The sequence below is a fragment of the Anolis carolinensis genome, unplaced genomic scaffold (assembly GCF_035594765.1).
Source record: "Anolis carolinensis isolate JA03-04 unplaced genomic scaffold, rAnoCar3.1.pri scaffold_10, whole genome shotgun sequence".
Taxonomy (NCBI): Eukaryota; Metazoa; Chordata; class Lepidosauria; order Squamata; family Dactyloidae; genus Anolis; species Anolis carolinensis.
Window position 1 is genome coordinate 17484038 of NW_026943821.1, and position 144179 is coordinate 17628216.

Here is a 144179-nt window from a genome sequence, read left to right on the forward strand (position 1 = left end):
ACCGGCCCTCGGCTTAAAAAGTTTGAGGACCCCTGGTCTAAGCATTAAATAAATTTGGATTTGGACTGTTTGTGGGGAGAAAGATAAGAAACAAACCCAACAGTAAGTGAATTTAACATGGCAGAAACTTACAAGAAAGGTGGGTGGTGTTTCTCCTTATGATGGACACACAAGACACCTAGATTTTCTTTTGGAGACAGAGAGCCTGCACTTCAGGTTTCCCTCGCATTAATCTTTCAGTGAGTTCAAATGAGTATATTCCAATTTCTTCATAAGTCTCATTCCTAGACAACTATAGTAGTGGGGTTCATTCTTGCTCTGTCTCCATCTCATTCTCACCCTCTATTGCCCTTTGAGAATGCATTATATAGCCTCCATTATGTCCCAGAATTAACCTTGTGCCTAAATGCCCCTTGGCCAGAGCGGCAAGAGAAACAACAATGTGAAGAGGTGGAGGGTGGAACCAACCTACTCAACACTTAATGTGGATTTTTTGTGGTGCTGACATGAGAAGATAGACAGGTCCTGCTTTGACTCATTGCGAAGGCTCCAAAGCTGTGATGCATCACCGACGGAATCGGCCAGGGCCATCCTACTCTATGCGCATTTAAATCTTAACATCACTATTTATTCATCTGCTCTTCTTCAGACGTCTTAGAGGCATCGTTCATCTGGTGCTTCATCAAGAACTGCAGGTGAGTGCCAGAATAAATATACAAATCTACTTGTAATCTTTTGTTTAGAATTTTATCAAGGAGGAGGTCAGAAACGAATAGTGGTTTTATTCTGTTTTTGATTGTGGGATTTTAAAAATAATATGTTGATATTGTTTTGTTGGTTTATGTCAGGGGTCCCCAAACTAAGGCCCGGGGGCCGGATGCGGCCCGTCGAAGCTATCTATCCGGCCCCCACGGCACAAGGACAGAAGGAGGTTGGGCTAAATGACCCAAGGGGTCTCCTCTTACAACCCTTATTATTATTATTATTATTATTATTATTATTATTATTATTATTATTATTATTATTATTAACATTGAGGCTGGGTGGCCATCTGTCAGGGGTGCTTTGCTTGTGCTTTTGCTGCACAAAGGCAGAAAGGGGTTGGACTAAATTGCCCAAGGGGTCTCTTCCAACCCTCTTTATTATTAATATTATTATTATTATTATTATTATTACTAACATTGAGGCTGGGTGGCCATCTGTCAGGGGTGCTTTGCTTGTGCTTTTGCTGCACAAAGGCAGAAAGGGGTTGGACTAAATGGCCCAAGGGGTCTCTTCCAACCCCCATTATTATTATTATTATTATTATTATTATTATTATTATTATTATTATTAATAACATTGAGGCTGGGTGGCCATCTGTCAGGGGTGCTTTGCTTGTGCTTTTGCTGCACAAAGGCAGAAGGGGATTGGACTAAATGGCCCAAGGGGTCTCTTCCAACCCCCATTATTATTATTATTAATATTATTATTATTATTATTATTAATAACATTGAGGCAGGGTGGCCATCTGTCGGGGTGCTTTGCTTGTGCTTTTGCTGCACAAAGGCAGAAAGGGGTTGGACTAAATGGCCCAAGGGGTCTCTTCCAACCCTCATTATTATTATTATTATTATTATTATTATTATTATTATTATTATTATTATTGCTCAGTGGCCAACTATAGTCCGGCCCTCCAACGGTCTGAAGGATCGTGAACTGACCCCCTGTTTAAAAAGTTTGGGGACCCCTGGTTTATGTAGATTCAAGCTAAAAGAAAAAAGATTCTGATTAAGCATGAAGAGGGTTGTTGTATGTCTTTTGGGCTGTGTGGCCATGTTCCAGAAGCATTCTCTCCTGACGTTTCGCCCACATCTATGGCAGGCATCCTCAGAGGTTGTGAGGCATGAAGAATTTTATTTATTTATTTATTTACTACATTTATATCCCGTTCGTCTCACCCCGAAGGGGACTCAGAGCAGCTTACAAATCAAATGAACATACAATATATTATTAGCATAGCACAATATAAGCATTAAATTACTATATTGTACTATATGGTAATATTATTAGTAATATTATATTTAAAATATAATATAGAATTAATATTATTATATTATATTATTAGTAGTATAATATTGTATTCCATTATAATATTATTATCAATATTATACGTATATACAATATATTTTTGTATATATATTATCGTTTCCCCGAGGGAACAGCTATTTAATAATGAATCAGATTACTTGGGGAAAGGGGTGAATTTCCTTACATACAGTGGCACAGCGGGTTAAACCACTGAGCTGCTGAACTTGCTGACACAAAGGATGGAGGTTCGAATCTGGCGAGTGGAGTGAGCTCCTGCTGTTAGCTCCAGCTTCTGCCAACCTAGCAGTTTGAAAACATGCAAATGTGAGTAGATCTATAGGTACCACTCCAGCGGGAAGGTTAAGGCACTCCATGCAGTCATGCTGGCCACATGACCTTGGACATGTCTATGGACAACTCTGGTTCTTCAGCTTAGAAATGAGGATGAGCACCAACCCCCAGAGTCGGACACAACTAGACTTAATGTTAGGGGAAAATCTTTACCTATTAGGAGTTGAGTGACCACCAGTCCTGGATGCTTCAGCTATCAGCAACCTGGCCCTTCCAAGCCTAATTGTATATCAACCATATTGGGAATCAATTAAATAGAAAGTTGAAATTGAAAATACTTTTAGTAAGAAACAATGTATTCATAGTGTTGTCAAAGGCACAAGAGTTCTTTCTCCCAACCTGGACTTTCCACAGATATATAAAACCCCACTTGCCTAGTTTCCAACAGACTTCACACCTCTGAGGATGCCTGTCATAGATGTGGGCAAAACGTCAGGAGAGAATGCTTCTGGAACATGGTCACACAACTCAGAAAACTCACAGCAACCCAGAAATCAGAAATGAATGAATTTGTCGTCTTCCCCACCTCTTCACATTATTTTTCTTATGGCCCTATCTAAAGAAACTCTGGAAAGATGACTGAATAGTTATGGTTCCATGACATTTCATTTACAGTAGAGTCCCACTTATCCAACACTCACTTATCCAACGTTCTGGATTATCCAATGCATTTTTTGTAGTCAATGTTTTCAATTCATTGTGATATTTTGGTGCTAAATTCGTAAATACAGTAATTACTACATTGCATTACTGCACATTGAACTACTTTTTCTGTCAAATTTGTTGTATAACATGATGTTTTGGTGCTTAATTTGTAAAATTATAACTTATTTTGATGTAAATTATAACTTATTTTGATGTAGGCTTTTTCTTAATCTCTCCTTATTATCCAACATATTCGCTCATCCAACGTTCTGCCGGCCCGTTTATGTTGGATTAGTGAGACTCTACTGTATTTAGTTATTTATTTACTTATGTATATCCCATCTTTCTTGAAGGAGATAATGGAGAGGTGCTTGTTATTTAGAGTCCTAAACTGGGGTTAAAGGATTGTCAGGCTGCACCAGATGGGGTTTCACTCCCACTGAAAGACTATGTTTGCACCTTTGGAGAGCTCCTAGAACAGATTCAACAACAACAACAACTTTTTATTATAGTCCAAAGACTCTTATTGCACCGCAGGCAAGGCGTGGGAATTAATTAATTTATTTACAGTATTTATATTCCGCCCTTCTCACCCCAAAGGGGACTCAGGGCGGATCACATTATACACACATAGGGCAAACATTCAATGCCCATAAACACATCAGAGACCGAGACAGACAGACGCAGAAGCAATTTAACTTTCTCTTGAGGGGATGTTCGATTCTGGCCACAGGGGGGAGCAGCTGCTTCATCATCCACTCTGACGGCACTTCCTCATTCCAGGTAGTAAATTAGTTAAACTTGCCTCCCCACTTTTATAAGTGGTACCTTATTTCCTACTTGATAGATGCAACTATCTTTCGGGTTGCTAGGTCAGCAACGAGCAGGGGCTATTTTTTATTTTTAATTGACGGGTGCTCACCCCGCCACGGGCTGGCCTCGAACTCATGACCTCATGGTCAGAGTGATTTATTGCAGATGCTCAACAGCCTGCACCACAGCCCGGCCCCATTAACATCCTGGTCCAGTTCCGGAGCTAGATTAAGGCGGCTGGTATCCGTAAAGATAGATCTAAAATGATCTAGCTGGGATTACACAATTTGGGGCTCTATGTGGGGATTGCAGGGCTCCTGATACAAGTTGCCTAAAGCTTTTAGCATTATTGTCCAGCAAAGCATTGATCAATAGCAACCAGGTGTTATGGTCATGTTGCAGTTTCTTTTGCCTTAGATGATCTTATATTCCCTTTTTAATTGGAACAGGGAGTGGGGTGCAGCCAATATAGGTATCTCTTAAGGTTTTTCATAATCTGGCATTCATTGTCGAACCAGATGGGCCCAATATGTTAGATATGGCCAGGCTTGTGGACAAAAGTTAGGTCTTCTTGTAGTAGAAGGATTGGCTTGTCATAAGCTCTCAGAGTAGATTCTACTGGTTGATCCTAGAGAATTTCTGATCTTAGACTTGATGCTTGTTTTGATTTAAGACTGGCCAGGAGTCGAGCCTGGGCTTCATCTGACCATTTGGCCTTTGCTTAAGTGGGCTCCCTGTCGCACCTCAGGTTAGCTTCACCTTGCTGTAAACACCAAACTGCACACAGGTTGAAGTCTTGTGTAGTTTATTAGAAAATAGAAGATAAAAAAGTTCTTTAAAAGCAAAAGTAAAGTTCCAAAAGAGCGTTACAAAATAAAGCCTTAAAGCAGGGATCCCCAAACTAAGGCCCGGGGGCCGGATGCCATTTACCAAGGCCATTTACCTGGCCCTCGCCCTCAGTTTTAGACTTAGGCTCACAAGTACCCAGCCTTCCAAGCAGCAAGCCTATTCCATTGTATTCCAGCTCACCAAACAAGGATTTGCATAAGAAGAAAACAGCTAGGCTTTGAGGCTGCAAGGTTATTCACTGCTATTCCACCTGGCCAACAAATGATTACCATAAGCCACAGCAACACATGGCCGGGCACAGCTAGGGTTAGGGTTATATTGTGTATACATATAATATTGATAATAATATTATAATGTAATATAATAATACTAAGAATAATACAATATAATAATATTAATTATATATTAAATATAATATTACTAATAACATTACAGTACAGTGGTATAGTACAATATAGTAATATATAATGCTAATTATTTGCTGTGATAATAATATAATATATGTTATGTACATACAACTTGTAAGTCGCTCTGAGTCCCCTTTGGGGTGAGAGAGGGTGGGGAATAAATGTAGTAAATAAATAAATAAAATGTTGTTGGGGATTTTTTTGCACTACAAATAAGACATGTGCAGTGTGCATAGGAATTTGTTCATATTTATTTCAAATAATTCGGCCCCTCTACAGTTTGAGTGACCATGAACCAGCCCTCCACTTTAAAAGTTTGAGGACCTCTGCCTTAAAGAATAATCCAAGAAATCACAAGGAATAAACAAAGCCCCATTAGAGCATGACAAAGTTACATGAACATGAACACAAAAGCTGCAAGATAATCCAGGAAAATGAGAGCTTGCTTCTTGGCTGAACGAAAGTTGCTTTGACAAAGGTTTGTCTCCAAAGACATTGCTTTAATACCCTTTGCAAAGCATGAAAGCATTTCTCTGGCCTCTAACCTCCCTCTTGTTTGCGATTCTGACACTCCTCCGAACCCTGAATTCCAAACGGTCAGCTCGATCTAAGGAACCTGTTTCGTCAAGGTCAGCCTGCTTGTTAGTTTGCTGAGCTTCATTATCAGACTGAGAACTGTCCTCCTTTTCCAAGTCCATTTGCACCTGGCTAGTTTCAGTATCAGCAACATCAACACCATTCCTTGCTGTGGGAAAATGAACTTGCACTCTCTGTTCCTCATCTTCTACATCAGGGACATTTTGAACCTGATTTGGAACCTGAATGCCATCTTCCTCATCAGAGTCAATCTGAGGTTCTAGCTGAATCACAACACTTGATACAGCGACACTTGATACAAGGATTTGGTTCAGGCAAACATTCCACAAATGTTAGCCCAGATAGATGTGATCATCAGGATGCTTATTATCAGCTTCAGTTAGAACTGGAAGGCTTAAAGGAGGCAGTGCATGTACTTCTACAATGTGTTGGACTTCTACAATGTGCTGTACATTGGGCTACCTTTGGAACAAGTTTAGAAACACCAATTAGTTCAAAATATAGCAGTCAGATTGGTTACAGGAACATCTAGGAGTGAGCATATCACACCTATTCTAAAATTACTCCACTGGCTGTAAGTTAGTCTCTGGACAAGTTAGTCTCTAAAACTCTACATCATTGGTTCTCAACCTGGGGTCCCCAGATGTTTCTGGCCTACAACTCCGAGAAATCCCAGCCAGTTTACCAGCTGTTAGGATTTCTAGGAGCTGAAAGCCGAAAACATCTTGGGACCACAGGTTGAGAACCACTGCTCTACATAGTTTGGGTCCAAATTACCTGCAGGATCATCTTTTTCCCATATACTCCACCCCATCCTCCTAAATCTTCTGAAAGGCATTTAGTTCAGCCAGCCAGAACCTGACTGGCAACTGTCACTCAGAGGACCTTTTAATCAGCCATCTCTAAATTGTGGAATTGACAACTAAGCGAGCTGTCAGAATTTAAAACAGGATTAAAGACCTACCCAGTCTTTATGAATTTTAAATCAGCATTTTATTAGTATGGATGATTTTAATGTGCTTTAAGCTTATGCCTACATTTTTGAATCTATGTGTTTTTAATGGCCTTATGTTTTCATCTTTGTATTTTAACTACCTCCTGCCAACCTAGCAGTTCGAAAACATGCCAATGTGAGTAGATCAATAGGTACCGCTCCGGCAGGAAGGTAACGGCGCTCCATGCAGTCATGCCAGCCACATGACCTTGGAGGTGTCTACGGACAACGCCGGCTCTTCGGCTTAGAAATGGAGATGAGCACCAACCCCCAGAGTCAGACATGACTGGACTTAACGTCAGGGGAAACCTTTACTTTTACTTATTTTAACTATGCTGTACCCTTCCTTGAGCCATGAGGAAGGTGGTAAGAAATAAAATTTATTATTGCTATTATTCTCCCCGGACCACAGTTTGAGAACCGCTGAGCTAGAAAGCCAGTAGGATACAGAGACTTGAGCATCGGACTACAGCTTTGGAAAACAGAATTCAAATTCCTGCTTGGGTCTGGAAACCCACTTCGTGTCCCTGGGCAAGTCACATTCTCTCAACCTCAAAGGGAAGAAAAACCAAATTCTCTCTGAAAAAACCTTCCCAAAAATAGGTAATATGTTATAAGTTTCCTTTAGGGTTACCGTGAGTCTGAAACAACATACCGGCACATGTCATCAACAAAATACAATATATTTGGTTTTCAAAACAATTTTTTTAATGTATTTGATATATTACATTAAATTTTAAATGTCTTTATATATTTAACTAGCTGTGCCCGGCCATGCGTTGCTGTGGCAAAGTGTGGTGGTTTGGCAAATAAAGTATTGAGGAATTAGTGCTACAGTAGAGTCTCACTTATCCAAGCTAAACGGGCCGGCAGAACCTTGGATAAGCAAATATCTTGGATAATAAGGAGGGATTAAGTAAAAGCATATTAAATATCAAATTAGATTATGATTTTACAAATTAAAACATCAAAACATCATGTTATACAACAAATCTGACAGAAAAAATAGTTCAATACGCAGTAATGTTATGTTGTAATTACTGTATTTACGAATTTAGCACCAAAATATCATGATATATTGAAAACATTGACTACAAAAATGCCTTGGATAATCCAGAACCTTGGATAAGCGAGTCTTGGATAAGTGAGATTCTACTGTAGTTAGTATATGTTATTTCCTTGTTCTGTTTTATTATAACACAGTAATTTTATACATTATATTTATAATCTTGTTTTATCTGCTTAGAACTGGATTAAGTGAAGTCTCTTCTACACAACTGTATAAAATCCCCACTGAACTGGATTATATGGCAGTGTGGACTCAAGATAATCCAGTTCAAAGCAGATACTGTGGATTATCTTCCTTGGCATTCTGGGTTATATAACTGTGTGGAAGGGCCTTGAGTCTACACTGCCATATAATCCAGTTCAAATCAGATAATCTGTATTTAATAGGCAGTGTGGAAAAGGCCTAAGTGAACCCTCAGCCATTGTGGCTGAGGGGGTTACTATGACACAAATTGAGCGAGGCCTAAGGGGGCAGGGCCTACCTTTCTAACTGGCAGCCAGGGGGAGAACGGCTCTTCCTCATCCTCTGTAATTTGGACATTTTTTTAGGGTTTTTTTTTTTTGAAAGACATAGATTGGGTGGCTATGTCTTTTGTGGCCAAATTTGGTGTGATTTGGTTCAGTGGTTTTGTTGTGTACTCCATGGGAAAAATGCACATTAAATTTGTATATATTACTAGCTGTGCCCGGCCACGCGTTGCTGTGGCAAAGTATGGTGGTATGGGAAATAAAGTATTGAGGAATTGGTGGTAGTTAAGGTAAAGGGTAAAGGTTTTCTCCTGACATTAAGTCCAGTTGTGTCCGACTGCACACTGGATTATATGGCAGTGTGGAGTCAAGATAATCCAGTTCAAAGCAGATTATATATATATATATATATATATATATATATATATATATATATATATATATATAATATTATATAATATATAATAAGATTATAAATGGGTTATATAGCTGTGTGGAAGGGCCTTGAGTCTACACTGCCATATAATCCAGTTAAAATCTGATAATCTGTATTTTATAGGCAGTGGGAAAGAGGCCTAAGTGAGGCCTAAGTCTGCCTGTCCCCTAGGCTGAGTGGGTTGCTAGGAGACCAAGTGGGAGGAGCTTAGCCTTTTAACCAGCAGCAATTGGATAAATAGAATTATTTCCTCTCCCTCTAATTAGGACTTTATTTTTCTTTTCTTTTTGTTGTATGAACGTAGAGGCATGGATGAGGGGTTGTGCTGCCAAGTTTAGTGTTTCTGGGATGTGTAGTTTTGTTGTTTTGTCCTAGGCCGAAATTTCATTACCCTTTTATATAGATAGATAGATATATACCCTGTTCTTCAATAGGTCTCTGAACTGCTAACCATTAAAATACTCTACTTAATCGATTGAAATAACACTGCTCAACAACACATTTTGGTGTCTTAAATCTTAGCTCTTTTTCTGGTTAAATATGAACTCCTGATTCAAAAAAATGTCAACAGTTTTCTCTCATCAGCTGTAGTTTTTGAGATACGGAATATATGCCATATGTGCCATCTGCTCGCCCATTGAAAATTGTGATAACATATATTAAAAAACTAGAGCTGTTGCAATCTATGCAGTGCAATTTTCTGAATCAGTGCATCATAGAACACTAGGAACAGGCCTAAAAACCATGACACCAGATTTTTTTGTTTGGTTATGTAATCTAGTTGTCTCAATTAGCATGATTGCTTATCTCTTTCATTTCTGTTGCTTACTTATTATTATAATGGGAAAAAACAGAATGCATTAGTAGTAGGGAAGAATAAACCATTTCCTCTTTCCAATGCAATTGCCCCTCCTACACTCCACCTCCAAAAAGTTCACACATGTCCTCACCCAAAAGGAAGTGTTTATCTTGTTAGTAATAATCCCCATTTGTTGCAGTATCAGTATGAATGATCATGTATCATAAATAATAATGGCCAGAGGACTGTTTACATAAATAATTACTGATAATAACACAGTTGAGTATTATTTATTGGGATGTCTATGCAGACCAGTATCAGCATCTTGCACAAACGATTCATGAACCTTGCAAATCTTTTGCCCTGCAGCACATTTCACAGGAGGATTAATAGGCTCCCGTTGATCCAATTGGTCCAACTATGAAGCTCTTGGTCTTTGGATTGCTTCTGATGGGCTCTGCAGGTAAGGAAAAATAACTCTGGAGAAAGGTGGTCTCAGGTCAAAGTCTCAGGAATTTCTGACTATATAATTATAGAACCATAGAGATGGAAGAAAGCACAAGGACCAACTCCCTGTAATGCATGAATTTACAACAAAAGCAGCCTTAAATGTTGGACATTGAAACTTTGTTCAAAGAATTCCAAAGAAGGAGACTCTTAAAGCCTCCAAGGCACTCTATTCCAGTGTGGATTGGCACTTAATGTCAAGAAGGTCTTCCTAATGCAGTGATGGCCAACCTATGACACGTGTGTCAGCACTGACACACCTAGCCATTTTTGCTGACACGCTGCTTCATGCAGATTGATTGGATGACTATGTCTTTCGTGGCCAAATTTGGTGTGATTTGGTCCAGTGGTTTTGTTGTTTACTCCATGAGAATTATGCACATTACATATCTATATATATAAAAGAGTGATGGCATCACGGCGACTCACAAAACAACAAAACTACAGGCCCCCCAACCTCGAAATTTGACAACACAACCCATCATCCATGCCTCTAGGTTGATACAACAAAAAGAAAAGAAAAATAAAGTCCTAATTAGAGAGAGAGGAATAATTGCTTTTATCCAATTGCTGCCAGTTAGAAGGCTAAGCTCTTCCAACTTGGTCTCCTAGCAACGCAATAAAAAATAATAAAAAACACTAAAAAATTAATACAATAAAATACTATAATAACAGAAAATAACTAAAAATAATACAAGAAAATAATAAAATATAATAAATAAAAATATAACTTACAATAAAATTAATTTAAAAATGCAAATAACATCAAATAAAAATTACACAACAATTTTTAACCAGTACCACCACCACTTTGCCACAGCAACACGTGGCCGGGCACAGCTAGTGTGTGTGTGTGTGTATATATATATATATATATGTGTGTGTGTGTGTGTGTGTGTTCTATTATTATTCTATTATTATTGTAGTATATTATCATATTATTACTATTATATTATTATATTATTATTCTTTGCTCATGACTACATTGAATCTAGAATAGAGAGAAATCAGCATGGAAACTGCAAGAGGTACCATAGATTGTTGTACATGGAAATAATAGTAGTAAATAGTTTTTGATTTATTGAATACAGTTATATATTACAATTATATATTTTTTTTGTTTAAACTATACATATTGTGAAATTATGGTTTTTTTCTCGAAGTGACACACCACCCAAGTCATGCTAAGTTTTTTGGTAAATTTTGACGCACCAAGCGTGAAAGGTTGCCCATTATTGTCCTAATGTTTAGGTAGAATCTTTCCTTCTAATTTATATCTGTTGGTTTGCGTCCCGTTCTCTGGGGCTGAGTCCACACAAGAATCTGTTCCAGTTCAAGTTGTCAATATCCTGCCCTGGTTAGACCCAGGAGCTTCCAGACAGTCCCAAAATGCGGAGCCTGTTGGGCTTTTACCAGAGGTATCCAGATGACACCTCTGGTTAAAGAGAATTAATTTGGGACAAATCAGATAAAACCAGTTTTCAGTGAGCTGCAGAGAGCACCCAACACAGATGTACTAAGCTCTCGCCATAATAAAAAGGCAACCTGGAAGGTGTGATATAAATCTGTGTAGATCACAAATTTGGATATTTTTTTTTCATGTCAGGAGCAACTTGAGTCGCTTCTGGAGTGAGAGAATTGGCCGTCTGCAAGGACGTTGCCCAGGGGACGCCCAGATGTTTTGATGTTTTTACCATCCTTGTGGGAGGTTTCTCTCATGTCCCTGTATAGAGCTGGAGCTGAGAGAGGGAGCTCATCCGCATTCTCCCTGGGTGCGATTCGAACCTGGCAACTTTCAGGTCAGCAACCCAACCTTCAAGTCACTTAGTCCACTATGCCATCTGGGGGCTCCACCAATTTGGATGAGTTCTAAGATCCATTAGCTTTACACATAGCTCCTACCAAAGATGAAAACTCTGACAACTGGTTTGTCAGTGTGGGTCACGACAAGTACCTGCATTATTGGACCTTCTATGTGGTCTTCCATACTAAACATGACAGTACTATTGGGAAGCACACATATTTGGCTGCTGATTCTGTTTGTCTTCTTTCGCTGGAGTTTTAAAGAGAAATGGTAATGGTTAATTACTTTAGAGCAGGGGTCCCCAAACTAAGGCCCGGGGGCCGGATGCGGCCCTCCAAGGTCATTTACCTGACCCCCGCCCTCAGTTTTATAATATAATATTTTAATATCATTTTAATAATATAATATAATATATTGTATATACATATAATATTGATAATAATACCATACAATAATATTAATTATATGTTATATATTACATATAATATTACAGTATAGTGGTATAGTTCAATATAGTAATATATAATGCTAATATTGTGCTATGCTAATACAGTAGAGTCTCACTTATCCAACATAAACGGGCCGACAGAACGTTGGATAAGCAAATATGTTGGATAATAAGGAGAGATTAAGAAAAAGCCTATTAAACATCAAATTAGGTCATGATTTTACAAATTAAGCACCAGAACATCATGTTATAAAACAAATTTGACAGAAAAAGTAGTTCAATACGCAGTAATGCTATGTAGTAATTACTGTATTTACGAATTTAGCACCAAAATATCATGATATATTGAAAACATTGACTACAAAAATGTGTTGGATAATCCAGTACGTTGGATAAGCGAGTGTTGGATAAGTGAGACTCTACTGTAATATAATATATTGTATGTACATACAGCTGCTCTGCGTCCCCTTCAGGGTGAAATATAAATGTAATAAATAAATGTAGTAAATGAATAAATAAATAATTTTAGACTTAGGCTCGCCCAAAGTCTGAAATGACTTGAAGGCACACAACAACAACAATCCTAATTCACTTGAGTATCTCATTGGCCAAAAGCAGGCCCACACTTCCCATTGAAATCCTGATAGGTTTATGCTGGTTACAATTGTTTTCATTTTTAAATATTGTATTGTTCTTTCATTTTTTTGTTGTTGTTTTGCACTACAAATAAGACATGTGCAGTGTGCATAGGAATTTGTTCTTTTTTCCCCAAATGATAATTCGGCCCCTCCACAGTCTGAGGGATTGTGGACTGGCCCTCTGCTTAAAAAGTTTGAGGACCCCTGCTTTAGAGACTATACAATTAACATAGTTGTGTCTTGTGTTCCATGTTTTGTCCATGTTTTGTCTTGTGTTCCATGTTTTGCAGCCTTTGCTCAGGACGGGACTGGAGAACGGATCATTGGCGGATACAACTGCCCACAGCGCTCCAGGGCCTTCCAGGCTGCCCTTGTTACAGGGCGCAGAGGCAACTGGAACATTTATTGTGGCGGGAGCTTAGTACATCCGTGTTGGGTGCTCTCTGCAGCTCACTGCAAACCCAGGAGACAGTAAGTCAAGAAGATCACTGCTCAGGTGGAGGTTCAGGGGAGGGGAAAGAAGACATTAGTCTGAGTCCATTAACAAGCCATCTCCCACAACTTAGAAGAGACACCTCCAAGGTCATGTGGCCGGCTACTACTTCTTACTTAGGCGATTCCTTGCAGTTCGAGGATGATTGTCTTCCATCTCTGGTGTCTTGGGTGTGTGTTCTTAGGTGGCTGAAGGGACCTATTCTTGATCTGCATGTTCTCCCGCAGTGAGGACATTGTTTTCCAGACGGAAGGCGGTCCCGGTCAGGGTTGGCTTGACGCTCCTTCCTCTTGGCTCGTTTCTCCCTTATGTCCTCCATTCATGCCTCTTCAAACTCCGCAGCACTGCTAGTCACAGCTGACCTCCAATTAGAGCGCTCAAGGGCCAGGGCTTCCTAGTTGTCGGTGTCTATGCTACAGTTTTTAAGGTTGGCTTTAAGCATCTTTAAATCTCTTTTCCTGCCCACCAACATTACGTTTCCCGTTCTTGAGTTTGGAGTAGAGTAGCTGCTCCAAGGTGACAATGTGGCCAGTCCAGCAGAGTTGATAACATAGGAGTATCGCTTCAATGCTGGTGGTCTTTGCTTCCTCAAGCACACTGACATTTGTCCGCCTGTCTTCCCAAGAGATTTTTGCAGGATTTTTCTGAGGCAACGCTGATGGAAACGCTCCAGGAGTTGAGTGTGATGTCTGTAGACCGTCCACGTTTCACAGGCATAGAGCAGGGTTGGGAGGACAATGGCTTTATAAACAAGCACCTTTGTATTTCTACGCATGTCCCAATCCTCAAACACTCTCTGCTTCATTTGGAAAAATGCTGCACTCGCAGAGCTGAGGCGGTGTTGCATTTTAGTGGCCGGCATGACTGCATGCAGCACCGGAGCTCCCTAAATCTCACTACCTGCTACTTATGTCATCTCTTTTTGCCTCCTACTCCTATAGAATGAAGGTATGCCTAGGAAAGAGCAACTTGAGGAGGTATGAAAGGACAGAACAGTGCTTGAATATTGCTGAAGTCAGAGTCCACCCAGAGTATGACCGGAGCAAAAACAACAAGGATTACATGCTGCTCCGTCTTCAGCCTTGTGCCAGACTGTCTGATGCTGTGAAGACCATTCAGCTGCCGTCTGGCTGCCCCAATGACGGGAAGCAGTGCACCGTTTCTGGCTGGGGCACCACTAGATCTCCTCAAGGTGAACAGAGAACCTCTTGAAATATCTCAAGGCTGAGGAAAGCTACTTCTAGAGAATAATTTTTTTTTCGTGTCAGGTTGCTTCTGGAGTGAGAGGATTGGCCGTCTGCAAGGACGTTGCCCAGGGGACGCACAGATGTTTTTGATGTTTTACCATCCTTGTGGGAGGCTTCTCTCATGTTCCTGCATGGAGCTGGAGCTGATCGAGGGAGCTCATCCGCGCTCTCTCCGGGTGGGATTCGAACCTGGCAGCTTTCAGGTCAGCAACCCAACCTTCAAGTCACAAGGCTTTTATCCCCTAGGCCATCGAAGGCTCCTAGAATAATAATAATAATAATAACAACAACAACAACAACAACAACAACAATACTTTATTTGTATTCCCCCCAATCTCCCCGAGGGGACTCAGGGCAGATTCCAGCACTCAGATTTGCATGTTTTCAAACTGCTAGGTTGGCAGAAGCTGGGGCCAACAGCGGGAGCTCGCCCTGTCCCGCAGATTCAAACCATCAACCTTCTGGTCAGCAAGTTCAGCAGCTCAGTGGTTTAACCCGTTGCACAATTCCCAGCCATTTAACCAGGCTGTGGCTATACCTGCACTTGATAGTTCCTGATATCAGTCCTGTTAGATCTTTGGAAGAGCTTGGAAACAGTTATATCTTGAACTACAACCCTCAGAATCCCCTAGTCAGCATTGCCAGGTTTCCAAGTCATCCTTTATGGGGTTTGTGACCTTTCTTGTATTCTGAAGCAATGTTGGAAACAACTGATTTATTTATTTATTTTGAATCTGGAGCAACTTCAGAAATTGCAAATTGCTTCTGGTGTGAGAAAATTGGCTGTCTGCAAGGACGTTGCCCAGGGGATGCCCAGATGTTTGACATTTTACCATCCTTGTGGGAGGCTTCTCTCATGTCCCCGTATAGGGAGCTGGAGCTGACAGAGGGAGCTCACCCGCTCTCTCCAGATTCGATAACAGCAAACACTTCATAATGCTTTAAGAGCAGAGTGCTCCTTCTGTCAATATCCAAGTCAGTTTTCATTCTGCTGTTGGCTACAGCTTTTTACTTCAAATTTATTTTTGGGTATTTCTTTCCCATTGGGATCCCATCCAAAACCATGGAGCAGAGCTGCTTAGGCATACTTGTTGCTTCTAAAACCTTTTTGGAGAATGATATGGGAGATTTTTTTTGCCCATTTTTCTTATTTGTTGTTTCTATATGTGTTTACAAAATAATGAATGGATATAAAGAAAAAGTAATACAGCCCAACAAAGGAAATTATTAGTGTCTTGGTTTTTAGGCTTATTCCTAGGGTTATTTGTGGCACTGATTCAAAAAATCTCATCGAAAAGACTACATCAGCCATAGTTTTTTAGATATATGTGTCGTATCACTGAAAAGCTTGTACCATACCTTTGTGCTTTTAATATGAAATAAGTAGATTTCCTTTTAATTTTAATATGTTTCCTTCGTGCTTAAATGATATTAATTTACCATAAACACTACATTAAAATATCTTGATTTTTCTAGGCAAGCACCAGGCAAATGGCACATGTTCTGTATCTCAAATATTATTGCTGATAGGGGGAAAGTGATGCCATTTTTTGAATCATTGGGTCAAATATACCCAGAAACAAGTCTAACATTTGAGGCACCAAAATGTGTGTTGGCCAGTGCATCATGCATTGCTATTCCATGTTAAAAAATAATGTTACTATATGAGCATCATCTAAAATAGCAATCCAAACAGTGCCAGGGATCGGGGCAAATCCCATCTTTACAAAGTCACTTATACAGGGCAACAGAAACAACAACAGTGGCTAGTGTTTACATGTTTACATGTCCAGGTCAGGGAGCACTAGAGCCAGGCTTTTAGTCCTCACCCATCACTTTCTGCTTCTAATGCTGCTTTTGTTCAAGCAACGTTAACACTTTTGTATTGTGTGTCTCTTCCAGCACAACTTCCAGCACAGCTGCAGTGTGCAAATGTCAGTATTGTCCCTCAACCGAAATGCAATTCAGCATATCGAGGGTCCATTACACCATACATGGTGTGTGCCGGAGTACCGCAAGGAGGCACCGACTCTTGCCAGGTATACGAAGGAGAACGGACATTTGAGATTTAGCCGTAATCCATAAAGGGAGGGTGAGAGAGATTTAATTACGACTGGATGGAAAATATGTGGCCTTTCAATGTGCTTAGGTGTCAATTTACCATTATTCTTCACCATTTGCCAGGCTGTTGGGGACTGATGGGTATTGCAGATTGTTGATGATAAATGGAAGTTCTTACATGTGCCCGTGAGCCCAGAGTCACCCGCAGAACAATAACATGAGACTCAGGTTTGCAGAACAAAGAAAAGAATACAGGAACTTTACTAATTCCAAGAGATCAAAAGAACAGTGGTACAGTAGAGTCTCACTTATCCAACATTCACTTATCCAACGTTCTGGATTATCCAATGCATTTTTGTAGTCAATGATTTCAATATATCATGATATTTTGGTGCTAAATTCGTAAATACAGTAATTACTATGTAGCATTACTGCATATTGAACTACTTTTTCTGTCTAATTTGTTGTATAACATGATGTTTTGGTGCTTTATTTGTAAAATCATAACCTATTTTGATGTTTAATGGGCTTTTTCTTAATCTCTCCTTATTATCCAACATATTCGCTTATCCAACGTTCTGCCGGCCCGTTTATGTTGGATAAGTGAGACTCTACTGTATTCACAATGGTCCCTCTGATTGCTTACAGAAGTCCATAGTAATAAACAGTCTTTTCTCAATCCACAAATCTGCTTCAGAGAAGAATACAGTCCTGGTTCTTCACCCTCCTTTCTCAGCAGCAAACAGGCCTCAAAAATGGCAAGGCCTCTCTGAGTACACAGCTCTCTTCACCAGCAGTACTCAGTCAGTACTGAAAAAAAACTTGCTCAAACTGGTTCAACAGCAGCAGAACAGAAACAGTATCAAATCAATTCCCAGGTCTTTGCAGGCTCAGCCAATCAGCTTCATGAACTTCATTTTCCAGTTAACACACATATAGCACAGTGTCTTTGCAAACCATGACAATGGGAACTGATGCCAAGTGTTAAATGTGGGGAGACACTCTGGACCAGTTTGGATGCTTATAATTTAATAGTCAGAGAGCATGATCTGTCTGCTTCTCACTTTATCCCTCTCTTCTGCACTTATTCCCCAACCAGCAGCATCCTTCTGGGCTTTTAAATAAAAACCTTTCCCAGTCCTCCCCGGAGATTTTACAAACTGAATGTAGTAACTCAGCATGGGAAGCATGAGTTCTGTTCAACCTACTTTTCCTGATAAACATAACAAAATCAATTACGTTGTCAAATATTTTCAAGGCCGGAATCACTGGGTTGATGTGAGTTTTCCGGGATGTATGGTCAGCTAATCACGTCCCAACAAAGGATTCCCCCAGACAGGAAGCAGCCAGGCTTTGAAGCTGCAAGGCTCTTCAATGCTAATCAAGGTGGTCAATTGCAACATTCATACTTGCCTCAAACAGACAAGTCTTTTTCCCCACCTTGCACATTCCACAGATATATAAACCCCACTTGCTTAGTTTCCAACAAATTTCACAACTTCTGAGGATGACTGCTATAGAGGTGGGGGAAACGTCAGGAGACAATGCTTCTGGAACATGGCCATACAGGCTGGAAAACTCACAGCAACACAAAATCAATTATATTTACAGAATCTGTAATTAAATTGTTCTTTTTCCCAATAACTAAGTATTAATTACATTACATCAGTGGTTCCCAAACTTAATTGGTCTACCAGCGCCCCCTGGAAATTAATTTTTAAATTTTTTTAATAGCAATTAAACAGAAAGATATATGTATTAATGTTTCTACCTTTTTCATAAAATATTGTAAAGAAAGGTGTAAATTAGAAACATTGAAGTTTGAAATTATGAAACTATTTTTTGAACTCAGAATAGAAAGTTAATACATCACCGCCCCCCTGGATCTCTGCAGCGCCCACCAGGGGGCAGTAGCGTCCACTTTGAGAATCACTGCATTGCATTGTGATGGTAACTTTAATGTGGAAGGTGCAATGTATATTTTGTTAGTTTTAAACATTATGGGGAAGTGACATCCATTGCTGATAGAAGAAGAATATCACATTTAAAGTCATAATTTATGAACTGTTACAGATGATTACATGACGATGAGGAATAGAAGAATACCACAGTAGGTAGATAGTAGGATTCAGCGTTGTGGGTTTTAAAAATTACTATTTTAGCATATTTTTAAAATAGGAAGGTAAAGAAGTACTAGTATTTCTTTTAAAACCATATGATGGTAACTACCTACCTTCCGAGAACTTTTCTGTGATGGTAACTAATTTTTAAAATAGTTTTTCAAGATTTGTCTATTGAACAGAATTAATCAGGTCACTGAATGGGATGCAATCCTTGTCATTTCCAATAAACTTTGACCATGTTGGTTGCAGTGATGAGGCCTTTCCATCAAATACAATTGGAGAGTGACAGGTTGAGCATTGCCAGGCAGGGATGTCAATCTTATATGGACATATCTGTAAATCACTGAATTATAACTTTTCTCTCTTTAGGGAGACTCTGGGGGCCCGCTTGTCTGCAACGGACAGCTTGAAGGTGTGGTTTCTTGGGGCACATATGTGTGTGCACAGAAAGGGAATCCAGGTGTATATGCCAAAGTCTGCTGCATTGTGCCCTGGATCCAGAAAACTGTCAACGGGACGTGGTGACTCTTACCCGATCCACCAAACTCAGCACAGAAAGAAGACTCACCTCAAAAGCTCCGACAATTCATCATCCTCCTTGTGCTTCCATTTTACTTCCAATATTTTTCAGGGTTCCTGTAATTGCAAAGAGCACCCCACATTGGTCAAGATCTTGCTAGTCTCTCTATCAAGGTGGCTTGCACTAGTCTACTCTCTTAATTGAAAATTAACGGTGCGATCCCCTCTCCTTATATTAGGGAGAGAGGTGTGATTGTATTTGCTGTGGGGAAGATGTGTGGGAAGAGGTAATACAGCTGTTGGCCATGTTGTCCTCTGGGAATTGCGGGAGAAGCTAGGGACACAGTAAACATCTGCTTTGCTAGAGTGATGGTAAAAACTTTCTTGTTCTACCAAAACAACATTGTGGGGGATGCTTCAGACAGTTTCCAGATTTTTTGCAAATTACCGCATAGTCATGTACCCATCAAGGACCAAAATAATAGATATTTTAATATGACCCATGGATAAATTGAGGTAAAAAAAAAAACAAGCTCCCTTGGGGAGGGGGAGAGACATTTACCTGCCCAGGAATTCAAAAAAGCCAAAAGGATCCCCACAGAGGAAAGATTAAAGGGGTTGGTTGCTTCTTTTAGGACTATGTTCTTGCCTTTCACCATTCTTCTCAGAGAAGACAATAGTTCCTTTTCCCATAAGAGATGAGTCAAAATATTCACATTAACCCGTAGATACATCTGAAACGGCAGACAAAGGTTTGAGGTAATGAGACAAAGAGAGTTCCGGTTGCTGCAGAAAAAGACATTTATTCTCAGTGGCCACCGAGAATAAGCATAGGAAGGAAAAAGCAAGGGTACAGAACAAAGAAACACAGGCCTTTTTATACCATTTTGCCTTCATCTACCTACGTCATATAGGCATTATCCATCACCAATTAGTGTAAAAAAAAAAGTCTTATTTTTGCACTTTACTAAAACATAGGCGACTTTCAAGACCTCTGACCCTTGCATTAGGCCTTATCTAAGAAATTCCTATCTTGGCTTTCTGGGGTTCCATTAACTGAAGAATTTCCCCTATCTAAGTCATTAGCACCCCTTCATGGCGCCAGGTTACCTTAAGCTTATTTTGACATCCAAAAGCCTTAATTTGTCTTTTGTCCATTAGCATGGATCTTATCTGGTTTGTTGACACTTTAACAGATGTCTCTGCCACTTTGGGTGAACTTTGGTCTCTGCTATGAGGAGACTGGATATTTGCCAGGCAGAGTGTATTTTGGGGCTATATGCACACATTCTGCTTGTGATTGTATACAGTAGAGTCTCACTTATCCAAGATTCTGGATTATCCAAGGCATTTTTGTAGTCAATGTTTACAATACATGATGATATTTTGGTGCTAAATTCGTAAATACAGTAGCATTACTGCATATTGAACTGCTTTTTCTGTCAAATTTGTTGCAAAACATGATGTTTTGTTGCTTAATTTGTAAAATCATAACCTAATTTGACATTTAATAGGCTTTTCCTTAATCCCTCCTTATTATCCAACATATTCGCTTATCCAACGTTCTGCTGGCCCGTTTACGTTGGATAAGTGAGACTCTACTGTATTATTATTACATTTATTATTTCACTCTATTATTATTAAAAGGATACATAAGCACAGTTACATTGAAGAAGATGAGATAAAGATAAGCGAGACTCTACTGTATTTTCTTATTCCTATTTCTAATATGATTACATTCGATATATGGTTTCCAATACAAGTATTATATTTTTCCAATACACCTTCATCACATCAACCCACATTTTTAGAACTGATTTTTTTAACTATAATGTCTAGAGTTATACATGAGTATAAAGAGTCATGATCTTTCCCTTTCGTTGAAACATTCTTGATTCACAAGTCATTACTGGAAGGGATTCCATTTCCTGACCATTCCCATTTCTTTCCCTTCCACACATCCATTGTAACTTTCATAATTAATCTTCTACTAAACACCAGAGAGAAGTGGTATCCTCTGTCTATTCCATAGACTATATTGTGGACAGAGAGGCGTGAGGGAAAAATACCTCATGGCATATTTATTGTATTTTAACAGCTATTCAATATGTTGTGGATTATTGATGATAAATAGAACCTCTTACGTGTGCCTGCGATCCAGAATCACCCGCAAAACAACAACATGCCACTCAGGTTTGCAGAACAAAAATACATGAACTTTACTAATTCCAAGAGATCAAAGAACAGTAGTACAGTAGAGTCTCACTTATCCAACAGAAACGGGCCGGCAGAACGTAGGATAAGCGAATATGTTGGATAATAAGGAAAGATTAAGGAAAAGCCTATTAAACATCAAAATAGGTTATGATTCTACAAATTAAGCACCAAAACATCATGTTATACAACAAATTTGACAGAAAAAGTAGTTCATTACACATTAATGCTACAGTGTCTTATATTAATTTTTTCTCTCAAAGATGCTCTAGGTCTTATTTTCAGGGGATGTCTTATTTTTCCATGAAGAAGAATTCACATTTATTGTTGAACAAAAAAACGAACATTTATTATATATTGTACAGTAGTTGTCATCACAAACCAGCATAACCAGACAAACTGTGAATCCTATCAAGGATTTCTTGTTCCTACCATTATTTTCATGTACAACACTCTATGGTACGTACATTTACCAATCCTACATGCTCTGGTGTTCTGTTCAGCGGGCATGCTTCCAAACAAAAACTTTGCTAGGTCTTACTTTTGGGGGAGGCCTTATATTTAGCAATTCAGCAAAACCTTTACTAGGTCTTATTTTCTGGGGATGTCTTATTTTAGGGGAAACAGGGTATGTAGTAATTACTGTATTTATGAATTTAGTACCAAAATATCACAATGCATTGAAAACATTGACTACAAAAATGCGTTAGATAATCCAGAACCTTGGATAAGTGAGACTCTACCGTATTTACAATGGTCCCTCTGATCACTTATAGAAGTCCACAGTCATAAATAGCCCTTTCTCAGCCCACAAATCTGCTTCAGAGACTACAGTCCTGGTTCTTCTCCCTATTTTCTCAGCAGCAAACAGGCCTCGAAATAGCAAGACCTCTCTGAGTACACACTGCTCTCTAGCAGTACTCAGCCAGCACTGAAAAAACTTGTTCAAATTGGTTTGCAGCAGCAGAACAGAAACAGTAACAAAATCAATTCCCAGGTCTTTGCAGGCTCAGCCAGTTGGCTTCATGCATTCAATTTTCCAGTTAACACACACACAGTACAGTGCCTTTGCAAACCATGACACGGTAGACTTGGATAGCTGTTAAAATACAATAAATATGTTATGTATTCGCAGTTGCAGTATGTCAGTTCATTGGAGTGCTGCCTCCGCTGACATCCTCTCTGGCCATTGAGAATAAACCTTCTGCTTTTGCCTTCAGTCCATCTTGTGTCTTATCTGGTCCTTTGGAAGCTTGGCAGTCTGGGTCCTGAACCCACAGTTTTAGTGGACTGAAATTACATAGAAACATCACTGTGTAACAAAGCATAAGCATTCAAGGCAACAGTTTCAACAGTTCTGGTGTAAACATTCAAAGCCTGTTTCGATTTTCAAACTATTTTAGTAAACCACTCTAGTTACCCAGAGCAGGAGCTTTTGTAGCTTGGGAGTGGCCACAGATGTACTCAACCTCAAGGATTTGCCAATGGGATTTATGAAATCATTAAAGTCAATGGGGTGGATATTATTGCAGGAGCGTACACACAAAGCAGTGTCAACTTACCTCTAGGGCTTTAATTATTAGGAGATTAATCAATTACTTTGTTCACTAACTAGCCCTGATTAATTTGATTATTAGGACAGCACGTTTTACTGATTCCGATCTAAATGCAATTATGTTTAATATAAGTAGCTATAAATACTGGCAATGTCAGATTACATATTATAACGGGCCTTAACTGTACAATAACAACAACAACAACAACAACAACAACAACAACACTTTATTACGTTCCATGACCAGCATATAGTGGGGTACAAACGCCCTGGAAAGGGGAAATGCAGTTCCCTAAAAAAAGATTAGAAAACTGTTTTAAAAACACAGTTTAAAGACACAGTTAACATAGTGTTATTTTTCCTTTAAAAATAATGTTAGATAAGACTGTCAGCATCACTGACAGCATCTAATTATCCATCTGAAGTATCATCCTTCCTTCTAATCCTCAATATTTCAAAAGATTCCTTCCAAAGTGCCAGCCGTAATGAACTTTGTCAGATTAAGCTGAGGCCACGTGACTTACAAAGTTCAGGTCAGGATCTAAGCATATTAATATACCTTTCATGACTCATTGTTAGGTGTGCCTTTCCCATCTTTCCAGAGTAACTCCCTAAGTGACAATTTTGAATAGGGAGCAGCTCTGTTTGGCAACACATCTCACTGATCAAATGGTCTCCTTGAAAAATAAGCCCAGGAAGAAGCCTTGTAAAAAAAAATCCAGAACAGTGAGGGTCACAGCTGAATCTGGACCAGGAGGAAACTGTTGAAAAATGTACGTCTCTTGATAGAAGAGAGATGTGATAAGGAGGAACTAAGGCTCAAAGAGACATGCAGTAAGGTATCCATGTTCATGGTGAGTAGGATTGCCAGATCTGACCATCACAGTCCCTGGTACTCCAGAGTCAAAACCTGAGAGCTGAAGTTAACCTCTTGTATTTCATAGAGACAGCCCTGATAATATTACAAGGGTGAGGTTCAAGGGGCGGCTAGTAGTGATGCCGTTACACACTAAACATCAACCTCATAAAGATAAATGCTGGAAATGCGGTGAGCAAGTTGGAACCTTCCACTACCACTGCTGCTGGATGTGTAATAAAATTAAAACATTTTGGAAAGAAATAAATCTTAAAATCTAAAAAATGTTAGAATTAGAATAAAGATGGACCCTAAAATTATGTTATTAGGAATGTTAGACATAGAAAAAGATAAAAACAAAGAATTTTTAATTACCTGATTACTGCCACAAGGATTACCCTAGTCAAATCCTGGAGAGATAAAGAAACTCCTAAAATAAAGTGCTGGATGAATAAGATATTAGAAATGATGAATATGGACAAACTAACATACCTGCTAAAGAATAGCCAACGCCGTCCAAGAAAGGAAACAGACTGGGAATTGGTTAAAAATTACTTAAGAGAGGGAAAAATGAGAAATATTACAGTAGAGTCTCACTTATCCAAGCCTCGCTTATCCAAGCCTCTGGATTATCCAAGCCATTTTTGTAGTCAATGTTTTCAATATATCGTGATATTTTGGTGCTGAATTCGTAAATACAGTAATTACAACATAACATTACTGCATATTGAACTACTTTTTCTGTCAAATTTGTTGTATAACATGATGTTTTGGTGCTTAATTTGTAAAATCATAACCTAATTTGATATTTAATAGGCTTTTCCTTAATCCCTCCTTATTATCCAAGATATTCGCTTATCCCAGCTTCTGCTGGCCCATTTAGCTTGGATAAGTGAGACTCTACTGTATATGAGACCCAAGTAGGCAAAATTAAAAATTGAGCCTCACAATAGGAGAATAGGAGCGGATGGAGCTACCAAAATAAATTTGAGAAGTCATGAAGAAAAAAGAACCTTAACGTCACCATGCAATAGATGGAAGTCGATTTTAATGTTATTTCCTTTGGTTTTTCTTTTCTTTTCTTCCTTTCCCACTTTCTTTTTCTCTTCTCTCTTTTCTTTCTTTTCCACATTTTCAAACTTGCTCTCAATTTTTGCATTTTATTTAATTATATGTCCATGTGTCATTGTTGATTTGGAAAAGCTTGAATAAAAATTTATTGCAAAAAAAAAAAATCAACCACATTTGCATCGAACTTAAATAATGGCCAATATACATGTATATAGACCAAGAGAGACTTTTCTAAACCAATCAGGAGCAGGCATCGGTTTGAATAGCTACCAAATGAAATAAAAAAATGTTCTGTATTTGCAATTGTGTTGTGTCAGTTCTTTGGAGGGCCAGCTCTGCTGACATCCTCTCTGGCCATTGAGGATAAAACCTCTGATTTTGACTTCAACTCTTCTGTAGGTGCTTCTAGACAGCGCCAAAATCTGTGTTTTATAATTGAGGCAAAAAATACCGGGACCTGACAACAGTTTCACACACAGACATGTCAGTGCCGGGAAATGGTCCCTTGCCATCCTCACAGCCTTCATTTGTAGCGGATCATGATGGAGGACAAACAGGAGGATATCTAGCAGAAGTTTTTTTTTTTTTAAATCATTCTGTTATGCACTGGACCTCACATTTGGTTTTTAGACAAATAGATCTAATTTACATATGTTTTAATTGTTATAATGTATTTTAATGATGTATTTTTATAGTTTTAATTGATTATATTTACTTTTTTTGTTTTATTATTATGTTCTTGGCATTAAATGTTGCCAACTGTTGTAAGCCGCCCTGAGTCCCCCCGGCTGTTAGGAATTGTGGGAGTTGAAGTCCAAAATACCTGGAGGGCCGAAGTTTGGCCATGCTCAATTTAGCTGAAATGGACTGACAAATTTAGTTCAGGACAATACAACAGAAATGTTGAAAGAAAAGTATTTGAATGGCAATAGAAATCATGTTAAGTAGAAGTATATATATGTGTGTATACATAATCTGATAAGTAATAAAAGTAATGTAGTTGGCATTAGAGGAAGTAAGTCTCATAAGCAAATAATACCTTGAGGGACTGGAAATCAAGTCCTGTTTACCATCTTGTTTTGTTGTCTGTTGTATTTACCGTATATACTCGAGTATAAGCTGACCCGAATATAAGCCGAGGCATCTAGTTTTACCACACACAAAAAACTGGGAAATCATTGACTCAAGTATAAGTCGAGGTTGGTACATTTCAGAAATAAAAATAGATACCAATAAAATGACATTAATTGAGGCATCAGTAGGTTAAATGTTTTTGAATATTTACATAAAACTCAAATTTAAGATAAGACTCTCCAACTCTCATCAAATCATTATTCTCATCTTCTTCAGTGTAAATCTGGTTATGTATCCTTTTAATAATAATAGAGTAAAATAATACATGTAATAATAATAATAATAATAATAAATATAGGAAAATAATACATGTAATAATAGACTAAATTAATAAATGCAATAATAATAAGAAGATCAGAGTGAAATAATAAATGTATTAATAATAATAATAATAATAATAATAATAATAATAATAATAATAATGATAATAATTTGATGAATTTGTTGTTTGACGAAAAACAACAGGAAAAACTCAGCTGCTATCAGGACCTCAAGATTGAACCTCAAAGACTCTGGCAGAAACCAGTGCAGGTGGTCCCAGTGGTGATCGGCACATTGGGTGCCGTGCCAAAAAATCTCAGCCAGCATTTGGAAACAATAGGCATTGACAAAATCACGATCTGCCAACTGCAAAAGGCCACCCTACTGGGATCTGCACGCATCATCCGAAAATACATCACACAGTTCTAGACACTTGGGAAGTGTTCGACTTGTGATTTTGTGATACGAAATCCAGCATATCTATCTTGTTTGCTGTGTGATAATAAAATAATAATATAGTAGAGTCTCACTTGTCCAACACTCGCTTATCCAACATTCTGGATTATCCAACGCGTTTTTGTAGTCAATGTTTTCAATATATCGTGATATTTTGGTGCTAAATTCATAAATACAGTAATTACTACATAGCATTACTGTGTATTGAACTACTTTTTCTGCCAGATTTGTTGTATAACATGATGTATTGGTGCTTAATTTGTAAAATCATAACCTAATTTGATGTTTAATAGGCTTCTCCTTAATCTCTCCTTATTATCCAACATATTCGCTTATCCAACATTCTGCCGGCCCGTTTATGTTGGATAAGTGAGACTCTACTGTAATAAAAAATAAAGTAAAATAAATGTAATAGTAGCAACAATAATAGAGAAAAATAATAAATGTACCATATATTCTCGAGTATAAGCTGACCCAAATATAAGCCAACCCGGACCCTCACCCGAGTATAAGCCGAGGGGGGCTTTTTCAGTCCTAAAAAAAGAGCTGAAAAACTAGGCTTATACTCAAATATATACAGTAAATAGTGTAGAATAAACTAGCTAATGGTTCATCAGTATTAATTGTTATATCTGTTATATATTGTTTTCATATTTTTGTGGCACTGTGCATGGTTGTATTTAATAGATATTTTTAATAATGTGATGTTTTTATTTGGAAAGCTAAATTCCAGATGTAGAAACAAAGAGTCTCATTACTTAGCTGTGGAACTGGGAGGAAGGAAGTCTCTTTATTGGTAAGTGTGAATTGCTGCTGGTTTCGGGGAGGGTTTTCTCAACATCTGTAGGTGTTTTCACATATGAAGTGTAAAGCTCTCTTGCCTCAGTCGAACTGGTAATTCAGAGATCCCTTCAATAATCAGAATGTTCATTTGCATTACAAATGCCACTTCTCAACTTTATCGTTCTCGAGAACAATTGCTAACGTCAGCCTCAAATAGAGAAACAAAGATGAATTAATCCTTCTGCCCCAAGTGCCAAGTATTTGATGTAAAAGGCCTACCTGGAATCTGAGGGTTGGAGCTGGGATCCTGCCAAATGGCTTATTTGGAACAAAAGAATGAGGTTCTATGTTTGTTGCAAGATACCATTCCCTTCTGGAAGGAAATTACCGTATATACTCGAGTATAAGCCAACCCGAATATAAGCCGAGGCACCTAATTTTACCACAAAAAACTGGGAAAACATTGACTCCAGTATAAGCCGAGATACCAATAAAATTACATTAATTGAGGCATCAGTAGTTTAAATGTTTTTGAATCTTTACATCAAACTATAATTTAAGATATGACTGTTCAACTCTGATTAAATCATAAAACTAATGAAAATAGAACAAGAGAAATTGAAGAAAGATGGTCAAGGGTAAAGAACTATATCATGAATCAATCTGGAGATCAAGCCATAAGAAATAAGATACAAATGTTATATAGTATATAGGATCGAAATGGATAAAGATAAAGATATAAAGATTGTCTCACAAAGAAACGAATATGTAAAAAGAAAACAATCCTCGTGTTGGTGGTGGGAATTGTAAATGTTTTGTATGTCTATGGTATGTATTTTTTGTGTTTTAAAAAATAAAAAATTTGTATTAAAAAAACCCTGATTAAATCATTATTCTCATCTTCTTCACTGTAAATATGCTTATGTATCCTTTTAATAATAATAGAGTGAAATAATAAATGTAATAATAATACAGTAGAGTCTCATCGAACATAAACGGGCCGGCAGAATGTTGAATAAGCGAATATGTTGGATAATTAAGGAAAAATTAAACATCAAATTAGGTTATGATTTTACAAATTCAGCACCAAAACATCATGTTATACAACAAATTTGGCAGAAAAAGTAGTTCAATACGCAATAATGCTATGTAGTAATTACTGTATTTATGAATTTAGCACCAAAATATCATGATATATTGAAAACATTGACTACAAAAATGTGTTGGATAATCCAGAACGTTAGATAAGCGAGTGTTGGATAAGTGAGACTCTACTGTATTTTTATGTTTGCTGCAAATTTGAAGATTGTGGATCACTTATAATTTTATTTTATTTATTGAGATATAATAAGGTAAAAGTAAAGGTTTCCCCTGACATTAAGTCTAGTCATGTCCGACTCTGGGGGTTGGTGCTCACCTCCATTTCTAAGCCGAAGAGCCAGCGTTGTCCGTAGACACCTCCAAGGTCATGCGGCCGGCATGACTGCATGGAGCGCTGTTACCTTCCTGCCGGAGTGGTATCTATTGATCTATTCACATTTGCATGTTTTCGAACTGCTAGGTTGTCAGAAGCTAGGGCTAACAGCAGGAGCTCACCTCGCTCCCCGGTTTCGAACCGGCAACCTTTCGGTCAGCAAGTTCAGCAGCTCAGTGGTTTAACCGGCTGTGCCACAGGGGCGTCCCCAGATATAATAAAGGCTTCCTAAAAGCTATCCAGAAACTCAACCACAGGCCTTCCCCAACTCCACCTGGAGATGCAACAGACTGGGACTTTTTGAATGCAGAATTCAGAACAGAATTATTTCTTTCATTATGAGAGAAAGGCCTCTGTGTTGACACTATCAGTTTGGATTCATAACCAATTTCAAGGGTGGGGACTTCTAACAACAGGCCGAGTCAGATTTTTGTGGTCATTTATGACTCCAATTAATTGTGGCATCAATTATCTGTCATTATATCAGACTCCCAGAGCATACCTGCTTATCAGCTAGTGAGGTTATTAAGTGATACTATTAAAATGGCAGCTATAGGTAATGGTAGATGAAATGACACATTCACTAAATTGGCAATAGAATCCAAGATGAACATCTCACTCAAGGATCTGGGCTCAATTTGGACTCAATCTTTAGTCTATTTGTTTTTTATATTGGTAATCAAGTGATGTCCATATATACAGCTGCTCTCTTTGAGTTGCTTGAAGAATGTGTATACTATCAACAAACGGTTGGCCTCTCAAAATTCAGTGACTCTGTCTTTTGTCTCTACACTTTCCCTTCATCTATAAGTATGTCCTTTCAGCTTGATTCCAGTTGTCAGAGATGTGCAGAATATCCTGCAGACAACAAGGGACTAACTTATTTATTACTAGTTGTGCCCGGCCACGCATTGCTGTGGCAAAGTGGTGGTGGTATTGGTTAAAAATTGTTGTGTAATTTTTATTTGACGTTATTTGTATTTTTTAATTAATTTTATTGTAAGTTATCTTTTTATTTATTATATTTTATTATTTTATTGTATTTTTTTAGTTATTTTCTGCTATTATAGTATTTTATTGTATTAATTTTTTAGCGTTTTTAATTATTTTTTAGTGTTTTTACTATGTTTTATTGGGTTGCTAGGAGACCAAGTTGGAGGAGCTTAGCCTTCTAACTGGCAGCAATTGGATAAAAGCAATTATTCATCTCTCTCTAATTAGGACTTTATTTTTCTTTTCTTTTTGTTGTATCAATCTAGAGCCGTGGATGATGGGTTGGGTCGTCAAATTTCGAGGTTAGGGGGCCTGTAGTTTTGTTATTTTGTGGGTCGCCGTGATGCCATCACTCTTTTATATATATATAGATTATTATTTATTAGCTACATTTATATGCCGCCCTTCTCACCCCGAAGGGGACTCAGAGCGGCTTACAAATTAAATTTACATACATTTTATATTTGCATAGTACAATACTGGTAATAAATTACTATATTGTACTATATCAATATATTGTAATATTACTAGTAATATTACATGTAAAATATAATATATAATTAATATATTATATTGTATTATTAGTATTATATCATATTACGATAATAAGATCGGAGTGAAATAATAAATGTATTAATAATAATAAAAATAGAGTAAAATAAATGTAATAGTAACAACAATCATAGAGAAAAATAATAAATGTAATAATACCAATAATAATAGAGAAAAATAATAAATGTATCATATATTCTCGAGTATAAGCTGAACCAAGCCAACCAGGACCCTCACCCGAGTATAAGCTGAGGGGGGCTTTTTCAGTAATAAAAAAAGGACTGGAAAACTAGGCTTATACTCGAGTATATACAGTACCAAAATCTGGGTCTCTGCTTTCAGGACCAAATCCAAACTGTGAAGCTGGGTCTTCAAAGAAAATGCACCCCATCCAGTAGAGGTTGTATCTGTATTCTCTGAATTCAGGTGTCTAGGTGTACATTTTCAGTTGAGCTATTCTCATCCAGTCCATTGCAAACGCTAGATTTTAATAATAATAATAATAATAATAATAATAATAATAATAATAATAATAATAATAATAATTTTATTCTTATACCCCGCCCCATCTCCCCGAAGGAACTCGGGGCGCCTTTCATGGGTTAAATGGAAAAGAAACACTTCTCTTATCGACAGGAGAATCTGACTAAACCATGACGAAGGGGTCTATTTTTTTAGCTCACGCCCTGCTCATTGAGACTTGGTCCGAGTGACTCAGAACCACAACATCCTTTCAACTGAGATGGGATGAACTATCCTTATCAGAATGCAAACAACAAAGAGATCGCTTGGTTTGCCACCTCCACATCATTTGGTTTTGTGCCAGGAAATTGAGGCCGCTTCCTCAACTGATAACAGCCTTTGTTTAGGCTCTCCGAATGGCATGCAGAAGTAGGATGATATAACATAGGCACCCCGTAATTTAACATGCGCAATCCTATTTCAGAGTGTACCACATCATAGAACATCCAATGGCTGAAAATGTAGCACTTTATCTAAGTTTTAATTCACAACTTATACTGTGCACTTTGCTGATCTACTATTACAGCCTCACTGTTTTTAATTCTATGTTTTAATAAGTGTTTTCGATGTTCTGGTTAATGTGTAAATGCTACTACCGGTGCATGTTATTGTTTATTGATGTATTGTACAGTAGAGTCTCACTTATCCAACATAAACGGGCCGGCAGAACGTTGGATAAGCGAATATGTTGGATAATAAGGAGGGATTAAGGAAAAGCCTATTAAACATCAAATTAGGTTAGGATTTTACAAATTAAGCACCAAAACATCACGTTATACAACAAATTCGACAGAAAAGGTAGTTCAATTCATGGTAATGCTATGTAGTAATTACTGTATTTACGAATTTAGTAGCAGAATATCATGATGTATTGAAAACATTGTCTACAAAAATGCGTTGGATAATCCAGAACGTTGGATAAGCGAGTGTTGGATAAGTGAGACTCTACTGTATATTGTAATTGTTTTTGTATCTGATATTTCTGTGAGCCGCCCCGAGTCCCTTTCGGGGGAGATGGAGGCGGGATACAAATAAACGTATTATTATTATTTTATTATGACACAGCAAACAAGATAGATATGCTGGATTTCGTATCACAAAATCACAAGTCGAACGCTTCCCAAGTGTCTAGGACTGTGTGATGTATTTTCGGATGATGCGTGCAGATCCCAGTAGGGTGGCCTTTTGCAGTTGGCAGATCGTGATTTTGTCAATGTCTATTGTTTCCAAATGCCGGCTGAGATCTTTTGGCATGGCACCCAGTGTGCCCATCACCATTGGGACCACCTGCACTGGTTTCTGCCAGAGTCTTTGAAGTTCAATCTTGAGCTCCTGTCAGGACCCTGGCTGCAGAGCACCAATAACCTTACACAGAGGCCAGTCTCTATCTAATATCTTTATTAAAGAAATATATAAAATCAATAAAAACAAGTGAAGAATATAGTTCAGAAGCAGACCTTTCAGATGAGGTCAAATATAGTCCAGAAATGTATTGTCCAATATAAGATATTAGAGTTCAAAGTTTTAATCCACTTGACCGAAACACACACTTTGCCAAGCAATAGTGTGGGGAAATAACAGAGTCTTTAAAGTCCAATGAAGCTTGACAACAAGGCTGGAAATAAACTTGATTCTTGACTAGATCCGTGACTGGAGGCAAGACGAACATGAAGCATGAACAGAGTCCGTGGTAAAACCGTGAGACAAGGCAAGGCTTGAAGCTAGATCCGGAAAGCAAGGAACTGGGATTACGAAGTCCACACACGATCTCTCTCCTCAAGCTGATCAATTGACTCCGCAAAGAATCCCTCACGCCAAACACCTATATTGGGTCTCGTTTTCCCGCCAACAGAACTCTTTCCCTAGAGAACGAGAAGCGAAACCCAACTCTGTCCAGATGCATGACTCCTTAGAAGTTCCCAAGGGAAGCAGACCTAATCAGCCATTTGTTTGGCAGCGATTCTCAGGCTTCTCCGATTAGCCTCCCTGACTCCCCTATCTTTAGAATAATTTTCCCTCCTGGAAAACGGGGGGGGGGGGGGGGCGGAGTTCTGCCCAAGGCCTGTTTGGCTGAATTCTTGAGGGCAAACATCAACATCCTGCAGGTGAAGAGACTCCGGCTCTTGCTGAACCGCCGAAAACCCCATGTTTTCCTCTTTGTCTGCCACAATAGTACTAGGAACAGGACTACAAGGCCCATGAGTCATCACAGCTCCTGATAGCGGCTGAGTTTTTCCCGTTGTTTTTCGTCAATGCGACTGTCACCTGGGATGGCAACATCAATGATCCAAACCTTTTTCTTTTCCACAACTGTGATGTCTGATGTGTTGTGTTCCAGAACTTTGTCAGTCTGGGTTCTGAAGTCTCACAGTATCTTTGCATGTTCATTTTCCAATACTTTTGCAGGTTTGTGATCCCACCAGTTCTTTGCTGCTGGAAGGTGGTACTTGAGGCATAAGTTCCAATGAATCATTTGGGCCACGTAGTTGTGCCTCTGTTTGTAGTCTGTCTGTGCGATTTTCTTACAGCAACTGAGGAGATGATCAATGGTTTCGTCGGTTTTCTTGCACAGTCTGCATTTTGGGTCATCAGCTGATTATTATTATTATTATTATTATTATTATTATTATTATTATTATTAAAATGACCTTTAGACTTTCAGCTTCACAGTTTGAATATTCTCTGGATTTAGTCCTGTACGCAGAGATCTAAATTTTGGCATTTGTTTTTCATGTCAGGAGCGACTTGAGAAACTGCAAATCGTTTCTGGTGTGAGAGAATAGGCCGTCTGCAAGGACGTTGCCCAGGGGACGCCCAGATGTTTTACCATCCTGTGGGAGGCTTTTCTCACATCTCCACATGGGAAGCTGGAGCTGACAGATGGGAGCTCACCCCGCTCCCCAGATTCGAACCGGCTGACCTTTCAGTCTAATGCACCATCAATTCCTTAATTTTCAGAAACTTGAAACAAAAACAAATCCAACCAAAACAAATGATATCAGCACACAGAACTGTGCCCATATCTCTTCAGTAGACAAAAGCTGCTTTGCCTGGAGATACCAGGACATGAAATAACAGGAGCAGGTCTGTTTAGAGGTTGTCCCTGATAAGAAGGCAGAGAGGGAGTTGCTTAGATAAACGCCTGATGGATAAGTACTGAGTGGCTGGTCGAGGAGAGATGGACAGATAGAACTCATCTGACTCACAGCAACAACCGCAGGACATCTCTGGGAAAGTGCTTTTACTGGTGGATCTTCTGCCGCTTGGAATTGGTCCTCTCCTCCCAGGAACCGCAGGTGATTATGGTTTAGTTGTGTGAATGAAGCAGGTGAAAAGGGTAGACTGTAGACAAGGCAAAGAGCTGAGGAAACATCCAAAAGCAAAAGGAAACACATGATAGCACTGTGACTGCATTCCCCATGATCCCCATGGGTCCTATTTCAAGTTAAGGTTTCTCTAAAAAATACTTTCACACAGCCAGAGAAAATGCCTCTTTGCAGCTGAACTTAAGAATCTGAGACGATTGTAAGTTGACTTAGGAGGAATTGTGGGAGTTGAAGTCCAAAACACCTGGAGAGACGAAGTTTGCCCATGCCTGCTTTAGTGTATAGTCCTAGTTTTTACTTGGCAGGGATGCCCCCAAAATCCGGCCACAGGACCCTTATATGGTATTTAAATTATTATTATTATTATTATTATTATTATTATTTTATTTTATTATGACACAGCAAACAAGATAGATATGCTGCAATTCATTTCACAAAATCACAAGTCGAACACTTCCCAAGTGTCTAGGACTGTGTGATGTATTTTCGGATGATGCGTGCAGATCCTAGTCGGGTGGCCTTTTGCAGTTGGCAGATCGTAATTTTGTCAATGTCTATTGTTTCCAAATGCTGCACCCAATGTGCCAATCACCACTGGGACCACCTGCACTGGTTTCTGCCAGAGTCTTTGAAGTTCAGTCTTGAGGTCCTGATAGCGGCTGAGTTTTTCCTGTTGTTTTTCGTCAATGCGACTGTCACCTGGGATAGCAACATCAATGATCCAAACCTTTTTCTTTTCTACAACTGTGATGTCTGGTGTGTTGTGTTCCAGAACTTTGTCAGTCTGGATTCAGAAGTCTCACAGTATCTTTGCATGTTCATTTTCCATGACCTTTGCTGGTTTGTGATCCCACCAGTTCTTTGCTGCTGGAAGGTGGTACTTGAGGCATAAGTTCCAATGAATCATTTGGGCCACGTAGTTGTGCCTCTGTTTGTAGTCTGTCTGTGCAATTTTCTTACAGCAGCTGAGGAGGTAATCAATGGTTTCATCGGTTTCCTTGCACAGTCTGCATTTTGGGTCATCAGCTGATTTTTCGATCTTGGCCTTAATTGCATTTGTTCTGATGGCTTGCTCCTGGGCTGCAAGGATCAGGCCTTCTGTCTCCTTCTTCAGGGTCCCATTTATGAGCCAGAGCCAGGTCTTCTCCTTATCAGCTTTTCCTTCAATTTTGTCAAGGAACTTTCCATGCAATGTTTTGTTGTGCCAGCTGTCAGCTCTAGTTTGTAGTGCCGTTTTCTTGTACTGGTTTTTTGTCTGCTGTGCTTTGAGGAGTTTCTGATTTTTGACTTCAATCAAAGCAGGTTCTTCACTTATTATTATTATTATTGACACTGCAAACAAGATAGATATGCTGGATTTCGTATCAGGAGAGAATGCTTCTGAAACATAGCCAGACAGCCCGGAAAACTCACAACAACCCAGTGATTCTGGCCATGAAAACCTTCGACAACACAATTATTTCTTTATTTCTGCCACAGCAGCAGTTGGACAGCTCCATGAGCTAGGGAACAGTTGGGGAATGCCTCCCTCCTTTCCCTTCTTTTTACAGGTCCCCCCCCCCCCCCATGACAGAAGTGCCTTGAGAAACTGCAAGCCGCTTCTGGTGTGAGAAGAATTGGCTGTCTGCAAGGACGTTGCAAGGGCACATTGCTAATGTCAGCAAAGGTACCCAGCAATGGCCAGCAGCTCCATGGTCACTGCTATAGTGCAAACAAGAGCAAACATAAGTGTGACCATCCAGCAGAGCCAATCTGGATTCAGCCACAATGAACAGTAAGGATATCACTCCCACCACTTGCTAGGGTTTGGGATTGGAACATGTAAACATCTCTGTGGATTCTGAGACTGATCTGAAGCAGCATTGCTCTGGACCAGCCACAAATTTAGTTGTCACTGTAGTTGGGCTGTAAATTAATGTTCTTAGTAAAGGTAAAGGTTTCCCCTGAAGTTAAGTCCAGTCATGTCCGACTCTGTGGGTTGGTGCTCATCTCCATTTCTAAGCCGAAGAGCCGGCGTTGTCCGTAGACACCTCCAAGGTCATGTGGCTGGCATGATTGCATGGAGCGCCGTTACCTTCCCATCGGAGAGGTACCTATTGATCTACTCCCCTATGAGCCTTCTAGAACTCTTAGATCATAGGTGGAGGCCCTGCTCTCGGTCCCACCAGCCTCGCAGGCATGGCTAGTGGGAACGAGGGACAGGGCCTTCTCGGTGGTGGCTCCTCGGCTGTGGAACATCCTCCCCAGCAACATATGGCAGATACCAACTCTCCTAGGCTTCAGGAAAGCCTTAAAGACATGGTTGTGCACGCAAGCTTTTAATGAATGAGAACATGGACTTTACATGACCTGTACGAAGACTTGAGGATTCTGGATGAATGGATTTTAATCTTGGACATTCTTAAAATTTTATATAATGTGATTTTATTTTGTAATGGTATCTGTTTTATATGAACTGTTGTTTTGCAGATTGTTTTATATGAATTGTTGTTTTTACATTGTTTTTAGGCATTGAATTTTTGCCTATTTACTGAGTCTCCTCGGAGAGAAAGGCAGGGTAGAAGTGATGTAAATAAATAAATACTCACATTTGCATGTTTTCAAACTGCTAGGTTGGCAGAAGCTGGGGCTAACAGTGGGCACTCATTCCGCTCCCCAGATTCGAACCTGTGACCTTTCGGTCCGCAAGTTCAGCAACTCAGCGCTTTAACACACTGCGCCACCGGAGGCCCTAAATGTTCTTAGATTCAGGCAAATAAGTCACATTAAATGCATGCTCATTAGTTGAACTAAGTTGTCAGTAGGGTTGTGCTACGTGGCAGTGCTGATGTGCTCTTGCATCAAAACCTGCTGCAATCTCATGAGTGGGAGACAACACAGAAATATCGATGCTCGGTCCATGCTTTTAGAACATGAAACAATAACCTTAGTGTCCTCCCACTGGAAGACAGCTTGATCTGCTCTAGCAACCACCCATCTAACAGCAAGCGTCACGGGAGGGATCCTCCTCCCTCCTGATCCGTAGAGCCAGAGGTGCTCCCAAGCGGTGAGGAGCAGCTGGCAGAATGTGCATGGGAAGATGCCAAACCCACATAACTGGATCCTTTTGCTTCTAGACAAAGACAAAGAAGGTGGGGCCAGGTTGGACTTAAGGGTGATGAATTCAGTGAAAACAAACTGCTCTTGATCCAACAGCCACAACAACAGCGACGACAACGAAACACATGCAGATGGTATCATTCCCCTGCACGCCCATGAGGCTTCTGAATACGGCGCTACTTTTGCTGGTACTTACAGGTAAGGAAATACCATTTAAATGCAGAAGTGATATGTTTAAGAGCACAAGTTAATAGCTGTCTCCCAGTACATCCAAAAGGTTTGTTTGTATATGTTTGGGTAATTGCTTGGCCTGGAGGGAAGGGACTTTGATGGCAGTGTATTACAAGCAGAAGAACTAAGGTAGAATGGGTGAAGCATTCAATATGCCAAGGTGTTATTATTTTTAAGCAGCAGGTTGGGGTTTTTTTTACAGTCCATGAGCTTACTTACTTACTTACTTACTTACTTACTTAGGCGATCCCTCGTAGTTTGAGGATGATGGTCCTCCATTTCTTGGAAGACGCCTGTGCGTGATTTTTTTAAATGTGTGGAGGTCGGTGCACGGCCGGTCAACACACAGTCTTCACACATTGAGGTTCCAGCAGTGGTGTGGTTAACACAAGGAGAGTGGCTTCTCAGTCTGTTGCAGCCTTCTTCCGCCTTCACAGCTGTTGTAACATGTACCATGTTATCCTCCACCTGCTCCGCCATTGAGGTCTTTGGGTCTTCAGATTGTTCTTGGTCTGGATCCTCCCCTGTGGCCATTCCTGGGAGTGTGTGGCTCCTGTGGTTGTGCCCGCAGGTTCATTGGAACACACAAGCCCCCTCACCACGTCAAGGTGACAATCCATCGAGGGGGAGTCCATGGGCACATCTAAAAAGATCACAGAGGTCAGTGTATGAGGTGATCAACCCCACAGCCTGGATAACCAGGGTGACATTCCCCCTAGCTTGAAAATGCTGTTGTTAAATGCCAGGACAGTAAATGGGAGAACAACTGCCATCCAAGGGTTGATTCTGGATGAGCATGCTGACCTAGTCTATATCGGAGACCTGGTTGAATGATATTGAGAGGATTAATCCCTCCCAGCTCTGCTTGCCAGATATTTCTGTACAAGAGCAGGCCTGGGGGCGGAGAAGTGGAGTTGCAGTTGTCCATAGTGATTCCATCCCTCTGATCAGGTTCCTCATCCCACAGTCAACAGCGTTCAAGTGTGTTTACCTAAAGGTGTGTAGATAGGACAGAATATGGATTTTTTGTGTGTATTGGCCACCCTACTGTTCATCAATCTCCTTTCTTGATCTAGTCAGGGTTGGCGTTGAGAGTCACAGCAGCTACTAGTGCTGGGAGACTTCCACATCCATACTGACACCGCCTCCATGTCAACTATGGGTCTGTCCCAAGTGGTGTCTGGTCCTACTCATGCTGCCCAACACACTTTGGACCTTGTTTTTTGTGCAGGATGGGGCGATGGTGATGTGGAGGAACTTTCCACAGTTCCATTATCATGGGATGATTATTACCTGATCAGGTTTAGACTCACTGGGACTCCAAAACTCAGCAGGAATGGGGTCTGATTAAAATGGTCGATTTCAGGAGGCTGATGGATCTGGATGAATTCCTGACGGCTCTTGGGGATTTCCCTATTACTTTGGCAGGCAATTCTGTTGAATCATAGAATCATAGAATCATAGAATAATAGAATCATAGAATAGTAGAGTTGGAAGAGACCTCATGGGCCATCCAGTCCAACCCCATTCTGCCAAGAAGCAGGAAATCGCATTCAAAGCACCCCCGACAGATGGCCATCCAGCCTCTGTTTAAAAGCCTCCAAAGAAGGAGCCTCCACCACAGTCCGGGGGAGAGAGTTCCACTGTTGAACAGCCCTCACTGTGAGGAAGTTCTTCCTGATGTTCAGGTGGGATCTCCTTTCCTGTAGTTTGAAGCCATTGTTCCGCATCCTAGTCTCCAGGGCAGCAGAAAACAAGCTTGCTCCCTCCTCCCTATGACTTCCCCTCACGTATTTGTACATGGCTATCATGTCTCCTCTAAGCCTTTTCTTCTGCAGGCTAAACATGCCCAATTCTTTAAGCCGCTCCTCATAGGGCTTGTTCTTTAGACCTTTGATCATTTTAGTCGTCCTCCTCTGGACACATTCCAGCTTGTCAACATCTCCCTTCAACTGTGGAGAGCAAGACAAGGGGAGTGTGTCCCTGCTGGAATTCCTGGATCTCTCAGTGGCTTTTGATACTATTGACCACGGTATCCTTCTGGGTCATTTCCCTGGGATGCACTGTTTCACAATGGCTCCGGTCCTTCCCAGTGGGCCGTACCCAGAAGGTGGTGCTGGGGGACTCCTGTTTGAACCTCTGGCTGTTGACCTGTGGGATTCCTCAGGGTTCAATTTTGTCCACCCTGCTATTTAACATATACATGAAAACCACTGGGAGAGGTCATCTGGAGTTCTGGAGAGCGGCGCAATCTATATGCAGATGACACACATCTTTACTATTCCTTTCCATCTAAAACTAAGGAAGGTATCCTGACCCTAAACCAGTGTAAGGACTGGATGAGGGCAAACATCCAGACAAGACAGAGATGCTCATGGTCAGTTGGACAGTATATTTGGGGGTTTAAAATTGTATTGAGATGGTTGTATTGTAAGCCACTTTGAATCATATAAACAACACCATAAAGCTAACTCAGGGAGAAAACCCACATCCTGGTGCAGGATTGGAACTGATGGCAGCTGACTTCAGTGCCATACCAGGTTCAGTGCTATGGAATTATGAAACTTTTAATTTCTCAAGGCCTTTAGCCTACCAGAGAGTGCCGATTCTTCTCCAAACTACAACTCCCAGGATTCCATAGCCTTGAGCCATGACACTTCAAGTGGTGTCAAACTTCATTAATTCCATAGAGAGGATGCACCCTAACAGATAAACATACACAACTTGTGCATTGTTGGGTTTTTGATATGGTTGAAAAAAGAAAAAAATTGACAACATGCACATACTTGCAAAAGATGCAAACCATCCCACCCCTTGAAGATATATAAAATATACACAAGCAGGGGGTGCATCTACATTACACAATTAAAGTAGTTTAATTCCAGTTAAACAGTCATGATTTTTACAATCTGGGCTTTGTAATTATGTAAGGAGCTTAGTATCTCTTCTCAGAAAGTTCTAATTCTGTCATTCAGGTGAGCAAAGTAGACAATTCTAAGTGTCTCATCAGACTACGAATCACCAGAAAACATAGAATGGAGCCATGACTGTTAAAGTGATATGAAAGTATTATAACTGTGCAGTTTGGATACAGCCAAAGTTTAGTCAGTGAGTGCATATATTTATGGATACTTATATTAATACAGTAGTCTCTCACTTATCCAACATTCGCTTATCCAGCGTTCTGGATTATGCAATGCAGTCTGCCTTTTAGTAGTCAATGTTTTTGTAGTCAATGTTTTCAATACATTGTGATGTTTTGGTACTAAATTCATAAATACAGTAATTACTATGTAGCGTTACTGTGTATTGAACTACTTTTTCTGACAATTTGTTGTTAAACATGATGTTTTGGTGCTTAATTTGTAAAATCATAACCTCATTTGATGTTTAATAAGCTTTTCCTTAATCATAGAATCATAGAATAGTAGAGTTGGAGGAGACCTCATGGGCCATCCAGTCCAACCCCCCTGCCAAGAAGCAGGAAATCACATTCAAAGCACCCCCGACAGATGGCCATCCAGCCTCTGCTTAAAAGCCTCCAAAGAAGGAGCCTAATCCCCTCTTATTATCCAACATTATTATTACTTTGCACTTTATTGACTATTTTAGCTATGAAACTACCTCTCCCATGTGAAGTTGTCTGCACTTTGGCCCAGATCCGTGTTTTAGCCTCCCGTTTTTAATATTTTATGCTGTATGCTGACTTTTATGACTGTTTTACTGATGTTGATGTCTTATTGATGTGAAATTGTTTTACTGTTTTATTGCTGTTATTGTATTTTTATGTCGGGCATGGCCCCATGTAAGCCGCTCCGAGTCCCTCCGGGTAGATGGGGCGGGGTATAAAAATAAAGTTATTATTATTATTATTATTATTATTATTATTATTATTATTACATATTTGCTTATCCAATGTTCTGCCGGCCCGTTAATGTTGGATAAGTGAGACTCTACTGCAGGGGTCCCCAAACTACGGCCCAGGGGCCACATGCGGCCCATCGAAGCCATTTATCCGGCCCCCACAGCACAAAGGCTGAAGGGGGTTGGACTAAATGGCCCAACGGGTCTCTTCCAACCATCTTTATTATTATTATTATTATTATTATTATTATTATTATTATTATTATTATTATTAATACAGTAGAGTCTCACTTATCCAAGCTAAACGGGCCGGCAGAAGCTTGGATAAGTGAATATCTTGGATAATAAGGAAGGACTAAGGAAAAGCCTATTAAACATCAAATTAGGTTATGATTTTACAAATAAAGCACCAAAACTTCATGTTATACAACAAATTTGACAGAAAAAGTAGATCAATATGCAGTAATGTTATGTTGTAATTACTGTATTTATGAATTTAGCACCAAAATATCACAATATATTGAAAACATTGACGACAAAAATGGCTTGGATTATCCAGAGGCTTGAATAAGTGAGGCTTGGATAAGTGAGACTCTGCTGTAATAATAATATTGAGGCTGGGAGGCCATCTGTAAGAGGTGCTTTGCTTGTGCTTTTGGTCCACAAAGGCAGAAAGGGGTTGGGATTATTATTATTATTATTATTATTATTATTATTGCTCGGTGGCCACCTGGACAACTATAGTCCGGCCCTCCAACGGTCTGAGAGATCGTGAACTGGCCCCCAGTTTTAAAAGTCTGGGGACCCCTGCTCTACTGTATATGAAAAATGCACACAAAAATATTCCTATTTTTCTATTTATAAAATCAGTCCGCAGCTAGCATGGAATAGACTTAAATGATAGGAAAAAATCATTAACATAAAAAAAAAATAAGAAAAAGAAACGTAAAGATATAGGCTCAGTGACACCTGGCCTGACAACAGTACATGGGAAAGGGATGTAGGAATCTTAGAGTGTATCTTCACTTTTGTTTATGGCACGGGGACGCTGGATCAGCTCTGTGTTCATTACACAACACACAAAGCTGATCCAGTGTAATGTGGCCTTGACTCGTATTACCCTGGATACTCCAGAGCTTTCTTTCAGCAACAATGCAGTGTTCTTTACAAAGGTGTGGCAGGAATTCTAGGAATTAGCTCAGCTGGTAGAAGTTGCCGAGGCTGGCCATGTCATGAGGCTCCCGCTGCTCTGTAAGGTGTGACTGAAACTCAAGATGACTGAAGCCATCCTTCTAACCTGCCTGCTTTTCCTCTCTAGTGGCGGCACAGGATGAATCCCGGATCATTGGGGGTCAAGAGTGCCCAAAACATGGTCAACCTTACCAGGTCATCCTCTCCAACAGCAGAAAAAATGGTCCCGACGTTCAATGCGGAGGTGTTCTGATAGACAAAGACTGGGTGCTGACAGCCGCCCACTGTGACAACCAAGGGTAAGCAAACTAAAGAGAGATGGACCTGGAGGTTTGGGTTATAGAAAAAAAGGAAATGAATGTTGTTTCCATCTGCCGAACAACCAGCAGAGTTACAAATATGATAAACTTGGACTTGTCGTAGGTGAGGTTTTTTTCAGCTCTCTGCTCCCAAACCTCAGCAGCAAGAGTAGCAGAATTCCAACCTTCCAGGTTGCAAACAGAAATAAGATGCTTAGTCAACAAAGGAAATCCACATAATTGCCAGAAATTAGCTTCAAAACTTTGTTACCTGGAATTGAGGGGGGAAATAAAGAAAGCGAACAGGGCGAAAATGGGATGATGATGATAATGATGATGACAACAACAACAACAATTACAACAAGCCTCAAGTACCACCTCCCAGCAGCAAAGAACTGGTGGGATCACAAACCTGCAAAAGTATTGGAAAATGAGCACGCAAAGATACTGTGGGACTTCCGAATCCAGACTGACAAAGTTCTGGAACACAACACACCAGACATCACAGTTGTGGAAAAGAAAAAGGTTTGGATCATTGATGTCGCCATCCCAGGTGACAGTAGCATTGACGAAAAACAACAGGAAAAACTCAGCCGCTATCAGGACCTCAAGATTGAACTTCAAAGACTCTGGCAGAAACCAGTGCAGGTGGTCCCAGTGGTGATTGGCACGTTGGGTGCCGTGCCAAAAGATCTCAGCCGGCATTTGGAAACAATAGACATTGACAAAATTATGATCTGCCAACTGCAAAAGGCCACCCTGCTGGGATCTGCGCGCATCATCCGAAAATACATCACACAGTCCTAGATACTCGGGAAGTGTTCGACTTGTGATTTTGTGATACGAAATCCAGCATATCTATCTTGTTTGCTGTGTCATAATAAAATAATAATAATAATAATAATAATAATAATAATAATAATAATAATAATACTTTATTTTTCTATCCCACCAGTCCGAAGGGACTCGGGGCAGCTAACATGGGGCCAAGTCCAAAACAGAGGCAAAGTATAACAAGATTAAAGCCAATATCAATAACTAAGAAACAATGATCACAACAATCAAATAAAATAAACAATTAAAACACAGCATACAATAAAACACATAGTGACCATACAAAATGAGGTAATAATACAATACTTGCAAACTGTTTTGAAGCATAGGTGTCCTCCTGAGAACTTAAATATACCTTCTTGGCTGGGATACTGAATGTCCAAATTTCTGTATTTATTTTGTAAAATAAACCCCCTCCAACTGTCCCAATTTGGCAGAGACAGTCCAGATTAATTCTCTGTCATCCCACTTTCTCAACTGCATTTAAAATGTCCCAGTTTCGTTCTCCTTCTCCCACTTTTTACTCCCTGTTAAAATCCTCTGTTCCAGTTGTTCTGTTTCCTGTTACGTTATAGCGTCACTCCATTATAACCAAACTTACTCATTCAAAAACACAGAAATCTCTTTTCTCTCCACAGGAGAGAGGGGGAAAAGTGGCAAGGGTTTTTCTTGTCTCATTTGTCTAATAGACATAATCTTGGAAGCTGTAGCGGGCTTTGTAATGTCTTAGCATTATGAATCATTGCAGCACTACTGCATCATTATGGCTGTATTTTTTAAAAAATAGAAAAGCAAATTATGAAATAAGAGGCAGAATACAGAAATCGGTAATTATGACATTATAGTGTATGAAAGCAACCTATGACTGGCACTGTTAAAGCATGGCTGTGGCAAGTGGTGTTGCTAACAGATTTGTGTACAAATGGGTATTGTATAACATTTTATTGATTAGCCCTTAGGCCCTGGCTGTGGCGCAGGCGGGAGAGCAAGCCAGTGCAATTAACTTCAATGAATCACTCTGACCAGGAGGTCATGAGTTCGAGCCCCGCTCGGAGCCTATGTTTGTTTGTCTTTGTTCTATGTTAAAAGGCATTAAATGTTTGCCTATATGTGTAATGTGATCCGCCCTGAGTCCCCTTCGGGGTGAGAAGGGCAGAATATAAATGCTGTAAATAAATAAATAAATAAATATCAAAGTACCAAGCCAAACAAACAGGCTTGAAAAGACCTGATTACATTCTATACAAAAATTAGATAAAACACTTTAACAATACAATAAATAAGTATGTTAAACTGAATGTATACATAATATTTCATTGTCACTCCTACAATTTACCCCATCAGCCCCACATATATGGATCTCAAACGTATTGTTTTGCTCAAATACAGAGCCATTTTATATGTTATTTTTGGATCTTGACTGCACATAAAATATTTGTTCTGATGTGTGTTTCCAATGCATTGTCCGTTTGATATATGGACCAAGGAACAAATCTCTCACCTTCTGATACAGTTTACAGTCAAATAATATATGTGCTAAATCCTCAATTTCAGATGTTCCACAGATACAGAACCGTTCATTATAAGGGATGTCATTAAATCTCCCATATCTAACCATTGTATCAAGCTGCTCAAATCTAGCTCGAGTAAAAACCTCCCTAAATGGGTATTGCCACAACTTCTAGGTCACTTCCAGCTCAAATATTCAGTGATTTTATGATTCCTTAGAAACTGTCCACTGATAACTACCACAGCCTCTCCTAGTTTGCACGTTCTTCCTCATCAATAATTTCTGCCGCCTTGAACACATTCTGTTGTTGGTTGGTCATGTATGACCTGGTTTTATCTATAAAATGTTGGAGGATGTGCAGTCGCATAACTGTTGTTGCTCCTTCTTCCAGAGGCTTTCACATTGCTCCAGCTCCTGTACTGAATTATCAAACTATTAGCTGTGCCCGGCCACGCGTTGCTGTGGCGAAGTATGTTGAGACTGTACTGTATATTGATAATCTTATATTATCTGCTTAGAACTGGATTATATGAGGCCCCTTCTTCATAGCTGTATAAAATGCACACTGAAGTGGATTATATGGCAGTGTGGAGTCAAGATAATCCAGTTCAAAGCAGATAATATAAGATTATAAATGGATTATATAGGTGTGTGGAAGGGCCTTGAGTCTACACTGCCATATAATCCACTTAAAATCTGATAATCTGTGGAAGAGGCCTAAGTGAGGCCTAACTCTGCCTGTCCCCTGGGCTGAGTAGGTTGCTAGGAGACCAAGTGGGCGGAGCTTAGCCTTCTAACTGGCAGCAATTGGATAAAAACAATTATTCCTCTCCCTCTAATTAGAACTTTATTTTTCTTTTCTTTTTGTTGTATCAACCTAGAGCCGTGGATGATGGCTTGTGTTGTCAGATTTCGAGGTTGGGGGGCCTGTAGTTTTGTTGTTTTGCCCGGTGCCCTGATTCCATCACTCTTTTATATATATAGATGTATATAATTTCTTGCCATGTTCTTATGTCTTTTCTTTTCTTTTTCTATGCTCCTTCCATGCAGAACGATCCACACACGGATGGGAGATCACAGCCTCCGGGCCAATGAGGGTTCCGAGCAGTGCATCAAATCTGCGCAAAAATTCATCCATCCAGCCTACAACCCCTCCACACATGACAGTGACATCATGCTAATCCGGCTGGACAACTCTGCCAACATCAATGAATATGTCCGGCCAATTGAACTGGCTACACAATGCACAAAGCCCAACACTCGCTGCGAGGTCTCGGGATGGGGAACCATCAAGACCCCCCAATGTAATTACTTTTGAATACCTTTCACACAACACAGTTGTAGAGTTATTATTTCATTTTAATTGTCTTGATTCATCCAAAGGAATACTGGAATTTGCAGTTTAAGGAGGAGCATTTAGATTCTCAAAGTGCTCCAACTCCTCACCAAACTCCAAGATTCCACAGAAAGTTGCCATGGCAGTTAAAGTTATATATACAATAGAGTCTCACTTATCCAACATAAACGGGCCGGCCGAATGTTGGATAAGTGAAAATGTTGGATAATAAGGAGGGATTAAGGAAAAGCCTGTTAAACGTCAAATTAAGTTATGATTTTACAAATTAAGTACAGTAGAGTCTCACTTATCAAACACTCGCTTATCCAACGTTCTGGATTATCCAACGCATTTTTGTAGTCAATGTTTTCAATACATCGTGATATTTTAGTGCTAAATTTGTAAATACAGTCATTACTACATAGCATTACTGTGTATTGAGCTACCTTTTGTTAGGTTTGTTGTATAACATGATGTTTTGGTGCTTAATTTGTAAAATCATAACCTAATTTGATGTTTAATAGGCTTTTCCTTAATCTCTCCTTATTATCCAACATATTCGCTTATCCAACGTTCTGCCGGCCTGTTTACGTTGGATAAGCGAGACTCTACTGTACCAAAAACATCATGTTTTACAACAAATCAACAGAAAAAGCAATTCAATACATGGGAACGTTATGTAGTAATTACCGTATTTACGAATTTAGCACCAAAACATCTCAATGTATTGAAAACTGGCTACAAAATCACTGACTACTAAAAAAATTGACTACAAATAAAGATAGACTTGCATAAAATGAACTTACAGTAGCAACATTGTCCATAAAAAGTTCAATCCTTGCTGTCTAGAGAAACAGATGTGAATCGGGGCAGGAGGCAAACTGCATTGGATAATCCAGAACATTGGATAAGCAAATGTTGGATAAGTGAGACTCTACTGTATATAGATAGATATGAAGGGCCCCTGGTAGCACAGTGGATTAAACTGCTGAGTTGCTGAACTTGCTGACTGAAATGTCGGAGGTTCGAATCCGGGGAGTAGGGTGAGCTCCTGCTGTTAGCTCCAGCTTCTACCAACCTAGCAATTCAAAAACATGCAAATGTGAGTAGATCAATAGGTACCGCTCCGGTGGGAACGTATTGGCGTTCCATGCAGTCATGCCCATGGCCACATGACCTCGGAGGTGTCTATGGACAACGCTGGCTCTTCGGCTTAGAAATTGAGATGAGCACAAACCCCCAGAGTCAGACACAACTGGACTTAATGTCAGGGGAAAACCTTTACCTATATATATATATATACACACACACACACACACACACACATATACATATATATATATACACAGTAGAGTCTCACTTATCCAAGCTAAACGGGCCGATGGAAGCTTGGATAAGCAAATATCTTGGATAAAAAGGAGGTATTAAGGAAAAGCCTATTAAACATCAAATTAGGTTATGATTTTACAAATTAAGCACCAAAACATCATGTTTTACAACAAATTTGACAGAAAAAGCAGTTCAATTCGCAGTAATGTTATCTTGTAATTACTGTATTTACGAATTTAGCACCAAAATATCACAATATATTGAAAACATTGACTACAAAAATGGCTTGGATAATCGAGAAACTTGGATAAGCAAGGCTTGGATAAGTGAGACTCTACTGTAGATAGATATGAAGGGCCCCCGGTGGTGCAGCGGATTAAACCGCTGAGTTGCTGAACTTGGTGACTGAAATGTCGGAGGTTCGAATCCAGGGAGTGGGGTGAGCTCCCACTGTTAGCCCCAGCTTCTACCAACCTAGTAGTTGGAAAACATGCAAATGATTTTTATGGTGTTTTAAATTAGCCTCCCCACATATAAGTGGTACCTAAATTTCCTACTTGATAGATGCAACTATCTTTCGGGTTGCTTAGGTCAACAACAAGCAGGGGCTATATTTTAATTGTCGGGTGCTCACCCCGACATGGGCTGGCCCCGAACTCATGACCTCTTGGTCAGAGTGATTTATTGCAGCTGGCTGCTAACCAGTCTGCGCCACAGCCTGGCCCCAATCACATTCAATACATCCCCGACAGATGGCCATCCAGCCTATGCTTAAAAGCCTCAAAAGAAGGAGTCTCTGCCACCTTGGCTACATTCTGTTGTTGCTTGGCCACATGAGTTCTGTTTTTCATCTGTCAAATGTTGGAGAGTGTACCATTATTCGAGTTCGGAACATCCCCTTCCTGCAGTTTGGTTGTGCCAGAGGGAGAGCTGAAAGTAAAATGGGGAGAGCAAGAAACCACTTCATGTTTGAAACCAAAGTTTTTGTGGAGGGAGGCCTAAGCAGTTTTAGCTCACCTCTGGTTCTCCTTGGAGGTCAGATCACTGTAGACCACATTACGATTTTCTGGTGCAGCATCCTCAGAGGCAGCTTCAGCAGGCCTTGGTGGTGGGGCCGATGGCTATCTCTGGATGTCCTGAGCACATAAGTAAACTACCAATGTTCTTTGTTTGCAGCCGAGTTCCCGGACCTCCTGCAGTGTGCCACCGTCTACACAATATCAAATGAAGAGTGCAATAAGGCATACCCGAATGCCATCACAGAAAACATGCTGTGTGCTACTGTGAGCGGAGGTGGCGTGGATTCCTGCCAGGTGAGTAGTCTTCTGTTGGCACAAAGAAGAGCAACAAACAAAGTCGATTTGGATGTGTTGTTGAAGGCTTTCATGGCCGGAATCACAGGGTTGTTGTGTGTTTTCCGGGCTGTATGGCCATGTTCCAGAAGTATTCTCTCCTGACGTTTTGCCCACATCTATGACAGGCATCCTCAGAGGTTGTGAGGATGCCTGCCATAGATGTGGGCAAAATGTCAGGAGAGAATACTTCTGGAACATGGCTATACAGCCAGGAAAACACACAACAATACAGATTTGGATGATGCGCATTTAGGACTATTAAGGCAGGAAATCTCCAGATGTCAGTTATTTTTACAGCATTATCATCCTCCAGTCATCATTAGTAAGTAGCACTAGTGAGAATATCTCTCAATCCAAATTTGTAATTGAGGGGAGTGCAACCCCCACATTTTATTAAATAGCAGTGTAAAAAAGGTAAAGGTTTCCCCTGATGTTAAGTCCAGTTGTGACCGACTCTGGGGGTTGGTGCTCATCTCCATTTCTAAGCCTAAGAGCCGGCGTTGTCCGTATACACCTCCAAGGTCATGTGGCCAGCATGACTGCATGGAACGCCCTTACCTTCCCGCTGGGGCAGTACCTATTGATCTACTCACATTTGCATGTTTTGGAACTGCTAGGTTGGCAAGAGCTGGGGCTAACAGCAGGCGCACATTCCGCTCCCGGGATTTGAACCTGGGACCTTTTGGTCTGCAAGTTCAGCAGCTCAGCGCTTTAACACACTGTGCCACCAGTGTAGAAACACTGTTTTCTCTCTGTTGATTCAGCACCATCTACTGTTCAGTCTAACATATGCAAGCTATAAACTCGATGCTAAAGGTAAAGGTTTCCACTGACTTTAAGTCCAGTCATGTCTGACTCTGGGGGTTGGTGCTCATCTCCATTTCTAAGCCTAAGAGCCGGCGTTGTCCGTATACACCTCCAAGGTCATGTGGCCAGCATGACTGCATGGAGCGCTGTTACCCTCCCACTGGAGCAGTACCTATTGATCTACTCACATTGGCATATTTTCGAAGTGCTAGGTTGGCAGGAGCTGGGGCTAACAGCGGGCGCTCATTCCGTTACCGGGATTTGAACCTGGGACCTTTTGGTCCGTAAGTTCAGCAGCTCAGCGCTTTAACACACTGTGCCACCAGTATAGAAACACTGTTTTCTCTCTGTTGATTCAGCACCATCTACTGTTCAGTCTAACATGTGCAAGCTATAAACACGATGCTGCTTTTAACCTATTTCCATTTTTTGACACCATCTTGATTTCTAAGCCATAGGATAAGCAGAGGGTGCCTCGAAATGAATAATTCTTTCCTTCTTCTTGCAGGGAGACTCTGGAGGGCCTCTGGTGTGCAATAATAAACTCCAAGGCATTGTCTCTTGGGGGATGCAAGTCTGTGCCCAAGCTGGGAAACCCGGGGTCTATACAAATATCTGCCAATTCACCGATTGGATTCAGAATACCATGCGTGGAAACACAGGCTACAGGGCTGCAGACACCTGCTAATGTGAGTGTCAATGCACAGCAGCCTTAATGTCTGAATAAATTATGCAAAGCTGAGCTTGGGGTCTCGTCGCCTTCTTATTCTACAGGCCATTTGGGTTGTTGTTCTTGCTGTGATAGGTTGAGTCATTAAGATAAAGGTTTCCCCTGATGTTAAGTCCAGTTGTGACCGACTCTGGGGGTCGGTGCTCATCTCCATTTCTAAGCCAAAGAGCTGGCGTTATCCATAGACACCTCCAAGGTCATGTGGCTGGCATGACTGCATGGAGCGCCCTTACCTTCCCGCCGGAGTGGTACTTATTGATCTACTCACATTTGCATGTTTTCGAATTGCTAGGTTGGCAGGAGCTGGGGCTAACAGCGGGCACTCATTCCACTCCAGGATTTGAACCTGAGACCTTTTGGTCCGCAAGTTCAGCAGCTCAGCGCTTTAACATACTGTGCCACCAGGGGCCCCTATGATTAAGCAAAAATAAATCCTGAAAGTTCCTGCCTCTATGGTACTTAGCATAACATTTGAATCAGGTCAATATGAAAGAATTAGCTCCATGTTATACACGGTGGCACATTCTTATCAGCCTGAATATAAAATCAAGCAGTTAGTTTTGTTCTGAATTTCTTTTTTCCCCTTTGCTTTAATAATTCCATTTTACACATACAGACCAACCGAAAAGTTAAAACTTTAAAGACGTTAGAGTTTATTTTCCAACAAGCCAATCATGTGATCATTTTAGCTTTTCAATGTTGCATGGAAAGTATTATTTTGAATATTTCATCTGTCCTAATGACATGAATTTTCTAAGGCAGTTCATTAGACTGACTTGCCATAAACTAGGGGAGGCAGACAAGTTCCCTCCAGATACCTTTTACTACAACTCTCATGAGCTCTACCCATTGACTACTAGCAGTACAAAATATCTGGTGGATACTATATTGCCTAATCCCTATATGAAACAATTATCACTATTGGGAAGAAAACAAGAAAATCTGATTTTACAATATTAAGTGCATTGAATACGTGATTCAGATGTAACAATCCATTGCCAAGGAGTGGGAGAAAGAAAAAGCAAAGAGTCAATGACAGATTATTATGCTGAACCTGATCCATCAAATGCAATAAAGAAACAAAACAATTTTCCTATCTTTTACTAAAATATTTTTAGAAATCCTCTATTTCAGTGGTTCTCAACCTGTAGGTCCCCAGGTGTTTGGGCCTACAACTCCGAGAAATCCCAGCCATTTTACCATCTGTTAGGATTTCTGGGAATTGAAGGCCAAAACATCTGGGGACCCATATGTTGAGAACCACTGCCCTATTTGTTTAGAAAGACAATGTAAAAAATACAAAAGGCTCCATGCTTGCTTTTGGCTTACAAAATCTTTTAACAGTGTTTTCTTGCCATTTATGTTTGTGTTCCATGTCAAATCTGACCTACTATAAAAAGAATCGTTTATTGTTTTTAGTTGAAATATCAAAGCTATACATCACTGCAAAAAAAATCCAACCCCAAGCTATCCTATCTATTGTAGATAGGCATCGCAGTAAAAGATTGCCCTCAGTCAATGAAGAGATTACTCATTCCACTTCATCTTCATCTTTGGAAGCATAGATAGCTTGATTTCGTCTTTTTATTCTCTTTGGACCACTGTTTTCTTCTTTCTTTTCACCACTTATCCTTTTCAGCAAGTTCTCACCGGGACTTTGGTCTCCCGGCTGTTTCTTTTCATTTGATTTCTCCAGTTCATCACCCAGAGAGTCAACAGTATCATTTGGTGACACAGTCATAGAATCTGGGAGGATCCTGATATCAGAAAATGTTGCAGAGATGCTCGAAGAGTCCTCAGGCGTTGGGTCCAACGAGGTCTCTGGACCTTCATCATCAGCACTGTCTTCATCTAATATTATTTCATCAGGGTTCACAGATGATGACAAAGCAGAAGTATCTGTACTGTAGTCACTAGGCTCTTCTGCGGAGCCAGTACTGTCTATGGCCTCTTCTTCTTCCTCGTCATCATCTCCGTGTCCCAGGATATCTTCTTTCAGCTGCTGGATTTTGGCATTGATGTCTGTAAGCCCAAACCGCGCACAGAACTCTGTGGTCTGGGGATTGATTCTATGAACTGGTTCTGTGCGTTGCTGGGATGTGTTCGCATCATAACAAGCAACCATGGCGCTGAAATTATTTGGAACCTGAAGATCATGGTTTGCTTCTTCCAAAACGTCCTTGATGTCTTCTTCTGAAACACTGTAGTCCCACCTACATTAAACGCAGGAAGGTTAGACCACAAGATTTATTCCTCCTCTCTACCCACTTCAAGACAGACATCTCTCCTTCCAAAAAATAAATTCTCTATTAGTGGCAAGAATGTATATTGCTCAGAATCCAGTCAGTAATAGCTTTTCTTAGTATGTCTGAGCAAGTGTGACAGCTCTGCGAAGCCACACTTAATAATTTCAGAAGCATAAGAGACTTTGGGATCTCTATTAAATCATGTAGTCCAGGGGTGACAAGCTCATTTTCAGCAAGGGCCACGTCAACCTTATTGTTGCCTATTATTATTATTATTATTATTATTATTATTATTATTATTATTATTATTATTAGGTTTCTGTGAGTTTTCTAGGCTATATGGCCATATTCCAGAAGCATTTTCTCCTGAAGTTTTAACCAAATCTATGGCAAGTATTCTCAGAGCCATAGATGTGGCTGAAACGTCAGGAGAGAATGCTTCTGGAACATGGCCATACAGCCCGGAAAACTCACAGCAACCCAGTGATTCCGGCCATGAAAGCCTTTGACAACATAATAAAAATAGAGTCTCACTTATCCAACATAAATGGGCCGGTAGAACGTTGGATAAGCGAATATATTAGATAATAAAGAGAGATTAAGAAAAAGCCTATTAAATGTCAAAATAGGTTATGATTTTACAAATTAAGCACCAAAACATCATGTTATACAACAAATTTGACAGAAAAAGTAGTTCATTACACATTAATGATATGTAGTACTGTATTTACGAATTTAGCACCAAAATATCACAATGCATTGAAAACATTGACTACAAAAATGCATTAGATAATCCAGAATGTTGGATAAGTGAATGTTGGATAAGTGAGACTCTACTGTAATAATAATAATAATAATAATAGCCTTCAAAGTGCTGTTTGTAATTTCAAGACAATTTTAGAGGTACTGCTCCCTCTGCCCAGAACTGGCTATGTTCTCTGTGTCTGCTCTATTTGAAATGCAGAGGATGCTGCCATTTTAAAGTAAGACATCATGTTCACAAGTCTTGTATCTAATTCAAGCCCCACTATCCTGACAAAACAGAACAAACTGCAGCCTTCCAAATGTTACGGTATCAGAATTCCCATCAGCTCTAATCATGGTGCCTAAGGTAAGGAATACATGAGCTGTAGTCCAGCATCTTGAGGGCCAATCTTTACCTTATTTATTTATTTATTTATTTATTTATTATGATTTACTGTATATACTCGAGTATAAGCCTAGTTTTTCAGCCTTTATTTTAAGACTGAAAATGCCCCCCTCGGCTTATACTCGGGTGAGAGTCCTGGTTGACATATTTGGGTCAGCTTATACTCGAGAATATATGATACATTTATTATTTTTCTCTATTATTGTTGCTACTATTTCATTTATTTTACTCTATTTTTATTATTATTAATAATACATTTATTATTTCACTCTGATCTTATTATTATTGCATTTATTATTTTACATGTATTGTTTTCCTGTATTTATTATTATTATTATTACATGTATTATTTTACTCTATTATTATTAAAAGCACATAAGCACATTTACATTGAAGAAGTTGAGAAGAATTATTTGATCAGAGTTGGACAGTCTTGTCTTAAATTTGAGCTTTATGTAAATATACAAAAACTTTTAACCTACTGATGCCTCAATTAATGTAATTTTATTAGTGTCTATTTTTATTTCTGAAATTTACCATTCTCGGCTTATACTGGAGTCAATGTTTTCCCAGTTTTTTTGTGGTAGAATTAGGTGCCTCGGCTTATATTCGGGTCGGCTTATACTCGAGTATATACGGTATTTACTGTACTTATACCCCGCTTTTCTCGCCGCAAAGGGGAACTCAGGGCGGTTTAAAAACTATGGCAATAATTCAATGCCAGATTCAGGAAATAACAATAACAGTAAAACACAGTATTATAAAACTATAAAAACATATACATATCACTAATCTTTCAGATGATTGGAAGAAAGCTAACTGATGGGCAGTTACCTTTTTGGATATTTTGTGACTCCAATTTTTATTAACATGGAAAATAGTAGTGGATGATAGGACCTCAAGTCCAATTAGGTGTGCTACAGCTTGCTCAAACCTATAAATCCTTCCAGCCGTTAAAGAGTCCTCATGCGCAATACCTCATCTAGCCACTAGAGGGGGAGGCAAGTGCATATCCTATCATACCTTTGCCCAGCTTTGAACTTGGCAGTTGTTTACATACATTCGGACCTGGCAGGCCAAATTAGGTCCACGGGCCTAGCATTTGACTTATGTGAAGTAGGCACTTGGAAAACAATTAGTATCTGAGTTTTAGGCACAATGAGAATGAGTTCCTATCTTTTAACAATGTAAGGAAATGCTCCCTGACTCTATTCCTCTGGAAGTGGCGCTGGATCACAGTGATACATTCTGGCAAATCTACTAGATACAAAGGGAAATTATTCTTCACTTGGTGCATTATTTTTATGCAGTATTAAAATTCCATGATAGCAACCGGCCTTAATGACTTTAAAAGGGAAGGAGACAAAAACATACAGTAGATCAGGGGTCCCCAAACTAAGGCCCGGGGGCAGGATGCGGCCCTCCGAGGTCATTTACCTGGCCCCCGCCTTCAGTTTTATAGTATAATATTAATTGTAATATTGATAATAATATTATAATGTAATACAACATAACACTAATAATAATACCATATAATAATATTAATTATATATTCTATATTACATATAATATTACTAATAATATTACAGTATAGTAGTATAGTTCAATATAGTAATATATAATGCTAATATTGTGCTATGCTAATAATATAATATATTGTATGTACATATAATTTGTAAGCCACTTTGAGTCCCCTTTGGGGTCAGAAGGGTGTGATACAAATGTAGTAAATAAATGCAGTAAATAAATAAATAATAAATTTTAGACTTAGGGTCACCCAAAGTCTGAAATGACTTGTAGGCACACAACAACAACAACAACAACAACAACAACAACCCTAATTAACTTGACTATCTCATTGGCCAGAAGCAGGACCACACTTCCCATTGAAATCCTGATCAATGTATGTTGGTTAAAATTGTTTTTATTTTTAAATATTGTATTGTTCTTTCATTGTTCTTGTTGTTGTTGTTGTTGTTGTTGTTGTTGCTTTTGCACTACAAATAAGACATGTGCAGTGTGCATCGGAATTTGTTTGTATTTTGTTTTTCAAATGATAATCCGGCCCCTCAACAATCTGAAGGATTGTGGACCGGCCCTCGGCTTAAAAAGTTTGAGGACCCCTGCAGTAGATTCTCGAATATAAGCCAACCCGAATATAAGCCGAGGCATCTAATTTTACCACAAAAAAACTGGGAAATCATTTACTCAAGTATAAGCCGAGGGTGAGAAATTTCAGAAATAAAAATAGATACCGAAAAATTACATTAATTGAGGCATCAGTAGGTTAAATGTTTTTGAATATTTACATCAAGCTCTAATTTAACTCTGATTAAATCATTATTCTCATCTTCTTCAATGTAAATGTGCTTATGTATCCTTTTAATAATAATAGAGTAAAATAATACATGTAATAATAATAATAAATACAGGAAAGTAATACCTGTAATAATAAATAGAATAATAAATGTAATAATAATATCAGAGTGAATAATAATTGTATTAATAATAATATTAATAATAATAAAAATAGAGTAAAATAAATGTAATAGTAGCAACAATAATAGAGTACAATAATAAATGTAATAATAATAGAGAAAAATAATAAATGTAATAGTACCAATAATAATCGAGAAAAATAATAAATGTACCTTATATTCTCGAGTATAAGCTGACCCAAATATAAACCAACCAGGATTCTCACCCGAGTATAAGCCGAGGGAGGCTTTTTTAGTCCTAAAAAAAGGGCTGAAAAACTAGGCTTATACTCCAGTATATACAGTATATAAAATATCAGGGACTAAAAATATCAGGGAATACTAGATAAAATAGATGTTCAAAACTTCCAGGATCAGATGGCATCTCTTTAATGCAAGAGATCAGGAAAGAGTAAGTGATGGCAGAACCACTATGTCATGCTTATGGTTATCTCTATTCCGAAGCAGTGTCATTGTGTGTGTGTAGACACGATTAGGGTGTTGTCAAAGGTGGCTCCCAAACACTGGAATCTCCTTTTTCTTACATGGTCTTAAGAAAGAGCGTTACTGAGGTTTTATTAAAATATGCTTTTCATTCTGAGTTCGAACCACGGAACTTTATTTGAGATGCTGCTATCTAGTTCTGTTAGTTGTTCACTTGCTGTCCCATGTTTACGACATTTTTCAGGACACAGCAAATACTTTTTATTCGTACAGATAAATAATTTCTACCTACTTTTCATGAAGTCCATTGTTTTCAGGCATATTCCAGGAATTTGCAGAGATGTTGATGAGACGATTAGTAGCTTTCAAAACAGCAATCCATTCAGGATCATATTCTAGGTGAGCAGATGCATTTGCGTCATGTGGGATCTCTACAATCTATACAACAATGAAAATGAGAGAAATGTTGGACCAAAATAACTCTTTTAGTCCTCTTAACATCAAAAAAATTGTGAATTTAAAGCACTATCACCACAAAGATAACTGGACTACATTTGCGATATACAACATTTTCCATTCACAGCTGATTACGAGCACTACTATGTCTTACGTCTGGTGATACTGTGTACCAAACTGAAACATTGAGACAGTTTTACCTGCAGGAAGTCTCTGTGAGGCAGGCATTTATCCAGGGCTAGAAATTTAGTTGTCTTTGGCTGCTGATCTTTGCAATTGGTCTGTAAATAAGAGCAGATACATCACTGGAAAAATTATGGCATGTCATCAACAGCTTAAAATATATTGTTATTTGCTATCCCAGAAACACTGATTTGATATATTTATATATTATCCACACTCTATAAACTCATGTTTGTTTAAAAGTTTTAGTAAAAAAATTAACCCAAAAAACTTGGATCGACTGAGCCAGAGGTCAATGTAAATATTGTGCTTTATAAAAAAGAAACCAGCCCTTTATTGGTGGTTACAGTGCAAGCAAATGTGCAAGACATACTATAACACAGTAACGTTCTGACCTTCATCACACTCTAAACAGGGAATTCACTAAGGACTGTGACTACCAAAGAGATGTAAACTACAGTAGAGTCTCACTTATCCAAGCTAAACAGGCCAGCAGAAGCTTGGATAAGCAAATGTCTTGGATAATAAGGAGGGATTAAGGAAAAGCCTACTAAACATCAAATGAGGTTATGATTTTACAAATGAAGCACCAAAACTTCATGTTATACAACAAATTTGACAGAAAAAGTAGTTCAATACGCAGTAATGTTATGTAGTAATTACTGTATTTACGAATGTAGCATCAAAATATCACGATATATTGAAAACATTGACTACAAAAATGGCTTGGATTATCCAGAAGCTTGGATAAGCGAGGCTTGGATAAGTGAGACTCTACTGTATAAGTATTTCAATAAATTATTTACTAGTCTTATTTTCAACAAACAAGAATATCAAGAAATTGCCATTTTCCAAAAATAAGTCTGAGATTTTCCTCTCTTATTTGTGGTGGATTTGACGAGTGGGAAAAATCTTGTCTGGAGCTAGGCAATTTTATGTCTTAAAGATACGTAAGTGGATTGACAGCGCCAATATGTTTTTATACTAAATTCAGGGCTATGATGTGCTGTTGCCAATAACAAAAAGGTATCAGTTTCCAACTCAACAGAAATCTGGTAGTTTAACAATACTGGCTTGGATCGTGAGTAGTCTTATGCTAACCAGAGCATTCTGTGCTCCATGAAGGAGTGTTCTTGCTGTATGTGGTGGGACAGACTATTTTTCAGTTCTATGGAAATTGTTCTTCTGTATTTACATTTCTGAAGCAATGTTGGGTGAGCTACTAACAATCTCCCTCCTTCTCCAGCTCCTTCCATCAATGGGAACCTTTGACTGATAACTTGTCCTTTCATGAATAGAAAGTGTCCTCTTATTTTGGAAAGGAACTCAGGCTCCAATCTTGGATCCCTTGGGAAATTTATATTTTTATAGTTATAAGCTATGCCGATACCTGTCTGCTGCAAAGCATTATTTCAAAATATCAGCCCATAATTATTTATCTTATACTCCTATCTTCATTAAAAAAAACTGTCCACCAGTGCACACACCAATTTCAATAGCTGCAAAGCTGGATAACTATGTTTTATTTACCTTATTTATTTATTTGCTACATTTATAGGCCGCCCTTCTCACCCCGAAGGGGACTCAGAACGGCTTACAAATTAAATTTACATACAATATTATATTATTAGCATAGTACAATACTGGCAATAAATTACTATATTGTACTATATCAATATATTGTAATATTATTAGTAATATTACATGTAAAATATAATATATAACTAATATTATTATATTGTAGTATTAGTATTATATTGTATTACAATATAATATTATGAATATTATATGTATATACAATGTAATAATTATTATATATTATTGTAAATTATATTGTGTATATGTGTGTGTGTGCATATATATATAACTAGCATAGCATGTTATTATTACCTTGTGCTGCATCCATGCTGCAAATTTCACATGTAAATGGGCCGAGAACCAGTAGGTGGGCTTCAAGTGCTCCAGGAGCTCTGAGGCAGCAGGGCTCCCCAAAGTGTTGCTCTCCACTTCTTGGAGGAAGAAGGATTTCTTTTTAAGGAGCAACTTCTTGTTTCCATAATGATAGATACTTCTTGGCCAGTCATGGGACATAAATATATCCATAGGTTGTTTTAGCTATTAGGAATGAAAGGAACGCAATACAAATGAGGCACAACTGCCTTTACAATAAAGTAGCAGAATATTACATAATGTCAAGAACAATGTTAAAACATTATTATCTTTCGTTCTCATGCGAAACTGTTTGTATGCTGAGATGGGGAATCTGTGTCCCCCCAGGTGCTATTGGATTACAGCTCCCACAAATTGTTGACAGTAATCCAAGTTAAAAAGGGCTTACAATGTCAAGAACACATGGAAATGCTCAAGTTCTCTCCCGCCACCCGCATTTTACTCAGCCTAGTCTCCTTTCAGACTCACACATGTTTGTCTCCTCTCCCTATAAGGTAATTTAGGACAGATGAACCATATTTTATGGCTGCAATGGAATATACTGACCTGCTTTAGCTTAAAGACTTCAATGTTTCTTACATGGTAGACACTTCTTATTGTCTGCTGGTTGTATGGTGGGCATTCAAAGTGACCTGAAACAAGTCAAAGAAGCACCGAACTGAACAAACTAGTTATAGTAGTCTCACTTATCCAACATAAATGGGCCAGCAGAATGTTGGATAAGCAAAAATGTCGGATAATAAGGAGGGATTAAGGAAAAGCCTATTAAACATCGAATTACGTTATATTTTACAAATTAAGGACCAAAACATCATGTTTTACAACAAATTGACAGAAAAGGCAGTTCAATACACAGTAACGTTATGTAGCAATTACTTTATTTACGAATTTAGCACCAAAACATCTCAATGTATTGAAAACATAGAATCATAGAATCATAGAATCATAGAATAGTAGAGTTGGAAGAGACCACATGGGCCATCTAGTTCAACCCCCTGCTAAGAAGCAGGAAATAGCATTCAAAGCACCCCCGACAGATGGCCATCCAGCCTCTGCTTAAAAGCCTCCAAGGAAGGAGCCTCCACCACGGCCCCGGGGAGAGAGTTCCACTGTCGAACAGCTCTCACAGTGAGGAAGTTCTACAAAACTACAAAAACATTGACTACTAAGAGGCAGATTGCGTTGGATAATCTAGAAGGTTGGATAAGTGAAGGTTGGATAAGCGAAACTCTGCTGTATAAAAATAAAGGCTATGTTACCCAAAACCCTTCAATTCATGTAGTCTCAGTAATAATAAAATGGCTAGTGACACAAGACTATCATTTAAGCATCTGTATCTATGTTGGGACTCTGATGCTTAATGTTGTGAGTTAACATATCATGAAAGAGTTGAGCCTTAAGGCCTGGATGCAAACTTCCTTTATGTCTACCATCAGTATTCCCTTCAGACATCACATAGTATAAATATTCTTGTACTATCTGCTTTATGTGGGACATGAACTACACTGACAAAATGCTTGCTACAAGGAGGGGGAAATGTTAACCATGGCTCCCCTTCACATCTGAACCAGACCTCAGAAACAACAAAGACAAGCCACTTGCATGCAAAGAGATTGATAGCAAAAAAATCACACTACAATGTCGTGTTTGTTTTAAATCTGAGCATGCAAAATTACACCTAAACATACCTTTTCTGTAATCATGAGATTTGAAGATGCCAGAAAGTCCACCAATCCTTACACCACGATACTTGACTACACCAGCATAACCTGAAGGGGAAGAAAGGTACACTGATGAACACGTGCAGTTCAATCTATATATATAAAAGAGTGATGGCATCAGGGCAGCGGACAAAACAACAAAACTACAGGCCCCCCAACCTCGAAATTTGACAACACAACCCATCATTCACGGCTCTAGGTTGATACAACAAAAAGAAAAGAAAAATAAAGTCCTAATTACAGGGAGAGGAATAATAGTTTTTATCCAATTGCTGCCACTTTGAAGGCTAAGCTCCACCCACTTGGTCTCCTAGCAACCTCCTCAGCCCAGGGGACAGGCACAGTTAGGCCTCACTTAGGCCTCTTCCACAGATTATCAGATTTGAACTGGATTATATGGCAGTGTAGATTCAAGGCCCTTCCACACAGCTATATAACCCATTTAGAATCTTATATTATCTGCTTTGCACTGGATTATCTTGAGTCCACACTGCCATATAATCCACTTCAGTGTGCATACTAAACATAAAGACAACTATACAACAGACATTCAATACCACCACTACCTCAACAATTTCTCACCAACACCACCAGACAACACCACAGCAACGCGTGGCCGGGCACAGCTAGTGTTATATATGAAAGCTAATGCATACACTTATCACAAATCACTCATTAGCCATTAAACCCATTGGGCCATTGACTTCATCACCCCAACCTACCTCGCAAAGATATTGAGGATTTTTTTATGGTATTAGAAGCAACCTGAGAACATACTGCAAGCTCACTCCATCTCACGGATTCAAACCGGCAAGCTTCAGGTCAGCAACCCAACTTTCAGTCAGCAGTTCAGTCGGCACAAGGGTTTAACCCACTGCACCACCATGGCTGATATATTGGGGATAACATGTGTCGACAGCTATAATGCCTTTGAGGAAAGGTAAGACACAACTACAACCAGTAATACGAAATGCTCTTTTGTCTCTTTTTGCAACCAGTAATTCTGTTCCCTCTTATTCCACAGGTCTCTTAACTCCAATCTTACTAAATGATTAAGACTGCAAGTAAAATTCAATACCAAGGTAGTAGATGTTGGGTGCCACCCATCCACCGTACGGTAGTTCCTGCAAATGGTTGGAGGCTTCATGGTTTCCCCCAATAAAGATGGTCAGGACAGGGGCCTTCTTCTCTCCTGAGTAATACCTAAGATAACACAGATAAAGACAAAGAATTTAGTCTACATCTTTGCACTTGTTGATGGTTTTAGGTCAGTGGAAGCCAGAGGGCCAGTACTAATAAACTCAGTTCAAATAAATTTGCATATTGCTGTTGCAGGATGAAAAGATGAGATGTAAATAAAGGAACAATAACAACTATTTTTGTACCCTGCCTCCATCGCCCCAAGGGGACTCAGAGCGCTTTATGAGGGAAAAGCAGAAACAGTCACAAAGAAAATGCATACAGTAGTATTTATTCATAATATATATATAGGTAAAGGTAAAGGTTTCCCCTGACATTAAGTCCAGTCGTGACCGACTCTGGGGGTTGGTGCACATATCCATTTCTAAGCCGAAGAGCCGGCGCTGTCCATAGACTCCTCCAAGGTCATGTGGCCGGCATGACTGCATGGAGCGCCGTTACCTTCCCACCGGAGCGGTATCTATTGATCTACTCACATTTGCATGTTTTCAAACTGCTAGGTTGGCAGGAGTTGGGGCTAACAGTGGGCGCTCATTCCGCTCCCGGAATTTGAACCTGGGATCTTTTGATCCGCAAGTTCAGCAACTCAGCACTTTAAGACACTGCGCCACCAGGGGCCCCAATATATATATATATATATATATCCACACACACATATAAAATTGTTATTATATTGATTTGGGATTATTTATTTTATGGAATTTAACTGATTTTTAAAATATCATTGATGTTTAATTCTAATATTTGTTGATTTGTAGATTTTAAAAGGTATTGAAATGCTTTCCACGTAAGCCTCTTTGAGTCTCCTTGTGGAGAGAAAACGGGAGTACAAATACAGTAGAGTCTCACTTATCCAACACTTGCTTATCCAACGTTCTGGATTATCCAACGCATTTTTGTAGTCAATGTTTTCAATACATCATGATATTTTGGTGTTAAATTCGTAAATACAGTAATTACTACATAACATTACTGTGTATTGAACTACTTTTTCTGCCAAATTTGTTGTCTAACATGATGTTTTGGTGCTTAATTTGTAAAATCATACCCTAATTTAATGTTTAATAGGCTTTTCCTTAATCTCTCCTTATTATCCAACATATTCGCTTATCCAACGTTCTGCCAGCCCGTTTACGTTGGATAAGTGAGACTCTACTGTAAACGACATTATTACTATTATTATTATTGTGCTGACGAAGGCTTTCATTGATGGAATCACTGGGTTGCTGTGAATTTTCCGGGCCATGTTCCAGAAGCATTCTCTCCTGACGTTTCGCCTACATCTGCGGATGCCTGCCACAGATGAGGGCGAAACGTCAGGAGAGAATGCTTCCGGGACATGGCCTGGAAAACTCACAGCAACCCTGTGATTCCGGCTATGAAAGTATTTGACAACACATTGAACATCATCATAATCATGATTATCATCATCACAATGGCGTTCTCACCGGGCGAAGCCGCCCAGCTGGCGGTATTTGGCGGGCACGGCCATGCAGCGGAGGTCTCCGGCGTCGCGCACGGCCTGGAAGTCCCCGGCGCAGAGGAGCAAGTCGGGTAGGGCCTGGCCGCGGCGCTCTTCCAGGAACTGCAGCGTCTCGTAGAGTTTGTCCAGCGCGCCATGACAGCAGCCCGCGATTGCCACCTTCATCTTGCCCGCTCTGCGCAGGCGCACTGAAAATCTCCCCTTGGCATCCTTTGCGCAGGCGCCGGCGGAGAGCAGTCATTGGACAGACCAATACAGGCGACTTCCTTTTCCGGACGCAAGTAAAGAAAGGTTTCCCTCAGAAGGAAGGATCACGAAAGACACTGCAGAGTAACTCAACCAGAGAAGTCAGCCATAGCAGAGCACTCGGTGAACCAACCTCGAGACATCATATTATTTGAGAATACAGAAATGCTGGTCCACTCTCACAACCACCGTGTCAGAGAAGCCACTGAAATCCACAAGCATGTGGACAATTTCAACAGAAAGGAGGAAGCCATGAAAATGAACAAAACCTAGCTACCAGTATTAAAAAAACAAAAAACAAAAAAAACTAAAATCAGGACAGTCAATAAAGAACAACACTCAGAAAACAAGGGAATTCCAGACAAGAAACAATCAGGGCCAGCTAACACTTCCCAACAAAGGACTCCCCCCAGGCAGGAAGCCATCATGCTTTGAAGCTTCATTCGATGCTAATCAACATGGCCAATTGCAACATTCACACTTTCCTCAAACAGATAAGAGTTCTGTCTCCTACCCTGGACATTCCACAGATACATAAACCACACTTGCCTAGTTTGCAACAAACCTCACAAGTAAGTAAGTAATTAAGTAACTTTATTTTTCTACCCTGCCACCATCTCCCCGCAGGGATTCGGGGTGGCTAACAAAACAAGTACAGTAGAGTCTTACTTAAGGTAAAAGGTATTCCCCTGACGTTAAGTCCAGTCATGTCTGACTTTGGGGGTTGGTGCTCATCTCCATTTCTAAGCCAAAGAGCCGGCGTTGTCCAAAGACACCTCCAAGGTCATGTGGCCGGCATAACTGCATGGAGCGCCGTTACCTTCCCGCCGGAGCAGTACTTATTGATCTATTCACATTGGCATGTTTTCAAACTGCTAGGTTGGCAGGAGCTGGAGCTAACAGCGGCCGCTCCCGGGGTTTGAACCTGGGACCTTTCGGTCTCCAGATCAGTGCTTTAACGCACTTTGCCACCGGGGCAACATAAACGGGCTGGCAGAACGTTTGATAAGTGAATATGTTGGATAACAAGGAGAGATTACGGAGAAGCCTATTAGACATCAAATTAGGTTATGATTTTACAAATTAAGCACCAAAACATCATGTTATACAACAAATTTGACAGAAAAAGTAGTTCAATACGCAGTAATGGTATGTAGTAATTACTGTATTTACGAATTTAGCACCAAAATATCACGATGTATTAAAACATTGACTACAAAAATGCGTTGGATAATCCAGAACGTTAGATAAGTAAATGTTGGATAAATGAGACTCTACTGTACAACAGTTAAGACATATTACAATAAATAAAAAACAATAAAATCATTATAAAAACAATATGTTACATTGATCATAAAAACGCATTAAAAGCACAACATGAGTAAAAACAAAACCAAATGAAATGAACCACCAGGTTGATGGAGGGGGATGGTGTGGAGGGGACATTTAAACTAAAGTACAGTAATATAGTTATAAAGTGCTGTGGGGCAAACGACAAGATGGAAAAATGTCTTAACCATTTGAAGGGGATGGACGTCCGGTTAATTATAGAGAGGGAACACAACCTCTGAGGGTACCTGCCATAGATGTGGGTGAAATGTCAGGAGAGAATGCTTCTGTAACTTGACAATACAGCCCAGAAAACTCACAGCAACCCAGTGATTCCGGCCATGAAAGTCTTCCACAGGCCTCAAACTGGTTCCTGGATTTTCTGTGTAATCCTCTGACTTCCAATACCGGTTTGAAACTGCATTAAATAGTCAATATCAGGGACACTTGGGCATCTTGAGTATTCTAACAAGTTTGGTCCAGATCCATCATTGTCTAAGTCCACAGTGTTCTCTGGATGTAGGTGAACTACAATGCCAAAATTCAAAGTCAGTTCCCACCAAACTCTTCCAGTATTTTCTGTTGGTCATGGGAGTTCTGTGTGCCAAGTTTGGTTCAATTCCATCATTGGTGGAGTTCAGAATGCGCTTTGATTGTAGGTAAACTATAAATCCCAGAAACTACAACTCCCGAATGACAAAATCAATCCCCTCAACCCCACCAGTATTCAAATTTGGGCATACTGGGTATTTGTGCCAAATTTGGCCCAGCTGATGAAAATACATCCTGCAAATCAGGTATTTCTACTACTTTCCTACAAGTGCCAAAAATATTGAATAAAACATTTCTGCACTAAACATTAATTGTGAAGTTTTTCAAAAGACCTTAGAAATAATTTCAGGATTATTTCTGTGCTTTCCTCCAAGATGTTGATTGCACCATATGAGCAGCTTCAGTTTTCTCTCTCCAAGTCAGTTACACAACTTTTTGGAAAATACCAGAATTGAAATTAGCTAAACCTATGACTGAACCTAAATTACACGTGGCCACACCTTCCTGAGCAATGTGTGGAGGCAGGATCCAGTAGCAGCAGCTCTCAAGTTAACTGTAGGAGCAGTCTATCTTCTATAGGAACAGCGAAGGAGATCATCCTACAATCAGCACTCCACTTGGATCATGTAGTGGTTCTGGGCCCCAGAGCAGAAAATGCCACCTCCAGCTACATCCGGGCAAACTTCCTAATGTACATTGAAATGGCAATTGGCTCCCATTCCTTTTTCTTTTTCTTGATGCCACTTTTCATCTCAGGTAGGTGATTATATAATCCTTATAACACAATGTGGCATTGTTTAACCACTGTCCAACTACAAATATGTTGTAAGAACAAGCCAACAGACAATAATGACTTATGACATTAGCTATCCTGTCTTATGTTGTTATGCTTCTAAGGCTCTTCCATGCAGCTGAATAAAATCCCACATTATCTGCTTTGAACTGGGATATATGGCAGTGTGGACTTGGGTAACCCAGTTCAAAGCAGATATTGTAGGTTATTCTGCCTTGATATTTTAAATTATATGGCTGTGTGGAAGGGCCCTAAGTTGTTCCTAACATAGGGTTGTCTCTGGTGACAAAGAGAATGGAAATCTATAGACCACTGGATTTGTAGCTGGAGCATTTCATTCCAGTCAACATGGCCAGGAATGATGGAAGCTATAGTTCAACAAAATCGGGGAAAGGGAGCAGAAGTTTAATTTAAAAATGTAATTTGAGCAAATGGCTAGAGAAGTATGAGGTGTGATCCACTGCATCAGATGTAGACTTAGCCAAGACAGAATAATGCAGCTGTCATAAATCAAACTTAAGCTTACTCGTGGCTTTAAAAAAATAAATAAAAATGTGTCCTTTACCCCTAGTGCTGAGGACCAAGATGATCATGGGACAGATCCAGGGCTCTGCTGGTAGATACTCTCTCCAGACAGTGGAGAAAGATTTTTGCTGAAATGAGAATACAAAAGCTCCCTGAGGTCCAGCACCATAGAGTCTGTGGCAACTCGGGGAGCTTTTGTATTCACACACATACATGCATACTTACATACATACATGTTTTGTCATGTTAACAAAATTAAAACAAAACCTCAAAAATAATATGGCTAAGAGGTCCTTAGTCTCAGGCAGGGAATGATTTCTCTCCATCTGAACCCCTCAGCTAGCCTCTAGCCTTCTGATACAGGGGATGATGCTATTTCATTGCTGGTATTAAGATTTCATTATAGTCAGCTTTGGGGAGAAGGGCTATAGCTCAGAGACTGAACACATACTTTGCAACTGGAAATTTCCAGATTTAAACCCTAGCATTTCCATTATGGCTAAGAAAGACTATCCCTTGTGTAACCCTGAAAAGCTGCTGCCAATCTTTGTAGGCAGTACTGATCTAGATAGACCAGACAGCTGTATAAAAGGGGAATTAGGGAAAAGAACACATGAGGAGTGGCCAACCTCAAAAGGAGATTCTTTTCTATGCTTCGGAGGCTTTCCACATAACCCAAAACTCTGAAAAAAGGGGAGTTCTGGATAATTGGGAAACAGAATACACGGAGGGCCTCCTCATATATGGAAAGAAATGGAATGGTGAGATGTTTATTTAAGCTACATTAGAAAATGTGAACATTTAGCCACATTAATCTGTTTCAGAGGAAGGAAGGAAGCAAGCAAGCAAGGTCTTGTGATGCTTTTAAGACTAGCCAATTTATTTCAACATATGGATCTGTAGTCCACAAAAGCATATGCTGCAATAACTGGTTAGTCGTCAAGGCACCACAAGACTCCTTTTTTACTTCTCTCTTTAAACACTGTGATATGTTTGAAGAGGGTTTCAGCCTGAAATGTAGGCAGGTTCCATAATCTCTTACTGTTAACTCTAATGGTTGGGTGGCTGAGTAGTGTGAGCAAAGCATCCGGACCCAAAGTTTCTTTGCCCCTGGTCAATATCTAAACCATTCAGAGTAATACAGTAGTAACTCTATTTCTTTGTAAGAAAGCTAACTATGATTTCTGATTTTCTTCCTTTCTATGTCACTTTTGATTCCTGTGCAAAGGTGCATTACTACCAACCCCTCAGAACATCACAATTGTTTCCACCAATATGAAGCACTTTATGTTTTGGAGCCCAGTGATTGTTCCTGGAGAAATTGTAAAATATTCTGTTGAATATCAAGGGTAATTTTATCATACTTTATCTCCCATTTTGATTGCAGATAAATCAGTGTAGATAAGCTATAAAACAAAACAAGTAAACAACTTTTGTTACTTTGTTAAAGTTGGAGCCTCCGGTGGCCTAGGGATAAAAGCCTTGTGACCTGAAGGCTGCCAGGTTTGAATCCCACCCGGGGAGAGCGCTGATGAGCTCCCTTTATCAGCTCCAGCTCCATGCGGGGACATGAAGCCTCCCACAAGGATGGTAAAACATCAAAACATCCAGGCATCCCCTGGGCAACGTCCTTGCAGACAGCCAATTCTCTCACTCCAGAAGCAACTCCGGTTGCTCCTGACACGAAGAAAAAAAAAACTTTGTTAAAGTTGAAGTGAGCAAGGGGCATGATAAATATATATAGAAATATTATGTATGCATTACATTTATAGATCGCTCTACATTTTTTTTTAATGTCAGGAGTGACTTGAGAAACTACAAGTCACTGCTGGTGTGAGAGAATTGGCCGTCTGCAAGGACGTTGCCCAGGGGATGCCCAGTTGTTTTGATGTTTTTACCATCCTTGTGGGAGGCTTCTCTCATGTCCCCGCATGGAGCTGGAGCTGATAGAGGGAGCTCATCTGCACTCTCCCTGGGTTGGATTCAAATTGGCAACCTTCAGGTCAGCAGTCTTGCCGGCACAAGGGTTTAACCCACTGCGCCATTGGGGGCTCTACATGAAAGAACAATTTTGAAAACAAGACCAATAGTAAGAGTTTTTGGGAGATTTGATCAAAAATATCATGAGGGTTAAAGTTTCCTCAGGAGTCATTTCAGTTCTCATATCCTATTGCACATATGTAAGGGCTCAGTATCAGAGAAGATGGGCCATTTAATTTGGCTCAGAATCAATACCAAACAGGTGCTAATTTAAAGCAAAGGCACTTAGGGAAGGGGGTTTATTAGTATACTTTTATTGTGCTTTTGCTTTTTATGTGTTGTTTGCCACTTTGAGTCCCAACCCAGGAGAAAAATGGGATAGAATAATAATAATAATAATAATAATAATAATAATAATAATAATAATAATAATAATAATGATAATAAATAAATAAAGGGCAAAGATTTCAAGGACCAGAATTATCTGCAAATGAGGGTTTTTCCTACATGATTTAAACTTCTATTGTTTTCTTCAGGGAGTTTGAGAGGGAATATGTCAATCACAGCTGGATTCCCATTGGAGAGTGTACAGGAATCCAGATGACTCAGTGCAATATCACAGAAGACATTGCTGCCACGGTGCCATACAAGCTGCGTGTTAAAGCTGTTCTCGGGATGCAGACCTCACAATGGGGCACTCCTAATGGCTTTTTCAACCGAGTTACAAGTAAGTGGCTTCAGCCGTGTCTCCTTATGTGATAGAAAGCCTCCTTTGGTCTCTGCATCTACCATTGATCCCGTCACACACAGTAATTGTTTTAACTATTCCCGGAGAAGGAGCCTAAGGGGCCCCATACATAGACACATACACAAACACATGCAAAAGACGTATTTCAAGTCTATGCAAGATTGTGAAATGCCGATCTCTAGTCGTGCAATCCAGTTTTTTTACTCTTCTTCAGCCCCGAGGAACTTCTACTAGAAAAAACAAGAATGGATTTGGAGAAATACACGAAAAATGTAATATGATGTCCTGCATGGATGTGAGTCAGAGAGTGTATCTGTGTAATGGAAAGGTTACTTTCTTGGACTAAACTGACTGGTCTTTGAGATGTAGCAAGAATCTTTGCTGATATTTGTTGTCATGTATCTTCAGGTAGATTCCACTTTACAACAGAGTGTGTTTTACCCAAGGTCACCTAGAGAGCTTCCATGAGTTTCAAACCCTTTGGATGTTGTCCAGTCTTGTAATTATCCCACTTGCATTATGGTTGGGTACAAGCCAGTGTTACCTGAGGCTTCAGGGCATCTCAGTCATGGGAGCCAGAAACCTATGTCAGTTTAGGTCCTGCTGGAGCACAAAAACATGTCAGCACCTGTACCAAAGTACTGGCAGCACTGAAGTTGTTGCCTAGTGTTCCATTGAGGAGTTTAGTAATTTGCAAGAAAAGGGAATCATAATGTTATTGCTGCCAATAAAATCTAGGTCAAAGCCAGTATTTCATGGTGCAAGTCAGAGACAGAAAAGAGAAATGTGTATATATGTCAGAATATGTATGTATGTTTGTTGCTTTGTACCACAAAGGCTCTTAGATGGCTTGATGGGTCTGGACCAAACTTGGCACATATATTCTTCATTATCCAACTTAAAATAAGGGTGTTGAACTAAGAGAACCACCCCCATTGGGCCCAGAGCTGAAGGAAAGAACATACATTAAGTGGATTGGATGTGGTTAGATGATGTGGTTCTTTTGTGATGTCACAAGAAAGGGAGTGAAGTGGCTTAGCTCCTGCTAGGTGACATGTGTATGAGAGAAAGGAAGTAAGGAAGGAAAGAGCAAAAGAAAAAGAAGGAAAAGAAGGAAAGTGAGAAGGTAGGGAGAAAGAAAAAGGAGGGAAGGAAGTGAGGAAAGAGAAAGAAGGAAGAGAAAGGATGGGAAGAAAGAAGGGACAAAAGAAGGGAGGGATTCAAAAAAAGAATGGAATATTTAATAAAATGGAACAAAGTGAAATAAAATATAGTTCATGCTTAGGAAGATATAGAAGAGAAGCAAGGGCCTGGGAGTGGTCTGGCTTCATGAAAAAGAGAGGATGCCACTTTATCTCATTCAGGCTTGTCGCCCTTGGAAAACCATGCATCCTTAATAATAAATCCCTTTTTATTAGCGGTGGGGGTAGTGGTGTTTGATAACATTTCTAATAAATAGCATTACATAATAACTAACCTGAGCAACTCTGGATACATAAGCTAGTCCTTTATAAAATAGGACACATGAACAGCAAGGCCTGTGGAAACAATTATGGTTCCCTTGGGTTGATATGTAACAAGCATTCTTTCCTGTTGAGGGATTTCTGCATTGTAACATGACATATATGAATCTTTTTTCTCCACAGCCTCCCTCATTCCACCTGTGTTGAGTGTTATAGCAGATGGATATCATTTGCTCGTAGAGTTAGAGCATCTTGGACCTGCCTTTGAATTTAGGATATTTTACTGGAGAAAGGGCCAACATGAGGTACATTTTGGTTTTGTATCGGAATTGAGAACTCAATGGTCAGCACGCTAAGGGATTGGGAGGCTTTATCTTTGGATATATCTCCACTACACAATTATATTAATTTCATACCACTCCAGATTTGTCTTGACTCCATTCTAAAAAAGCTTGTGATTTAGTTTGAAGTGGTACTTGGACTATTATGGCAATGTCCATTGCCCTGAGCCCTAAGCTTCTATCTACACTGGAGAATTAATTGAACTGATTTAAACTGTGTAGTGAGAAATATATTTTAGCTTTATCTTTTTAAGCTTCAGAAACTATATAAAACTCTCCTATCTATACATATAAAAGTCAAAGTATGTATGTTTGTCAGTTTGTACCACAGAGACTGTTGCTAGGTGAAGTGACCCTCTGATTTCACTGGATTGCTGTTACTACAGTGAAGTGGCTGTCTGTAATGTCACTGAGAAATAATTGTGACATGTGCATGAGGGGAAGGAATGGAAAAAGAAAGGAAATAAAGGAAATGAGAAGCAGGGGGAGAAAGATAAAGGAGGGAGGGAAGGCATGAAGGAAGGAAAAGAAAGGAAAGGTATGAGGGGAGGGGGAAAGGTCTGAGGAGAGGAAAGGAAAGAAAAGAGGAAGGAAGGAAGCAGGCAAGCAAGCAGGAAGGGAGTGGCCCCTCCAACATCTGGGCAAGACTGGATATATACACTTGTATTTTATAATAGGCAGTTGATACTTAGAATTAAGTGAGGAGAGAAATTTAATTTACTGTAGTTACCTATAATTCCATCTTAGTTTGTAATTGCTACTTTGATAAAGCCCAAGTAAACAAATATGTAATTTCAACAAAAACAAACTGATTTTAAACTACCTTGAAATCATGTCATAATAAGCCAATAATGTCACCAACCACCAACAGTATTCCAGAGAATACTGATCAGCTTTCCTGGGCTGTTCCAGCCAATGACAGTGACCAAAATTACCAGTAAGTCAATCTTTAACTCTGGTTTGATTCACATTTTATCTCTCTGAATGCCTGTCTTCCTGTTCCCATACCAACCCAGAATCATAAGCAGAGATTTCTTCTTGGTCTTTGGAGTCTGGTTTTTTAGAAAGGAAAAAATCAAGGATCCTGGTTTAGATGTACCCAAATAAACCATAAAGTAAGGTTACCCGGTTTCTTTAGCTACTGCTGCAGGCATAAGAAGCCAAACAATTGTGGTTGGAGAGTGTGTTTCCTTTTCATGGCATCTAGTAAAGACTAGTGTATACACCAAGTGTCAGAGGAGCCATTGCTCACCTGCTTTCTCCCCTTTCCTGTTCTGAGATGGCCTACCTCAAAATGTCTCCATGGCTATGCTCTGTAACAGTGGGAAGGCTCTTTGTGGCTTTTTCTTTACTTCCTCCATTTCCCTCATACACCTAGCACATACACATTGCAACAGGCAATGTACTTTACTCCATTTACTTCCCAGTCATATCACAGAGGACCATTTCACCTAGCTACAGCCAATTTGCTTTATTCCTCCCCACACCACTTTGCTCTGGGCTCTGGTGGTTTTTGTTTTGTTTTGTTCAAACACCTCAATTATTTTTGGTTGGATAATGAAGGGTATGTATGGCAAGTTTGATCCAGATCCATCAAGCCATGTAGGAGCCTTTGTGGTATAAACCAACCATTCAACCAGCATACATACATACATTGACTTTTATATATATAGAAAGATGATGATGATGAGAGCTCAATATATATAGATGTCAGCTATAGTTCCAATTCAGTGATGCACATTATGTTGCCAAGGATTGCTATCATATTTGGAAAACCCTTTCACTCTGGATTTTGCAAAAGCAGATGCGACGCAAAGTGGTGAGAGACAGCAGCACAGCTGTACATCTGGAGACCATAGAAGCTGAAACTGAATACTGTGTGAAAGCCCAAACATATGTTCAGGTCATCAATCGAAGCAGCAATTTCAGTGATGTGCAGTGTGTGAGAGCTGGAGGTAAAAACAAATATACAGTATAATATTTTAGAATTTAAGACTTCTAAGCTCATCTCTTGCTTAATATAGGAAATTAAGACTAGATCATCCCACTAGAAGATGTCTAACAAGGAAGACCAACTATTCTGGATGTTTTATTTAATTGCTTTTACTATATGAAAAAGAAGGGAATATCTGACCTCCAAACCTAATCTGGCCAATAAACTATCCCAGACTGGCTTATAAAGGGTCTAGTCCAGTGATGTCAAATTCATTTTCACCAGTGGCCATGATTGTCTTCAATGGGCCATTTGTAATTGTAAGACCATATAAATGTAATTATGTTGCCCTGGCACTGAAAGCCCTGCAGGCCACATAATATGACATAGTGGCCTAGATTCGTCCCATAGAGCCTTACATTTGACATGGTGTTCTAGGAGATACTTCCCTGCAAAGCCACACCCTTGGTGAACCCCCTCCTCACCTGCATTGCACTCAGTCCCTATGAAGAGAGCTGTTATCTCCAAGTAGGGATTGGAAATAAATCTCAGATTTCCCCAATGATCTCTAGTGCTCAGTAATCTCTGACCAGAAAGAATAGCAGGAAGCTTTGGCTGAACAGTGTGCCTCCTGGTGAGGGAAAGTATAGGACATTATTAGTTGCCCAGACCTGCAGCCAGAGAAATTGTGATGTCATGGGTTGGTCACATTGCAATATCTATATCCCTCATCATCTGGCCCACTCAGGGTGAAGAACTGATCTTCGGTCCTAAATCAGATTCTCAATCCATTTGGCTCATTCAAAGGTTAGAATCTAACCTAGGACCCTGGGTCAGGTCTTCACCTTGGTTCACAGCTTTGTACTAATGCTCAGTTGATATCTACTCTTCTGGTAATGAAAGATCTGAAAAGTAGTTTTGAAGTGCTTGTGTTTTTCTGCATTCCTATTAACTGTACTCTCTTTTCATGTCCAGATGGCAAAGGAATATGGGTAACATTTGCGCCACTCTTCTTGGTCATATTTATCCTATCCACTTTGTTGTTTCCTTGGGTTATATGGAAAATCTGCCGGATCTGCCAGTATTCCTGTTGCCCAAATGAAAACATGCCAGACACTTTGGTAAGAAATGTTTGGAGCACTTCATCCTTAAAGCTTGGGGAATTCGGGGAGTTGTATTTGTGGTGCAGGCTCTTTGACTGTTGCTAGATGAATTGGCCTTTTGTGATGTCACTAGATTGGCTATTGCTAGGTAAAGGATTGGCTGCTGCTAAGTGAAGTGGTCCTCTGTGATGTCACTGGGAAAGAAAGGTGACATGTGTTTGAGGGGAAGGGAGGAAGGTAGGAAAGGGCCACAAAAACAACCATGTTGCCATGGAGACTTTGTGATGTAGGCCCTCTCATAGAAAGGGAGGGAAAGGAGAGAGGAAAGAAAGGGAAGGGAGAACAAAAAAGGAGGAAAGAGAAAGGGGGAAAAGATCTGTGGGGAAGGTAGAAAGAAGGGATAAAAGTAGCCCCTCTGACACTTGTGCAACGCTGGGTATATACGCTAATAGATAAGATATAAGCAGCTGTAGCTCTCCATACACATAAACCAGCACGAGCCAACAGAGGCAATGATGAGGGTCGATGGGAGCTTCAGTCTATCAGCCTCTGGCAGTCCATAATTGGCACTGAGAGGCATTAGAGGCTGCCCCTAGGAGTCACGTGCAGTTCACTGTGATATCCTTCTGTCACTTTGCCTTCCCCAATGACAGAAGAATATTACAAAGTTTCAAAGTTTGCCTTTTGTGTCTGTGAAGTGGGTAAAAGGAGTATGTGTCTTGCACCATAAGCCAACGGCATGTAGCATTTTCTTTTTATCTCTCTGTCATACAACTCCTACCTATACAAACAGTAACCATTTTGGTTACTTATGAAAAACATGGAAGTAAAACATGGGACTTAATTTCCTGAAATGGTAACTATAACAATAGCTAAATATTGTGCAGGGCTTCTGGTATAATCTGGTACATTGTTTTTCTGCAACAGAGCAAATGTTCTCCCTGATTAAGCAGCTTTCTTTCATCTTCCAGAAACTAACAGGATCACCTGCTAGGATGCTAAATTACAAGGGGGAGGAGATCGAGAAGTGCGATGAGTTTGTGCAAGTCCTGCCCCCTGAAGAGTTTTTACTCCTTTTGGATTCATGAAAACCTTTCACATCATACGCATGACACAAACTGCAAAATAAGAGCTCAGTCTCTACCTTCATCTTTGCAAAGCCAAGCTGGGCACACACAACTTTTCTGTATGGGAAGGATCAGGTTGCTTTCTTTGAAAGAAAAAGTGCCACATGGTAAATCAGGCCATAGTTCCTGTGCACAAGATTTTAGGAGGAAAGTCGGAGCAAATCCATTATCTCCAGTTGATAAAGAATAGGAGCTACCGTAAGAATAAAACATACACTGTTCATAAATATTTGTTGTCATCTGCTGAACTAAGATGTTGGGATGTTGGTAGTTCAGTATGGCAGTGTTTTGTATACAGAAGAATAGTCTTGGTAGAAGATAAATGTCAAAATCCATATTGATGTTGATTTTGAAAGACAGATCTCTGGCAGTGAGCAAGAGATAGACATCTAGGGATCGAGTGCAGGTTGTGAAGAACATAATTTGCATACATATCATGCAGGTTCAGTTCTTTGCATACACATATAAAGGGATCACATAGCAGGTGATGTAAAAAAGATCTTGTCAGAGATTATGGAGAGTTAGTGACTGGGGTAAATGGGGTAGAGTTCAAATTAGTATAAAACAGCCTCCCATATTCTGCATAGCTAAGATTTCCAGCAAGCTGCATGTAGATTAATATTCTTCATAGGCATTCTTCCATAGCAGACAAAAATACTGTTTGGAAATGGGATATTTTATTGATGAACTCATGTGGACACTGCGTAACCTTCATGTGTAAACTGGTTTCAACAGACAGAAAAGGTCATTATTACATACATTTAACTCTTGCATATTACAACCACAAGGAAGTAAAACAAAACTGATCTTTACAATATTCACCAATAATTCCAAATGGTCAGTTCATAATTGCTAGGCAAGGTGTTGTATTCTAAGAAGTCCTAGTCAAAACCAGTACAAGAAAACCCCTCACTTTTAATGCATGGCTTTTGAATCAAGTGTAGAATTCGGCAGCAGGTGGATTGTCTGCCTTGCATTCAACAGTAACTTCTTGCTTTCCCAGCTTAATTCTAGATTCTTCAGAACTTTATACACCCAGTTATTGCTGTTGATTGGCTTAAAAATGATAACAGCATTTTCAAATTGATTTAATCCACTTGGTACAGAACAGCAGTTAGGAACTTGAAAATAATTTCAAGTAAAACCTATTTCTGGACCAGCGTTTACATCAAAGGGTGGGAAGATTTGATCCTCCAAATATTTGGGTTACAGCTTCTAGAATCATTCAACACTGACCATGTAGACAGGCTCTGATAATTGTAGGCAAAAACATCCAGAGTCCCAAACAGTTTTTAAGGAAAATGTATAGAAATTTGGTATGGGATTTAAAAAAAAAAACATTGATATGCTTGGAAAATACGTTTGTAAAACTGAAATGTGTGAATATGTGATGTGGTTGTTGTTGTGTGCCCTTAAGTCATTTCCAGTTTACAGTGACCCTAACACAAACCTGCTGTGGGATTTGCCCAGAAGTGGTTTACCATTGCTTTTGATAATCAGTACACAAACGATCACCCACAAATCTGTTTCATATATTTTTTGGTGTCAGTCAATAAACAACTGTAATGTCTTAAGTCTTTGTTTATGAAATATATTTTATATACTTTAATCAATTCTAGTTTGCTATGTGAGCAATGAAAGGAATAAAAGGCATTGTGTAATATGTACAATGATGTTGCTGCATACAAATGTGGGAGTTGAAAGATAGCACTAGCAGTAGGGAATTTGCATGTAGTCCCTACTCAATAAATCCCACAGTAAATCTGGGAAAACCGGGTTGTGTAATAGTACTATTAAAAGAATAAACGAGGGTTGCCACATTTTCCTGTCTGTTTCTCTCAGCACAAGATAGGCTTTCCACTGATACAGCATTTTTCCAAGGGACTGGCTCTAGAAAGGTGTTACACAAATTTATGCCTGTTACTCAAGCTGTTAAAAGCATAGAATGATCATTCTTTAAACCAAAACAACCTGCTTCAAGGAAAAGTGAAATGAGCAGTGAGTTTTACATTTCTTTTCCAGGAACAGAGTTTGCTTTCACCTTAACCATTGGTTCGGCCCATTGAGTACGAGATCTGCCAAAGGGCTGTTTGTGGTCTCTTGGTATCCAGTTCGTTAGTTGACATGTCGTCAGTTGTCTTTTGTTCATGCTATATGCCCTGCCCATCTTCTCTTGGCCTCATAGATTTCATCGACCACATCACGTATCCCGGTTCTTTGGACGCAGCTCTTTATCGGTGACTTTATCTCATATTATTATTATTACAGTAGAGTCTCACTTATCCAACATTCGCTTATCCAACATTCTGGATTATCCAAAGCATTTTTATAGTCAATGTTTTCAGTAGATCGTGATATTTTGGTGCTAAATTCATAAATACAGTAATTACTACATAGCATTACTGCGTATTGAACTACTTTTTCTGTCAAATTTGTTGTATAACATGATGTTTTGGTGCTTAATTTGTTAAAAAAAAATCGTGTCAGGAGTAACCGAAGTTGCTTCTGGAGTGAGAGAATTGGCCGTCTGCAAGGACGTTGCCTATGGGACGCCCGGATGTTTTGATGTTTTACCATCCTTGTGGGAGGCTTCTCTCATGTCCCCGCATGGAGCTGGAGCTGAAAGAGGGAGCTCATCCGCGCTCTCCCCGGGTGGGATGCAAACCTGGCAGCTTTCAGGTCAGCAACCCAACCTTCAAGTCACCAGGCTTTTATCTCCTAGGCCACCCGTTTGTAAAATCATAACCTAATTTGATGTTTAGTAGACTTTTCCTTGATCCCTCATTATCCAACATATTCACTTATCCGACGTTCTGCCGGCCTGTTTATGTTGGATAAGTGAGACTCTACTGTATTATTAAATGGCTTGCTTTGAGTTTTCCAGGCTGTATAGCCATGTTCCAGAAGCATCCCCTCCTGATGTTTCACCTACATCTATGGCAGGCATCCTCAGAGGTTGTGAGGTCTATTGGAAACTAGGCAAGTGAGGTTTATAGATCTGTGGAATGTCCAGGGTGGGAGAAATTACAGTTTTCTGTTTGAGGCAGGTGTGAATTAGCATTGAATAGCCTTGCAGCTTCCAAAGCTTGGCTGCTTCCTGCCTGGGGGAATCGTCAGGCGAGAAGGCTTCTGGGGCATAGCCATGCAGCCTTGAAAACTCACAGCAACCCAATGATTCAGGCCATGAACGCCTTTGACTACACATCAAATGGGGAAATGGTTTAACTCTGGCATGGGCAAACTTCGGCCCTTCAGGTGTTTTGGACTCCAACTCCCACAATTCCTAACAGCCTCGGGCCCCTTTCTTTTACCCCCCAGCCGCTTAAGCGGCTGGGGGGTAAAAGGAAAGGGCCCGAGGCTGTTAGGAATTGTGGGAGTTGGAGTCCAAAACACCTGGAGGGCCAAAGTTTGCCCATGCCTGGTTTAACTCCTTCAACCTCCGCCCAGCCTTGTAAAATGGGCTATCCTTCTCTCTCTAGCTCCCCCTTGTGGCCTCCGTCTCGATAACGACACCGGACCCAAAGTTCTTGTGACGGACATTTTGTAAAGGTAGCTACCGTTTTCCATTTTCTCTGTGGCGACTTTTGGGGAGCCTTGTGTTCTTGTATTCACATACACAGAGGCACCAAAGCGAACGAAAACAGCCACGGGCCTTCTCTGACCTTCCAGCTGGAAACAGAACAAAGATGGCGCCGTCTTCAACAAGCAGGAAAGGCAAAAAAAGGCGACGAAAAGGCCTGATATTATTGAAGGCCCGCCCAGCGCATGCGTAGAACGCTCGACGTCAGTTGATATACATTTCCCCGCCCCCCCTACGCGCACTTCCGGTGCGCCAAGGGATCCGGAGCGCGTGGAGCTCTGCGCGCGTACATTTCCGGTTTTGGAATTTGAGGCGCGTGTGGCGTGTCTTCGGTCTGTGGTCGACAGCCAACATGAGGCCCGGTGAGAGCGAGGGAAGGAGCGAAGCAGGGAGGAGCTGGACACGGGCCCTTAAGGTCGTCGGGAGGGAGGGAGGTTGAGACGTAGCCTGGCCTGACCTCTGCCTTGTGCGTGTCCTGCAGGTTTCAGCCCCCGCGGGGGACGTGGGGACCGCGGAGGACGCGGCGGCTTCGGGGATCGTGGACGCGGAGGCTTCCGAGGAGGTCGAGGTGGGTTTCGCGCTCGATTTATTTTCAGCCAAAGCTGCCAAAAGTTCCTTTTTTGGATTACAGTGGATAATAATAATAATAATAATAATAATAATAATAATAATAGAGTCTCACTTATCTAAGCTAAACGGGCCGGCAGAAGCTTGGATGAGCAATATCTTGGATATCGCGGCTGTGGAACTCCTTGCCAAGGGAGATTAGGGAAGCCCCCTCACTCATGTCTTTTAGGAAGCAGCTGAAGACCTGGATGTGGGACCAAGCTTTTGGCCCATCCTAAAATACGGTCGATATAATCTGATGTATTCGCTGGATTAATGTGTAATTGGATACAGACTGGCTCTGACTTTTGGCCCAATGCTACTGGCCCTGTTGTAATGGCCACACAGTGCTTTACTGTTTTAAATGGGGTATAATATTGGTTTTTAAGTGTGTTTTTACGATCGTTTGTTTTACTATATTTTGTATTATATGGGGCATTAATCTTGCCATTATGTAAGACCGCTCTGGGTCCCCCTGGGGGAGAAGAGCGGTATATAAATTAAATAAATAAATAAAATAAATAAATAATAAGGAGGGATTAAGGAAAAGCCTATTAAACATCAAATTAGGTTATGATTTTACAAATTAAGCATCAAAACATCATGTTATACAACAAATTTGAGAGAAAAAGTAGTTCAATACGCAGTAATGTTATGTTGTAATTACTGTACAGTAGAGTCTCACTTATCCAAGCTAAACGGGCCGGCAGAACGTTGGATAAGCGAATATGTTGGATAATAAGGAGGGATTAAGGAGAAGCCTATTACACATCAAATTAGGTTATGATTTTACAAATTAAGCACCAAAACATCATGTTATACAACAAATTTTACATAAAAAGTAGTTCAATACACAGTAATGCTATGTAGTAATGACTGTATTTACGGATTTAGCACCAAAATATCACGATGTATTGAAAACATTGACTAGAAAAATGCGTTGGATAATCCAGAACATTGGTTAAGTGAGTGTTGGATAAGTGAGACTCTACTGTATTTACAACTTCTGCAACAAAATGCTATGTATATTGAAAACATTGACTGCAAAAATGGCTTGGATTATCCTGAACCTTGGATAAGTGAGACTCTACTGTAATAATAATAATAATATTAATAATAAAACTATATATACCCCGCTCCATCTCCCGAAGGACTTGGAGCGGCTTACACAGGGACAGGCCCAAAACATTATTACATCAATAAAAACAGTTACACAATAAAATCACAGTACAATAACGCATCTTATAAAAATTAAAATAGCTTAAAACAGGGGTCCCCAGACTTTTAAAACAGGGGGGCAGTTCACGGTCCCTCAGACCGTTGGAGGGCCAGACTATAGTTTAAAGAAACTATGAACAAATTCCTATTCACACTGCACATATCTTATTTTGAAGTAAAAAAACAAAACAAATACAGCCTCAATGTTAATAATAATAATAATAATAATAACAATAATAATAATAATAATAATAATAATAAAGAGGATTGGAAGAGACCCTTGGGCCATTTCGTCCAACCCCCTTCTGCCTTTGTGCACCAAAAGCACAAGCAAAGCATCCCTGACAGATGGCCACCCAGCCTCAGCATGAAAAATAATAATGGAACCTCCGGTGGCCTAGGGGAAAAAGCCTTGTGACTTGAAGGTTGGCTTGCTGACCTGAAGGCTGCCAGGTTCGAATCCCACCCAGGGAGAGCGCGGATGAGCTCCCTCTATCAGCTCCAGCTCCATGCGGGGACATGAGAGAAGCCTCCCACAAGGATGGTAAAACATCAAAACACCCGGGCGTCCCCTGGGCAATGTCCTTGCAGACGGCCAATTCTCTCACTCCAGAAGCAACTCCAGTTGCTCCTGACACGAAAATAATAATAATAATAATAACAACAACAACACATCACATCACATAGTCCTAAATGCTTGAGAAGTGTTTGACTTCTGATTTTGTGATATGAAATCCAGCACATATATATCATTTGCTGTGTCTTTGTGTCAATAATAATAATAATAATAAAGACGGTTGGAAGAGACCCCTTGGGCCATTTAGTCCAACCTCCTTCTGCCTTTGTGCAACAAAAGCACTAGCAAAACACCCCTTAATAATTAATTATTAATTAAATAATAATTAAAATACCATTTAAAAAAGCAAAGTTTTGGAAGGCGCACACCAGGTAAGGGAGGAGGTGGGAAAGGCGTGCCTTTCCTTGCACTGCATGCGCCTTCCTTGGTGGAGGAGGAGGGAGCCGCCACCACAGGGGCTGGATAAATGGCTTCGATGGGCCGTATGTGGCCCCCGGGCCTTAGTTTGGGGACCCCTGACTTAAAACATAGACAGTAATCCCAATCAGTGGTTAAGCACCATAGGACTTGGGCCATTTTAAGGGGAAATTGAAACTTGAAAGTGTTTCAATTTGGGAGCAACTAAACGTAATTGAGTGCATGGAATGGCCAAGGCCTAGGTAAAGCGCATGGATAATTATCAGTTACAAGAAGGCACCTGTGAACATCGACTTTTGCAGATTCTTCCGGAAGGAATCCAGGGTGGGAACTAATCTAATCTCCTTTGGGAGGGAGTTCCAGAGCCTGTGGGCCACCATCAAGAAGGCACTCGCTCTCATCCCCACCACCCGCACTTGAGACGGAGGTGGGATCGAGAGGAGGGCCTCCCCAGCAGATCTTAGAGCCTGTGTGGGTTCATAGGGGAAGATGTGTTCACAAAGATAAGCAGGTCCTGAGCCGTTTAGGACTTTATAGGTGATCACCTGCACCTTGAATTGGAACTGGAAACTGATCAGCAGCCAGTTGAGCTCTTTTAATAGGGGGGTTGTCCGCTTCCTATAATCGGCTCAGTGTCTCGCTTATCCAACATAAACAGGCTGGCAGAACATTGGATAAGCGAAAACACTGGATAAAAAGGAGGGATTAAGGAAAAGCCCATTAAACGTCAAATTACGTTATGATTTTACAAATTAAGCACCAAAACATGTTTTACAACAAATCGACAGAAAAAGCAGTCCAGTACACAGTAACGTTATGTAGTAATTACTGTATTTACGAATTTAGCACAAAAACAATCACAATGTATTGTAAACGTTGACTAGTAAAAATTGACTACAAATAACCGAATTGCTATTGTACCATATATTTCTCTTTGTTAAAATCAACATTGTTCATTTTAACTGGACAGTAATTGATCAGGTTTGTGAGGCTTTTAGCAAAAACATTCCTGCCAACGTCTGTAAGGTGCAAGCCATCCCTTGTAGAAGTCTAGCTTGATTAAACCTCCAACCAAGAAAGAAGCCAAATTGTTCCTGGTGGCACCGTCTGCGAAACCAGATTCATTTCTATAACCCTTGCGTCCTTCAACTAGGAGGAGAGTTGCGTCCTTCAACTGGGAGGAGAGATAATATGATGACCTGGGTATTAAGGCTGTTTAGCTTCCTACCCATAGCTTTATAATCCCGTATGATCTCCTGAAGGCTACAATTTGCAGTGTCACTGGTTCCTTAGATTCTGTTCTCTGGGTTTGACAAACCTTGCCAGACCTTCTGCTACATCTGCCATTTGAACGTGTAATATCCAGTTCTTTTCCTTCCCTTTCACCCATAGGAGGTGGATTTAATTCTCCCGGAAGAGGTGGAGGACCTTTCCGAGGTGGCAGGGGAGGCAGCAGAGGAAGAGGCGGCCCACGTGGTGGTGGCCGAGGAGGTCGGGGTGGCTTCAGAGGAGGCAAAAAGGTGACAGTGGAGCCCCATAGGCATGAAGGTAAGAGAGGCTTAAGGTGTTTAAATGGGGAGATCGTTGGTCTTCCAGGCACTCTCAAACCTTATTGAATCTTCCAGGCTTTCCCAAGAGCCGTCACTTTCCCTAAATCCACCGCCATTCAAATCTTTTCAAAGTTTCCAAATTTGTTGTTTACCTCAGATGTCCGCACAAGGGAATAGAGGGTAGAGGGAATTCACAGGTCAAAATAGGTCTGCATCTGCAGTGTAAAAGAAACAAAGTTATCTAAGGAAAATGATGTTCTTGTCTCCAAAGCTGATAAGAGAGCAACTATATCTGCTTAGAGCACACCAGCGTGTGCAATCCCTGGGTTTGTCAAATACAATACAAATAAAGGTGTAAGGCAAATGTGAAAGCACTCTATCTCATCTTGAGTGCAGCTGAAACCTATGGTGAGGACAAAGTTTTAAGGATGTTAGTAATTGCCATTAGATTGTTATCACTGCAACTTCTTGTATATAGAAATGTAGGGTCGCCATATGTTGCTAAATTGCAGCTTTATCTAATGACTGCCAGCTAGGGTTGATGAGAATCATCGTACAACAATTCCTGAAGGTGCTAGACAGAGAAGGATAATCCATTTTACTGGGGGGGGGGGGGGGGAATGGGTTGAATGAGTAAAACTATTTCCCCGTTTTCCTATTATTCCCCTCACCCATGTTGCCATGTGGAAACAGCTCTAGTGAAGGAGAGGGGAAACAACCAACGATGGTTGGCCTCACCCAGATAATGGAACAGTACTAATAATTATTTTCTGATTTGCTAATGTCAGTGGTTTATTCTGTTTTATTGTGGCTGCCACTCAAATTGGGAAAGCCAGCTAGGTCGTTTTAGCTCCATTTGCAGCAAAAAAAAAAAAACCAACAACATTTAAATTGTAAATTTAAAAGAGATGTACTTTGTATATCAAATTTCTGCCAAACACGTTATATATAGTGAATTCTTTGTTCTAAAGAAAATGGCAGAAAGACTATTAAGTATTCATTCCCCCCACACTTGGCATTGAAAGTTGAAGAAGACACAGGTTTAAAAATTAAGTTTTCTAAAAATAATAATACTTGAGATGAATTTTGGCTTGGGATTAGGACAATGGTTATCTTGTTTTTCTAAGGAGTCTTCATCTGCAGAGGAAAGGAAGATGCACTAGTGACAAAGAACCTGGTACCTGGGGAGTCTGTGTATGGAGAGAAAAGGATTTCTGTTGAGGTAGGTAGTGAATGGTGCTTGGGAGAAGCTTCAGATAGCAGAGTGGGAAAACAGCATAGTTTGTAAGTGCAAAAGGAAGAATTTGATCAAGCACATTCCAAGCATGAATATTTCTTTTATGCTGTAAACATCTTTTAATTCAGTATGTTTTGTTCCCTATTTCTTCAAGGATGGTGAAATAAAGGTGGAATACCGTGCCTGGAACCCCTTCCGTTCAAAGCTGGCTGCTGCAATCCTTGGGGGCATTGATCAGATTCACATCAAACCAGGCGCTAAAGTCTTATACTTGGGAGCAGCATCAGGGACTACAGTATCTCATGTCTCTGACATAGTTGGGCCGGTAAGCAGCTGTTGGAACACTTGAAACTAGGATGAGAGTTTGTCAGAAATGTGTGCCCTTTCACATGTTTTCAGACGGCAACATCCATTAGGCTTAGCGCAGCTCATATTGAGGGTTCATGTGAACTGCAGTTCAACATTGAAGGGCCACATGTTCATCAGAAAAATGAGTTTGGGTGGTTTTGGGGTTGCCAAGACACTTTTGACAGCCTGGAAGGTAAAGCTGGGGTTTGTTTCTGATGTTGAGAGGCATTCCAGTGCTACCCATCACCAGTAAAAACTTGGCTTGGCTATTCTTTGCATTTAGGCTGAGTGCAACCGATTTAATCCCCAATTCCAAGCTGGGACAGAAGGCTGAACTCTTCTTTTCTCTACAGCTAGAGTTTGGAAATGTGTTATTATGAGATCTGTCTCTCAGAATCTCCTAGCCAGCCTAGGAAGTAATCTAAAGAGGCAATACTTCCATGCCAGGGCAGTGAACTGAATTGCTGCATTACTATCAGTTGAAATAATAGGGTTTTTTTCACTGTCTGTTCAGAAGTGTGTTTGCAGATACAGCTGCAGCACTGGGTCTCGTGAATGCTTTTTCCAAGTACTACTAGCCTTTTCATTGTGCAAGTGGGCAAGATGTGCTCTAAGTTTACTTCCTGTATCTCATCAAACAGGAAGGTCTTGTATATGCCGTTGAGTTTTCCCATCGCTCAGGCCGCGACCTCATTAATGTGGCAAAGAAGCGGACAAACATTATCCCTGTAATCGAGGATGCCCGGCACCCACACAAATACCGCATGTTGATAGGTAAGATGCATGTAAAGCCTTTCCTCCTGTACAGATAACAACACCTGTGTGCCGATTCAACTGGACATTTCTCACCTGATTGTCCCTCTGTCTCCTGCCCTACATACACAGAAGGATCAGAAGGTTACACACAAAAATCCTTATAATGAATCATACTGACTGGCTCAGCATAATCTACCCCAAGGGATGGTGAAAGTGCAGCCAGTATGCCATGTGTGTCCTCTCATCTCCCTGGTGATACTGAACACACACCCACTAGCCCACTTTTTAGGTAGGGATTTTTTTTTGTCTGCAGACAGCCTCAAAGGTATTAAACCTGCCCAAAAAAGTTGTGGTTTCGACACCCCCCCCCCCAAAAAAAACACATTAGAAAATAATAAATTCAATCAAAAATGCAGTATCAAAAATTTGTTGCACTTACCTGTGTCTGGAACACCCTGCCCCTCGTCCTTCAGTCGTATCAATTGGTAGTGGCCTGAAGATTTGTCTTGGGTTTCCAGAGATGGAACCCAGTACCATCTGCAAGTAAGCCAAGAATCCTGCCATTGTACTGAATCTGTTGCCCTAATTGCATTGCTCAAAGTATTTTGGACAACAGCTTCTGTCATCCCCAGTCAGTATGGGATGGTGGATGTTGTGTCCAAAACCTACTTGTTTAGCAGGAAGGAAAAGCAGGATGTAAATGTGATGTATATTGAATAGGTTAGTGGGACACTTGCTCCTTCCCAGCAATTGCCCGTATGAGGGCAATGGCAAATATTGAAGGTGTAGAGCTAGTTTAGAGGGCATAGTGTTCCTCAGATAATGAACCGCAAGCCCTATAATCCCCAACCATTAGCCATCCTAGTTGAGGCTAATGAGAACTGCAGTGCTTCAAAGATTTATTAATAGTTTTCACATCCCTTTGTCTAACGTATCTCTTTTCTTTCCAGGCATGGTGGATGTGATCTTTGCAGATGTGGCTCAGCCTGACCAGTCACGTATTGTTGCTTTAAATGCACATAATTTCTTAAAAAATGGCGGCCATTTTGTCATTTCCATCAAGGTAACTCTTAGTATGACTTTTGTACGATTTATTTTCCTTGAATGTGGCTTGAAAAATGACTATTCACATGCTGTCTGAGTACGTGAAATTGATATAGGTTGCATTATAAGAGTAATGTCTTGTTGCCCACCACCCTGTTCCCCTGCCAGACTTCAGGAGTTGGGATATTTAACTGGCTGACGCACATCTCTTTTGTTCAGGCAAACTGTGTTGACTCAACAGCAGCCCCCGAAGCAGTTTTTGCATCAGAGGTAAAGAAAATGCAGCAGGAAAATATGAAACCCCAAGAACAGTTAACTTTAGAGCCCTATGAGCGAGACCATGCTGTGGTGGTTGGCATTTACAGGTATAGTGAAATCTTCTTTTAATTTATTTTTTATTAAAAATAAATTAAAAACCATTGTATCAGAGCTTGTATATTCTAATTGTTGAAACCCAACAATGAAATTATTCTCTCTAGGATGGTAGCATGTGAACTTTGAAAGACAGTACTATCCAGCCCTAGCCAGTTTAAATCCTGCCCTAGAATCATAGATTCTGTGCTACCTTTTTTCTTTTTTAGCAGTAAGAATGGTAGTAAGTAGGGAACACCAAAATGGAAAATAATAGGTAAAGGTAAAGGTTTTCCCCTGACGTTAAGTCCAGTCGTGACCGACTCTGGGGGTTGGTGCTCATCTCCATTTCTAAGCCGAAGAGCTGGCGTTGTCCGTAGTCACCTCCAAGGTCATGTGGTCAGCATGACTGCATGGAGCGTCGTTACCTTCCTGCCAGAGTGGTACCTATTGATCTACTCACATTTGCATGTTTTCAAACTGCTAGGTTGGCAGGAGCTGGGGCTAACAGTGGGCGCTCATTCCTCTCCCGGGATTTGAACCTGGCACCTTTTGGTCCACAAGTTCAGCAGCTCAGTAGCTCAGTGCATTAACGCACTGTGCCACCAGGAGCCCCTTGGAATATAATAGTAGTGATCAAAAATGAGGAAGAGGTGACCTTCTGAATTGACTCTGCCAGTCACCCTAGATAGACTATTAGTAGTGTTTTCTGGGTGGTGTAGAAGCTAAAGACCTTCAATTACTCAAAGGCCAAAGGTTTTACATCCATACAGTAGGCAAGCATAACTGATTTGTTGAACCAGTTTATATAACTGTGTGGAGCTTTAAGGTCTCCTTTTATAATTGGACAGGATTATTCCATGAGTATTCTCTTGATCTCTTAAGATGTCTTGAAAGGATGGTGTGAATATAGTGTTCTCTTAACTTACCCACCTTCAACATGAAGCGTATGTGGGTAGGGTTCTGGAGAAGGTATACTAGCAAATAACTTAGTTGTTGTTCAAAAAATGTGCTATAAGAATTGTTTCATCTGATATTCTGACAATGTTAGAACACTAAGAAAAGTAGGGTTGTATGTTTTCCAGGCTGTATGGCCATGTTCCAGAAGTATTCTCTCCTGACGTTTCGCCCACCTCTATGGCAGGCAGCCTCAGAGGCTGTGAGGTATGGAGAAAACTAAGCAAGGAAGTTTTCTAGATATATTTTTACTGTAATTGATGTTTTTATTGGATAACTGTTTTATTGCTGTGTTTTGATATTTGATTGTTTTATCGGGCAAGGCCCCATGTAAGCCGCCCCGAGTCCCTTCGGGGAGATGGGGCGGGGTATAAAAATAAAGTTATTATTATTATTATTATTATTATTATTATTATTATATATAAACCTTCTTGCTTAGTTTTCTCTATACCTCACAACCTCTGAGGATGCCTGCCATAGATGTGGGCGAAACGTCAGGAGAGAATACTTCTGGAACATGGCCATACAGCCCGGAAAACATATAACAACCCTGTGATCCCGGCCATGAAAGCCTTCGACAACATTCCTGAACATCAGGAAGAATTTCCTCACTGTGAGGGCTGTTCGGCAGTGGAACTCTCCCCCGGATTGTGGTGGAGGCTCCTTCTTTGGAGGCTTTTAAGCAGAGGCTGTATGGCCATCTGTCGGGGGTGCTTTGAATGCGATTTCCTGCTTCTTGGCAGGGGGTTGGACTGGATGGCCCATGAGGTCTCTTCCAACTCTACTATTCTATGATTCTAAGTGCCATCAAAATTTCAGGAGTGTGTCTAGTTAGTATTGGATGAAGATTGCCAGTCTGGAGGCAATTCCAAGGTAGAGCTAGGAAGCTATTATTCTTGAATTCCTTGAGAGCTGGCACCATTCACATTTGACAATACTGGGCTAGATGGAGAATCTGATTTGGAATAAGGCTGTGTTCCTCTAAGATTGGAGGGACCCTGTGCTGTGTTAACTTTCTCAACTGTGTTATTACCAGTAGCTGTCTTGTACATCAAATACTTAAGAACTGTATAAGCCAGCAGCCTTGTTTAGTACCTTAATTGGTTAACAGATTTTTCCCTTTGTCTTACAGGCCAGCACCTAAACAGAAGAAATAATGTGTAGAAGCTTTGATCTCTTTCATGACAATACTTCAGCTCTGAATGTCCCCTCATGTTACTTTATGAAACAGGTCTTTTTCTACAGCAGAAACGCCACCTTCCAAAGAGCAATGTGCTCATGTTGCTTTTTATTTGTATTTGAGATTCCCATGTATGTATATTTTTATTAAAATAACTAATATAGAGACATACTGGCTGGAATTGTCGACCTACAGAAGTGGAAGCACTTTGGTACAATTTCAAAGGATGTTGCACCAGTGTTTGCGTTTTCCTATAAACTGATATATCACCTATAAAAATATCAAGAGTCAATTTAAAGAGAATTGAAAGCATCAATAGATCTGCACTGTCTTGCCCTGTTTCCACAATTGTCCAAATAAGTGCTCTGAGGACAACATTAAACTAACCAATTAGCTCCATAGTAGCCCTATAAAATTTGCCAACAACTTGGATTATGAGCCAGTTTTGTGTGTTTTTTAAAATATGGGTGTATTGTAGGATTTGGTTCTCTTCCGATCTTCCATCCTTTGATAATACAGTAGAGTCTCACTTATCCAACATAAACGGGCCGGCAGAATGTTGGATAAGCGAATATGTTGGATAATAAGGAGGGATCAAGGAAAAGCCTATTAAACATCAAATTAGGTTATGATTTTACAAATTAAGCACCAAGACATCATGTTATACAACAAATTTGACAGAAAACGTAGTTTAATATGCAGTAATGCTATGTAATAATGACTGTATTTACGAATTTAGCACCAAAATATCATGATGTATTGAAAATATTGACTACAAAAATGCGTTGGATAATCCAGAACATTGCATAAGCGAGTGTTGGATAAGTGAGACTCTACTGTACCTTGATATGCACAACCCAGACCAGCAGTTTACTATTTTTAAAAAATTCAAATCTTGTAGGCTTTTTTAGGTATAGGAGAAGAGTGAAATTGAGAGTATGAGAAATAGAGGATGACCTCCAGTATACAGAACAAAGAAATCTGCATCGTTTTAACAAAATAAACCCCTTCCTTTATAAACACCATAACTCTCCACCTCATACATTGCATTTCTAAGAGACCAACAAAAGTCAAATGGTTATTAAAGTCTTTAAAAAGGAGGATTTCATTGTGTGCCTAGAAATAGGGAGGGAAACATTACATAATTGTGTCATCACCAAAAAGGCCTTATCTCCCATGTCTGTTAATTGGTTCTTTGTGGCAGCGTCTTGAATATTGTTGTGCTTTGAATGTGATTTTCCTGCTTCTTGGCAGGAGGTTGGACTGGACTCTTTAAGATTCTATGATTCCCCAGGCAGTAATCAGACAGGCCTTGAGGATACAAGGCTTTTCATTGCTAATCAATGTGATTAATTGCCTCCAACAGTCAAAGAGTTCTACCCACCATATTCCTGGTTCTGATTATTGAGATTTGTTTTTATTCATTTTAATGATGCTTTTATATTCTACTGTTTTGATTGTTTAATTAGATTGTTCTTGTTTATTATGTTTTTAAATGTGTTTTTAGTTGGTTAACTCTGTTGTTACTGGGCATGGTCCCGCTTGTAAGCCGCCCCAAGTCCTTTCGGCGAGATGGTGGCAGGATATAAAAATAGCGTATGACACAGCAAACGAGATATATATGCTGGCTTTCGTATCACAGAATCACAAATTGAACACTTCCCAAGCGTTTAGGACTGTGTGATGTATTTTCAGATGATGCACAGATCCCAGTAAGGTGGCCTTTTGCAGTTGACAGATTGTAATTTTGTCAATGTTTATTGTTTTCAAATGCCAGCTGAGATCTTTTGGCACGGCACCCAGTGTGCTGATTACCACCGGAACCACCTGTACTGATTTATGACAAAGCCATTGCAGTTTGATTTATTATTACAGTAGAGTCTCACTTATCCAACACTGGCTTATCCAACGTTCTGGATTATCCAGCACATTTTTGTAGTCAATGTTTTCAATACATTGTGATATTTTGGTGCTAAATTTGTAAATACAGTAATTACTACATAGTATTACTGCGTATTTGTTGTATAACATGTTTTGGTGCCTAATTTGTAAAATCATAACCTAATTTGATGTTTAATAGGCTTTTCCTTAATGCCTCCTTATTATCCAACATTTTCACTTATCCAACATTCTGCCGACTCATTTATGTTGGATAAGTGAAACTCTACTGTATTATTAATTCTCACACCCTGGACCTTCCACAGATATATCAACCTCCCTTGCCTAGTTTCCAATATACCACACAATCTCAGGGGATGCCTTCCATAGATGTGGGTGAAACGTCAGGGTAAAATGCTTCTGGAACATGGCCATACAGTCCGGATCACTCACAGCAGCCCAGTGATTCCGGCCATGAAAGCCTTCAACAGCAGACTTCACATTATCTTCCATTGGAGGCAGCTATTTGGTGTCAAACTGCATTAAGTCTGAAGTGTAGATAATTGTGTGCAAAAAGGAGCGGGGGCTTTTTCAACGCATTGGGGAAAGAAAGGGATAGACGCGGAGGCTTTGGTCCTTCCTTCTCACAGGGGTTTCCTTCCACCTCCAGCCCAAGGCCCGCGCTGTCCTTCGGAGTCACGTACCAAAGCCAGCCCCCGAAAGACAATTGGGGCGGGCGGAGGGTTTTGGGGAGTGCCGCGCACAGGCCGCAAAATCCGGCGCATGCGCAGACGACGGTGGAGGGAGGGGAGCGCGCGGCGAGGCGGGCTGCGCCTCCATTTCCCCCCCTCCGTCACGTGTCCTCGGCGGGCAGAGCGCATGCGCTCGGCGGCAGGCAGCGGAGGCGGTTTGTTGTGGTCGCCATTTTTTTTGTGGCATTACTGGGAAATCCCGGCGCCGGAGCAGAGCTGCCGCCCCGGAGAACGCCCCTTTGCGCTGGGGGTGGGGGCGCATCCCGCCCGCCTGCCGCGCCCCGCCCCCAGCGCGCTTGGCTTCTCCCTCCGCCTCAGCCGGCGACGCTTGGAAATAACGCCGCGGGCCGCAGCCGCCTCCTGAGGTAAGAGACCCGCCCGGGTGCCGCTCCCTGCCCTGCAGAACGGCCGCCTCGCCAGACCGCCCTTTTGCTTGGCGGATGCAGGGAGGGAAGGAAGGAAGGAAAGAGAGAGAAGGCGGGCGGGCGGGCGGCCTTGAAGGGGGGGGGGCAAATGGACGGGAAGCCTCTCCGCCGCGCCTCCTCTCTCCCTCCTCCCGCCCAATCCTCCCCTCCCTCCCTTTTCCGGGCGCGGCGGGTAGAGCCAGGCTCCCTCCCTCAGGCCCCGCCCCAGGCCAGCTTCGCCTCAGCCGCGGGACCCGCTCACCCCAACCCCCTCCCTCCCTCCCTCCCGGCCCCACCCTGATTCCTCCCCCCAAAAATCCTCCCCCCCCCCCCCGCCTGCCTTCTCCATAGGCCCCGCTCGCCTTACTGATCTCACGTCCCTTTCCTCCCCTTCTCGCCTCCTTTTCTCCCACGGCCGCCTTTTTGGTGCCGGATTTGAGCAGCCCCACCGTCATCCACCCGGCCCTTCTCTCCCCCAAAAGGGCGCTTTCGGAAATCCTGTGCCATCTTTATTATTATGTGCCTGGTCTTACATCCATCCCCGAGCCTGAGCGCTCTAACTAACACATCCAGTCGTCGTCGTTTAACATATTGCAGAATGGAGCGAGGAGGGGGGTGGGTGGGTTTTTTTCTCCCCTTTTTTCTCGCATCTACCTCTTTTCTTGGGCATTTGTGGCGCGCGGATGTCTCGATTTGAGCTAATCATGCCTGCCTATTGGTAAAGGTTTTCACTCCAGGTGTATTTTTTTTTGCCTCAAAAATGTAGAGAAGCAGGTAATAAATGTACAGTAGAGGCTCGCTTATCCAACGTAAACGGCAGAACGTTGGATAAGCGAATATGTTGGATAATAAGGAGAGATTAAGGAAAAGCCTATTAAAAATCAAATTAGGTTATGATTTTACAAAGTAAGCATCAAAACGTCATGTTATACAACAAATTTGACAGAAAAAGTAGTTCAATACACAATGATGCTATGTAGTAATTACTGGATTTACGAATTTAGTACCAAAATATCACAATGTATTGAAAACATTGAGTACAAAAATGTGTTGGATAATCAGAACGTTGGATAAGTGAGACTCTACTGTATTATTATTATCCAAATCCACTTAATAATAATAATAACTTTATTTTTATACCCCGCCACCATCTCCCTGAAGGGACTCAAGACAGTTTACATACTGAACCAAGCCCAAAGCATACAACAAGATTGCCAACTGAAATACAGTTAAAAACATAGTAACGTATAACAGACTAATTAAGCAATTAAATCAGCAGGTATAAAACATCATTAAAATGTATCAAAACCAAACCTCAAAAGCCAGTAACCAGGAATATCCCATTCTGATCATTGTTTCGCCATTTGGCCTGGCTAGCCATTCTGCTAAGTTTTGTGTTTAAAATCCCCCAGTCTACTATTATTTATTTACTTCTATATTTATATACCGCCTTTCTCACCCCTGCGAAGGGGGGATGGGATGACTCAAGGCGGTTTACACCATATTAATGGCAGAAATTCAGTGCCAACATACATCTAATAGGGAAAAAATCATAATAACTAAACACTAACATATAGCTATAAATTAAAATCATTAAAAGCATTATACATATGCATATGTAACATTTAAACACTAAATCAAAGCATTAAAACATCCTAATAGAAATGTTAAAACCACACAATCCAAAAATCGTATACTGTGGCCTAAACCAGTAAATAAATTTGGCCTCAGCCTGCACATTATTTGTGAAGGGTTCTATATGTGAATATATCTTTTGTGCAAACCTTAAAAAAATTCACAGGGAGCCAAGTCAATCCTTTTCCCATTAAGTCACTGTGTTTATCTTCACCAGTCACATCGTGACCATTGAAATATTGTCGGGATGTAGAGATACATTTGGGTCCTTACTCATTCACCCTCCTTTTGCTGGAGAGAACTACTTAAAATATATGTCACAAAGTGCCCGTTTTCTAATCTGGGCCATAATTGGTCTCTTCTCCCCAACCTATGTGAGGCCAAATGAATTCATAAATATTTACTACTTGCAGTTGAATGATAATTCTATGTAACATGGTTCTATTCTTTTTTTTAAAAAAAGAAATCTGATCTTTTTCTATTTTTTACAATAAATATATAAATGACATCATGAATAATTTCAATAATAAGTTGAAAAGAGATTGCTGACATAGTAAGTACAGAAATTGTATTTATTTTAAGATGATGGTCACAGATTGATTGTAGAATCCTTGTTCCTTAATGCTGTTGGTGACAAGAATTTAGCAGTATTTATAAATGAACTAAACATTGAAATCCTATTTATGTTTATACAAAAACAAGCTGTTGTATTCAGTGGAACTCTCTCCTTGGTTGCTCTTCTATACCTATTTGCCATGGAAGTAAGCACCATATGACTCAGTGGGTCTTACTTTTGTGTGTGTGGTATTGTGATGTGTTTAAATTCACAATAATTGTAAATGATTCCCTATTCTCTGTGATCTGGTTAATTCTATTTAAAGCAGTTAGTTGCATTTGTAAGTGCAGCTTTTATGGGGCAAATGCCCCAAGAAGTAATTTGTGTCTTGCCAAATTGGTTCCTGCCAAATGTAAACTTTATGTAAACTGAGGTTACCTTTATCACTGCAGAGATGTTCTGCAGCTGACTGTATATATTCCTGATACCTGTTGCAATTTTTTAAAATAAAATAACCTAAGTTGTACTTAGTATATTTCTTTACAATTAAGTTCTGAGAACCTTTAAAATTATTAATCAACCATTAGTAATAGATGCTTGTGTGTGTTGGCTCAAATGTGGCTTGTAGTGCTTCAAGTGGATGGCCTGTTACTTTCTTTGTACAGTAGATTCTCAGTTAAACGAAACTCAGTTAAGTAACCAGCAAAAATTTGAAGAGATAATACTTTAAAGTTAAATTCAGCTTTGTCCTGATTAGCTTTTAATTACTTATTTCAATATCAAGTCAATACAGAGTTTATTGGGATGATATTGTATAAGGTATAATAGTAGGCCTATTTTAAAAGTCACTCTCAAGCACTCAAAAATTACAGCTTCAAATGCTATTATTGATAAGAATGTTTTGAGTTGTTTTATCCCATTTCTAAAGACTTCTGTTGAATTTGAGATGGGCCTAGATTTTCCTTAACTAGCTTTGGCCTTAATCATGAAGAATCTGTGGTGAAGACTTGTTTTTGCAGAAGTCAGGACTGCTAGAAATCATTTTTGAGTACATTGGTATATTTTCACAAATTGAAGCACACTTTTAAGAAATTAAAGAATAGATAATGCACTTGTCTGGATTCCTTTTGCTTGGTCACTGGTTATTAGTTATGGTCTTAGGCCCCTTCCACACAGCTGAATCAAATCCCTCATTTTCTGCTTTGTACTTGAATATATGGCAGTGTGGATTCAGATAACCCAGTTCAAAGCAGATATTGTGGGATTTTCTGCCTTGATATTCTGGGTTATTTGGCTGTGTGGAAGGGCTTAGAGTTATGGCTTATTGAGCTTTAATGTAACGTGTGTCTGAATTTCCACTACCATCTTAAAGTCGGGAGTACTTTTTTCCTCATAGCCCAGTGCATCATGAAAAAGAAAAGGCAACTGAAGCTTGTCAAATAATTGTGCTTTGCAAAGTGAGCCAAGATGAGGAGGTTCTTGGGAATATTGAAAGAGGGCAGTAGATCAACTTTTTCATGATCCTGTAGTCAAGAGAGGAGCTAGGATCTTCAGTTCCTTCTTAGGATTCAATTACAGCCCTAGAGGCATCAAGGATAAAATATGGGCTGGATGAGGGTGAGTGCTGCTATCATTTCCAAAATGCCTAGATAAAAAAATAGTTCATTAGGGATATTTGAGTGTGTTATCTAAGTTGTTTGTTTCCTTGTCATTCCAAAGTCATTACATCTTTGGTAAAAGGTCAAGAAATCTTTAACTAATGACTAGAAAGAAATTGTCACAGGGAACGTACCAAGGCTACTATGTTACAAGCATTTCCTGTGGTTGCCTACAGAGACCATGAAACCTGCCAATAAACTTGTTGATGAACATGATCTCTGTAGATAAGGATCAAAACATTATTTCATGGTAGAATTGGATGATTTCATAAAACAGTGTAGTATTTATTTATTTGGAGTATTTATATCCTGCTTTAGAGCAAAAAAAAGCTTCCAAAGTTGCGTACAAACTTGACAAATTTGCTAATTTGACATTTCCTCACCTGTTAAAAAATCTGTTCAAAGTTGGAGGTGACCTCAAAGAAAGGGGTAAGATCTTTCAGTCTTAACCATACACACAAATACTATGAGCGTAATTGTGTGATTATTAAAGAGATCTCTCCTGAATAAGGGCAAATCTGTTAACAAAAATGCACAAGATAGTGATGATATATTTCAAATGTTCAAAAATAGCACCTCATTCCTCCCTCACCAGATGGGATGATCCAATTTAGGGTCAATCTATGCAGGCCAGATTACAGTATGTCACTAGCTAAGAGCAGGTGTACTGCAAAAAGTGCCTGTAAGTGTATCTAATTAACGTGATTCAAACAAGCAACCAAAAAAGTGCTACACATTCATATTGGTTTTTCAAAATGAATTTTTAATGTGAAAAACCTGTCATCGGATGCACATTTCTCCCGAAATTCCATCTCTTTACTGCAATGGTTCTCAACCTGGGGTCCCCAGATGTTGTTGGCCTACAACTCCCAGAAATCACAGCCAGTTTACCAGCTGTTAGGATTTCTGGGAGTTAAAGACCAAAAACCTGTGAACCCCAGGTTGAGAACCATTTCTGTACTGCCAAAGGTTAACATGACTTTTCTTCTGAATAAATGGCACAATTGCTGGCCACCAGAATGGCATGGCATAGCCTCTGAAACACCAGTATCCTCTAATGACTCCTGTGAGATGTGGCTGAGATATAGCTACCCATGTTGTAATTGAACACCAGTTAAATTATTAGTACAGTAGAGTTGAAACAACTTGGAAGAGGAACATGGAATTGCCAGTGCCAATGTTTAACTTCCACAAAGAAGCTGAATGTACATGTAAATTCCAAATGTGTCTGGGACAGACATCTTGTGTCTGAGAAATGGCTTGTCCACCTCAGACATGTTTTCATAGGTGTTTGTTTACACCTATGTATAACCTGGTATTGGATCTTGCCAGAAAGGAAGTTTCCTATATCTCTTAGGATTGTGTCAGAATTTCTGGAGAACTCAATAGATACTTTTCATGAATAGCTTGGTAGGCTATCTTGTTTTTCCTAGATGTTTACAAAATATACACTTGCTAGCTCTCTATCCCATTCCCTCCCTGTGTGTACATTTGTTCTCTGTCATTTTGAGCCCCTGTTTTCTATAATTTAAGAATTTTTAATAATTTAATTATGCTCTAGTTAGTTTATGCAAGTTCATGTACACTTTTAAGTAGGGTTTTCTTAGGCAAGGAATACGTGAAGTTAGTTTTAACAGTTCCTCTGAAATATAGCCCACAGCACCTGTCATTTATTGGTGGTCCCCCATCTAAGTGCTAATCAGGATTGACCCTGCTTAGCTCCCAAAATGAGTTAAGATCTAATACCTTTAGTATATTGAGACCCTACTCTTGTTGATAGTGTGGCATAAATAACTTATTTGGCAGACTAGGCAGCAAATCAATTTCTCTACATACATAAAAACAGCCATTACTAGTAAAAAGAATATTATCCCTTATTTTGATTCTCCATGTATGAACAGGAAGTCAACAATGCACATGGGTGACTGTGTGGTATATTGGGACTTAGGAATATAAATGAACCCAATAAAAATATTGTGCAGTTCTATCCTTGATTTATGAGGTAGTCCTCTTTAGGGTATAATTGGCTAAACCTTTTCCAAACAGTTTGGATAATTAGTTCTTACCAAAAAAAAATCCTCTCCTTTTGCCCTGAAAGGTGGTGATTGTGGGGAAAAGATTAGTTTTTATGTGTATTTTGACTTGTCAGAACCTGGAGAAATTACTAGCTTATATTACTTTGTTGGCCTACATTAGTTGGGTAGGATGTTTCTAAACAACTTTCCATTAATTAGTGTTCTTGGGTAAAGCACTGCAATTGTCTTAGAAATTATAACAGTCATATAACCCCTATGGAGACCAGTCAAATCTTTTTGCTCAACACTTCTTTCAATTCCCAATGCTTTATGTCTTATATAATATTTTCTTATTCTGATTAAATGCTTCCTTTTATTATTTTCTTAACACTTAAGTCAATTCATGCCAAGGACAATAAACATAATGTGAGTGCATTTGCTTTTGATCAGGAGAAGAATAGACATGTTAGTAGAAAGGTTGATGGTCTTGTTTTATTGGTCTTTGGGGACTACAGTGCATGAGGGGATCAGGAATATAATTTCAATGAATTTGTAGTCTGCTGCCTGTCCTCATTTATGGCTTTTCAGATCTTGCATGTTAACGTAGAGGTAGATGGATACCAAATTGCCCTGGCAGCACATCTCATTGTTTCATTCCTGGTTCAAAATATTTGAAAATTGAATATTGTAATGTAGAAGAAGGATGGGTCTTCTATTGTGTTACCAATTTCTAAACTTAAGATGCTGTATAATTTTATGTGATTCATAATAATAATAATAAATCACTCAATCAGATTATTTAAGCTCAAAATTTCACAGTATCTTAAATGCAGAACAGATGAAAATGTAACAGTATTAACTCTGTATTAATAATCAGTACAGTTTTGTATACTGATTTTGGAATTTATATTTAAACAGGAGGCCATTACAATTTTTTTCAAACAGCCAGAAAATTTGATGATTCTCCCCGTTTTGCTTGATGGTTGGTTATCCTGACTCAAAGTAGAAGTTGGGAGAGGGGGCATGTAAGCCATCCCTAAATATATTAGTCCAGTGTTCTGTAACTTACAAACAGGGTAAAATAGTTAGAATCCTCTAGTCAGAAAGAGATAGCCAATGTGAATGTGGAATAAATGTGAATGGGAATAAGGTTTAACCATTCAGTTATATTAGAACTGAAGAGTGCCAAATATCACTTAAGTATGCATTTTACCATAACATTGGCCTGTGGGGTTTACTGGCAGCAAACATACTGGTGGTCAGTAGCTATGTTTGTAGATAATAATAAAAATTAAGCAAATTCATGGAAGAACAGAATTTCAGTAGTAGAAGTGCCAAAAGCTGCAGGAGGACAGAGGAAAATGGCGTACTCGATTTGAACTATTAAAGGATATTATCTATGTTTTGGTGGCATGATTAGCCATGGCTTATTTGACAGCATTAATCCTATGAGGGTATTGGGTTCACTTATTCCTAGTTTCCCCTTTGGTGCACTTTGGAGGAGGACATACAAGCTTTTGTTTTAGTTTTACATTAGCAGTAGCCCATGGTACCATTTTTAAAAACCCAGAAATCTCTGGCCTTACCAGATGGGGAAGGAGAGGCACATGCAAGACTAGTATTCACAGAAGTTCCCATCATCATAAACTTGAATTTATCTTTGTGTTTGTAAGCATTTTGGCATCTAAATCTGGCCACTGTTGAAAGGATACTTGAGTGCTGGACATTTAGTTTGATTCTGCATAGCTTATTTATTCAAGAGCACTACAATGGGCGGGGATGGGGTGGGAGTTTTCAATACCAAAACATGACTAGTAGGTTGATCTGTGTTAACATATTACTTCCATATCTGCTACATACACTTCTTTTCTATAGTCAAATGCATTTGATACATGAAATTTCCATGTACACCATTCAGCAGGAAAAGCAGGCAGTAATTCTGAGTTGAAATATTTTCAGTTATACTTTTTGTTGCTACATGATATCCCTGTGTCCAGGAACGCAACATTAATCTTGATTCATTGAAAAAATAATTCCTGTGCTCTCAGACAGATCCTGAACTCTGTGGTGATTACAGACTTAGCAATGTGGGTAACAGTGCCCTGAATCATTTCTGTATCTTTGTCCTGGACTCTGACTCAGACATATGTCTTCCAAACTTAATGGAAAATTTGCTTCCAATAATTGTGCTCATGATTTCAACATTAAGCTGCTATCATAGGCAGAGTTTGAAGTATGTTTTGTTTTGTTTTTTACTTGAAGCTTTGCATGTTGACCTTCTACCATCATGATTTGACAGTGTCATTGAGATGTTGTTCAGATTCCATGTATTTTCATGACAGGTGCAGGTGTCCCCCCATACAGTATCAGTGTAAGGCAGTATGACTTTAGATTTGTTTCATGATGAATGATACATAATCATTTTAACTGCTTTAAAATTCTTTTAATTATGCTGACTGTTGGCTTCAGTGCTGTACATGTATGGCCACTACATGTCTCCCCCCCCCCCCCCTCCCGATTGCCAGACCTGGTTTATGCCTCTAATCATTAAGTAGCAGCACGAAGCATGAGATAGTGACCTCCTTAAAGAAAGATGACATTTTGCCAGTCAAGATGTTTTTGCGTGTTCAGTGTTTAAGGCAAAAGTATAGTCAGAAAGATCTCAGAATGGCACTGATTTGTGTGGCATTCTGTTATAATTCATATACATTTGTATTTTTCAGAAGAATGGTGAAATCCTCAGTATTCTTTCACATGACTTCATAGGCCCTTAGAATTTTCTATAATGAACATTCGTTGTCGTAAATGTTCAGGCATTTATGAGAGGCATAATTAAGGTTTCACTTATTTTGAAACTTCTTATAATTTCATTCATGTCTTCATATCAGTAATATTTTTATTCGGAAATACATTGTGGGTGGTAGGAGAAGAAAGGTTTTTTTTCTTTTTCTTCAAATAAATACAGTCTTGATTTAAATAAAAATGTGGCTGAAAATTCACTCCTGTGTCATTTTGGCCAACATCTCAAGTCCATGGGATAGAGAATGGTGTTCCTAATTGTTCATTGGAGCAACACAGCTGAGTTATGGTTAGAAGAGTTTTTAACGCGATATTTTTATCTGCAAAAGCTTCTTTTAACCCTCAGAACTGCAGCAGTGCACCTCTGCTGAGAAGGAAACTAGGTGCATTCTGGCTGGCACAAGAGGAAGCAAGCTCAGTTAGGACTCTGTGGTCAAGCCAGGCAGCCTTGCCTATTCCATTGAAGGATGGAAGCAGATATGAAATTCAACTCAAACGCCTCCTGAGATTCTGGACAGGGGGAGAATTTTATACCCAGCTGGCTCTGAGAGTCACCGAGCAGGAGAGATCACGGCTACGGTGAGTGGCTGTGGCATCGTGCCAACACCATGAGCTCTGTTGTTGCTGGGTCTCCCTTTGCAGGTTATTTCTAGCCCCTGTTCCTGGAAGGAGAGCCAGTTCTTTACCGAGGTATTTTTGGAGACTCTCGCCTTCTCCTCTTTCTTGCTTTGTTTGGGCATAATCAGCCCATTGCATCCCGGAGAACCTAGCAACACTGCCTGGCTTCCCATTGGCTCGCCGGCAGCTCCAGTTCTCCAATGAGAAGCTTGTTGCCATGGCAGAGACACCACTGCACAGAAGCGAGTGAAGAGGCGGGGATTGAATTTGCAGCCTGGTGGAAATCTGCAGGGCAGAACAGGGACCAAGCAGAGGGTTAATGTGTAGCCTGTGGCCTGGAAGCGGAGTGCAGGCTTGGCCCTGTGCCAGTGACGTATAATACCAGGGTGGGCTGACAGAATGAAACTCCCCTAAGTAGCCCTGCATGCTTGGAAATACAGTATCTTGGCTATTTTTTTTTCTGCAAAGAGAGCAAAGTAGCTTGCTTCTCTTTCTTAACCCCTCCCCAATCTGCCCCCCCCCCCTTTGCAGAACAAGGAATTGCTTTGGCAAGGGACACATGCAGTCTCAAAATGCTGGATATGCATTCTCCTTGCGTAAGGACCAGGCGTTTGTTACTGTACAGTTCAACTGGAATCCATTGCAGCAGCAGAGCTGGCAATGCTGACATGTTCAGAAATCATGGTTCAGCCCATGAAAGTCTGAAATGGTGAGTTGGGGTTCTTTTGGCCTTAGTACTTAGTGTACATTGCTGTTGCTTGGTTCCTTTTGGCATCCACTTCCTCTTGTGTCATTATATCATTGCTTGTTCTGGTACTGTTTTCTTTTTTAAATTAGTTATCCCTTTGGGAAAGTGTTTGTAGGGATCCTAGTGATTAAAATTATTTCCTTTGTTGCATGAATTCAGTTGTGATAGATTCCAAAAGCTGGCCCAGTTAATTCTCTTTGGTCTTCTCCTCACGCTTCCTTAGTAGGCCTGGTTGATGGACCTAGCGCTAACACATACCTGCATTGGTCAGCATCATATTGCTTCATAGAATACTTTTCGTTTTAATCAGATTGTCACCAGGCTTTTGTCCATCCCCTTCTGGAATTATAATAGCAAAAAAAAAAACCCCAAAAAAAACCCTTAGACAGAAGGCCAAACATAGCTTTGATATAGGATTTAACAGCCACCTGCCCAGTGTAGCCAATCATAGAGATGCAAGCAAAGGGTACCCGTAGAAGACTGGACAGGACTATTGTGGTAGGTTCCTAACTGACAAAGCTACTAAAAAGGGAAGTCAGCTAATGGACAGTGAACAAGGGTTGTGAGTCCTTGGGAGACCAGGATGTTGACATGGGGCTTGGGCATCTTCTCGTCTGTGTCCAACAAGAAAAGGCGGTGACATTTTTGGCTCTCCTGAAGAGATGTGGACCTCATCCCTACTGGTGAGTGTGTAAGCAGGAAAATGTGCCATAATAAGAAAACATCTTTTAAATTGTATTTCTAAGAACATAGTCTTGTATCGGTGTTTCTTGTTTTTCCCAACTTAGTATTACTTTCTTGAATTATCTTGAGTTCACGTCTTGCTCTAAACCCTTTTGGAATATACCAGTGGTCCAAGAAAGGCAATGGAAATCACCCAGACTGATAGCTGACTGGAATTTAATAAGCAATTAGAGAGCTTTTGTGTTCTGGTCAAACTTCAGGTTTCTAGCATTGCAGGATCAGCTCATATTTGAGTTACAGTGCAGAAATTTCATTACATTACATTTGTTATAGATCTAGAATTCTAGATCTAGGTGGAAGTTATAGGTCTAGAGTTTGTTATAGAGCGGAAAGGAGAGGTCAAGATATGCATTCTAAACTTTAAGAAAAATGGCTTCAGTAAACTTAAGGAAAACTGAATGTGATCCTGTGGTCAGGAGTATAAAAAGAGAAAGAAATTCACGATTGATGGGAGTTTTTGAAAAGCAAGATATTGGAAGCACAATTTTACACAGTTCCAATGAGGAGGAAAAACAGGAGATGTCTAAAGAAAACAGAATGAATGTCTTAAGGAACTTGCAACTAAACTAAGATTTAAAGGGGACGTGAACAAGAAATGGAAAAAGAGAAAAATAATCAAAGAAGAATTAAAACAAATAGACAACATGTATTGGTAGCAAGTAAGAAGAACCAAATCACAGAATGAGCCCAGGCTTGCTAAAGAGGTCAAAAGCAATAAAAGGGGCTTTTCATGTCCCTAGCAAAAGGAAAAACAAGGAAATAGTAGGGCTGTTGCATACAGGTGATGGTAAAATGCTGTCAAGGGACAGAGAAAAGGCAGAACTACTCAGCATCTTTTTTGCCTCAGTCTTCTCCCAAAAATTTAACAGTGCTCAATTTGGGGATAATAGAGCAGATAATTCCATAGGAGAAATGCAGAATAGATGAAGAAGCAGCACAGGGATATCTGGCTAATAATCTAAATGAATTCAAGTCTCCAGGGTGTGATGAATTACATCCAAAGGTATTAAGAGAACAAGCAGAAGTCATTCTAGAACCTCTGCCAATCCTCTTTTAGATATCTTGTAGAACAGGAGAAGTTCCAACAGACTGGAGGGAGGCAAGTGTTGTCCTCATCTTCAAAAAGGGGGGGGGGGGGCTTAAACAATTACCACCCAGTCAGCCTGAAGTCAATACCTGGAAAGATTCTAGAACAGATCATCAAACAGATAATCTGTAAGAATTTAGAAAGGAATGCCACTCACAAGGGTTTCTCAAAAACAAGTCTTGCCATACTAAACTGACCTCTTTTTTTATATAAAGTTACAAGCTTTGTAGATTTAGGGACTGCTGTGGATGTAGCATATCTTAATTTTAATTAGGCCTTTGACAAGCTCCTGCCTGATAATTCTCACAAAGAAACTACTAAAATGTGGACTCTAGAGAATGCTACTATTAGATGGATTTAGGGATTGGTTAACTGGCTAAACCCAAAAAGTTCTCCCTTTCGGTGGCTCCCCATCCTGAAGAGAAGTGACCAATGGAGTTCCAAAGGGTTCTGCCCTGGGCCCAGTGCTATTCAACATTTTTATCAATGACTTGGATGATGGAATAGCAGGCATGCTTATCAAATTCTTAAATTACACTAAATTGGGAGGGTTAGCTGAGGCAGGATCAAAATTCACAATGACCTTAACAGATTAGAGAGCTGGGCCAAAACTTAAAAACAACAATAAGAAATGTGAGGTACTGTACCTAAGCAGAAAAAAAATTGAAATTGACAGATACAGGATGGGAGGCACTGACTTGAAAATAGCATGTGCAAAAGGGATTTAGGAGCTTGTTAGTAGACCAACATGAATCAACAGTGTGATGCAGCAGCCAAAAAAGCAAATGTGATTCTAGGCTATCTCAATAAGAGTATAATGTTTAGATCGAGGGAAATCATATTACCACTTGCTTTGGTCATACATCTCCTAGAAAACTGTGCCCAGTTCTGAGCACCACAATTCAAGAAGGGTATTGACAAGCTAGAATGTGTCCAGAAAAGGGCAATCAAAATTATCAAAGGCTGGGAAGCCATGCTCTGTGGAGAAGGGCTGAGGCAGCTGGGTATGTTTATCTTGGAGAAAAGAAGGCTGAGATGGGGACATGATAGCCATGTTTAAATATTTGAAAGGATGTCACATTGAGGCAGAGGCAAGCTTGTCTTCTGCTGCTCTAGAGACCTGAAACAATAGATTCACATTTCAAGAAAAGAGATTTTATCTAAACATTAGAAGAATTTTCTGATGATAAGAGCTGTTCAGCAGTAGAATATGCTGCCTCAAGGTCTTTTTCTCTGGAGGTTTTTAAACAGACAAGATGGGCATCTGCCGGGAGTGCTTTGATTGGGTATTCCTGCATGGCAAGGGATAGGAATGTATGGCTCTTGTGATCTCTTCCAACTCCCAATATTGTCCTCAAACACTACACTTTGTGTAGCTTCCTAAGCTTGTTCAAACAGCACAAAAATATCCTGATTTCGAAAATCTTGTCTTCCCCAAATATCATATAGTTGCTCTTCAGGTGGAGCTATGAATTAACAAATGTGTTTTCCTTTCTTCCATGTTCACATCTTTTTTTTTAATCTCAATCTTTTGCCATTTTTGAAGAAATATGAAAAATTTGGTAAGGATAAACAAAAACAAATAGTACGAAATTCTCATTAAAGCTACATTGGTCAAATTCAATGGTACACTTATGGCAAGCATCAAGAAGACAATGTTGTATCTTGCTGTATTATTGTTAAACGATGAAGAGTTTCTCAGGAAAAAAAAGGTGACAACCCTAGTTCTTTAATACATGCATGGTTGAATAAATATGAATTCTAAGATTTTAAAGAGCTAGGCACTTAACATTTGTCTTTTGCCTTGAATGGATGAATGATCTATTTTCATCCACATTCTGTTTTTTATCTCTGGTTCTTGTAATCTGAAAGTATTTGCAAATATGGAGCATTCTTATAGAATGTTCTTCAGTAAGTGAAGCTTCCTTCAGTACATAGATTATTCACATCATGACATAGTTTACCTCTTGTGCAGTGAGTGACTATTTGTGTCATGGAACATTTCTTCTAAGTCCTGTCAGGAGTTGTGGCAAATCATCAGACTACTCCACCAAGGATAGTAACATTGCATTTGTGCAATCTGGTGAACAGACAGTCTTCTCCCAAGCAAAAGAAGACTTTTTACAAGATTCTTTAAGATATCACAGTCTAAATAGAAGGTTAAAACAACCAAATAGAGTTGAAAAAGGCTAAAAATCAGAAGTCTGTGCCTCCTTATTTGCATCCCTCAGTGGTCTCTCACCATTCTAATCTGAAGTTTTCTGGCTATACTGTAAGAGCTATTCAACAGTAGAACTCATTGCCTCGGGATGTGGTGAAAGGTCTTTCTTTGGAGGCTTTTAAACAGAGACTAGATGGTCATCTATCAGGGATACTTTGATTGTGCTTTTCTTGCATGGCAAGTGGATTAGTCTAGAACTAGATGCTCCATGTGGTCTTTTTCAACTTCTGTGATTCTGTACACTTTTTTATGTGGAAGAGTAGCACCTCAAACAATTGGAAGTGCTTTAAGATTAACAGTTGGAAATGTTCTCAGAATGCTCTGACTCGTTAACTAACATATATTAGCCCAGCATCTCTAGGTTAAGTCAAGTTATCCAGCAGACGCCGATGGAGACTTGTGCTGTATCAAGAAATGTGTGTAATTTTCTCTGCACTAGCAGGATTTTATTTGAGGCAACATGTTCTTTGCAGGTGTTAAATTAAAATAAATGTTAACATGCCAGAGAGAATACAGATCAGATCAAATCTTTATTTATGGTCAATGACCAGTATAGAATCCCACCTTACAATCATCCATCCACATCAGTAGAGTGTGTACATTAGGTTAGGATATAGATTAAAATTTACCACCATTATAAAAGATAGTCATAAGACCCTACACTGACTATAGGTTTCAAAAAGATAACCTAGACCCTAAATTTATATCATGTTAGTAATAATAATAATAATAATAATAATAATAATAATAATAATAACAACAATAATGAATTTGTTACCCGCCTCTCCATGCACCTTGAGGGAGAATACAACACCATTAAAACAAGAGATAAAACATTTTTAAAGGACATTCAAAAAGGTACACAGTTAAAATACAAAAATATCTACTGATAAGATTTGCCAGAAGAAGGAAAAACATTTGGCCTGTTCACTGAAATTTGATAAAAAGAACATTGATTTAGATTTAATAAGAGATAACAAGTCAGCAATGGAAACTATGGGGTTTGTGGAATATTCTTCATTGGAGATTTCCAAGAGAAAGGACTGAGTGAGCATCAGAGTGGGCATCAGCCCAGAATGCTTTTGGCAGGGGATTCAATTAGACATCTCAAGGGATCCCTTAAAAATCTGGGGCCTGAGATTCTGATAAAAGGTAAAGGTTTCCCCTGACGTTAAGTCCATTCATGTCTGACTCTGGGGGTTGGTGCTCATCTCTATTTCTAAGCCGAAGAGCCAGCGTTGTCCGTAGACACCTCCAAGGTCATGTGGCCAGCATGACTGCATGGAGTGTCGTTACCTTCCCGCCAAAGCGGTACCTATTGATCTACTCACATTGGCATGTTTTCGAACTGCTAGGTTGGCAGGAGCTGGAGCTAACAGCGGCCGCTCCCGGGGTTTGAACCTGGGACCTTTCGGTCTCCAGCTCAGTGCTTTAACGCACTTGGCCACCGGGACTCCTGATTCTGATAGATGACCAGAATTTGAATACCCATAGAGCCTATGGTTTGTCTTAGTTGAATTAGCAGAATTATTAGAATTAGCAGTGGTCTTAGAATAGGACATCATAGGCATGTTAACCATTTGTCAGAAGGTTCTGCCCTGGTCAGAATCCTTGATTTAACCCCTGTCTATTTTCTTTCAAAAGGTTTTACTGACAGACTGAACATGTAGTAATAGTGGTGATCCTGGACCAAATTCAGAGTAGGGGAAATAGAAGCAAGCAGATTGCTCTAGAATGAAGAACTGGTTTGAAATCTAAGCCTGCCTTTCTTGCCCTAAGTTCTGAGTTACGATGATGGCACCCTTTTCTGCGCAAGCTGAATTGTAGACTGCCATTTGCTTTCATATTCCTCTCCTTTGTTGGTCTTACATTTTAGTAGTTCATTACATATTCATGACATGATATCCAATGATATAAAGCATTTCTAGGAATCACTGGGATTAGGCATCCATGCTGGAATGTATACAATTTGGATCTTCTGTTATATTGTGATAGGGAGTTCTATTTCCCTATTGCTGTGGCCTAACAACTAGATATGAAAGTTTTCATGGCACATCCTGAATCAATACATTACAGGATCATGCAGAAAGTCTTACACAGCAGGCATTCAGACATTTCAACACTCCAGCAACTAAACTATTTTCAGGGTTGTATGTTTTCCGGGCTTTATGGCCATGTTCCAGAAGTATTCTCTCCTGACGTTTCGCCCACATCTATGGCAGGCCATAGATGTGGGTGAAACATCAGGAGAGAATACTTCTGGAACATGGCCTTACAGCCCGGAAAACATACAACAACCCTGTGATCCCGGCCATGAAAGCCTTTGACAGCACATTAAACTTGGGTTGACCCTTTATGAACTGTAAAAGTATAAGCCTGACAGATTCTTGATGAGGAAGAGAGAGACTGATGCACTTAAGGTGCTGAAAATTTTTATTGTGCTTTATTGTCTTTCTATTTCTTAACAAAATTGAAACAAAGTGCGGCCATCCCTAAGATTTAACCAACCTTCAGGCATGGCTAGTGCATAGTTTGCAAGCTTGGATGTAACACTAAACTCTGTTTTGTTGCAAAAGAGGACTGCCATATGGTCTAAAAAGGGGACTAACTCACCAAAGACCAAAACTCTGGGTTCCTATTATATCTGAAACAGACTTGAGATAAACTGACCAAATAAGACAGATAGAGCTGGGAGTCAATTTCCTGTCCCTGAAATCCTCAAGGTCTACTTAAAAACCCCTCATGACCCACCTCGGATTTTGAAAATGACTATTTTTAATGTTAAGTATAAAGGGGCTCAGGTATTGTTTAAAAGATGGATCATCATGTCCTTTAGTGGAGGTGGGTCAGAAAAAGTGTATGGAGATAGTGAAGTAACCACAGGAACAAGCTTGGAGTCCTGCGTTTTGCCCACTCCTGAGCTCAGGACAGGGAACAGTGGTAGCCAAGGAGTGGATGAAAGTGTATTTAAATACAATTTTCATATGTAAGCAAAATAGTTTGTCAAACAGAATGCAGTTCACTTTTCATAAAATATAGTTTTGTTTGGCTCGGTTTATGTTCTGTTGGCATAAATGCCCCTAAAATGTAATGAGTAATATTTTATACAAATTGGGTTCCCACTCCCCATTTTGCTTTTATTCTCCTAATTTATTTTTGTTAATTTTGCAACATTGTGTTTCCCAATATGCATTTTATTCCAGAAAAGATACAAACAATGAACCAACTCACAAGTGTGTGAATCATTTCTGGCAGGATTCATTAGGAACTAGTGTTCAACAACTAAAGTTTTAGTGTTAAATAAAATCTGTAAATAATAGTTGCTGATATAGAATTGATATTGAGCTGTCAGTAGGAAAAATGGTTTGCATATATCAAGGAATCTTTCAGAACAAAGATTGGGGCTAGGTGGTACCTTTCATGAAGGTGACAGTAAATTGCCTTGATTTAAGAACAGATAAAAAAAGTGCCAGCCAAGAAGTGAATAGTTTCTCATTTGGATATTTGAAAAAATTGAGTCCCTTGCAAAATGATATTGTGCATATACAGATATGTAACTTTTCATCTAGAAGATCATTATATACTGCATCATTGAGCAATTTTGTTTAGTTGTCCCATTACACCTTCAAGAAATGAATGTCTGAAATCACCACTATTTAACTGGTAGTTCGCACAATAATTGTTACTTAGAAAACAAATTTAGAATTGTTTGTGGCCATACATCCACCAATTCATATGCAATCAGAGAAATTCAGTACATGTTCATAAATGCCTTCTTTATAAGACAAAATATTAGTAATTACTTTTGCAAATTATCATGGACCTTTCTCAAACGCCTGTTGCCTCATAACGCTTTGGAAGAATAAGATAATTAACCTATTGGAAGCTAGTACCAATAGGCTAATAACTTTAGTTCAAGGAAATAAATTGTGACATTTAGGTATTAGAAAAGAGAAGTTGGGAATTGGCACGTTTCAGCCTTCTCCATAGTGGTATCTTTGGACTGCATTTAGAAACCTTTTGTCAGCTGTTCCTCTGATCAGTTTCCACTTGGTCATGGCATGTAAACCAGCTGTTTGCTTTGATCCAGCCAAGAGAGCATTTCATGCCCACTGACCTTCCATAGCCTCTGCAATGACAGCTGTGTAGCACTGCTTTCTGGTTAGCTCACTGTGGCTTTAAGACATGCTCTTGCGGGAACAAAACCTGGGCAAGTATTCTTCAAAAAGTCTGGCTGTGGACTACAGTGGATTGTGTGGGCTTGGAAAAGAAGGGCTTTTCCTATGGTGATCCCATTCAGTACTGCAACTCAGCTCATGCAATGCTGTTGACATTGCAAACACACTGGGCCCGACAGGAGCCTTCCAGCTTTCTGCCTTCAGCCTGTTACAACAGGAAAATGGTTACAGGTAAGGTTTGTAACAAATTGAAGAGTGATATATAATCTTTTAGTTAGAAGCTTGTCATATGTTCTGAGGCTGCGTCAGTGAATGACAGAGGCTTTTGGAGGAGAGGAGGTTGAAGAATATGTTTCTATGATTGGAGAAGGAGAAGGATGCTAGAAAATGCATAGGGGAAACCTTTTTCCTTGTGAGATTACAGTTGGGGAGATTACCCTTGTGAAATGACTTAGCATGGTCATGGCAGAATCTGGAATCATTTAGGAAAGAGAAGTCAAGAACTCATGGTTTTAATTAGTGGGAGATGATGCGGCATTGCATTTAAGAATGCAAGGGATAGCTTGTCTTCAGTGGTGTAATAGTATGGTTTTAAAAACCATAGTAGGATGAAATAGGGCTTTGGGGCTATATGACTCAGTTTAGTGAAAAGCGGCAAAGTTTAAATAAATTTCTAAGGATAAACATAAAGGAGAAAATGTGTACCACTTGTCAGTATTATATCACAAGTAGCTTGTATTACTACAGTGTAGAGCAGGAATTGGCATGGAAGTGGCCGTTTGTTTCATATGTGCTTTAATGAACTTTGAAACTCTATCCCCCCCCATTACAGAATTGCCTGATCTTTGTAGATTAGGAAGTTGTACAGTAGCGAGTTCTCTTTTACTTTGCAAACTGATGAAAACATTTTTGCAAGATTTTCCCTGTCAAGATACCTGCAGTGTTTTCTAACTTGAGTGTGGTCCGAAACATATTGTTGATAGAAAGTATGTCTTGTAAAAAAAAGATGATGGTATACTAGAGGGATAAAATTCCATTTGTATTTAAATATATTAGCACACATTCCCCATCCTTCCAATATAATGGAGATATACCCCATTTTGTTAACTTTATTCATAATCACTTCATGCGATTGGTAAAGGAGTCTGAAATAGGGTGTTGAAAATAAATTATACAAGTAACTATGTGTAATTATGATTCTGTAATAGGTTTTATTAATTGTCACAGTTGGTTGAGGAATGGAAATTAGGGGACCAGTGTTTGTGGGGCAAAGGCAGAATATGAACCATAGAAACTATGAAAGGCCAGGGGGCTCCTACCGCTATTACAGGGCTCACTGGATACTGTCTATATACTTACAAATTCCCTCCACCATCAGAGTTTTAAAAACTGCTTTTGAACAATGGAATCTAAGATCAACAGTTTCCCTACTTTTCACAAGAATCTGGAATGCCTACAGATTGTTCATAACCCTTTTTTACTAATTAAGATATCTCTTCATTAAATGGAGAAGTTGATCCTTAACAAGCAGGAGACTATTGAAAGATAGATTCTAAGCAAGCAGGAGATTATTCAAGTAGATTATATAGATAGACATTGTATCATTCTGATAAGAAATGCATGAGTAACCTTTGAGTCAGGCTGAGTTGGAAAAGATTTTCCATACCTTTCTTCTGAGTGAAGACTTGTACCATCACATACTTATTAAACCCGATGGTATATCTTCATTTGTACGTTCCTCCTTTCAGGAAGGGGGGGTGGAGTTGGTTTTTTTAATCTGTTAGTTAAGCACACTTTTTCAGAGGCAAGAAGCTAACTCCAGCAGCCTCTTACTCTTTAGACAGAATTGTAACCTCAACTCATCTGTATCAGATAGAATCATAACTTCAAAGTCCTTTCATCATTCATTGTCTCTGTTAAAAAAATATGTGGGTGCCATCAGTTTGTGTTGGAGGGTTGCTGTACTCTCAAGGATCAGATGTAGAAGCACACCAAGCAGTTTTCTCCCTAACAAGTTATTGCTGGTCTAGGTTTTGGTCTCGGCTAGGAATAGAAACGGTTAGCTCTGACAGCCTGTCTGCTGCAGTATCCCATTCCAGCCACTCAACACATCCCTTCCATATCTAAGAATAGAACTTACTAGTTCTGATGGTTGCTGAGGCACCAACAGTAGCAATAAAATTGCATTTTATGTGAAAAATGAACATCATCTAGGCCAACAGTACCTATATTTCTAAAAGGACAGATTTTCTTCTGTTAGATATCACTGAGATACAGAAGAGTATGACACTTGTAACCTCAGTTTTGGAGGCTTCACAGATCCATATTCTATATTCCTTCAGTGCTCTCTGTAATTTGTTTATAATGAGAGTTCTGTTTGGATCCACTGTCTGTGGTGGTTTGCCTTGAGGCAGAAAACCAATGTGCATTGGGAGTTAGACTGGACATAGAGCATCAAATTCAAGTCCGTGTCTAATAACAGAGCTTACTTTAACTGTTTTGATGGAAATTGTACTCCTTAATTTAATTCTTGCAACTTGGTAAGAGGATAAAAATGTAAGTTGAGGTTTGGTACATGGGTACATAATGATATAATGAGCTAGATGTTCAGTACTTAGTTTAAGTTTATTCTGTTACTTAATCTCAATTATATCACAGCTACCTTTCAATATGAATACTTGGAAACAATTAATAGTCATAACCCAGTAGCTTCAGCCCATTTGCTTTCTCATAATTTTAATTTGTAAAAAGTTCTGTGTAAGTTGCTCAACAGAAATAGTAGCTACTTTGGAAAATAGGAATAGTAATAGCACTAGTTTTGGATAGTGTAAGATATAATCTAAAATAGAGGGAGTGAAAGGACAATTATATTACTGCATCTATAATTATTTGAATGAGAAGACACTGTGTAGTGGGGTGTCATAAACGCCACACATTTAATCTAGGCACATTCAAGGCCAGAGGATTCCTCTTGCTGTTACAGTACTCACTAGATACCGTCTATATCAGGGGTCCCCAAACTTTTTAAACAGGGGGGTAGTTCACGATCCTTCGGACCATTGGAGGGCCGGACTATAGTTGGCCACTGAGCAATAACAACAACAACAACAAACAACAACAACAACAACAACAAAGAGTGTTGGAAGAGACCCTTTGGGCCATTGAGTCCAATCCCCTTCTGCCTTTGTGCACCGAAAGCACAAGCAAAGCACCCCTGACAGATGGCCACCCAGCCTCAATGATTATAATCATAATAATAGCAATAATAATAATAATAATAATAATAATAATAATAATAATAATAATAATAAAGAGGGTTGGAAGAGACCCTTTGGGCTATTGAGTCCAATCCCCTTCTGCCTTTGTGCACCGAAAGCACAAGCAAAGCACCCCTGACAGATGGCCACCGAGCCTCAATGTTAATAGTAATAATAATAATAATAATAATAAAGAGGTTTGGAGGAGACCCTTTGGGCTATTGAGTCCAATCCCCTTCTGCCTTTGTGCACCGAAAGCACAAGCAAAGCACCCCTGACAGATGGCCACCCAGCCTTAATGTTAATAATAATAATAACAACAACAACAACAACAACAAAGAGTGTTGGAAGAGACCCTTTGGGCCATTGAGTCCAATCCCCTTCTGCCTTTGTGCACCGAAAGCACAAGCAAAGCACCCCTGACAGATGGCCACCCAGCCTTAATGTTAATAATAATAATAACAACAACAACAACAACAACAAGGGTTGGAAGAGAAGAGACCCCTTGGGTTATTTAGCCCAACCCCCTTCTGCCCTTGTGCCGTGGGGGCCAGATAAATGGCTTTGATGGGCCGCATCCGGCCCCCGGGCCTTAGTTTGGGGACCCCTGGTCTATATACTTTCGAATTCTCTCCACCATCAGAGCTTTAAAATCTGCTCTTGAACAATGAAATCTTAAGATCAACAGTTTCCCTACTTTTCACAACAACCCTAGAGTTGTGGTTATGTTGAACTCATCGTTTCGCATTGATGTGGCATGGGGGCTGTGCGGTGATGGTTAGGGTGTGGAGGGATGGGTGTGTTTTGTGGTGTGTGCTGGGGAAGGCATTTAATTTCGTTGTGCAATAGCACAATGACAATACAGTAAAGCTATTCTACTCTATTCTATTCTATTCATGAACATGAAATCTCCAGGCTGTGTTTTGTATATTCCTTTGACTTATGTAGTAAAATCCATTCATGTCTAGTGTAGAAAGTGTAGTGTAGAAAGCAATTAAATGAAACCGTAATTCACATTTGGAATTTAATGATACCATAATTCATAACCCCATTATACATAGAATCTACATGCTATACAAATATCTCCATTAGTCCACATTCATTATTTTGACTCCTGATTAACATGACAGAGGTTAAGCTTATATTCCTTTTGAGTATATTCACAAAATGACATTTTAAAATTGCAATTTAGGCCTTTAAAAAAATTATGGGCCCTATCAAATAGGCTGGGTGTAGGTATATACTCTTAAGTGGAAACGATGGAGAAGAATATTCTTATAACTTTTTTAAACTTCTGCTGCTGCCACTTATGATTTATGCCTTTAATTTCTAAAGTACTTTAGAATATTTATGAATGAAATGCCTTTCAGAAAATACAGATTATATGTGAAAAGTAAGCCCATGTAAGCCCTAAGGTTTGTGGTAGCCATTTGTACCTAATGCTTCTTCCTGTGGGCTGCTGCCAGTGGGAGGCTAATGCATCTATTGTTATTTAATATGTTTATTTAACATGCAAGTGAATAGCAACCATTTCTCCTACATGCAGAATGTCCCATAAAGGGTATGTGCAAGTTTGTGTATTGTATATATTTAATGTTCCATTAATGTCCATAGCTTTGACATTTTGAATCTAAGTGGTAAATAAATAAATAAGGATCTATGATCAATTTCTGGCATCGTTAGTAACAGAATCTGAGCACGGACCTGTGAAATACCTCTATCAGTGGTCTTAGACATCTGTTTGCCTGTCAGAGTAGATAGTAAGTAGTCTGTTAGAAGAGATAATGGTCCATCTTGTATTCATGTGAAAAAACCCCCCGGTGTTCCCACCCACCAATTTTTCCAGTTTTTTTCTAGGCCTTCCCATCTCTAGTCCTCACTGGGAAATTTTTATATTTCAAGTACCTGAAATTTGTGCAGAAATGTCCAGATCCATAATATACATCATCCTGTGCATGATTAGTAAAGCTAGGACCTTAGTGGTCACTTTTTGCCACTTTGTAATATCTCTGTATTGCATCTGGGGTTGGAAATTCCTATGTGCACATAATATTTTTCAGGTAACTAATTGATCCCTGTATTCAGGCAAGATGTAAAACATTTTTGATGGGCATAGTTTTACAAAGTATTTTTAATGTGCAGAATGTTTTTTTTTTTGGTCATAAAATCATATTTGTTGGGGCAAAAAATTCCACAAGGTTAAAGTGTCTATCCTGGAAATGAGTTTCTCTTTAAAACAAGTACAGTACATAAAATAAGGTATTTTTTTTAATCTTGGAGAGATGAAGAATAAGGATGCATTCACCAGAAAGTGTGTGTGTATATTATGTGTGCGTGTGTATGTGTGCACGCACGCACACGCTTGACTGACCAAATAGAAGCTTCAGAATATCAAACTATTGCTGGGGGAAAACACTATGACTTTTGCAGCATTATGAACCTACAGGAGGTTACCAGAGAAGGGTCCCGGGTTGTAAACAGTCCCCATCAGTGAGATGTGGAGTGCCTTAATTCCTGCTTGTATGGATGTAGAGGTGCCTTAGTTCTTGTTTGTTTGCCTGGTTGACAAGGACTACCATGGCTGAACACTGTGCCCTGCCTGCAGTAGCAAGAACCTGTGATATACTCTGGCTGCATTGTAATAACTGTTTAAAACTCTTTGGATATCATTGAATAAAGGACTGATAGAATGCTGGGAGTTACTCATATGTCCCCCTTCCTTTCACTGCTGTTTCATACAAAGCTTAATGGACATAGTTAAAGCTGATAACCAATTAGTGGTTGTTCGCCTTTCAGCTATCTTTCAGTGAAAACACCAAAATCATTTTTTATGTCCCATAGGTGGCAGCAGCACCCCACAATGCCAGCTGCCGCCCTGCAGCCAGGTTGCCTCTCTTGGCCGCTCTCTTCATACTGAGACAATCATGTCGAGCCAGCACAGCCATGCTCCCTTCTCCAGCATCCAGCCTATGGCTGAGCATCAGCAGGTAATCTCCCTGATTCAGCCAGCAAGTGCTTCTCCGATTGAGCTCTCTTGTTTTTAGAATACATGCTTGCAAATGTATGCAACTCTCCTTGGCTGCATTCCCACTCAACCTGTGGCTATTCCAAACATATCTTACATTGAGGCAGATAAAGCCGCGAAGCCCTGTGTTTTGTTTGTCCCATAGAAACCACTGTTGTCAGAGGCAGGCCCAAGGTTCAACCTGTGGAGGGAAATAATATGGCGTGGGGTGTGCATCACTAGGAGTACCCATGATGTGTGCAGAGAGCCACTTTTCATGAGCCCAAAGCACTTAGCATCCTCTGCTACACCATCAGAGAAGGTAGATTAAGGAAACAGTTTGCATCTACTAAGAAGTTGTCATCTGTGCCACCTGTCTCCTGGGGACCTTTCCCCCTCCTGCCAAGGAAGTGGTGCAAAAAGAAGACACGGTTTTCAGTATAAAAGCCTTCATGCACCACTGTTCCCCATTGACTGCTAGTTTGCAAATTATCGTTTTAAGACAATGTCCAAAGTGTTCTCTTGTCTGTCTTTTGTGTGACAGATCATGCCAGACCTGGCCATTCTGCAGAGGAGAATCCCACTCACTTTCCGGGACTCCGCCACAGCCCCATTACGCAAGCTGTCTGTGGACCTTATCAAAACATACAAACATATCAATGAGGTAAGAGGACCTTTTCATGATGGCAGCTCAGAAACAGGAAAAATGATTTTTAAACATAATTGCAGTGTGTCTCGTCTCCATGCCCAATAATTATGACATCATCTCTTGTCCTGCCAGGAGATTCCAGGCAATCTAGTTTACTGTGAGAAGACCAAACTCCCTACTTTAAAATCTATTCTGTGATGTGTGTTGATCCTGCTTTTTTGTTGTCAGGTCTATTATGCCAAGAAGAAGCGTCGAGCCCTTCAAGTGGCACCAGAAGACACCAGCACCAAGAAGGAGCGCAAAGTACACAACGAGGGATACGATGATGACAACTATGATTACATAGTCCGCAATGGGGAGCGCTGGCTGGAACGTTATGAAATAGACTCACTTATTGGCAAGGGGTCCTTTGGACAGGTTAGCAGACAGTCCATGGGCAGAGAAGTGTTCTGCATCTGCTTATATAACCACATAGCAAGCTGCATGCCGTATTCCTTTGAGAATTAATAAGATTGTTTCTTACTAAGATATTGTTTGCATGGACAGGTCAAAGGCTATACCCTACAATTATAATAACACAGTGATCTGTCAAAAAGGAGAATAGACATAGTTCAAAATTATTGTAGAACTTGCCAGATTTAGTCCCTGGTATTTCCAGTCATAATGGGAAAGATTGCAGCTTTGAAACCCTGAAGATATGCTATTAGCCTATCTGGACTAGTAGTGGCAGAGATCAAAAGTCTTCCCTTGGGATCCTGGGTAGCATTCAGTTAGCAAGATCATTCCCCAAAGCCTCCTGGGGTTCCATTGGTCATGTCAGCACAACCATCACCCATTTTAGAGCTAAAGAAGACTTCCCCCTCTAAAACTAGAGATTTCTGGGAGCATGATTGTCCAAGGCTGGGACCTCAGAAAGCCTTGGGGTATTCAGTTCCCCATCCTGGTGTAATATTGAATTCCTAATTTATTCAGGTAGTTGAAGTTTGAATTTTCTTATCACCATATGCTAGGCTTCTCTTGCAGATTTTCAGTGGTGGGTGGCTGAGTAGGTCTTCCCCATAGTACAGACTGATACTGACAAATGGTAAAATTATTCTAATGTGTCTATTTCTTTTTACCTATTAGGTGGTAAAGGCCTACGACCAACAGGCGCAGGAGTGGGTGGCTATTAAGATAATCAAGAACAAGAAGGCATTTTTGAGTCAGGCTCAGATTGAATTGCGGTTGCTTGAGCTCATGAACCAGCATGACACTGAAATGAAATACTATATTGGTGAGTTGGAAGTCAACCATGTCTTTGGTGGTAGTGGGGAGTGTTTTTGGAATTAGATGAAATGTTAATGGACAAAAGTCAACGCTGCTGAGATGCACCAGAAGTTAAATGTTTGGGACTTCAGACTCATGAGAAAACTCTGTGATAAAGCGATTAAAGGCAGGGTTGAAATATTTGTGAGGAAGCTGTTTAGTATTCACTGAACTTATAAGAAAGACTTGTCATGAATTGGTTATATGTACATATGCAAGTTATTCTTCAGTGACTATGAAAAATGATCATGTTAAAGGGCCACAAATCTTAACTTCATGCAGGATGTCTTCATGGGGATGTAGCATGAGCTGTCACTGTTTCATATTCTTTCACCCTTTCTTCATTTTAACTCCAGTGCACTTGAAGCGGCATTTCATGTTCCGGAGCCATTTGTGCCTGGTATTTGAGTTGCTGTCCTACAACCTGTATGACCTGCTCCGTAACACCAACTTCCGAGGTGTCTCTCTCAACCTCACACGCAAGTTCGCCCAGCAGCTGTGCACAGCACTGCTCTTCCTGGCAACACCTGAGCTCAGTATCATCCACTGTGACCTTAAGCCAGAGAACATCTTGCTGTGTAACCCTAAACGCAGTGCCATCAAGATTGTGGACTTTGGGAGCTCCTGCCAGCTGGGCCAGCGGGTGAGTGACCACCAGACCTCACCTTTTCAACCATAATCTGTCTAGAAGTGCCAGAACTGACAGCCTGGTTGTCATTGTCACAGCCTGATTGTGCATAGTTGAACCACTTTCTTCATTTTCAGTGTGTCTTCAGCTTTGCCTTCTCTAAATTGAAATTTGGAAGGCATGGGAGCAGCTTGCTTGTTCCAGCCAACAGCAACTAAAAGAAATCTCAACTACCATAAGTTTCCATTCCCTGAATACAGCATTTGACAGTATCGTGTATTTTGTTTCTGCAGATCTACCAGTACATCCAGAGCCGATTTTACCGCTCACCTGAAGTGCTACTGGGCATGCCTTATGATCTGGCAATTGATATGTGGTCCCTAGGCTGCATCCTAGTAGAGATGCACACAGGGGAGCCCCTCTTCAGTGGTGCCAATGAGGTAGGTGGAGATAAATACAGGCAGTCCCTGGGTTACATGCAAGATGGATTCTGTAGGTTTGTTCTTAAGTTGAATTTGTATGTAAGTCAGAACAGGTCTGGCGCACATTATTGGCTGAGGAACTGAGGTGCTAGTCCCACCTGATGACTCTAGGGCAGGATGGGCAGAGTTACCATCAAGAGTTTCTTAAAGCTATAGAGCAGGGGTCCCCAAACTTTTTAAACAGGGGGCCAATTCACGGTCCCTCAGACCGTTGGAGGGCCGAACTATAGTGGGTTTTTTTTTGAACTATGAACAAATTCCTATGCACACTGCACATATCTTATTATGAAGTAAAAAAACAAACAAAAAGGGAACAAATACAGCCTCAATGTTAATAATAATAATCATCATCATAAAAATAATAAAGAGGGTTGGAAGAGACTGGGCCATCTAGTCCAAACCCCTTTTGCTTTTGTGCAACAAAACATAATCAAAGCACCCCTGACAGATAGTCACTCAATAATAATAATAATAATAATAATAATAATAATAATAATAATAATAATGGGATCTGCGCACATCATCCGAAAATACATCACACAGTCCTAGACACTTGGGAAGTGTTCGACTTGTGATTTTGTGATACGAAATCCAGCATATCTATCTTGTTTGCTGTGTCATAATAAAATAATAATAATAATAAAAATACATCACACAGTCCTAGACACTTGGGAAGTGTTCGACTTGTGATTTTGTGATACGAAATCCAGCATATCTATCTTGTTTGCTGTGTCATACAATGATAGTAATAATCCATCATATATATCTCGTTTGTTGTGCCATACTCTGTCTTTGTGTCAATAATAATAATAATAATAATAATACCATAATTAAAATGGTTGGAAAAGACCCCTTGGGCCATCTAATCCAACCCCCTTCTGCCTTTGTGCACCAAAACAATCAAAGCATCCCTGACCAACATAATTCAACCACCTACTAACACAGTTAACCTATTTCTATAAGATGTGCCTCTGTATTCATTTTGGAAACTGCCACTGGATACATTCTGTGCAATACAAAACGAAGTGTGCCATTTTCCCCAATGTACATTTAATGTGGTACCTCAAGCAAGGTCTTAAGTTCCTCTGTGGCAGCGGTGGCTGGAAAGGAGCGCACGGGGCGGGCAAGGAGGCAGGAAAGGTGAATGCCTTTCTCTTCTTGTTTGCCCAGTGCTTATGTTCCTTGGCAACAGCGGCAGCGGGAAAGGAGCGCGCGGGGCGAGCGAGGAGGCAGTGAAGGCGAGTGGCTTTCTCTCCTTGCCCCGTGCACTCCTTCCTCGACAGCGGCGGCAGGAAAGGAGCGCGCGGGGCGAGCAAGGTGAGAAAGCCACTCACCTTCCCTGCCTCCTCGCTCGCCCTGCGCGCTCCTTCTTCGGCGGCAGCGGCGGGAAAGGAGCGCGCGGGGCGAGCGAGGCGAGAAAGCCACTCACCTTCCCTGCATCCTCGCTCGCCCTGCTCGCTCCTTCTTCGGCGGCAGTGGCGGGAAAGGAGCGCGCGGGGCGAGCGAGGCGAGAAAGCCACTCACCTTCCCTGCATCCTCGCTCGCCCTGCTCGCTCCTTCTTCGGCGGCAGCGGCGGGAAAGGAGCGCGCGGGGCGAGCGAGGTGAGAAAGCCACTCACCTTCCCTGCATCCTCGCTCGCCCTGCTCGCTCCTTCTTCGGCGGCAGTGGCGGGAAAGGAGCGCGCGGGGCGAGCGAGGCGAGAAAGCCACTCACCTTCCCTGCCTCCTCGCTCGCCCTGCTCGCTCCTTCTTCGGCGGCAGCGGCGGGAAAGGAGCGCGCGGGGCGAGCGAGGCGAGAAAGCCACTCACCTTCCCTGCATCCTCGCTCGCCCTGCTCGCTCCTTCTTCGGCGGCAGTGGCGGGAAAGGAGCGCGCGGGGCGAGCGAGGCGAGAAAGCCACTCACCTTCCCTGCCTCCTCGCTCGCCCTGCGCGCTCCTTCAGCGGCGGGAAAGGAGCGCGCGGGGCGAGCGAGGAGGCAGGGAAGGTGAGTGGCTTTCTCTCCTTGCTCGCCCCGTGCACTCCTTCCTCGACAGTGGCAGCGGGAAAGGAGCGAGCGGGGCGAGCAAGCCACTCACCTTCCCTGCATCCTCGCTCGCCCTGCGCGCTCCTTCTTCGGCGGCAGCGGCGGGAAAGGAGCGCGCGGGGCGAGCGAGGCGAGAAAGCCACTCACCTTCCCTGCCTCCTCGCTCGCCCTGCGCTCCTTCTTCGGCGGCAGCGGCGGGAAAGGAGCGCGCGGGGCGAGCGAGGAGGCAGGGAAGGTGAGTGGCTTTCTCTCCTTGCTCGCCCCGTGCACTCCTTCCTCGACAGCGGCGGCGGGAAAGGAGCGCGCGGGGCGGGCGAGGCGAGAAAGCCACTCACCTTCCCTGCATCCTCGCTCGCCCTGCGCGCTCCTTCTTCAACGGCAGCGGCGGGAAAGGAGCGCGCGGGGCGAGCGAGGCGAGAAAGCCACTCACCTTCCCTGCATCCTCGCTCGCCCTGCTCGCTCCTTCTTCGGCGGCAGTGGCGGGAAAGGAGTGCGCGGGGCGAGCGAGGCGAGAAAGCCACTCACCTTCCCTGCATCCTCGCTCGCCCTGCTCGCTCCTTCTTCGGCGGCAGTGGCGGGAAAGGAGTGCGCGGGGCGAGCGAGGAGGCAGGGAAGGTGAGTGGCTTTCTCTCCTTGCTCGCCCCATGTACTCCTTCCTCGACAGCGGCGGCGGGAAAGGAGCGCGCGGGGCGAGCGAGGCGAGAAAGCCACTCACCTTCCCTGCCTCCTCGCTCGCCCTGCGTGCTCCTTCTTCGGCGGTAGCGGCAGCAGAAAAGGTGCACGCGGGGCGAGGGAGAAGGAAAAGGCCTTTTCCTCTTTCTCCTTGCCACACACATCTTTCTTGGCAGAGGAGGAGGGAGCTACTGCCCCGCGGGCCGGATAAATAGCTCCGACGGGCCGCATGTGGCCCGCGGGCCGTAGTTTGGGGACCCCTGCTATAGAGAATTCCAAGCTGTCTTGCACCTGTGCACAAAACCCATATGTGCAAATATCATAGAGGACCACTCGAAGAAACATAGTTACAGGTAAGCAACCAAACCTTATCCTGCCTCAGCTTCTTTAGCTGCATCTGTGCTGTGGAATGAATGCAGCTTGACACCACTTTAACTGCCCTATTCGTAACTAGGAGTTGTCTGTAAATAAGATGTTTATAACTTGGGAACTGTGTCCACTTAGTTATTGTGCTCACAATGGGTCATTATTAAACTGATATTTAACCGGTGTAGATATCTTTGTCTACTCAACAAAGAAGACTTAAGCCTCCATGCACCCCCCATGTTGGGATGGAAAGCATAACACCAGAAAATACTGTTATTTCTGATTACTGATTAGAAATAGGGATGAAACTCCATTACTACCTCCATCATTCTTACCTATTCCTATTAGAATGCTAAACACTGTAGCATTAGGGTTATTGAGAATTCCTGTTAATGACTAGATTTGGTTAGTGCGCGGGAGAGTTCCTGGATTGCACCTGCTGAATCGTTTTTCCTTGCAGACATGGAGATAGAAAACATGTTTGGAGTATACATTTAGTATCATCTATCTCCAGATCCAAATAATGATTGGTGGCTTTATATGTCTTAGTTTCTGTTAAAAAGGCAATGGAAGTTTCTGGAGACACATGAGTATATTTGTGATTCAATGACATAAGTACATTTAAGAAGCTGCTGAATGAATAAGGGTTGAGCTTTGGAAGCCATTGGGGAATTATGTATGGTCGTCCTGATCTTGTGCCTTTCCCTTGCAGGCGGACCAGATGAGCCGGATTGTGGAGGTCCTTGGGCTCCCGCCACCTCACATGTTGGAGCAGGCTCCCAAGGCTCGGAAATACTTCGAGAAGCTGCCTGAGGGGGGCTGGGTCCTCCGGCGGGGCAAAGATGGCAGGAAGGTAATAGCACAGCTCTCTTAGTTCTAGCACTTCTCGCTTCATTCTCCCATACTCCCATCAAGGAGCTTTAGACCAGAGTAGCTGAAGCAAATCTGTGACATTAGCACACTTTAAATTTACCTTAAATCAATAATGCTTAGGTGGTGTTCTCCAGTAGTACCTCTTTATTCAAGTGATTACATTTGCTCAGAGATCAAGTAAATTTGAGCTGTTGAATGCAGAGCTACCATATATACTTAATGTATTTGTCAAAGACAGGTTTTGGGGCCAAAATTCTGCATGAATTCAGTGTAGGGTTATTTGGTGAAGAGAAAAGTGCTAGTGTAGCCTCAGACCTCTTGCCCCAGCCTCCACTACCACTACATACCCAGGCATTCAAAGAGGCCTTCCCCCACTCAGAAAAGAGGATGGTTCCCTATATATATGAATAAAAGTTGATGTACAGTGTTAACTGTTATCAACACTGAAGCCCGACCCCTTCTCTGCAAATAGAGAAAGAAGTGTGTTTAGTGATCCCTGGAAGATTCTAAAAAATCACTGACCCCTCTCTACTCTCCCAGCATGCGTTCGATGGGAAGCCCCAAAGAGCCTCCATTGCTGCCATTTGCCAGTCAAGGCATTAAAAAGGGCCACAAGTGACACCCATTTGTGTGATTCCCAGACACCATGGAGGAGGAGGATGGGTTGCCAAAGCTGTAACTGTTTTCTTTAAATGGTTATCTGTGAAATTGCACAATTCAACACATCATTCTCATTTTGTGTCCTGCCATTCCTAGTGATATTGGCTGCTGCTTGGGTGGCCATGGAACGGGGATTTGGTAGGACCACCTATATATACTGGCTGAGAGAGTGGGTGAGGTTATCTTTAGAATTCTAGAAGGTTCCAAGCAGTGATCCACACAGGTGCAGATTAATCTATTTGTATGATTTCAGAGATGGCTGCTCAAAGAAACAGTTAAAAGTAAGCAACCCATCCTTCTAAATGCTATGTTTCCTGAAATCTGCCCACCCCAATTGATGTTATCAATGAGAATGCTGATTTGTTAACACAAGCATAATATGCCATACTGCTAATGTAGACTTATTGTTGCTTGATGTCTTTTAGGACTACAAGGTTCCAGGCACGCGGAGACTGCATGAAGTGTTAGGGGTTGAAAATGGGGGCCCAGGCGGGCGCCGTGTAGGAGAACAGGGCCACTCACCTTCTGACTACCTGAAGTTCAAGGACTTGGTATTGCGCATGTTGGACTATGAACCCCGTAGCCGCATCACCCCATTCTATGCCCTGCAGCACAACTTCTTCAAGAAAACTGCTGATGAGGGCACCAACACGAGTGCCAGCACCTCTCCTAGCCTGGGAACTGAGCACAGCCACTCTACCAGCACCACCAGTTCTGTATCCAGTTCTGGTATGTCACACCACTAACATTATTCTCAGCCATATTTATTATATATTAGAAGCACATCTTTCTTCATTCTAAAAAGAGTGTCTAGATGCTACAACCGGTGTTTTGAAATTCACTTATCCCTGTTCTGCTTCGCTGACTATCTAATTTTCTCTCCTAATAGGTGGTTCTAGTGGTTCTTCCAATGACAACCGTGGTTACCGTTACAGCAATCGTTACTATGGCAGCATGGGCACTGTGCATGCGGACTGTGAGATGCAGAGCCCCCAAGTACGTTGCATGTCAGAACTTGGCCATTTTGGTTTCCAGTGGCCGCCTTACATATAACCTCATCCTTCCAATGTTTTTTCTTGAGATTTTCCTCTTCGTGCTGACATGTTCTCCTTTCCTTCTTATTGCAGGCACCCCCTCAGCAGCAGATGCGTCTTTGGGCCAGCGGCGACAACGAGAGTATTCCTCACATCTTACCTCACAAGCCCACGCCAAGCCAGGCCATGCCATGTTTCCCCCCAAGTGGGCACCCTCCGTACCAGCGCCCTCCGCTTCCACTATCTCCCCCTCTCCCAGAGGCCATGGAGGTGTCTCTGGGCCCTCGCCATCTAGACTGCAACCCCACGGGGCTGGGCTCTTCCACCTTGCACTTGGGCGCCTCAGCCTTCCGGACTAGGACTGCTGGTGGCTCGCGCCCTGAGGGACTTGGCCTCAATTACCCTCTCCGTGGGCGCGGGCACCGAGACACTGATGAGACTGCACTGATGGGTGTCTGTGTGCCCCAGGGCACCGCTGCCAGCTCCTGATGATGGACTGGCCCGGCAGGCTAGGAGCCAGTGCCCGGCAAGAGCACTCCCTTGTTGCACCAGAGCCTGGACGGGCCAGGACTGACTGTAGGGCAGGGAACCAGGGCCCACAGAGCACTTCTCCAGCTATGAGAGTCAGAGTGGGCCAGGACTTGCGGTGGGATGGGGTCAGGCTGCCTGGCTGTGACCAGTCTTGAGACCAGGCCCTCTTGCTACCCGGGAACGTGCTGCAAGCGGTAAGCATTGTTGGGGGGGAGGGGAGGGGGGAATAGAGCAGGGGAAGCATGTGGAGCCAGCATCCTACCGCCCTTGCAGCCTGGATGCCACTTTCCTCCTTTTGGTCAGTGCTTTCTCTGAGTTGTGTGGTCCTTCCTGGCCACAGGCCCCTTGTGAATCACTCAGCGGCATGTGGCCTGACAGCCATTCCCTTCCCTGGTGCAAGAGATTTCAACCTTCTGTGCTTGGATGGACATACAGACTCCTGTGCACTACGTGGACATATGGGCTTGGTGGCCTGTGTGGTCCCATGGGAATTGCTGCTAAAACTTCCCCCTGCTTGGAAATAAAGGGTTGCCCCAACCAGCGAATGTTTATGCTGTCTCGTGCAGCCATCTTGGACCTGCCTTTTGTTATGTGTACATGAGGGGAGACAGTGCCTAGTTCTTTGCTCTGGCATCATTGGGGTATTGCCACAGTATCTTATTGAAGTGGCAAAGTGGGACCTGAGCTGGACCATGGCTGTGAATTTTTAACTCTGCCTTAGGTAAGCTCATGCTTCTTTGCACAATATTCAGTCACCTGAACTCAGGCTGTTTCCTTACGATTCTGCTTTCTTGAAGTGTGGAAGCTGTGCAAAGAATGAAAGATGTGGCCTGTATTGTATCACAGTTCCTTATTCCTTGGCCCTTAACACACAAGCACACCAGTGTTGTTTTCATTTTTGCCTTTCTCGTATATATGTATGTATATAACATATGTATGAATGAAAGGCAAAAACACTTTAGCAGCAAGGCTGAAGTCTTCTGGAGAGCTATCCTCCACATTGCACTTGCAGGTTGTTTGCTAGGTGCTTAGTACTGTGTGCTGTGCAGCCAAGAACAGGGTTAATAGCTGGCCAGAATTAGAGGGGCTTGTGTGTTAGTACTGTAATATAGCTGTGTCCTTTTCATGTTGAATGGTTCTGGCAACGTTTTCTTCTTTTAGCAGGATGAGACTCAGCTGAACCTTACAAATGAAGATGTTTTGTCTAGAAAAATGGCTATGGCCTGCACAGAACCTTGGAGTCACTTGTGTGTTTTAGCATAATACAATTACAACAAGTACAGTTTGTGCAAAGGCAAGTGAAAGCAAATTGCTTTTAAAGAAACTTGCCAGTAACGCTTGGACAAGAGGATAGCTGTTGCGGCCAGGGCCTATGTGCCCTGCCACTAGAGAGCAGTGGAAAGAGCTCTCAGGAAAAATGCAATGTGTTGATGAAGATGTGAGGTGATTGGATTTGGCTTGTGTTGGTGGTACCTAGCTTTTTTTAAGTCCAGAAATTGATAAAGAGTATATGCTAGCTGGGTGCTATCTATCATGTATGTACACAGCTACATTCAGGCCTATGCTCGCTGTAGAATAGCAGGGCATTTGATCCTGGGATTCAGTATCCTAAGAATCTCAGCTGTTTTCAAGAATCCATTTCTTCTTGTCCTGGTCATAAATACCAGTTGGAAAGTGCAGATAACTTGGCAGCTCCGTAGGATTTCTGCTAGTCAGGACAGGGGTGTTACAATTCCCAGTGGTGCCTCTTGACCTCTTCTTTTTTTTCTTTCCCTCCCCAAAACAGTTATGTGAAACAAAACATATTTGTATAACTTACACAGGGTACAACATTTTCTCAGTGCAGCCATTTTGTTATTTAGAGCATAATACGCATATCCTTGAATATATAGAGAACAGAGGAGAGTTGAGAGTTTTAGTAGTCTGACATGATGCAGGGACACTGGTGTCCAGCCAACAAACATGGGTTGTAGTTGGGCTAAAAAGTATTTGATTGTGCTTCAGAACAAATGTCATATTCAATGGGAAATTTAATGGAGGCTCACTAGAACTTCTAAGAAAGAACTTGCTGCTGAAACAGAGAGAATCCTCAGCCATGGCCACTCACTAGCATGCAAGTTCCCAGCTGTGCAGATTTTGCTACCCTTAATTTGTTACATTGAACCAAACAAGCTTTTATAGCCAGTTGCTTAACTTGGGAATGTATTCCATTAGTTTTCTACCCCTATTTAAATGATAAATGTTTAGAAGTGATAATCTGAGGGTACTGTGTTCTTGCTCCCTGCCTGCCCCGTCATCACATGGGGCTCAGCTTTCCATACAATCATCCATATCCTTCAGCGTGAGTTCACATAGTTAAAATGAAAGCAAATAGCTTTACCACCTCAAACTTGTCTCCTGTGTTTTAAATAATTGCCTGGGCTGGGAATCATTGCTGAGCTGGCAGCTGGCATGTTTCTGTTAGTAGTTGGCCACTATCATGGAGTATCTGAATTTCACTTTGTATTTAAAGATACACAGTTCTACTAAAACGTATCTTCAGACTGTATGCACTAAATATTTGTGCAAACGCACAAGAAAAGAAAAGAAATATGTTCATCTTTAATATCCCAGCCTTTCCACCTGCTCCAACAAAGGATATTTTTAAGAGACCTACAGGATGTTTCAAAAAGATGGGCCCAATTTAAAATAGTTATATCTCTGCAACCACATGAATAAAACTTTTACCTGTTGAAAGGCTGAGGCATAAAGTTTTGAATGATACTGCTAGACGCCTCTCCCAGCGCACAATGAGCCCGTGGCCTCAGTCATTTGCAAGATGACAACCCAGCAACATAAGTCCTAATGAAATATTTTCCACTTGCAGGGTATTTTTAAAAAATGTTTCTGGCTCCCAAGTGGTCCATAAAATTTGATAACCCATTAAATTGTTTGTAACTTTTTGTGTAATTGTAAAATGCTGCACTTGTGAAATATACTGCTTTGAAATTGGGTCCACCATTTTGAAACACCTTGTGTTATTCAATAAGAAATACTGCACAGGGGTCCACAACTATGATCAGTCTCACCCAGAAAATTAAAGTGCATCTTGGAAGACAAAGTGTCTCCCAATATGTACTTCATGCCATTCATTCTGAATGGTATCTGGGTTGCATTTTGGGATGAGCTAAACTACAGTGGACTGAATGGAAGGTTTTGCTGTAAACACGAATGGTACCTTAAGCTGTGGGATACAAAAAGCCAAGTGCATGAAGCAGATAATCCAAAATGCTGCTTTCAAGTAGCTGCTAGGAATGGTGATTAGCTACCAAGCCAATCTAATATGAAAAATGATTCCCTTCTGGTGCTGCATCTTTACTTCTCCTTGACAAGGAGTGAGATAAATGTTTCTAAAGGTGTCTACAACTTCACGGTGTGTTCAGGTCACATTTTTTTTTAGCATACCTACTGTTATTCCAAATTAAAATTTGTCTAACTGGATTTTTTAAACATTCACCATTTTGATGAATGGGTTACTTGTAAGGTATTTCAGGCTGCTATATATGAGTTCTATATTTGAGAACTTCTTTCATTTTGGGCCTGCTCAAATTCCCTGATCATGTACTATGGAACTACAGAATGCTATTTATCATATCCTGTAACAATTACATAGTGATTGCAACTTTTAAAAACTTAATTTATAAGGCTTGGGAAATGATCTTGCAATTTTATCATGTTCAGATTCCTCAAGAGAAAGGTTAACTTCCCATATACAAAATACACTTACCCTACTATGAGCCATTCCTTCATACCAGCATTCACTTCAGGCTGAAAGCCTGTTCCTTGGTACCAGTCTACAGGGGCCTCTCCAATGGATGAAAAGGTGGTTCATGTATTGGACTTCTTCCAGAGACCTGTCCCTTTCCAGGGCCTCTGCAAGTATTCTTGCTGCTCATATCCACCAATCAAGCATTTCTTGGCAACTTGTATTTACACTTACCATAACTGTCTCCACTGTCCAATAAGTCACTTAAGCCTTTGGCTTTTTATGATCTGTGACTTCTGATGTGAGAGTTTTTCAAGTGGTAGCTGCTTCCAGAAGAACATATGAGCCATGGTGCCTTACGAAGTCACCTCTACTTTGCTTCAGTAGAGATATATTAGTCCTGGGAACGGGTATTCCTTTTTGCTGAAGGTTGTGTCTGCTCCCTCCTTATAGAACATCCAGTGTTCTTCGGAATCTTATCATTGGCTTGACGTGTTTTCTGGAGTTTCTATTCGGTGTATCCTCATATGGGTTTAGCTAGTATTCAGCTCGTGTGTGGAATAGCAGTCAAACAGCCTCCGGTTCAGGGGGGTGGCTTTGGCTTCACAGAGGGGCACAAGCAGGTTTACATGGTCGAGTCTAATGCACCTCAACTTTGGCTACGTAATTTAGTCAAAAAAAGGTATGCGTTGGACTGGTAATTTTGCAAGTTATCAATTGATCTGATCCACAGAAACCATGAAGAAAAAGAGACTGCTTACCTGTAACGGTTTCTGCAAGTGGTCATCTGTGAAATACACTACTGCACTCATTCACACCCCTCGTCATGTTCTGCCTCTCTTTAGATCAGTGGTTCTCAACCTGTGGGTCTCCAGATGTTTTGGCATTCAACTCCCAGAAATCCTAACAGCTGGTAAACTGGCTGGGATTTCTGGGCCAAAACACCTGGGGACCCACTGATTGAGAACCACTGCATTAGATGACTGACTGCTGATTGGGTACCAATGGAACAGGCTTAGGAGGGAATTGTAGGGGTGTGGCACCCACAGGGTGGGCAGGGCTTCTACCCAAATATATCATTAAAGCTCTAGAACAGGACTGCACAACCTTTGAGGTTCTTTGGGACTCAAGATTCCCAAAGCCCTATCCAGCTTGTCCAATGGTCAGGAATCCTGGGAGCCGGGGGGCCCCGGGTTGCGTAGACCTGCTCTAGAAGAGTTGATAGTGATCCATGCACTATGTGTGATTTTGCATATGACCACTTGAAGAAACACAGTTACAGATAAGCAGCCTACCCTTTTATGTCCTGTCACTAAAAAGCTTTTTAACCTTCAACTTGCTTTTAAAAAGCCACCTCGTTTTAAAAATAAATGTCCTCTTCTTTAAAAGCACACTGCCAGTTATTTGGCAAATTCTCTCTGAAAGCATAAGTTCAATTTGATAGCACTGTAGCACAGCAGCTGTGTTCAACTCCCTTTGATCAACTTTCCATGTCACTCCTTCAGACATTGTACAACTGGTACCTCAACTTGGATCTTGCTCTGAAAAACACAGCAACTTGGGATCCTATGAATTGTTCCCTGTAGAGGGAGGAACACTGAACACGATGTAACAAAAAGGTCTGACCCAGCAGGGCCATCAAGATATTCTAACAGATTTCTCAGGATTTTGCTTGCCAGATCTGATATGTTCATTTCAGGAAAATTCTTTGAAGTGGGCACCTACAGTAATGCATTGCTGTGCTGATTCAGGCTGAGCAATGAGAAGAGGTCGCAAAGGTGGCTGACCTGAGCAACAGTTCAGAAGGATTGCTTTGTATTGTTTTTTTCACAATGGCCAAAGTACATTATCTCAATTGTGAAGCTTGTTGCCAAAAGGTATCAAATCCCAACTGAATAAATCTTAAGAGGAATTGGAAAAAAGTACAGAGGATATTGATTTTTTTTCCCTATAAAATGCAATTCTCTTGTACCAAAGTGATTTGATACATTTTCATAGTTTTGATCTGTACATAATTTTCTACTCCTAGGCAACAATGTGCTGCCGTCTATAACTCATTCTTCAGGATTTCTTTTGAATTTGATACCTTTGCAAAACAAACTCCACAACTGGGTTCTTGAGGTAGCCAAAGAACATTTTCCTGTGGTATGGTAATGACAATAATGGCATGTTGTTGGTTACAAACAATTCATGAGAGCCTTTCTGAATTTCTGTAATAGTAACAACTGGGTGACCAGATTAATGAGCAAAAGCATTCCCTTTTAAAAGTAATATTCCAAGCATTTGTGACAGGCAAATTCATTCAAAGAATTTCAACTATTGGTACCTGCAATTGTACCTGTTGTTTGTCCATTCATGTTTGTTAGGAATTTAACATTAGGCCACACTGGCATCATTTCAGTAGAATCTTTTGTAGTTGACAAGCGTCTCCGTGCTGAAAGGTTCCACTTGCATTTAGCAAGTCAGAAAGCTAGCTGAGCCCCTACAGTTGAGAGAGAAGACAACCCTGAGACAGACTTATCATCCAAGGGAGAAAATCCCATGTGAATGTTTCTGCAGCAGGGGCTCATGATCAGAACACAAATAGGGCTCAAAGCAAAATGGAAGAAATACAAATAACGGTGACATTCCACCATGACTTCCCAGGCCCTGCTGATATACTGCATATGGGCCCACCATTTCCTCAAATACAAACCAGTATCTGCTGGGGGCAAAATCATTCAATTGCTTATATAATCAGCTCTGGAAGCAGAACAGCACGGGTTGCTTTCCAGCCAACAAGACCACAGCTCCTGTCCTGGAAAAGAGCACAGCTCACCTCACAAATTTCCCAGCTTCTGTCTCCAGCAGAAAAGGTTCCACTTGACTACACACTTGTAAAATAAATTGCACTTTAATAAGAAAAACCATGGTGCAGCAACAGGGGAGGTTCAGACTGCAAAGGTCAGTCCTACTGTGCTGCTCCTTTAACCAAGGTACGAAAGGCATCTCACAAACTAAGTCCCCAGAAGTCAGGCTCCACTACCACCCAAGATAAAACTGCTGGGGGCAGTGGAAGGAAAGTGTGTATAAAGTTCCCACTGAGTCTTACTGCAGTCTCCCCATGACACAACTGCAGTGCTCAGGGCTAGACATCCTTTTCCGGATTCTTTGGTTTTTTCAGTCCAGGAGCAATGTCAATGTCTTGTTCCATGCCACTCAAAGGCAAGCGCATCACGTGGACCGTTGCATTCCCTTCTCGGTGCCAATGAAGACCGTGATATTTGTGTAGAGAGGTTGCAATTCCTTGGAAAGCAACTGGTACTCCAATGTGTTCATACCATCCTGTTTCCACGTTCTCTTTGTCTTGGCCAGCAAGTTAAATCTGGAAGAGAAAGTAACAAAAAAAAACCTCTTATTCAAGCATTGCCTACTCTTCCCCTACCAATACGTTTGTGTTTTAGGGACAAACTGCATTCTTTTTACAGAGATTTCTAGTGGAATAGTATTTGGTCAATATTCTGCAGTGTGGTAAAACAATCAGTTTTCTATAATAAAGAGTATATCTGTAACAGAAGGTACACAAGCCACTCAATTATTAAGTGGCTTGTCTGAAGAAAGTTCACAGGGTGGGATGAAGAACACATAGGTTGGAAAAGGAATAGAAGAGTAACAGTGGTAAAAAAAAAAGTCCAGTTTTAAAAGCAGGAACTTTATCAATAATGAGAAGTGGTTCTGAGTTGAAATGATCTCAGAACACACAACTGGGACAAAAAAAAAACAACAACAACATGCAGCCCTCAGAAGGAAATTATTAGCAATGAGTAAGAACCAAGCAACATTCAGTGCTGTTATAGCCAGAATTTAAGATTGATCAGAATCAGCCAGTAAGCTTTCTATAGTTACAAGCATTTAGTCCTGATTATTTGGCTCCTCAAAAATAGGATTGTAGGAAGACCTGCTACACAATGATCAAGAAAAAAATCAGCATAAAAATATAAAACCTATATAGTTCTAACATAACTGCTCTAGAACCCTTCTTCCTTAACTTCAATGCATCTTAAGGAATTGTCCCGGGTTGTCATCTCACTCTAGTGTGTTAATCCTGGCTAAACTCACAGCTTTCTTTTATGAAGTTCAGCTGCAAATAATGCAGGCCATCATATAAGTTTGAGGATGGTCAGACTTCACTGTCACATGGACAAAATAAATTATTCTCCATGAGTCGTTTACCTCTGGTACCATCTGCATCACAAATGCATCCTGAGTAGAATAGATTCTGCAGGTATTAACAAAGCTTGCAGGGAACAAAAGGGAAGGGCTTGTGTATATTTGGGGATCTACATTTATGTATGAGAAACCTGGTTGCCCAAGAGTGGTTTCTTCCCCCAGGAGTTCTCTCCCACTCACCTCTTGGGGTTCTGCTCGTTGCCCTTGTCGTGTCCATGTTTGATCATACGGTAACGGCCATATTGAACAGATGGGCGGGAGATCACCATCCCACTCAATGCCACCCTGGAGGAGAGGAGAGAGACATTTTGGCATCGGTTGGAACCTGAAAGTGCCTGCAACACATGTACAGGTATCTCAACAGTCAAGACAACTCATACAGTACACTCGGTTTCAGCATCTTCAAATCTGACCCACTGCATTTGTGACATTCTTCATACACCCCAGAAAAAAATGTATAAACTTGTAGTTTCCTGATCCACCCCAATCTCTGCCCATGTTCTGCTTGTTCTACACAGTCTCTAGGAATTACCACATGCCTTGTGAGCCAGGATTCCGGAGGTCCCACCCTGCATTTATAACAGGCCTGTCTGTGTGCAGCAGGTGGCTGAATACCTGACAATGCATCTGTTTGCTCTTCTATCACTAAGATTTGGCAAGAGAATTCTTACCGGACTGCAATGTCGTCATCTTCACCGCCCCAGCCCCAGTAGTTGTTGGGAAAGCCATTCATCTTCATATATTGCTCTGGACTGAGCGCTGCAACACCTCCAAAGTAGGTCTTGTAGGGAAGCCTAACAGAATATTAATTGAAATGGGCATTTAGAAAGCAGTAGGTTACCAACTAATACTGTGCACAATCTCAAGAGAAAATCCTGCAGAATCTCTTCTTGTGTTTAGAATCCCCTGCTATAGAACAGGGTTGTAATCTAAGGATGATACGAAGAGAGACATGGGATGCAAAATAGACTTGGATGTAACATCTTATGTAACTGTTACATTAACCAAATGAAATAGCCAATTCTGGGAGAGAAGAGGTCAAATAGCAGTGGGTCCAATCAAATTAAAACTCCACTGTATCCTCACATCTCCCTCTGACATAGAAATGATTTTAGGGCTTTCATGGGCAGCACTCTAGTTTATTTCAGAAGAGGCCATTTCGGAGCTACCGCCTTTCTTGCAGCAACATTCATAAGCAACTGAAGCTCTAAGTAAAGATTCAAACCCAGGTATCCCTGAGCTTAAATCTAACAAGCTATCGCAACACACACTATTCCCACAGCCCAGTTAGCAGTCTGCAAAACATGAAAAGGAACTCTTTTTAGCACAATATTATTTTTAGAAAGAACTAAAACATAAAGGATATCTATTTTTAAAAGGAAAGAGTTGGTGAGTAGAAATAAGAGGGGCATTCTGGGTGGAGGGAATATAATGCTCAGTTAACTCACTTGTAACCAAACTTGTCCATAGCGATAGCCACATGTTTAGGAAACCGGTCACAGGTATACATGTTGCGATCGTCTTCAGGGATAAGGTCCACATCATGGAAGAAAATACAGTCCCAGTCCTCATCCTTCATAGCCTCCTTAAAGCCCACATTCAAGAGTTTGGCTCTATTAAAAATGTAGTTCTCAGCCTGAGAAAAATGAGTGATACAAGTAAATACACATGTACACAACCCACACTAAAAGACTTCCTCCACGACGCCATTCTCTCACAATCAGACATTACTGCTCATGATATGCATTCCAACTTTATAAACTTTTAATAGGACCTCAGTTGTCCCCGGCTGATCTCCTCCCACTTCAAGGATCTCAAGCATACTGGCCTACTCCCAACACTCCCTTCTGTTCTACTGTTGTCAGTATATCTGGCTTGGGTTCAGCTCTTCAGCATAGTTGAAAGTCACGACTTGCTGCTTACTGCCCCTCTCTATTGCCTAGCTCTGAAACCATATTTGGTTGGCTAACTGCCTACAGTGAAAATTCCAAAGGAGAGACAAAGATGAGGCTGCTAAGTTTGCGCTCCATTCTCCTAACTGCAGAGAAAAATACACCAATGGAGAAACAGAGATGGTATGGGGCCATTGCCAAGTTCCTGCAACTGGCAGAGAAGAATTGTGGATCTCTTTCCCACTATTGTTGCTGCAAAGGGCCCCCACTCCCAGTTTTAATTTCAACATTTGCCTCTTTCCTGAGAATGTGCTGGAAACCTGGACCCAAATCCTACTATATGTTCTTACTAGAACAGATACATTGAATCAACTGGACTGGCCAATGTGTTGACTCACCATAAAAGCAATAGATTCAATGGGTCACTTTTTACCTGCGATTAAATAACAGAATCATATCCTATGTTTCCTGCCTCCCCAGGCTCTCAACTACTACCATACCTGATGGATGATGTAGATACCATAACTAAGCTGCTGCCTTTGTAAAAACGGGTGCAGGTAGTAGAGCAGATACTTCAAGTGCTGCTCCCGATTGCGATGGGGAATGATCACAGCTGTTTTATGGATGGAATCACAGTCTGGGGGCCGGTAGCGACCCCCTTTGCTCACATAAGGATTCTTCCTCACAATGTCTTCCAGTGTCAGGTATGGAGGAAAGGTTACCCGAATGGGGCCTCCTGCAGATGGATAGAGACGTGTCAGTAAACACATTATGTGTCAACAGATTGGAGGTCTCCCTCACAGCAAACCAAAGTTCCCATGGAAAACAATTCAAAATAATTTCATTATAGATCAAACTGAGTTACAAGACTAACTTTTTTTTATTATTCCAATGTCCTTATTTTCACCACCCATTTTATTTCTGGTCATATTGTCAACCTTCAATGATGTGTTTAAAGTCTTCAATTGTCATTTCTAGGAGGGGAAAAATAAGTGAAAGGAGAGTAAATTCTTTCAGTTCATGAATGTGTAAACATAAACAACTAACTAAAAAGTATGCATAAAATGGATCCATAAGTTACAAGTTCCATTTTTGTTGGTTTTTGAAACTATAGTTTTTTATTTACTAGTTAATGTTACAGTGACAAAAATTGCTGTTCTTTTTCATTCGACCAGCCAGACGTATATAAACTTTCCAGAAGAATATCATGGTTAATGGTATCAAAAGCTGCCAATCTCGAAGCACCAATAGGGACTCATTCCTCCAGTAAGTGTTATGATGGAGATCATCCACTAAGGCAACCATAGCAGTCTCAACTCCATATCCTGCTCTGAAGCTGGTTTGAAATGGGTCAGGGAAGTGTGTCATCCAAAACTGCCTGGAGTTGGAGGGCAACTGCCTTCTCAATTACCTTGCCCAAAAAAATGAAGATACCCTGAGAGATGTATTGATAATTTGTTGTATTTGAGATCAAATTGCATCTCCTCTCTGGACAACCAGCCAAGAGGGACAGAGATCAAGAAAGAAGGTTGTGCTCCTTACTTGTCCCAATAGCTTGTCCACATCAGCAGTACTCATCAGTTGAATCAGATCTAGTGTAATCCCATTCAAAGCATCATTAAAGGTATCACAATAAGCTACTGAAGGTACTACCAGCAGGTTCAGAGGTGAGGGTACTTGGGATAGACCTCTCACCATCCTGAACAGCTCAGTTGGACATGAATTTGTGGATGCAATACGTGTGGAAAAGAAAGCTTTATTTACTGCACATATTGTCACATTAAAGGAACAAAGATGTCGGGCTTTCTGACATCTGCACTCTATTATTTATTTCAAATATTTCTATCCCGCCCTTCTCACCCGGAGGGACTCAGGGCGGCGTACAATTGGCAACAATTCGATGCCGATACATCATTAAAAACAACATATAAAAATATATTACAACCAATTAAATACAGTATAAAATATAAAACATAAAACATATGCTTAAAATCCGTTCGTCCAATATCCTCCAACTTTATCCATAGAACAATCTGGGTCGTCTTTATCATTTATTCGTTAAAAGCCTGGGCACATAGCCATGTTTTTAAGGCTTTTCTAAAACTCAAGTCATTGTCCTTCCCATTTCAGTTCCCTGAGAGTCTCTGTATACCAGGAAGACTGGTTAGTAACGAATTGGAGAGGGCATTTGGAGCTATCGTGTCAATAATCTTGGTTAGATTTTTATTCCACTTACTCATCAGGGCATCACCAGGATCATTGATGATACCTGCCATAGAAGGCCTTCATGGGTGGGCCATTTAAAAGATCCTCCACCCCTGACTGAGTAGATTGTAGCTGTGATACTCTATGGATTACTTGTGTTTATTTCTATTTGTCTAAAGTTCTATCTCAGTCAAGAGAATTAAAGTCTTGGCTTAGAACCCAATGTCCACCAAAACCAAAATCTAGGTGCTTTGGTTCTCTTACCAAGGAAAGGAGACACCTCTGGACAGTAAGGAAGGTCATCTGGGGGCAGAGGAGGTCGGGCAATCAAGCTGAGGTTGGCGTAGACATCCCCTGGGAGTGAGGCATTGTGTAAGCTGGCCAACATCGTCAATGTGCCCCCTTTGTAGAAAATGCCTAGGAAATAGGCAACACGTTTCCGGTAGCCTTCGTGGTACAGCAGAGCCATCACCACCAACTGCACTCCCAGGAAGACCAGCAGGTAGCGGCCACGCACCTGCAGCATGGCGGAACAGGACCAGGATCATCTATCCATAGTGCAGCTGGGCCTAAAGGTGCCAGCAACAAAGGCGAAAGGAAACAGCAACCTGCTGGGAACACAAGAGTTTAAAAAGAGAACTTAGTCAAATGAATCCATTCAGATAAACAGATACATAATCGATCCCACAGATTTTTTAAAATAGAATCTTATAAAACCATATGATAGCAAGCAACATCTTAAGGTCATTCTTCCCTCTTTCTCTTTCAAATGACACTGACTGCAACATAAACATGCAAAACAGGCAAACAGTATTTTGTTTTGATGAATTATTCATTTATTTATGTCCTACTGTTTTCCCAACCTTGTTCACTCAAAGTGGTTTAAAAAATTAAATACATATAAAGGTCCACATCACTGAAAATGTACGAAGATAATTAGATCAGCAATTAGAATTTAAAGCATAATGATTAAAATGCAACGAATGTAGAAAATGCAGCAGATTATTAAAAGCCATCTCCAAATAGTCATTTCCCAAAGGCCTGACAAAGCAAAAAGCCTTCATCAGCTACCAGAGGGCCACCATGGAGGTCTTGACTCCAGAAAGCGAGTTCAACAGCACAGGAACGACCAACAAGAAAAGCAAGTTTATAAAAATCTGACTGACAGATAAATTAATAATTCTCTCAAACTGGCAACAGTTCTAGTAAAAAATCAGATTTGCGGGAGATAACTGTTCCAGTCAGTGCACTATCAGAAAAGCATCTTTCTCACTTGTGTGTAGGTAAAAAAGCTCAAATTTTTTATCCATACATCCCAGTAAGATCCACAGCCTGGCCAATCCACGCACCAAACACAAGACAAATCTGCTCACCACAATCTTAAACATGCAAATGGCCAGACAAGACATATTAGCAGCTTACCCCTACCTCTCCAGATGCATAAGAAGCCACACTGAAGCAAGACCAACTGTAGACTCACTATTTTCCTTGTTCCTTTTTAATGTTGGCATATTGGCTTTGCTCCAGGATAACTGTTTGCTGGGCAGGGCATGGGATCCCATAACAACTGTCACTCACAGTTAATGTGGAAGAGGAATTTACAGGTGCTCTGAATTTATAGCTGTGAAATTTGCTCTTCCACATTGCAGTCCTCATGGATTCTGTCACTTCAGAATCTGTAACTAGGTAGGGACAATGTTTATGTGTGTTGTCAAAGGCTTTATGTGATCTCCATAGATACATCAGCTCAGGAACAACAAGGACACACACACAAATGCATAGAGAAATTTCACAAGAGCAGTGCATTTTGGATGAAACTTGGAAATATATTCCTATAATATCCCAACTCAAATCCTGGGAGCTGGAATCCCCCTTTAAAAAGAAAAATCATAATTCTTAAGATCTGCCTATAGCCTATAGAACCTTTTGGCTGACCAATTAAAGAAACTACCAAAAGAGAAAACTGCCTATATGAGAAAGGACATTTATTTGGACTTGAATTATTTATGAAATGTCCTTATGTGAGCAGATTTGGAACCGTATTACAACTTCTGGGATAAGATTCCCTTTGAAGGGAAAGGAGATATTTTAGTCACAATTGGAATATTCATTCTTTTGACAGTTCATCCTAAATCCAAGTCCGGCAAAGTGGGACTGAGGAGATACAAACTAGGCAAAGGGAGAGTAGATCACTAATCTGTTTTAATCAATAATATTAAAAAGAAAACACATCAGTGAAATCTAGTAAAGAGCTCTCTCCCAACCTTTTACATTTAATCAAACACCCTCCTACCCAGTGGAATGTATGGACCTTGTTTCAGCTGTGGTTTTCAACTTCAATCTTGACCAATTCTTAACTCCTGACTATCAGGATTATTACTAGAGAAACCAGTTTCAAAATATCCTCCTCCTAAGGGTACATATTTTACAACAGTCTTGTTGATTATGTTCTATCAATATTACACTACCTGTTTCTGATCAAAGTGTGAAAAGGTGTACTGTGTTGTCGAAGGCTTTCATGGCTGGGATCACAGGGTTGTTGTATGTTTTCTGGGCTGTATGGCCATGTTCCAGAAGTATTATTTCCTGACATTTCGCCCATATCTATGGCAGGCATACCTCAACCTCTGAGGATGCCTGCCATAGATGTGGGCGAAACGTCAGGAGAGAATACTTCTGGAACACGGCCATACAGATCGGAAAACATACAACAACCCAAAAGGTGTACTGTTTGGGAGGTTGCCAATTCCCAGAGAAATGGGTGAAAGATGATAATCTTATAAAGTTCTGAAACACAAAAGTATTTCTTTCCATTAGGAAAGATCAGAGAGACTTGTTATCTAAACCACACTTAATGTTAGCATCTTGGGCAGAATTCTTGAGCTGTAGTAACATATTTGAGTATGGATGTCATAAACATATATTATGATAAAAGGGCTGTATCTCAGTCATTGAGTTTATGCTATATAGGTACATAAGGTCCCAATACTTCAAGGCAAAGTTAAGAGAAATTCTTATCTAAAAATCTGTGGAAGCGCCCAGTTGGCATTGAACTATGAGGCCAGACCACCTTTCTGCACTGCTCCCGTCTGGCTATGCTGGTTAAAACTGCTGAGATTTTAAATCCAGCCAATCTGAAGTAACACATGAGTCCTTCTCTTGGCAAGATGGATCAACAATCAGCATAAAGCAGCTTCCTAAGGAACATGGAATTTAGGAACCAACTACTTCTTTCCCCCAAACCTCATTTTGCACTTGACCTTTGTGTTCTTGTTTAAAAATAAACAGATCCTGCATATCTGCAGCCTGGAGAAATTAGCTCAGTTTCCACACCAAACAAAATATATTTCCAAGTCGTATATCTGTCTCTATCATTACTGTCATTTAGTTTTTAGGGTGGCACCCAGGCTTACCTTAAACTGAGCAGACTTATTTGTTCAGTAAAATCTGGAGGTCCTTACTCTTTGGAGCTGAACGTTTGTTTACTCCCAACTTCCATGGAATTTCTGCAATATATTTGAGAAGGTAAAGGTAGATCTTTACATAGAAGCTGTGCACACAAAGAAATCAAGACAGAAAACACCAAGTATAACTTGGCATTTTCACACAGTAATGTGAGTCTTCAAGCCTACAGTATGCAGCCAATTTAAACAGGAAGTGGAAAATGTCTGGAGCAAAATGAGATGAGGAAACAGGGAGGGGTGAAAGTGGAACGGGAATATGCAATATATTCAGAACACGGGTAGGAGGCAATCACTACCAGCAGTCTGTTTTCCCTGCCAGAAAATGAGATAACAACTCTCTCTATCAATGCATGCAATTTGTCACTCCTTACAGATTTTTAACCTAAGATTAAGCACTATACTTTTCATAGTGGCAAAGGGGCAAACTATTCATAACCCCATTTCCTCTGTAATATGTACCAAATCTCCCAAAAAATAACAGAATTGAGATGATCTAAGCATTTCTCAAGCCCATCCATGCTAAAAAGAGAAAGTAATTTTTACTGCTTTGTTTATTTTCTCACATAAGAAGGGACAGGGATCTTGCTACAGGTTAGGCAGTCACTGGGATTCAGTCCTCTACAGTTCCCTGCGGAATGCCACTTAGCATTCTGTTGCTTGGACACCCCAGATGTTGTCAAGACTCAATGCTTGTGCTTAATTGTTTCTTCTTCAAGGGCTCCATGTTTTGGAATAAGGAATCATTAAGGATAACAAGTCCTGACATTCTACCTCCAACTCCCCCTGCAATTAAAAGTACCATTGTACTATACAAACTAAGTGCACAATATTTACTGTAGCAAGATGGCTATCCAGTGAGTTCAAGTAAACCATGAATTGGTATAGGAACATCTTGAATAATATAAATAAGTGGCTCTCTCTAAAATCCTAACCTTACAGAACTAGAAACAGTCTTCAAAGCAAGCTAACCCTCATCTCATAAAATCTTAATTAAAAATAAGATATAAGCATTTTAAAATGCTGTACAATCAGTACAATTTAGATAACATCGAACAGCCATCTTCTAAAGCTGAGTAGTTGTGTAACATGTTCCCAGAAACATGTGCATCGCTTACTTAGAACAGGAACACTGGCATTGTAGATATAGCAAATGAAATTCATCCTTAAAACCACTGAGCAAACAAGGCAGGCTGTGAAAAATGGCCATGTGCTGCAGGTGAGATTTTCTTTTAGCTTCCCATGCATTCCTTCAAGAATGACACATTCATAACATTCTTCTACAATCCATATTACTATTAGTTACAGGGTATCCTTTACCAGAAACAGGAGTTGTGTGATCAAATTGTATTTCTATAAGACACATGAGCAATGTCCTCAAGTTCAGCTTTCACTATATTTAAATGGTGGAATGAGCTGGCAAAGAAATAACAGAGAAAAGTCAAGTTCCTGTTATTTGTAAAACTGTATGTAGTTCATTTGGCCTTTGGTTACCTTCC

General features: G+C 40.6%; 7 protein-coding genes across 16 annotated transcripts in view; 5 read left to right on the top strand and 2 right to left on the bottom strand.

Annotated features, from left to right (window-relative positions):
- Positions 1-409: 409 nt before the first annotated feature.
- On the top strand, positions 410-22770 carry LOC100556794 (kallikrein-14). 3 transcript variants are annotated; one of them, XM_016996039.2, is made up of 7 exons: positions 410-695; positions 7139-7329; positions 9867-9960; positions 13185-13365; positions 14329-14579; positions 16537-16673; positions 19188-22770. In XM_016996039.2, the coding sequence occupies exons 3-7, from the start codon at positions 9918-9920 to the stop codon at positions 19341-19343; spliced, it is 768 nt and encodes a 255-aa protein (XP_016851528.1). In that variant the 5' UTR covers positions 410-695; positions 7139-7329; positions 9867-9917; the 3' UTR covers positions 19344-22770. The 3 variants fall into 3 exon arrangements, with proteins under 3 accessions (XP_016851528.1, XP_016851530.1, XP_016851529.1); XM_016996041.2 differs by lacking the exon at positions 7139-7329; XM_016996040.2 differs by lacking the exon at positions 410-695 and having other exon boundaries at positions 6877-7329.
- An 11618-nt stretch (positions 22771-34388) lies between these two features.
- On the top strand, positions 34389-51131 carry LOC100552540 (trypsin-3). Of its 2 annotated transcripts, none has more exons than XM_003224930.4 (6): positions 34389-34504; positions 37651-37831; positions 43047-43218; positions 46613-46866; positions 49404-49540; positions 50898-51131. In XM_003224930.4, the coding sequence occupies exons 2-6, from the start codon at positions 37759-37761 to the stop codon at positions 51075-51077; spliced, it is 816 nt and encodes a 271-aa protein (XP_003224978.1). In that variant the 5' UTR covers positions 34389-34504; positions 37651-37758; the 3' UTR covers positions 51078-51131. The 2 variants fall into 2 exon arrangements, with proteins under 2 accessions (XP_003224978.1, XP_003224979.1); XM_003224931.4 differs by having other exon boundaries at positions 34410-34504; positions 37730-37831.
- A 617-nt stretch (positions 51132-51748) lies between these two features.
- Positions 51749-64634, bottom strand: dbr1 (debranching RNA lariats 1). The gene is made up of 8 exons (XM_003224932.4): positions 64395-64634; positions 62825-62949; positions 61714-61794; positions 60572-60657; positions 59966-60190; positions 58093-58173; positions 57729-57874; positions 51749-53332 (listed from the first exon to the last, which is right to left on the bottom strand). Exons 1-8 carry the CDS (start codon positions 64592-64594, stop codon positions 52651-52653), a joined length of 1626 nt encoding a protein of 541 aa, XP_003224980.2. The 5' UTR covers positions 64595-64634; the 3' UTR covers positions 51749-52650.
- Positions 64635-65579: 945 nt separating this feature from the next.
- il20rb (interleukin 20 receptor subunit beta) lies at positions 65580-78143 on the top strand. Its single transcript, XM_003224933.4, has 7 exons — positions 65580-67312; positions 69103-69223; positions 70391-70581; positions 72249-72370; positions 74211-74361; positions 75315-75460; positions 76414-78143. Exons 1-7 carry the CDS (start codon positions 67246-67248, stop codon positions 76528-76530), a joined length of 915 nt encoding a protein of 304 aa, XP_003224981.1. The 5' UTR covers positions 65580-67245; the 3' UTR covers positions 76531-78143.
- Positions 78144-80363: 2220 nt separating this feature from the next.
- Positions 80364-90557, top strand: fbl (fibrillarin). The gene is made up of 9 exons (XM_003224934.4): positions 80364-80511; positions 80631-80717; positions 84360-84515; positions 85645-85739; positions 85909-86079; positions 86744-86876; positions 87809-87921; positions 88122-88267; positions 90343-90557. The coding sequence occupies exons 1-9, from the start codon at positions 80502-80504 to the stop codon at positions 90365-90367; spliced, it is 936 nt and encodes a 311-aa protein (XP_003224982.1). The 5' UTR covers positions 80364-80501; the 3' UTR covers positions 90368-90557.
- A 2593-nt stretch (positions 90558-93150) lies between these two features.
- On the top strand, positions 93151-129557 carry dyrk1b (dual specificity tyrosine phosphorylation regulated kinase 1B). Of its 4 annotated transcripts, none has more exons than XM_008117081.3 (11): positions 93151-93385; positions 117782-117927; positions 118489-118608; positions 118822-119010; positions 119719-119866; positions 120255-120541; positions 120820-120966; positions 124783-124923; positions 126029-126332; positions 126493-126599; positions 126731-129557. In XM_008117081.3, exons 2-11 carry the CDS (start codon positions 117865-117867, stop codon positions 127124-127126), a joined length of 1902 nt encoding a protein of 633 aa, XP_008115288.1. In that variant the 5' UTR covers positions 93151-93385; positions 117782-117864; the 3' UTR covers positions 127127-129557. The 4 variants fall into 4 exon arrangements, with proteins under 4 accessions (XP_008115288.1, XP_008115289.1, XP_008115290.1 ...); XM_008117082.3 differs by lacking the exon at positions 93151-93385 and adding an exon at positions 102996-103414; XM_008117083.3 differs by lacking the exon at positions 93151-93385 and adding an exon at positions 103424-104136.
- Positions 129558-133787: 4230 nt separating this feature from the next.
- Positions 133788-144179, bottom strand: part of LOC100553459 (beta-1,4-galactosyltransferase 3) — a 16041-nt gene continuing 5649 nt past the window's right edge. Inside the window, exons 2-8 of one of the 4 annotated variants that reach the window (XM_062962183.1) lie at positions 142633-142725; positions 139484-139827; positions 137515-137750; positions 136571-136758; positions 135794-135916; positions 135303-135407; positions 133788-134277 (exon numbers count right to left, since the gene is read on the bottom strand). In XM_062962183.1, the coding sequence (XP_062818253.1) occupies positions 134127-134277; positions 135303-135407; positions 135794-135916; positions 136571-136758; positions 137515-137750; positions 139484-139745 (1065 nt within the window). In that variant the 5' untranslated portion in view covers positions 139746-139827; positions 142633-142725 and the 3' untranslated portion in view covers positions 133788-134126. Of the gene's footprint in view, positions 134278-135302; positions 135408-135793; positions 135917-136570; positions 136759-137514; positions 137751-139483; positions 139831-142632; positions 142726-144179 lie in introns of all 4 variants that reach the window. The other 3 variants (XM_062962182.1, XM_062962184.1, XM_062962185.1) reach the window with 3 other exon arrangements.

What these genes read in the sequence shown, in the direction of transcription:
- LOC100556794 (XM_016996039.2), top strand. Translation starts at nt 9,918, where the DNA reads ATGAAGCTCTTGGTCTTTGGATTGCTTCTGATGGGCTCTGCAG. An exon ending in CACTGCAAACCCAGGAGACA is followed by an intron (nt 13,366 to 14,328) that starts GTAAGTCAAGAA and finishes CTACTCCTATAG; the next exon opens with AATGAAGGTATGCCTAGGAA. An exon ending in CACCACTAGATCTCCTCAAG is followed by an intron (nt 14,580 to 16,536) that starts GTGAACAGAGAA and finishes TGTCTCTTCCAG; the next exon opens with CACAACTTCCAGCACAGCTG.
- LOC100552540 (XM_003224930.4), top strand. Translation starts at nt 37,759, where the DNA reads ATGCAGATGGTATCATTCCCCTGCACGCCCATGAGGCTTCTGAATACG. An exon ending in ACTTTTGCTGGTACTTACAG is followed by an intron (nt 37,832 to 43,046) that starts GTAAGGAAATAC and finishes TTTCCTCTCTAG; the next exon opens with TGGCGGCACAGGATGAATCC. An exon ending in AACCATCAAGACCCCCCAAT is followed by an intron (nt 46,867 to 49,403) that starts GTAATTACTTTT and finishes CTTTGTTTGCAG; the next exon opens with CCGAGTTCCCGGACCTCCTG.
- dbr1 (XM_003224932.4), bottom strand. Translation starts at nt 64,594, where the DNA reads ATGAAGGTGGCAATCGCGGGCTGCTGTCATGGCGCGCTGGACAAACTC. An exon ending in AAGTCTTTAAGCTAAAGCAG is followed by an intron (nt 60,191 to 60,571) that starts GTCAGTATATTC and finishes CATTCCTAATAG; the next exon opens with CTAAAACAACCTATGGATAT. An exon ending in AACAATGGACTTCATGAAAA is followed by an intron (nt 53,333 to 57,728) that starts GTAGGTAGAAAT and finishes CGTTTAATGTAG; the next exon opens with GTGGGACTACAGTGTTTCAG.
- il20rb (XM_003224933.4), top strand. Translation starts at nt 67,246, where the DNA reads ATGTACATTGAAATGGCAATTGGCTCCCATTCCTTTTTCTTTTTCTTG. An exon ending in GCAGTGTGTGAGAGCTGGAG is followed by an intron (nt 74,362 to 75,314) that starts GTAAAAACAAAT and finishes TTTCATGTCCAG; the next exon opens with ATGGCAAAGGAATATGGGTA. An exon ending in AAAACATGCCAGACACTTTG is followed by an intron (nt 75,461 to 76,413) that starts GTAAGAAATGTT and finishes TTCATCTTCCAG; the next exon opens with AAACTAACAGGATCACCTGC.
- fbl (XM_003224934.4), top strand. An exon ending in GGAGCCCCATAGGCATGAAG is followed by an intron (nt 84,516 to 85,644) that starts GTAAGAGAGGCT and finishes TGTTTTTCTAAG; the next exon opens with GAGTCTTCATCTGCAGAGGA. An exon ending in GTGGTGGTTGGCATTTACAG is followed by an intron (nt 88,268 to 90,342) that starts GTATAGTGAAAT and finishes TTTGTCTTACAG; the next exon opens with GCCAGCACCTAAACAGAAGA.
- dyrk1b (XM_003224951.4), top strand. Translation starts at nt 111,827, where the DNA reads ATGCTGTTGACATTGCAAACACACTGGGCCCGACAGGAGCCTTCCAGC. An exon ending in CAACAGGAAAATGGTTACAG is followed by an intron (nt 111,915 to 117,781) that starts GTAAGGTTTGTA and finishes TATGTCCCATAG; the next exon opens with GTGGCAGCAGCACCCCACAA. An exon ending in GGGGCAAAGATGGCAGGAAG is followed by an intron (nt 124,924 to 126,028) that starts GTAATAGCACAG and finishes GATGTCTTTTAG; the next exon opens with GACTACAAGGTTCCAGGCAC.